General features: G+C 35.5%; 4 protein-coding genes across 5 annotated transcripts in view; all 4 read right to left on the reverse strand.

Moving 5' to 3' along the window:
- Positions 1 to 361: 361 nt before the first annotated feature.
- On the reverse strand, positions 362 to 43,444 carry camkvb (CaM kinase-like vesicle-associated b). The gene is made up of 11 exons (XM_051123179.1): positions 43,208 to 43,444; positions 13,786 to 13,893; positions 13,216 to 13,347; positions 10,099 to 10,173; positions 8,234 to 8,372; positions 7,412 to 7,532; positions 7,111 to 7,186; positions 5,862 to 5,998; positions 5,664 to 5,742; positions 4,312 to 4,399; positions 362 to 3,481 (listed from the first exon to the last, which is right to left on the reverse strand). The coding sequence occupies exons 2-11, from the start codon at positions 13,878 to 13,880 to the stop codon at positions 3,116 to 3,118; spliced, it is 1,308 nt and encodes a 435-aa protein (XP_050979136.1). The 5' UTR covers positions 13,881 to 13,893; positions 43,208 to 43,444; the 3' UTR covers positions 362 to 3,115.
- A 63,900-nt stretch (positions 43,445 to 107,344) lies between these two features.
- mst1rb (macrophage stimulating 1 receptor b) lies at positions 107,345 to 130,020 on the reverse strand. 2 transcript variants are annotated; one of them, XM_051123327.1, is made up of 21 exons: positions 129,754 to 130,020; positions 127,269 to 128,562; positions 121,285 to 121,461; positions 121,074 to 121,196; positions 120,784 to 120,954; positions 119,970 to 120,130; positions 118,184 to 118,322; positions 117,965 to 118,101; positions 116,899 to 117,078; positions 116,721 to 116,820; positions 116,217 to 116,435; positions 114,973 to 115,119; positions 114,007 to 114,160; positions 113,796 to 113,888; positions 113,487 to 113,699; positions 112,433 to 112,513; positions 111,870 to 112,051; positions 111,590 to 111,699; positions 110,452 to 110,617; positions 110,226 to 110,362; positions 107,345 to 108,694 (listed from the first exon to the last, which is right to left on the reverse strand). In XM_051123327.1, the coding sequence occupies exons 2-21, from the start codon at positions 128,469 to 128,471 to the stop codon at positions 108,463 to 108,465; spliced, it is 4,125 nt and encodes a 1,374-aa protein (XP_050979284.1). In that variant the 5' UTR covers positions 128,472 to 128,562; positions 129,754 to 130,020; the 3' UTR covers positions 107,345 to 108,462. The 2 variants fall into 2 exon arrangements, 1 of the variants encoding a protein (XP_050979284.1); XR_007828752.1 differs by having other exon boundaries at positions 108,547 to 108,694; positions 110,462 to 110,617.
- Positions 130,021 to 130,302: 282 nt separating this feature from the next.
- LOC127173340 (ly6/PLAUR domain-containing protein 8) lies at positions 130,303 to 133,253 on the reverse strand. Its single transcript, XM_051123151.1, has 5 exons — positions 133,185 to 133,253; positions 132,860 to 132,970; positions 132,648 to 132,770; positions 131,952 to 132,053; positions 130,303 to 131,178 (listed from the first exon to the last, which is right to left on the reverse strand). Exons 1-5 carry the CDS (start codon positions 133,234 to 133,236, stop codon positions 130,970 to 130,972), a joined length of 597 nt encoding a protein of 198 aa, XP_050979108.1. The 5' UTR covers positions 133,237 to 133,253; the 3' UTR covers positions 130,303 to 130,969.
- A 2,739-nt stretch (positions 133,254 to 135,992) lies between these two features.
- mon1a (MON1 secretory trafficking family member A) overlaps positions 135,993 to 144,179 on the reverse strand; it is a 9,802-nt gene continuing 1,615 nt past the window's right edge. Inside the window, exons 3-6 of the mRNA XM_051123121.1 lie at positions 143,573 to 143,974; positions 140,840 to 141,605; positions 140,591 to 140,738; positions 135,993 to 137,966 (exon numbers count right to left, since the gene is read on the reverse strand). Of these exons, the coding sequence (XP_050979078.1) occupies positions 137,826 to 137,966; positions 140,591 to 140,738; positions 140,840 to 141,605; positions 143,573 to 143,974 (1,457 nt within the window). The 3' untranslated portion in view covers positions 135,993 to 137,825. The remainder of the gene's footprint in view (positions 137,967 to 140,590; positions 140,739 to 140,839; positions 141,606 to 143,572; positions 143,975 to 144,179) is intronic.

Here is a 144,179-nt window from a genome sequence, read left to right on the forward strand (position 1 = left end):
CGCTGCACAACAATTACAAATCGTTGGCCACTGGAGGGAAAACTTTCGTCACTGTTTTTGTTCACCTATACGACAGGTTTGAAATAGTGGTGGACTGGCTTCACCTGTCCTGTTTAAGTCCTGAGCTTCTCACCCTTCCTGTATGACGTCACTATTGTCAACTTTTTAACGGAGGACACGCCAATGGACACTGACATTAAGAGTAGCATCACAGTATCGCAGTTGTAGACTATTGCTCATATTAAGAGGTCGACCGTTTCGTTTTGCTTTCGTTAAGCTCTACATCACCTGCCATTTCTCTGAGCTAAAATCGAACTATACGTTTGTATACTGAAAACATCAACCTGTTCATGTAAAAATCTTGACAGCACAAAATGAGTTTTAAATTTACTGTAGAACACATCAACTTAAAAATTAATCAGTGCTGCTATTATGAGTAACAGACAGTAAACACCACACACTAGTGAAGCGTGAATGTTTAATGAGAAAGATCTGTATGAAATTGTGAAAGATGAGGTGTCTGTTGCTGAAAGCAGACATTTCTATAAAATAAGTAAAGCTGTCTGCTAAAATGTTAAGTCGTTAGGGTTTGGTTAATAGGGCTAGACTCAATTAGGATCATTAGTGTTTAAGACTCTTTGCTTTAGGCAAGAATATATCTACCCAATATAGAGTGCTGCAGGGATAAAGTATTTTTATAGGCATCACACAGGCTCCCCTGACAAACAGCCTATAGGATTTTGGTTATTGCAGCAAATAAGCTCTGCGATCAGTAAGTGTGCGAGTATTGCCCATTTTGTTCAAGATAATCGCAAATTAATACAACTTTGGTTTTGATGTTTAATGTTTTATTTAGCAATTAAGAATTATTATTGTAGTTAAATATCTTAAAATTAGTGCTGTCAGTCGATTTAAAAAAAAAAAAAATCACATTTTTTTCTGAAATTAACTGAAATTATTCGTGATTAATCCCACCTTACGTTAAAGTTTTTAAATATACTTTTATATTGCAATAATTTCACATTCAATCTTCAAAATAATGGAGAAACAAACAGTATTTTTAATTTTTTTTTTTTTTTTTTTTTAAACATTTTTAAGCACTGAAAGCATCACTGAAACCAATATTATTTTCATAAATTAATAAGTAAATTTTTCCCCCCTAATATTTAAACATTGACTATAGCCGTTCATCATTACAGTGTATTTGAACTATAAATTAATATTTATTAGACTTTTAAAAAAATAACTTCTAATTTAAGTAAACTTATTTACCTGTGCTCTATACCAAGTAGGAAATACACAAAAATTGAATAAAGTTATCACACACTAAATGCTAAATTAAAAATAGATAAATGCTTAAAGCTACAAAAGTTATTAATTTCTTTTTTTTTTTTCTTTTTTTTTTTAATTAATTTATAGACATCACAGCAGCTGGGTTATTAGGTTATTTGGCTGCTATTTATTTTAGAGCTGCCGTTTTTTTTAATGCCGTTAAACTGGAAAAATGAAATTGCCTACATTAATGCGCTAATTTTGACAGCGCTACTTAAAATATTAGATCTTATTTCAGGCATTTAACCAAAGTCCATTAAGAAACCCCCACTAAATTCAGGTGAAACCAGAAGTGCAAAAACACTGTTTTATTCCTGCAGCACTTATGGGTTAGTCAATGAGATCTATAAATAGAGAATAGAGAAAAAAATATATGTATATATACAGTAGTCAACATTTTAAGTGGTTTAAAAAAGTTCATCAAAGTTGTCCTAAGACAATAAAGGGTTTTGTTTTAGTTTTAGGATAACTTTGATAAAGTTTTGATCCACTAAAAATGTTGACTACTGTATATAGTTTATGTGTGGAAAAATTAGTTTTTAATAGCAATTTTAGATTTTTTTTTTTTTTAATTATTTTTATAATAATCTGTACTGTGTAATGAGCTATATAAATAAAAATGACAGGAATAAGTAAGTAACTGATCCCTGTTACATATTTTCAACTAAAAAAAGATTAGGGTTAATCTAAAAAAAAAAAAAGATAAATATGTATATTTTTTAATTTAAGTCTGATAAATTATATGTCTCAGAATATATTCATTATAGATTAATTGCATTATAGATTAGTAGGGGAAGGTACAATATAAAAAAAAATAGACAGAGTAAATATTCAACCCAACAAAAGAAGTAGGCATAAAATGGTTGTATCACTGTAACTTATGTACATCTATGCTTCAGATGAAATTCTATTGAAAATAAACTTCACTGTGCATGGCTATGTACTTTTAAAATGAAGAGGTGTATTACTCAAAACACGTACAATGTATGCAAATGAGTATATAATACATTACAGATCTCATTTTCCACTGTTCATGTGGCTAGCTACCAAGCAGATTTGAGGTATTTCTTATGTTTACCTACTCTGCTCCATTTATTGGGCCACATGTCTCAATCTTTAAAATGCAATTACAAGATGAATTTAGTCGCCTTAGTTGCTGCTGAAGTATTTTTTATACAAATCCCTTTAAACTGATGGCAACATTTTGTGAGTGTGTGTTCGATCAAGACAAGAAATGTCTATGTAAAGCTGAAGCTGAATGTGTCAATTGCCCAGAGATGAGTGTCATAAACAGCAGATTTGAAAAAGCATGCTGTTCTTGGCTACGTCTAATCTACAGAGGTTAAGAAGCTATTTACAGAAACTTTACATTGCACATGAAGCTGTGTATCTGTGCTCCTCTGACTACCTGCTCAAGACAGACGTTAACTGCAATGCATTAAATAAAAAAAAAAGTAATTATAAAATGAGGCCTGCTTTGATAATCTATCCTAAAACATGTATGCAGATCAATGTTAAAGTTTCCAATCTTGGCTTAATGTAAGCAGAAAACAGCTTTTTTTCTTCTTTTTCGCAAAGTTAAAGTAGCCAGAGCCTTCAATATGCGTCACACAGCTTGTGATTCAATAGAAAACAGATGCTTTGCTGGGAAATGTTTTAGAATTCGGCTCATGATAGAGCGTGTTGAGAGTAATGCTATGTGCTGCGGGATCAGTGTTAGCATGCTTGCTGCTTATTTACAGGTGTGCAGGATCTAAACGCAGGTGGGAGAGAGGTAGCGAGATTAACCGCTCTGTTCCTCCCCTGTGTCCGATGGCAGGGGAGCTAAAGCCTCTCCGTTGCATCGCGATGTTGGATCGGGCTGTTCGGGAGCTGGGGCGTGAAGAACAGGCTCAGCTGGTGGCTGGACGGCAGCGGCCACTATTTCATCACTGGGAGCTTCCGCGGCAGGGGCTTCTGTGCTCATCGAGTTGCTTTCAGCGGTGCTCGATGGGGCTGTGGAGGCCTCTGATGTTGTTTGAGCGTTTTCCTGAGCGCCGTCTGCAGGGTTGGGTGCACCTGGTACGGCTGCTGCTCCTGCTGCCGGTGCCGCTGTCTGATGCTCTGGTGCCCTGAGACGCTTCATCATGGTCGTGACCCGTACGGCTTTCTACAGATAATCCAGATTTAATTTGGACAATCTCAATTTAGTTTACTTCCAGAATATAAATGTCCTGATAATTTACTCAAGAAATTAAGGTTTTTGAGGAAAACATTCTAGGATTTTTCTCCATTTAGTGAACTTCAATGGGAGCCAACTGGCTGAAGCGTCAAACTGCCATTTCAGTGCTTCAAAGGGGTCTACACAATCCCCAAGTGAGAAATAAGGGTCCTATCTAGTGAAACGATAGGTCATTTTCTAAAAAAAAAATAAATAAATAAAAATAATAATAATAATTTATATACTTTCTAACCACAAATGCTCATCTTGCACTAGCTTGACTTCATGCATTATGTAATCAGGCATGCGTGATGATGTGTTTACAAAGCAAACATAAAAAACTCAAACACCTTTTACAAAAAAAGGTTAAAACAACAATGTTGGGTGATTTTGAAGTTAAAAGTTTTAAATTGTAGATGTTCATCTCAGAGCTAGTGCAAGATGAGTATTTGTGGTTAAAATTACGTAATTTTTTTAAGAAAATGAATGATCATTTTGCTAGATAAACCCTTATTTCTCAGCTTGGATCATGTAGAGCCCTTTGAAGCTGCACTGAAACTGCAATTTGGACATTCAACCCATTGGCCACCATTGAAGTCCACTCTGTGGAGAAAAATCCTGGTATGTTTTCCTCAAAAACCTTCATTTCTTTTCGACTAAAGAAAGAAAGACATGAACATTGTGCATGACATGGGGAAATGATCACGACATTTTTATACTGGAAGTGAACTAATCCTTCAACACGAAAACGTTAAGAGTGAAGTTTATCTAGAAATTACCTTCCACTTAGCTTTGGCGAAGTTCTTCTCAATTTGTGCACACACGTTTTCCTTGATGTTCTTGTCTGAAGCAGCATTTCCAGATATCCTTTAACAATACAAGAAAGCACATTTAAAATGGTCTGGAAATTGTATGGTTTTGCACTACTGTTAAAAAGTTTTTGGGGCCAAAAATATTTTATTTTTATTGAAAAATTAATGGTATGTGCTCACAAAAAGAAAGGGGAATATTTACTGGATGCTGTTTGTGGCCCTTGCTCAAATAAAAATATATTAATGCTCTCCTCTATTTTCTCATATAACTGGACGTGTCTGTAAGCTCTGTAAGCAAGATTGGCTTGCAAATACAACGCGTCATGCAAATTTGTCAGCTTTCACGAAAGACAAGATTGAGGTGAATATTGTGCATTCATGGCAATCGCCTTGCCAGATTCACATCATTACAGTCACCCAGCGCAAATTCATGTCTTTGCATTGACTTTACATAACCTCCTCGGAAAATAATTACATTTGCTTTTGGCGTGCAAAAACAATAACCGATAAATTGATCAAAAGTGACATTTTTAAATAGAAATGTCTTCAACAAATGTTACAAACATTTCTATTTCAAATAAATGCCATTCTTTTGAACTTAAATTCATCAAAGAATCCTGAAAAATAAAATGTCAATAACGCCTTCTTTACATTAAAAAATATATATATGTAATTTATTTTTGTGCTAATATGCTGTATAAAAATAAATAATAAAATAATTTTTATGCAGCATATTAGCATGAGTTCTGAAAGATCATGTGACACTGAAGACTGGAGTAATGGTGCTGAAAATGCATCTTTACATGACAGGAATAAACAACATTTTGAAATATATTAATGTAGAAAATGGTTGTTTGAATTAATAATATTTTACACAACATTACTGATGTTACTGTAATAAAATAAATGCAGCATGGTGAGCATAAGATACTTTGAAAAATAATTAAAAATCTTACTGACCCCAAACTTTTTAACGGTAGTGTACTTCATACTCAGAACTTTCAATCAGTAGTTATGAATCCCAGTATGTGATCCTAGACCACAAAACCAGTCTTTGCTAAATTTGTAGCAATAGCCAAAAATACATTGTGTGGGTCAAAATTATAAATTTTTCTTTTATCCCAAAAATTATTAGGATATTAAGTAAAGATCATGTTCCATGAAGATAGTTTGTAAAATTCTTACCGTAAATATATCAAAACTTAATTTTTAATTAGTAATATGCATGTCAATTTTAAACAATTGACCCTTATGACTGATTTTGTGGTCCAGGGTTACATATATTAAGTAATTGTCAAGTATATTAATACTATAAGTACCATTCATGGTTGATGGCTTCTTGTGCAGTCAATCTCTGATCCTGGTCCACCTCCATAAGACGTGACACTAAGTTTTTAGCTGTGGATTGACAAAATGGGAGAACTTAGTAACCACAACTAAACTGTCACGTCTTTAAAATCAAGGTTTACGTAAGACAAGTTTGTTAGTTTTTTTTCAGTATCCTTTAGTAAAAGTACCAGAATCTGAAATTTCATCCCAGTATGGTGAGTCAAACTCGTAGTCTCCAGCAAGAATCTTCCGGAAGAGGTTCTTGTCATGGTTTTCATAGTCATCATCATCTGTTTCATCATAGAATGGAGGATTTCCGGAGAGCCTGTGCATGAGATGAGGGAGATCATTACAAACCGTGAGAAGGGTCTGGGTAATGGTACTCTCATGCCCACACAGCTCGCTGACATGCATTTTGCACATAAAATTAGCATAATATTGGCATTTTTATCATTGTACAGATTTTGTAGAGACTGGTTTAACATTTACTCCTCAGACAGTACATTCTAGTCAGAGTGGGTGGTTTTTGGCCAGCATAAGGTACAATGAGGACCACACTGATAATCAAAAGTCTAGCTGTGGAAGATTAAAGGATTGTTCATGGCTTTCTTCAGTCAAAAAGAAATTAGCATTTTTGCGGGAAACATTACAGTATTTTTCACGATAAAGTGGAAAAAAAAGTGGTCCAAACTGCCGTTTCATTGTCGCTTCAAAGGGCTCTACATTATCCCAGCCGAGGAATAAGGATCTTATCTTGTGAAATGATCAGTCATTTCCTAAAAAAAAAAAAAAAACAATAATAATTTGAAATTTCTATACTTTTTAACCACAAATGCTTATCTTGCACTAGATCTGTGATGCACGTCTGTGTCTTAATGCATTCCGTTACCATGTTGGAAAGGTAATGCATGGTTAGTTCCTCATCTGTGTACACACTGAACTGACATGGTTGTTTTACCCTTTTTTTTTTTTTTTTTTTTTTGTAAAGGCCGTTTGACTTCCTTTGCAAACACTGGGTCGGTACTTCCACCTACGTCACATGTGACCTTTCCAATGTGATTATGTTATGCATGAGGTCAGGCTAGTGCAAGATGAGCATTTGTAGTTAAAAAGTATATAAATGTAACTCAGAAAATGACTGATTGTTTTGCTAGATAAGACCATTATTCCTCTGCTGGGATTGTGAAGAGCCCTTTAAAGCTGCACTGAAATGGTAATTTGGACCTTCAACCCATTGGCTCCCACTGAAGTCCACTATGTGGAGAAAAATCCTGAAATGTTTTCCTCAAAAACCTTCATTTCTTTTTGACTGAAGAAAGACATTAACATCTTGGACATATGCTAATTGTCAGGAAATTTTTGTTCTGGAAGTGAACTAATTATTTAAATAAAGGTAATATGAGATCCTGGTTTAGGTATATAGGAGAATACACTCACAGTATGTACATGATCACACCAAGGGCCCAGCAGTCCACAGGTCGGCCATATCTCTGTCTCCCAACAACCTCTGGGGCTGGTTAAACAAAATGGACAAGGACATATCATTTATGGAAACGTAAACACTCTGATTTCCACAGTTTGCTATTCTAATTTTAACAAATGTACGCGCATGTAAACAGAAATCTTGCGAGAGAATTCTGTTTGCTTTTGCTGTAATCTTGTTCCTCAACACAGACCATCTGTTGCATCTCCCCCATGAGTGTTTAAAGAGGTTTTCCTGTTTTGAAGAGCTTCTTACCCAGATACTCTGGGGTTCCACAGGGCTCCTTGATGAGTCCATTCTCCAGTTTTGCCAGATGGAAATCACTGATGACTATTTTCGAATGTTTCAGTCGGTTGTAGTACACCAGATTCTCAAGCTAGAGAGAATGAGAATGACAAGATGACATGATGCTTCATGAAATTCCATGAAACACTGATGTAAACCAAGTAACATTGTAGAGCAAAATTTAGGGTTTATTTAACGCTATTTACTGAAATAGAATAATATACATTATTAGTGAATGTATAAAACATACACATAGCACAACTACACCAGGATTTAAAATTTCAAAAATAATTTTAAATAAAATAAAAAAGTTCATTTGGCTTAATTTTAACTTTTTAAAAGCAAATTAGTTGTTGCTGTAATGTTGAAAATTGTGAAATTTCACTGGAATTGGTACAACCTACTGAATTTTTGGTTACACATTAATTTAACGTGTCCTTGTTAAAGTGTAATTATACACTGAAGTACTGAGTAATATTAATTAACTACATGTACATACTATATGATTAGGGTTAGGATTAGAGTTTGGTTTAGGGTTACTTGCATGTAATTATGCATAATTAATTGTTATTATCATAGTAAGTACATGTAACGTATAACATGGACACCTTAAAATAAGTGTTACTGAATTTTTTTACATTGTTGCAAGACAGTAATAAACATTGACAACAGTGGATTAAAGCTTGGATTTGAAAAACCGAAACAGAACTGTATGTTGTAGTGAAAGTTTCTAGGTAATGGGGTTAATTAATTATGAACTGGATGACCACCAGAGGGTGCTGTATGGTGTACCTTTAGGTTCCTGTGAACGATCTTCAGGCTGTGCAGGTAAGCAACTGCCTCCATCACCTGTCTGATAACATTACTGGTGTCCCTTTCAGAATAATAGCCTTGATCCAGAATCCAGTCAAACACCTCCCGACCTGTGGCTCTGCAAGAAAACAACACACTGAACTGCTTTTTCTGTGCAGTTATGAATTATTCACCCCCTGCTTTGGCCCCTTCAAAAGCTTTACTTGATCATGCAGGTGTAGCAGACGCACATCATCCAGTCCACGCCACACATACAGCGTACAGCAGGGACGAGGCATTAAAATTATGAATGCAAATCCAAACAGACAGGTAGGAATGTGACAAGGACGAGGCGGTATAATCGTGCTAGGACAGTCTGAGAGCAGGGTTTATTTCTGTTGTGTCTCAGGAAACAGCAGCTGTGGCTTTAGCCTCTTGAAGTCAGTATCAGCATGAATAGAAGGGAACCTTTGTCGCCAAACAACCTATGCCAGAGGAATTAGTTTTCTGCGGTTTTCATGTCAATATTTTGCCATTTGCTTCGGTACCTGAGAGACAGATGGCTGCCTTCAAATGCTTGTTTAAAATTATTACATATTCCTAAGACATATTATTGGGAGATATAGAGTAACAGCTGATATTTACATGCATTTTATGTAAGTAGTCTGCTTAACTGTTGTAAAGATTTGTGATTTACTTCACAATAAATCATATAATATCAGCTCCATAGTCTCACTGTATCATACTACAGAATATGAGAGCATACAAAAAACCTTGATGTATCAAACATGACACCCAGTACAAAAATACATGTGGCCCTGGACCACAAAACCAGTAGCAAGTAATACGGGTATTTTTGTAGCAATAGCCAACAATACATTGTATGGTTCAAAGTTATCGATTTTTCTTGACAAAAATCATTAGGATATTAAGTAAAGATCATGTTCCATGAAGATATTTTGTAAATTTTCTACAGTAAATATATCAAAACTTAATTTTTTATTAATAATATGCATTGCTAAGAACTTTATTTGGACAACTTTAAAAGCGATTTTCTCCATATTTCGATTTTTTTTTTTGCACCCTCAGATTCCAGATTTTCAAATAGTTGTATCTTGAAACCATATATTGTCCCATCCTAACAAACAGTACATCAATGGAAAGCTTAATGATTATTATTCAGCTTTCAGATGATTGACTCTTATTGGTTTTGTGGCCCAGAGTCACATATGCTATTTTTGTTTGAAACAAATTAAACCATTAAAATGGAATCTGGTAAATATAAAATGGAATTTTAGAAAAAAATAAACTTATTTCATAGGGCCTTAAATGAAATAAAAAAAAATAATAATAATAATAAAAGGTTGTTAAACTGCATACATTTCAATTAATTAGACATGCTTTTTTTTTTTTTTTTTTTTTTACTAAATTCTTTATTTAACCATTAAAACAGAGTCCAGAAATGCTAAAACATTTTAAAGAATCCAGTAAAATTTAAGCTAAATTTGGAAAAAAAAAAAAAGATTTCACAGGGCCCTGCTATTATTTCATGTCAGACTTTACAGGGTTAATAATTCCTTTACATTTACATATTGAAAAACGTCAAACACTCTTTGTTATGCTTCTCATTTGTTATTCTGAGTGATTATTTAATTTTAAAATACTTGAAGGCCACATTCTTTTTAAACTTAATTTGCATTAACATTTAACTTTTTAAATATGGAGTAATGCTTAACAGTAAATTAGATTTTTTTTCTGGGTAGCTGAGAAATTTTGCTGATATAGATGCCAAGCACTGAATTCATTGAAATTTTCCTGTACAGTTCAAAAAAAAAAAATCCTCATAAACTGATTTCAGGACTTACAGCTCCAGGAAAAGGTAGTACTCTTTCCGGGTCTCGTAGACATCGACCAGCTGGAGGATGTTGGGGTGTTTCACCCTGGGAAGAAGAAGAGATGGACAATCAGTTAGGAGACAGTTTGTGGCACCCAGGAGGTTGATACACATGTAGCTTTGTGCCCAGATTTATCCCGGCCGGCCATCAACCCCACACTCGTGCCCCATCTGCCACCGCAGAGTCATCCAACACCACTCATACACGCCTGAATACATATATTTGCATAATACATGGATTCCTATATCCGCTATAATCATATTTAATTAAACAACAAATGTCAGTATTATGATTAATGCTCTGTAGCTGAATCACATCTGTTCAAATCAGAATTTATGTATGTATGATTTGTGTAACTGTTTTCAAATAGATGCCAGCATGAGGATGACGCTTCTCCAGCTTAGTCTTGGTTCTTTTCATGGTTTCTTCTTCGTCTATTAAATCTAATTGTATTTTTTCTTACCACTGTTTGTAATGCATTATTCTTATTTTAAAGTAACTTTTCAATAATATGCATTATGAAAAAGCCCATTTAAATAAACTGAAAAACAGATGTAAATGGAAGTGTGTAGGAAACTTTTCGTAAAGCATATTCCGTTTTAATTCCAGCACATATAATTTGATTCATTATGTAACACTGACACTATAAAGAAGTGTTTCAGAATTTTGTAAAGGTGGTTATGTCAGCCAACTTTTAAATTAAGAAATTAATACTCTGATGATGCTTTGAAGACACCAATGTGCACTTACGCCAGTAACAGAGAGGGGAACTAAAGGTGAACCCATAAAAAAAACTGCTCATTCTAAAAGTGACATTTCTTTTATGTGTTATTTATGAGCTGTTGTGATTTGTGAGTGGGACACAAACGCAGCACTGCAGGATCAAAGTGACATCAGTGAATCTGAAGGCTCCGCTCACATTAGATCAGCCTTTTAGATGCAGTATAATCATACGCTGTGCAAAGCATTCATATCTAATATCTTAAGGCTTTGACATGTTTGGTTTATTTAACAAAATGTCTTGCATCATTAGGTGCTTTATGTACTTTCCCCTCTTTTGAGAGAACTGAAAATCCTGATAATGAACAAAGGCTATGCACAGCTCCACAAACAGATTGTGTAGTCACACTTTCTACTAACTTTAAAAAATAAACAAATTGCTATATTATGTGGGTTTTCTGAAACGGAGTATGTCCAATACTATTATGAAACCTCAATCTCTGTGCCATTAATTCAATTCAAGATAATGTACAGTAGCTACAAGTTTGCACTCACATATTTATACGTTTCAGACCTTATGCAGTCACAATAAATTATGAATAAATTGCATATATCAACATTTGTCTGATGCATTAGGAATTACAATTAATTTTAAGGCTGTCCTGATTACCCTGATTCAAGTGCTTAATTTAAAAAAAAAATCCTTGATTGCATTTTGCGCATTTCGAGTAATCAGCAAAATATCGGAAGTGGCACATTCCATGGACAAGAACGCATGAAACAGTTAGGCCATTTTCAAAGGCTGCATTAAAATAATAAAGCATAATGCTATTGTGAATTCACAAACACTACACTTTCAGAGTGTCTGAGTTCACAGTAAATGCTGCTCCACACAAACAATTATCATAGTCACATCTGGAGCGTCTCAAACTCCATCTCTGCATATTGCTGTGAGTTTGGGTTTATTATGCAACATGCACCATTTCATCAGATCTGTTAGGTAAATCATTTATAAACCTATGCAAACACAGGAAAATACATAATCGTTCTCATTAAGCTACCTGTTCATCGCAATTTCAAAATAAAAGGTTAAACCCTCACACTGAGTTTACACGTTTTGATGTCCACATTATTAAGAAATGACAGTGGCTGTAGCATATCTGCCGTAAAGAAATAGCCAAATATTAAAGATTAAGTGGACGTGAATTAAATGCTGTTTAGTCAATAATAAACAAGGATTAGATCACACTGTAAAGTGTAAAAACAATCAAAAGGCCATTGGCGCCCTCTGCAGTCATTTGTTCAATAAAACCATATAATTGCTTTTGATACTTTATTTGAACTAATTATTATTGCCTCACTGCTATTATATATGTATTTCAAGTCATTTTGAAGGCTGTTGTTCGCTATTAATCTCAAAAATACAATTTAAGTATAATTATCCGATTACTCGATTAATTGTCAAATAATTTATCGAATAATTGACCGATTACTCAAGTACCAAAATAATCACTTGTCATGACATGAGTGCTGATTTTGTCCTGATCTATCATGAGCTTAAATGTGATTTTATACAACAGTTCAGTACATAAGAAGTTGATATTGTGTTATATTTTAAACACAAAATTATGTTTTTGCTCAATTTTGCTGAGAACGTATTACCTTTGAATCCATAGCAAAGTTGTTGCACGTCTCAGAGCAACACAGTGGTGTTTAGTTTCTGAATGAATCCACATTTTGAACCAATCGTATGAACCAATGATTTAAAGGCCCATTTATAAACAGAGCAGTTCACTTAATTCCTGAATGAATCAGCCATTTGAATGAATCAAATGAATGAATGACTCATAAAGACATTTACCACCCCCTGCTGGCAGATTTAGTTTCTTATTTAGAGTATCATTTCATTCCTTTGTGGAACATGAAAGAAGGTATTTTGCAGACTTGTTGGTAAAAAAAAGCTGTTTTGGTTACCAGTGACTTCATGGTATGAATACTGATGAAAATACTGAGATTTTTCTCAAAATATCTTCTTTTATGTTCCATAGTTTATGTTAGGTTGTTGCAGCCTGAATGTTTGTGTAATAAATTCTATGTTGAATCAAATTACATATTTCTTTCTAAAGCTACAATCTGTAATGTCTACTTGATACCTTCTCATTTAACACAAAAATAACTTTAAATAATCTTTTGTGGTATTTTCAAGGTTACATTTATTTAGCGATTAATTAGATTAAAAATTTTCATTGAAAGACAGCCCTACTATAAATGAAAATTATGATTAATAAATATGGTTCTCCTTAAACCAAATGAAGACCTGAGGACTACCCATTCTACAAAATGATTGTAAAGGGTTTTGTAACTCACATCTTGAGGATGAGAATCTCATTTTTGGCAGCCTTCCGCACTTTTCTTCCATCTTTCTTCAGGAACTTTTTGCAAGTGTACATTTTGAGTGTGTTCTTATCCTTTGCCCTGAAGATCTCGCAGAACTCCTCCCTTGAGAAGAAAATTATTTGATTACACTAATTACATTAGAGCTTAACTTTTTCAGTTGGAACAGTGAAACTGAAATGAAAAAATAATTCACATTGAAATGAACTTTCTGCAAATTACTGTATGAAATCTCTATTCTAATTTGGTCAGTCACATTATTCGGTAAAACATTTTCTATAACTTTCCTACACCGTACTAATTTCATGTCTCGCATAACACTCCATAAACTCACATAATCATATCAACTTGAAACAATATTTTACATCCATTTATTTATTAAGCAGCAGTGTAATTAGAGGGATAATGCACAGTCAGTCGATTATCATCACAAAATAAACCCCTTTGGGATGATACAAAAGCCTTTCTGAATAAATTTTGTGATAATTGCTGGCTGACTGCAACAAATGCAACTAAGATTGCACAAAAACACATTTTACTTACGATTTAACAATCTGGCCCAGATCATATTTGTCTGTGATTTCTGTTGGACTGTTGTAGTCCTTCTTCTCGCCAGGTTTTAAACAGCCGAATGGCATGGCCCACCCTGCCCTTGAGGAAAACAGCAAGAATAAAAGAGGTTACAGATCAACTTTAAATCCAGTTATCCACAGTCAAAACACATTGCACATTGTGTGACTATGTACTGCTCACCCACACCACTCATTCTGGATTAATATGCAAGCTGACTTACAGTAATATCATGTTCTGTGACATTTTTAATTCCAAAGGGAAATAACAACTGTGCATAAACACTCCTGTTTGACATTCACAAACAAAACATATTTGATGGCCCCAAACATTGAGCACTGCTAAGGGATTTGCCTCTCTACCAATCTAATTTCCAGTGCAACGAAATGAATGCAATTTATAGTGCTACATACGTAAAACTTGCCATCATGATGCTAGGTGTTATGTAAGTGATTTTAAAGCATTTTATACACTGTAAAAAACAAATACATATTAGCTCAGTGAATGACTTACAAATAATTATCCCCATTTTCATTTTGATTTTAACACTTTAGTCATTTTTAGTAATTTTGTTGTTTGATTGGTTATTTAAATTGTCTACAGTTACACATTTAAAATTTTTGTTATTTTAGTTTATCAAATTACATTAAATGAATATAAAAAAATGTTGAGAAATAGACAACTTACTGAAAAGTTACTTAGATATAGATATACACTACCAGTCAAAAGTTTGTGAACAGTAAGATTTAACTTTTATTTTTAAAAAAAAGTCTCTTCTGCTCATCAAGCTTGCATTTATTTCATCCAAAGTACAGAAAAAAAAACAGTGAAATATTTTTACTATTTAAAATATTTTTTAAATTTTTAATATATTTTAAAAATATAATTTATTCCTGTGATTTCATAGCTGAATTTTTAGCATCATTACTCCAGTCACATGATCTATCAGAAATCATACTAATATTCTGATTTGCTGCTCAAAAATTATTATCTTGACAGCTGGGTAGATTTTTGTCAGGTTTTTTTATTAATGAATAGAAGAAGAACTGCATTTATATGAAATGGAAATATTTTATACCATTATTAATGCCTTTATCATCACTTTTGAGCAATTTAAAGCATCCTTGCTAAATAAAAGTATTAATTTCTATAATTTCTTTCCCCCATGAAAATTCAGCATTAATCACAGGAATAAATTATATTTTAAAATAAACAGAAAACAGTTATTTTAAACAGTAAAAAATATTTCACAATATTACTGCTTTTGCTGTACGTTAGACCAAATAAATGCAGGCTTGTTAAGCAGAAGAAATTTATTTAAAAAACATTAAAAATCTTCCTGTTCAAAAACTTTTGACTGGTAGTGTATAAAGATATTATTTCAGATAATGTATATTTTCAAGTAACAATTTTTTCCCTCCCTGGTTTTAGTTTTAGTTAACTCTAATAACCTTGACTAGGGTTAGTAAAGAGTCACTATCCTAAAAATACTCTCGCTCCTGACAACACTGCTGCTGTGAATCAGGCATGAAAAAAGAGCAATGAATGATTACGGGCAACGGAAATGGGGTGATGAAGACAAATGAAAGGCCTTTGTGCACTTTTTACCACACTTACAGTCTAAATCACTGTGCTTCCCTTCTCCCGGGCAGGATAAATTAAATTAGACACCAGACTCTCACTCTCATTCTTTTTTGCTAAAAGCGAGACTTGTTTATGGCAGGCTAATTGGAAAAGGATATCTCTGAAAGTTTTTTTTATTGAAACTATTATATGTGCAGATGAAATCGAGAATAAATCAACCTAGGATTTTTGCTGACTAGCAATTTCCCAAGATTTCATTGGATTAGCACAGCAAGTAGAAGCCATAAAGATGAATGGGTTTCATTGTGATGCTAGTCAACACTCAAAGCTAGGCTGGAAGTAGTCTCATATAGGCAGATCTTTGACAAAATGTCATAAGGATCAATCACGATCAATTATGACTTTGTTTCCGGACAGAATGATTAAAACACCTGCGTGCTATTACTTTTGGAGGTTGCGTAATGCCAACCAATGAGATTTAACCTGGTAATTCAGGCCAGCTCTTGCTAGTTTTATGTGCAATATGCATCAGACGGTCAGTGAATGAATTATGGGTGGTCGTGGGTGTGCAATTTGAGACTAGGCTAGAGCACACATTGCCCAATGCTAGGAAATTACTTGTACAGCTGACTTAATTAGTTTCATCATCACACTATGGTAATGTATGAGCACTACAGAGTCTACAGACTACATACAGAAGCAAAAATAATAATGCAAAGACAAAAGGCGCACATAGTCAAGCAGAACGAGGACGTACTCTGATTTTACTGTACATCCTGACTTTTTAGACGCACAGATTGTGTCCTCAATTTCTCTCTCTCTCTCTCTCATTTTGCTTGTTCGTCATTTTTCCTCTCTTACTATGCTCCTCTTTATCTTGTTCCTTCCCTCTTTGTTCATTTTTGTAGTATAATACTAAGAAGTTTGTTATGTAAGTGATGGAGCTCTCTGCTCTGTGATTAATTACACCTCTGTTTGCTGTGTAAATTGCTCTGTGCTTCTTAAAGTGATAGTACACCCTAAAATAAAAATGGTGTCATATTTTACTGTGGATTGCTTACATTACTTGTGCATTAATGTGATGTTTTTATCAGCTGTTTCTCTACTTTATGACCACTATTCATTTCCCAATTTGGCAATGTAAATATCCCCATGTTTGTGCATTTATAGCACACTCTCTCTACATCCATTTGTTTTGATATTACTAACACAGCATAATGGGCTATTTGGCACGAGCGCAAATTATATATAAAGCATTATCATCTAGGAATCTGGCCTGCAGGTCTTTGGAAGAAGGCGGATATGGTGATCAATACTTTGAGATGTTTTACAACTGCCTTTGTGCTCTAGCCAATACCATCAGCTTCTGTATCATCATGATTTTCCGCAGACAGAAAAAAAGGTTAAAAGAATGCAGGTGGACATTAATTATATTAAAGGAATAGTTCACCTAAAAATTTAATTTTCTCACCCTCAGGCTATCCAATATGTAGATGAGTTCCTTTCTTCATTGCAACAGATTTGGAGAAATTTAGCAATTCATCACTTGCTCAATAATGGATCCTCTCCAGTGAATATGGGTCGTCAAAATGAGAGTCCAAACAGCTGGTAAATATTTCATAATAATCCACAAGTAATCCACACTGCTATTCAGGATTATTTATAATATTTTACTCAAAAGCAATGATGGATTTGTTTATTACAAGCACACAGTTAGTGGATTGCTTACATTGCTCGTGCATTATTGTGATGTTTTTAATCAGCTGTTTAGACCTATATTCTGACGGCACCCATTCACTGCAGAGGATCCATTGCTGAGCAATGCTACATTTCTAAAAATCTGTTCAGATAAACTCATCTAGGGCTGTAGCTATTGATTATTTTAGTAATCGAGCATTCTACCAATTAGCCAATTGATTAATCGAGTAATCGGATAAGAAGTCATTTTTCTTTATTAAAGAGCAATACTAAATATACAAGAGAAAATAAGACTAAACCCATTTAATGCATTTATTTGCCAAATTACATTTAAAATGCATATATATATATATATATATATATATATATATATATATGTATTATCAATACGTATATGTGACCCTGGACCACAAAACCAGTCATAAGGGTAAATTTTTTGAAACTGGTAGCACATTTACAAAATATCTTGATCATGATCTTTACATAATATCCTAATGATTTTTGGCAAAAAAGAAAAATTGATCATTTTGACCCATACAATGTATTTTTGGCTATTGCTACAAATATACCCGTGCTACTTAAGTTTTCATATTTGATTAAGCATCTTGTAGTTCTACTCCATGCTAATGTATAAAAGTGATGTAAAATGGTATATATTATACATGATAAACGCTATTGTGAATTTAAAAGGTGATACACACAAAAAACGGTCTTCAATTTGCTTCCATGGTTTCATCTCTCCAATGATGCAATTACAATAAAGTAATTCATAGCACAGTTTGTATAATTGCAATACCAGTTCTTCTTCAAACGCATCAGAGTCCACAGAGCATTCCTCTCTTTTCATGAAGCGTTCCTCTGTGCAACAAGCAAAGAACTTAATTGGCTGAAAACTCATGAGGTTTTTGCAGAAGCGAAGAAAGCAAGAGGAAGTAAGACAAATGGACTGCTTGAGCGACAGAGAGAGCGAGCAGGAGGAAGAATACAGCATTCTGCAACATCATCACCAGCTCCTCATTACTGCCTCTTGAAAGAAATCAGGCGATCCAGAGCTTAATTCGAAACAGGAAACTTCTAAGAACAAGAAATGAAAGTTCCTTTGCTTTCCCAAGGGCACTGTGAATGCTAATTAAACCCAGTGGCTGGTATATTAGACTCTGTTTCAACCTTTCTGCAGGCCGTAGAGAAATACAAAAAATAGAGACTAGAGGAGAGGGAGCGATAATAATCTCATGTAGGGAATAACCGAGAGAAGGAGAGTCTTGCTACACGCATCAATCACGAGTCGTGAGAATTGATAAAATGACGAGACAGAAAGACAAGACAATAGTATTCATTATTCACACATCAGCATCTGCGTCTACCAGGAAGGGTGGTTTGCAGCTAGTAACTGAGCATCTCGCGTATCCTCCGGCATTGTGCTACCCGACCAGCTGAAACTTCACTCTCGTAATTACACCATCTTCTCCAGAGCTGGCAAAATCACTGCCTCCCTCCATCAGTCCCATCTGCCTTGAGAGTGTAAATACATGACATCAGTTTGGGCCATGAATAGGCCGAGACAGAGATCACTGAGTTTCTGATGGCCCACAGATTGGCTTACAGCAGGTGGGTTTAGACATCTGATCCAGATCCAGAGACGCTTTGAGATTTTACTGCACACTGAGCTTGGTCAAAATGATCTGGCGATTGGGGCAAAAATGCTAATAAATGTGACAAAAATCCCCTAAATCTTTTAAATGTTTTTTTGTAATCTACTAACATCTGATATATTGCATGATATTCCTACTTTCTTTCCTAACTTTGAGTTTAATTCCTCTGCAGACACTGTAGTGACCTGTAGCTATCTGATGTAAGTTCACGCTCTCAGAAAAATGTTTTTGAATGTTTTTTTTTTAATATCAAACAGTTTTTCATAAAAATAAAACAATTTGAAAACCTTAAACAGCAAAACAATTATATGATTTAAGCTTAAAGGGGTCATCGGATGCCCATTTTCCACAAATTGATATGATTCCTTAGGGTCTTAATGAAAAGTCTATAATATACTTTGGTTAAAATTCTCAATGGTTGTGTAAAACAACACCCTTTTTCCCTTGTCAAAATGAGCTCCGCAAAAATCATGCGATTCACGCGAACATAGACGCATTTATGTAGATCAGGAGGCGCATTCCCTTCACAAACAAACGTAATCCACTGCATCTTCAGTGGCTCAGATGTCGGGAGTAAATGACGACCACTATGTTCATTATTACATCCAGCAACACGACACCTCAATCTCTCAATAGGAGATATTCTTGTCTAATTTATATCCCTGCTCCGGCATCTGGCCAAATGGTAGTTGGCCACAAACTACCATTTAAAAGTTTGTGGCCAGTACATTTTTATTCTTTCTTTTTTTGAAAGAAATTAATACTTGTATTCACCAATGATGTGTTAAATTGATTACAAGTGATAGCAAAGACTTGCATTGTCAAAAAAATAAATAAATAAATAAAGAATCCTGAAAAAATATTCACAGGTTCCAACAAAATATTACGCAGCACAGCTGTTTTTTAACATTGATAATAAAAGTAATAAATCAGCACATTAGATTGATTTCTGAAGGATCATGTGAACTGAAGGCTGGAGTAATGGCTTATGAAAATTTAGCTTTGCATCACAAGAATAAATAATATTTTAAAATATATTAAAGTAGAAAATCATTATGTTAAATTGTAATAATATTTTACAATATTACATTTTTTTCTGTATTTCTGATCATGTAAATGCAGCTTTGATGAGCATAAAAAATTCTTAAAAAAACCCCCACTAAAAATCTTACTGTTACCAAACTTTTGAACGACAGTGTAAATAATTTAAAAAATGCAGTTACTAAAAAATTAAATATTTTATCTCCTTTAAATGTCATGTGACCATTAACCAACATCAAAGAACACTGAACATCCAAAGGTGTTGTTAAACTATTGAAAAACATTAAATCTCAAAGGGTACTTCAAGTAAACATTTCACGTCTAATGGCTTGGCTGACAAAAACATTTGGGAATCCCTGGCATAGAGACTAAAGAGTGTGCTTTTGTGGGGCCAGAAAAAAAAACTGGCAACCACCCTCACATCTTGGAGGGTTTTGCACCACTCACATTTTCTATAGATTCCTTATATATCTTAAAATGTGTTTTAATAAGCTGAAATTGTTTGTTTTTTAATATTACAGCCACAACTGTTCTGATTCAATGACAGTATATGACAACATATAAATAAAAAAATAATTTCCAGGGTGCAAAATGGCCTGTTTAGACTGGATGGGACTAAACTGAAGAATATATAGTGTTTGTGCCAGGCCTCTAGATGGCCCTTGAACATCACTGACACTTCGCTGAAGACGTTATCCAGCCCTCTGTTTTAGTCTTCAGTCAATGTGACTCTCAGATCTCATCTCTAGACAGTTCCCCCTGGCACATTTCTAACTTCCAAATGTGAGAAAAATGTGAGTACTGATAAAGGAGCATCTGCTGTCCATCCCCAGTCATTTGGTCTTCACTCTATTCTGTCTGGGCATTGTAGTGTTTTTAAAGACTTTTTGAGTATAGTTTCAAAGCAAAGCCGCACCCTCTCAAATGTGGGATGAGAAGTTTGAGTCGGGCACAAATAGAGTTACAGCCTCCACAAAAGGCTCCTCATAGCGTTGTTGGACCAATGAAGAAACAACACAAAATAATGAGCAGGGTGAACTAAGAACGGAACGCTCTATCAATTATTTCTGCCTAGCGCAGCTCTCTGACAGTTCCTCTTTGGCTCCGGAGCGACTGCTCCTCTGAGTTATTCCCTGTGCATTGTTGAACCAAGGCTCCTCCGATTCCTCATTGTTATTCCTGTCCTCCGCGTGGCTTTTTCTCCTTCTTTCTTTTTCTCTCCTCTGGCTGTCTGTTTTGCAGTGGTGTACTTATACATTATTATTGATCATTTTGTTAGAGCATGAAAAATGCAATTCATACAGCATACAACACCTTTGTGGTTGACAAGGTCGACGCTATGCTGTTGCTGCTTTTTATCAGACAATAGCAATCACTCTCTTTAAGATAAGGCGTCTGTAGTTCTGAAAGCTCTGACAGGATTTTCTCTAATTATAATATTTAGGGTTAGAGACAGTTCAGCTGTATGCAGTAATGCATGGGAACAGCATACTGTACAACATGCTTAAACTATGCAGCAACCTCTCATTGAAGCTCAACGCTTTCTTTTTTGAAGTCACAGCAGCTGTGCCAGGGAGAGTTCTTGATCCAGGCTTACTTCAGGCCAGCTGAGGTACATTATGAATTATAAATCCAATTATACATCTAGCTCCAGTACATATGGCTGAGAGCACAGGGAATTGTGTAAATGCATATGCACATGTACAGCAGTGTGCAGAGCCTAAATATTAAAAGACAAAAAATACCTACCACTAACAGACACTGCCATTCAAATGTTGAGCCCAGTAGGATATTTTAAATAACAGTTTTCACAGAAATATAGGGCATAACACTCGTTTTCAACATTGACGATAATAAGCAAATCAGCATATTAGCACATTAGAATGATTTCTGAAGGATCATGTGACACTGAAGACTGGAGTAATGATGCTGAAAATTTCACTTTGCCATCACAGGAATAAATTAGATCAATTTTAGAATATGTGTGATGCGATCTAAGAAAATACGTTGGATGTTATGCTGGGACATTTTCAGGAAATTCGAAAAATAGGTCGAATGTCAGGTTTTTTGTCAAAATTAGGTTTTCATTATTCGTTATTCAATTATTATTCTAGAACATCTTGTATATCATCTCTGAAAATATCTTGGCGAAATTCACTTGTTTAGTGCAGAAAAATAGCGATTTGTTGCAGCAAGCAGAAATGAGCAGTCTTTCTCTTATGTTAAGAACGCTCTGTGGAGATGCTTTCCCTTAACACCACAAAAACAGTTAACCTATCAAAATAAACCAAGTAACATATTTAATAAAGGTATATCAATTCACATTCTCCGCCAGTCCTGTGTAAACTACGGCATGCAATGTTTTTTTATTTATTTATTTTTTAATCGTGAGCTAGCAGAACACAACAACGCAGTACTGCAGCTGCTCACTTAACTGATCTTACTCATCTCAATCTGCTCAGTCTTGGTGATGTCAGTGCACAAAACAATGTTATAATGGACTTTTTCAAATCCAGAGATGATGGATCGGATGATGAAGTTACTAAAGAGGAGGAGTCCGATGACAGTCTGTTTTATGCACAGTGCGCGAACAGTTGCGCTGCACTCACTTTTACTAAAAGGCAGGCTGCATTATTTGTGCTGTCTAAACATAAAAGGGGTGATCAAAAGTTCAGAGACTATGCCCATGATAAACAACGTTAGTCTGTTTGTGTAATGACACCATATGGTGCTCCTGACTTAAAAGACAGCTCTTGTTAAACCCGTAAAGTGAAAGCCATCTCACTTTAAAACTGTTTTTCTCAAAATTCCATTCCTGAAAATCATAGCTATCAGACAACTTAAGATAGTTATAGCTTTTGTTACGTTCAAACTATGGACAAAGTAAAGATATGCCTTGAACCCAGCTTTCATATGGTATCAAAACCTAAAAAAGGCTAAATTTCACCATGTGTTGGGTTTTCCTAGATCGCATCACATTTTGAAACAGAATACAGTTATTTTAAATTGTAGTATATTACTGCATGTTTGGTGAGCTATGGTGAGCATAAGAAATCTATTATAAAACATTTAAAAATCTTAATAATCTTTCTCATTATATATGCCATTATATTTGTGTTTATGCGTGTTTGAGGATCTAAAATGCTTCTTGAATGTTTCTGCGTGTGCAGTCCAGTTTATTAAAATATCCAAAATGTCTGGTCTGACCTGATCTCCATTAAAACTATGCATCCTAAGTCCCCATGAAATCAAAATGAAAGTTTTTTGGCTTTTAGCATTAATATGTTACCCTTAAGGTTATCTGTAAGCTAGTGTGCTTCAAAACAATGACAAAATTTGCATTTAGAAGATATATGGATTAACGATTTTGATGACATCACCCTGCACTTCAGTTTCTCATCAAACTTTCTGTCCAATCAAATGTTCTCTAGAATCCAAAGCGTCCCGCCCCCTACACTATATAAACAGACACTGAAGCTGCGGCTGAAATCAGTCACTTGTTCACAGAATTTGTGTTTTCTGTATGGCAAATGGCATGTAGTGCACTAAAAAGAGCATAGGGAATGATTCAGACAGTGTAAATATGCATTCCATTGTAGCGAATGGTCTGGTTTTGCTTTGTGCAGCATGCCAGAGACATGATAGCACGGAGCGGATCATAAGCGTGAGTCGGCGCAGACTACAAAACGTATTGGATACATTTGAATTCTACATAGGATGCAATTTTATACATAGGTAATGCGATATGGATGAGATTGTGGCTGTCATACGCTGTCAAATGAGCTCAGTTGCGCTGGTCCAAGCTGTGATATAAACGAAACGCTCTGTCTTCCTGTTTCAATTGAAATTACGTCAACACATAGAATAGCACTGCGTGTTTCAAAGCACTTCAGTGGACCTTGCACAGACTTTTTTTATTCAAAATCATGGTCACAGATACGTCACATGCCCTGACATTCCATAGTAGAATTTTCTGATGTTCTGAGGTTGTGAAAATCATTATTCCGTTAATGATTCCATGCTTATTTTTATTATTATGTAAATGATGTTCACACCACATTATGTGAGCTACTCATGTAGACATCTTGATAATTACAACCAGTTCACAATCTTCTTTTATTCACAGCTTAGAAAAAGTTGTAAAAGTCTAAATCAGCACCAAGTGTGTTTGAAGTGACCATGTGACTTGTGATTTAGCATTTTAAACGCACTGCATTCACATGCCGCAACAACATCAGACAGATTCATTTATGCTTACCAGAAGATCTGGCAACAAGCATAAACAGGGTGATGACAAGCCCGAAATACTAACACACTTTCCACTATTTCCATGACAACAGCAGACTGCTCTCTTACCAACGCTGATATAATATACACACTGAGCAGCAACTTCCAGCAAGGGATCATTTTTACGTGCATCGATGCATCATCGACTTCTGTCAGGCTTTACACTCTCATTTGACAGAGTTATGCATTTACTCACATCTTTTGCTACGCTTAACATCGATGGCAATTCCAATGCAGGATGGCCAAATGAATCTTACAAGGCAGGGAGGAGTGACGTGTGCACATTTGCAGTGACTCTAGAGGACACTTTCCAAAATCGCTGCCATAAATATGTCTCTTCATTACAGAAGGAAGAGTTTATGAGTGCGCACCCCCTCCCCGATCCCCCTCAAACAACCATGTGCTCTCTCTAATCTCATTAGATGTCTATGCCTCATATGCTGCTTCAGCTACACAGGTTTTAATTGGCTTGCATAAAATTGACATTACGAGAAATATTTTAAGCTCACACGGCAGATAAATAATAATGAAGTCAGTTTGAATGCAGGCCGCACAGTAATTGAAGGTCCGTTCGGAATGCTGACTGCAGTAGTCAGGAGAGGAGAGACAAATTACAGGCTATAAATTCTAGTGGGCTCGGCATCCAATTGGATGAAGTGTGCGTGTGTTTTCAGATTCATCTGATCAAGTATCATTTTAATGCTAAAACCTTAGAACGTATATTATTGCCAAAATGTATATTATTACCCAATGCACTAATTATACATTTTGCACTTTAAACAAGTCCTCATTTTGAAGATCATGTCATGCATGCATGCACCTGTCCTACCATGCTCCTAAAAACGTATTCATTTATGACAGGTGCACGAAGGCCTGTTGGGAGCACTACAGTACACCGTGCTTCTATTCCCCCATTGCCGTCCTCTATATTGTAGTTGTACAGTCTGTCTCTCACATTCTAAATATAGTAGACAGTGTCAGCTGGCAAAGACTGCGCCATCTGCATTACAACTACATGAACAAATGCACAGAAGTTCACTTCAGTTTTATTCTGGAATTTTCTATTCACTCCACTTCCGCAACCAGCTAATATGTTTAGTTTAATAGTGTATAATAAGATGAACTGCGTTCATTTCCTGCTGAGCTTCCACTTGGAATTAAAGTCCTCGTTTGTGCCATTAGAAAAGGCTCTGAGGAAAATGGAACAAAGTAACTTATAAAAGGAAATCAATAATATGACTAATCAATGGCTATTCTACATTATTCAGGGGCAACTGCACTCTCATTTGCCCCGCTCAATATGCACCATTAATACTTTTCAGCCTATCAAGCATAAAGGGCATTTTTGACTGCAACGGATCATTACAAAAATATCATTTTCATTAAGAAATGTTGAAGTGAAAAGTTCTGACAACAAGTGTCCACAGACTACACAGCACATGAATCAGTCAAGAACAAAACTGCTTGTTACCTTATATGCTCTTAGCAAAGGCTCTGCAGTTCATTTGTTGCTCCAGGTGGGAACACAATGACTTTTACCTATGGAAATGAATAAGGACTTGTGGCAAAAATGCCAGCCAAAAGAAAGAACAAAAATGCCCCATGAATTCACATCAAAGGTGCAAAAAATTCCCCTGGTCAATTAAACATTAAAAACAAAAACATTAATAATATAATAATCATTATTGCAATATAAATCTACAATAAATCTATAAGTAGATTTATTATTTTAATAATAAATATGATTTTTTTTCATAATATTGCAGCCCTGTGAGCTCCTGTTTTTTTTCATGTATAATTTAAAAACAGTTTTAAAGAGTTTATTGTTATTGACAGCTGTTGTTTATTGATTAAAGTAACCTGGTAAATGTAAGTATTTGACATTATAATAATAAGATTATTACAAAAATTGCCCTTACAAATGTAAAAAATGCCCTTGGAATTCAATTCCTGAGGGCAAATATTATCTCTAATGGGAAAATTAATTTCTGACCCTGGTAGTTATCATCTTTTTACTAAAAGAAACCCTGATTTGTTTTTCTCAGTTGGAAATAAAGAGACAGTAAGACCCAGGGAGCAATATCTGAGCTAACAAGCTCCTCTTCGACATCAACTCTTCATGGTGGTAACAGATGTTGACTCCATAGAAGTGACAAGAAACAACTCCCAGCAATCACTGTTTTAACACTAATGCATTTTGCACTTCAGGACGAGGGAGATAAAGTTTCAAACCACACAAAAAGACAAATCCACAGTGCCTGAGAAGTAATAGTCCTTTTTCACAGTTTGAAGGTGTCAATTTGATTGGCTCCACAATAGAGAGCGCACTAAAGGACTGCAGCAGCAAATAGACTATTGTATATAGCGGAAACTGTTTATATTTGAGGTTAACCCATTTCTGCATATACTGATATGTATTATTTTCTGTGTAGAGGCACGGATGGCTGATAAAATATAATGGATGGTGCCTGCTTGCTATTGTTGTGTCTTCACAATAACATTCTTTTAATGAAAAGACTATGTATTAAAGCAGGTACAGATAAAGTATTTTTATGATAAGAAATTCAGATTTTTTTTAAAAATGCTGCAAATGCTTTGAGCTTTTACTATTTTAAAAATTAAGGTACTGTTTTTACAATACAATGGGATGCACCAAAGATACTGACCCATTTGCATTTAGAGCCCCCCGCTCTCAAACAGGCCAGAAGTCAGATTCATAACTGGCAGTAGTCTTAATTAAGAGTTTGTTGGCCTTTTCCCTTCAAAAGGAGATGAAGGAGCCATCTGCTATTTTCCCCTATTTTAATCTTGAAAGCACTGCCTTGTAGCTTTCATTCCTACTTCTCTTTATGCTGTGGAAATACATCTCTTCTATCAGTAGTAGAGATGAAATGCTCATTAAAGCCGACTTAGTGTCAGTGTTACGTATCAGTGAAGACAGTCATAATGCAATTGCAGCATTGCCGATGCTGTTTGGGTCTTTGGTGTCCAGTCGCAAGGGAAAACTTGCATCTTCATGCAGAGTATGCTTAAGAACTCAGAACTCTAAATGGAAATATTAAATTCTGGTCATTACAAGATTTGCTCATAGATTTCTTGTGCTTGGTAGATGCTGCATCGGTCTTTGATATTTAATCAAACAGGAAACGAGCTCTGGTTGTTTTGCAGAGTAGAACTCATTAGTAAGCAGTTTAGCAGACAGATTTAAAACTTGAACAGACAAATATAGTCCCACAGTATTTAATATTTATATCTCCAGGCCTAACTTCTACAAAAACATTGTTTGAGGACTTTAAAGACTGTAAAATGTGCTGACATAAGCTCCACTATTTTGTTTAAAAACACATTTTGTCTTTTAACAAACCAGTTTTAAAAGAAAATAAAAAGTTAATTTTTGCTAGACAGCAAAAAAATAAATAAATAAATAAAACGGTTTACTTCTAAAACTGCACTGTGAATGAATCAGGTAATCTAAAAATTGCAGTAAATTCAATTTTGGAAAAGGAGAAAGTTCCTGTCTGAGGCAAATTATGCCTGGTAAGCATTAAAGGATTAATTTAAACTCTGTAGATGTAGAAAAATAGACTTTTGTTCATAAATATATAGAATACTAATCTCTAAGGTGATGCAATATGTGACACTTGGTCTTATATGAACAGAAAATTAATGTTTTAAACAAAATATCTCTTTCACTCGTTTAGAAACAAAGGCATCTTCCTTTGGGAAAGTGTCTTTGATTCACAAAGCAAATCTGTTAGAAACATTATGACTTACATAATGGAGAAAAAAAGGTGGGGATGTGTCCAGGGAGAGACTATAGAGGCGAAAAATAGTAAAAATAATATTTGCCAGTAAAATGGAGAATACTGAGCAATGGCCAATACAAATCATCTTCATATGGCATAGTATGGATAAGTAGATTACTAAACAATAACCTACACATATCTCCAAGTGACCCACTGCAGTCTGCACAAAAAAAATTGCCAAACAAACTGCCAAACGAGACATATTAGCTTGTTTATTTCATGGAAAGAATCACCACATGCTCTCAACAGATGTCATTATGAACCTTATGAGGCTATAGAATGACTTTCAGTACAAAACATGTTTTATTTGTTCAGGTTCAGCTTCCCATCTCAAGATATTTAGTGTCTTAATATGACTAATTTCGGCATCCATCAGCTTTGGTCTTGAGTATCTCACTGCCCATGCCTCTGAGTGTTCGTCTTTGAACATCACAGAGTGCTGGAACATGCTGTAATTAGATTGGACACAGCCCACAAACACATTACGCCTCGGAACGAGAGCCAAAGACTGAAATTTGCAAGACTTACTTGGGCCTTTATGTATTCTCATGGTCTGATTATTTCAGTGGTGTTATCACTGTGTATTGGCAAGCCAATAATTTTATGTTACTCTTCGCTGCCATCCAGACATGCTGTTGCTTAAATCCTTTTCACCTTCAGATATGACAGAGCTTAAAGTGATGTTAATTAATAAGACAACAGACAATAATATTTCTTTGATGTACAGATGAGAGGTTACATGGTAGCAGAAATAAACTATGGTTGAACATGTGCCAGCAGTCAAATACGTTAAAATGTGCAACAGATTACACTGTTTTTTTAGTGTCATTGACATACTATTATAGTTTTGCTTAATATTTTAAATACTTAACATTTTTATAATTCACATCTTAATTTAAGTTAAAGTTTCAGTAATTTAGTTTGATTTTTTTAAACATTTTTCTTACTCTTTAAATATATCTAGTAGTTTTTATTAAGTTTTAGTTCAGTTATTTTCAGTACTATAAAGCTGCAGTCCGCAACTTTTGGCGCTCTAGCGGTTAATAAACAGAACGGTATGCATCTTCCAGAAGAACATTGTAGCCGGAGCTACTTTCTCCGCAGCGGTTTCTACCAGAAACGGTCTAAAATAGGTGTACCGCAGTGATTCAGGATAAGCCAAAAACACGGTTTGGAAAATGGATTCATAATGTACTCGCTTATTATATACATTATGCAAATTTTAAACACAAAAAAGTTACAGACTGCAGCTTTAACTTAAAGTAAATGAAAATGAGAAACACTGCTTGAAATAAAATGTGTTTTAATGCATAGCCCGATAACGGCCTGATGATTGTTTTTACACTTTACTGCGCGATCTAATCCTTGTTTATTTTTGACTCAATAACATTTAATTCAAATGTCCACTTAATATTTAATATTTGGCCAATTTTTTAAGATAGAAATGCTACAACCACTGTAATTTCTTGAATATGTGGACATAAAAACATGTAAACTCAGAGTGAGGGTTTAAACTTTTATTCTGAAATCGTGAAGAAAAGTTAGCATATTTAGAAAGATATTTATGTATTCTCCTGTATTTGCATAGGTTTCTAAATGGTTTACCTTACAAATCTGATAAAACAGAGCATGTTGCATTCCCAGATGAACTTTATAATAAACCCAAACAGCAATATGCAAAGAAGGAGTTTGAGATGCTCCACACATGTAAATAAGTTAGCAGCATTTACTATGAACACCGCCGCTCTTACACATACATACCCATGCGCATGTAAATAATTTAAGTGCATATATTAAATCTGCATTACATATATTTTTTTAACTGAATCGTAGCGTTTGTGAATTCTTATTATGATTTTTAAATAGGTTTAATATATGAAAATGCACCATTCTGGTATTTTACTGATTACTCGACATGGGCAAAATGGAATCCAGGATTTTTTTAAATCTAATACTCTAATAGAATTGAGGAATTGTTGCAACCCTACACAAATGAATGCCTTGTTCTACACACCATATTCTAGATCCTAGGTACTACAACAACTGCCTTACTTACAATGATTAAGCAGCAAATTAGGAGTTTATTGTGGTGAAAACTAATAGTTAAAAGTGAATATGTGTTCCCTAATCTAAAGTGTTACTGTTTTGACTCTTATATATGATTTCAGTTTTTATTTCAAGTAATGAAAATGTTTTTATAATTTTAGCTTTACTTTTATTTCTAGTTAACAATAACCCTCACACACACACACACACACACAAACAAAAAGTGTACTGCTCTGTTTGGTTGTGTTTAAATGCATGCGCACACACACGCACGCAGTGCTCTGGGAACTGAAGCATGTCTCACACATCCTGTCTGCAAAAATCTGTCCTGGACGCTCAAAAGGGTGACTGCCAGCTCTTACCCGAGAACAGCAGGGCCTTCCTCTCTCTTCCTATCACAAAAACCAAGCCTTGAGAAAACAGATTAAGCAACACAAGAAAATTAACCTGCACTTTTTAAATCATCACAAACAAATCCTGCTGCTCTAAGAAATCAAAATCACACATTTAACATCAAAAACTATAAAAGGAAGGGTCACAATATTGATTATAAAATATCCAGAACACATGACGCAATGAGATTTCACTGCTTCCCCATTAATGTGAAAATGTGCATGCATTGAAGCTATCGTCCACTTTACTGCATTATAAGGTGCCGTATTTAATAGCAAGACAGTTTGAGGCAGTCATAGCCAGAGCGAAAGATGAAAGAATGACTGCTGCTCTTATAAGCTTTCAGACCAGCATTGTGAGCCAACAAAAATGCCCTCTGCCGCATATGTTAATAGAGCTGAAAGCCGTTTCACTGCTCAAAACAGCCCCACCAGGCTTTACAAAGGATGAATTCCAGCATCCTCACACCCACATGGGTGAAAGAGCCCTTCTCGCTCGATTATCTCTCCCAGTCAATTGCGCGTAAGAGCTTTTTTTCTTTCCTGCGGCCTAAATATAAATGGAGGTACATTGCTGTCGTGTTGGTCTAAACTGGACAGTGACTAGTTGGTGTTTTTATGTCAGTACATAGTGTGATTGGAGCGAACAGCTCTGCAGAAAGAGAGAGAGAGAGAGAGAGAGAGAGAGAGAGAGAGAGATGAGTCACTGAACGGATGACAGAGGTCAGCACGGTGGGAGGATGAGGAGTGCTGAGTGATGAAGGTGAGAAACAGCTTGGTTAATGGAGGACTAACGCCCCCGTTAGTCGTGCTACGCTAATACCAGCAGATATTGTGTGTGTGCGCATTTGTTTGACTGTTCTCCAGCTGACGCAGCTCACCGTGTGCAATCTGACAGCGTTTATTTTTTGCTTTTGCTATTGAAAAAAGCCTCCTTTGAAATGGCTGGTTAGCTTATTAGACTCACACCGCAGGAAGTCTGCCAAACCTATCTAACACCTATCCAAACACCCCAGCCAGAACACATCCCAAACATTTCCAAGACGAAAGAAAGTCACTGATGACACCTCTTTAATATCGCAGTTGTTTCTCCAAGACAGGAATAGGGTTAAACAGATATCAAACTGAAGATGTCTGCCTTCTCATTTATCCATTTATCTTGTGTCTCAGAAGAGATCTCAACAATGCCACATAAATTATACCAAAAACTACGACAAAAACTCTCAGAGCATTGCTCTTCGAATAATTCCAACACCAGCTTATCTGAGCCATGCTGTCCATATTTATTGTATAACTCTTACTTATTTCATATAGCTACTGTTACTCAACAACTGTATCATTCATATTAAGCTCTGTTACTCCACAAGAATAAAGTTGATGGCTAAATGAAACATAAACCCATAACTCTGTTAAGTCTCGAGCTTTGAAAAAGCATACTCTAAGCAATAAAGTTTTCCTCTTGGTTACAACAAACCTAATTATCAACTACACATCATCAACAGCCTAAATAGCTATTCACAAAGGACACGTTCTATTACAATAAAACTCCGTTGCAAATGTGTTTCTTTAACTACACACTCTCATATGAACAACCTGTCAAAGCTGATTTTAAACTTCAAAGGGATAGTTCAACCAAAAATGAAAATTCTGTCTTGTTGTTTCAAACCTGTAAGACCTTCATTCATCTTCTGAACACAAATTAAGATATTTTTTATGAAAGCCGAGAGCTTTCTGACCCTGCATAGACAGCAATGCAACTACCACATTCAGGGCCCAGAAAGGTAGTAAGGACATTGTTAAAATAGTCCATGTGACATAGTTCAACCTTAATTTTATGAAGCTACGAGAATACTTTTTGTGTGCAAAGAAAACAAATATATTGACTTTATTTAACAATTTCTTCTCTTCTGTGTCAGTCTTCGACGCATGATTGTTGGCCGACCAATTAATCATACGATTTTTGGCATTTTTTCAGCCAACTGTGCTGCAAATTAAGCCGATCAATGTTCTATAGTCTTTGTTAATAGGCAGCCGCATCTGTGAGCTGCTGAGTGTTGTTGTGGAACGTGTGGCTAAAAATCCACATTCAGTTTCCTCATTAAATGTATCTGTGGGCCTGACATATCCTCCACAACATCATCATTCGCGGCCAGTGCACTCTTAAGCACTTCTGAGCACCAAACTGCAGGAATGCAAACTTGTCACCTTTCGGAATAAAAAACATACACAGTGTGTAAATAAGAGATTGATTGTGTAGTTCGTCATTGATCATATCAGGATTAATCTAAGAAGCAGATGTCAAAATAGAGCTGTGCATTAATACAGAGTAAATTCAGAGTAACAAAACTACAGCAGCAACAAGTCTGTGTTGGCTAAATATATAGCAACTTCTACAGTTAAAGATAAAACTTATGGGCAAAGTTTAAAAATGTAGTTTTTAAGTTAAATCTCATGCCATTTCAAAATATTTAATAAATTATTATTTAATTGTATTTGCTATACACTTCAGTACAGTAATTGTACATACATTTGTTGTAATAGTAATTATATAATAAATCCAAAAGCAAGACCTGAAAACTAGGAAGTGGAAATGTTAACTGAGCTAATGAGTGATCCTCTGCTGCCATCTATTGGATATAATAATAATAATAATAATAATAATAATAATAAACTTTATTTATATAGCACTTTTCATACATTTGTATGTAGCTCAAAGTGCTTTACAGAGAGCAAACAAACAATAAAAAAGAACAATAAAAAAAAAAAAAAACAGCAATAAGTACAAAAATAATACAAATAGTACAAAAATAATACAATAATAATAATGGTCATTTCATGTCATTTTCATCTTTAAAGTCATTGTTTTGAATTTGGATTTTTGGTTTTTCTGGGTGCTACTGTGTGTAGCACAACTCTTGTTTATTTTATTTATTATATTATTTATTTTATTTTATTTAAAAAAATAAATAAAATCAGGGAAAGAGAAAAAAAGAAAAAAAAAATGGCCATAAAAATCTGCATCATATATCGGCCATCAGCTGCCCTGATTGCTAAATATCGGCATCGGGCAGAGAAAAAACTATCGGTCAACCTCTATTTACAACAGTACCATGACGCATGCATGTGCATTCCTCTGTTCGCAAACAAGTCGCAGAAAGCTCTTGGATTTTTGGAACGACATGAGGGTGACAAAATTCATGACAGAATTTTCATTTTTGGGTGAACTATCCCTCTAAGTACACCAAAGAATCTTAAGATCAGTGAGTCAAGTTTAGTAACTGCTTTGACTGATTCAATGAGTTTAATTAGTACAGGAATCATTAGACTGATAAAAACTAATAACTTCTGTTTCCTATTAAGGATTATTTTTTCTGTGGAGCTGTACATTCAGTAATGGCAGAGTTCCATTATAATCCAGTGTAGAAAACACTGGATCATGGTACAAGACACTTAAATGCATCACAGCACTCAAAAGACTTCCATCCAGTGCATGTTCCAGTGTGAATCCAGTGTGAACAACCCCTAATGTGTCACTACAAAGCAGTGCCATTCAGTGTCATCCAATTTTGTGTTTAAAGCCACAGAAAGATGCTTTGTTGTAAAATAGCTCTGTTGCAGGTGAGGTGTGGCAATTGTTTCACAGCATGCCTCCCACCCAAGCAATATATATTAAAAAAAATCTCAAGTTTAAGCCCTTCACTCCTCACACACTAATCTGACCATTCTACTCCGCTATTGTTTGTTGCCTTGGTTACAAAGTCCCTCAATGGCATTTCACTCTACAGTTCCAGTAAATCAGCGAGCGAAAAAAAGAAAACGCACATGGTTTGGGAGCATGATGTTATACAAGGCTAAATTTAGGAGCCGCCTGTTCCAGCACTCATCGCTCAGAATTAGGAGGGGAAAAAAGGAAATGTCTTGCTTTTTTATCTAAGATCAGGCAGTTAAAATAGAACATTTACATGGACAGGCACATGAAGATGAGGTCTTTGTGTGGGTAACTAGAAGCACAGCGAACCACGTGAATGAAAGCCTTCTGAATTAGTGCTTTCAAATACGCTTGGAAGTATTTGACGACATAACCCACGCACACTCAATTCATCTGTTGGATATGTTCTCCCTGACGAAGTCGACTACATCTCTGGAAATCAATGAAACTGCTCCTTCTCACTACATAATCTGTCTCATCCCTCTTTGAATTAATCACCTGGTATAAAAATGCAGTATTGATTAATACTAATAGTCATGCTTGCTACAAAGAGACATTCATCTAAAGATCACTCAACATAGTGTTTCCTTCATGCTTGCGTGTTTTGAAATTTAACAAATTTAAAAAATGTATATGAGCCACTGGAAACGTCTTTTTCCACAAATTTTGTGTGCATGCAAATTGTATACTATCCAAGGTACACATTTCTAGTTATTGTGTAGTTATTTCTCATATTGTATTTTCAGAAAGTTTAGAAATATTTCTCCCCTCCCCAAAATTGTCACTACCGAAACACAGAAATATAGAATTTAATAAGAAGGGTTATATTGAACTGTTAAGAGTTTGCTTACATCTTCCTTGTAAATATACTTTATTTTATTTTATCAAAAGTTTTCAAAGGTAAACCATTACCAATTACAATTTTAACAATATTTCAAGTGTGATTTATGAGATTTGTTGCATTTTAAATCCATTTTTTGTTTGTAAAAGGCAAAAAGTTGATCATGCTGATTTTAAACTTAAGGACCCATTAGTTTGAATATACACTGAAAGAAACACTATCATAACACTTTAGCTGATAATTCAGTATATTTATTTTTGACAAAACATCCCAGTTTCCATCATGACAGCACATTTAAAGGAACACTCTTTTTTTGAAAATAGGCTCATTTTCCAACTCCCCTGGAGTTAAACAGTTGAGTTTTACCGTTTTCGAAATGATATTACGCAGCGCGTCTCCCTGTGCAAGCAGGTGGTCACATTGGTTATGTTGACAGAAGTTAGCCTATTTTCAGGCACTGCGTAATATCATTGCACCTGCTGCACCCATGGTATAGCATCAAAGTTCCTTGACTATTACACCGGAATGAGAGTACAGTTCCTAGCCATATCGGTCTAGAAAATCGCAACTTTTCATTTTCCGTCAGTCTTAGTACACGACGTAACTACAAAACATTTGATAATTTTTGTGCAAGATGCTAACGGTCTAATCAGATTCAATGATCTATGCTAAGCTATGCTAAAAGTTCTACCGCCAGACCCAGAGACTGGCTGAATGGATCCAAAAACGGTAAACTGTTTAACTCTAGGGAAGTTGGAAAATGAGCCTATTTTCAAAAAAAGTGGAGTGTTCCTTTAAGGTTGTGACAGTAATGTTTTAGTTACACATTACAGAATTTTAACTATACTAAAATTTTAACTCTTTGTCACTACCAAAACGATGACGTTTCAGTCATGACTGTTACAGTAGTGACAATTTTATGGGATAACACTCAAAAAAACAAAGATGTCACTACCGAAACTAAATTTTTCGACTGTGACTTTTTCGGTAGTGACCTTTGAACCTAGCTCAAAGATGCTAATGAGCACATGGTGAGCTAGCACAGTTCTGAACAGCTGTACACATATAAAAACTAAATGTTATGAAATAGCTCACAAAAAAGTTTGCCTAATTATAAAAAATAAATGGTGTTCGGTAGTGACATTCTTTAAAGTTACACAAAGATTTTTCATACTTTTGAACACATTTATCTCAAAATGATAAGACCTATTTACTCCCTATGTAGCTATGAGAGAGAGTGACATAAATATTTCCTGATCATAAACGTAGGGGTGTAGTTAAAATCAGTCTCAGCCAATGGACTAAAACATACAGTGTTTCGGTAGTGACGTGAAAATGCAAGACACTTTTTTTTTTTTTTTTTTTACGTAAATTTTCATAATTTACAAAGAAAATACAAAATATTTTTTTTTAACTCTACTTTAAAAAAAAAAATAAAAAGGCATTTTTAAAAGCAACAATGGAACAAAATGCAAAAATTATTAGTTGAAATTTAGGGGATAGGGTTTGGATCATTGCTTTTGAAATGCTTTTTAAATGTGTTGTTTTGGTCGTGGGATAGCAGTTTGTACAGTATAATGAAAAATCATTATTGCATATCAGCCTCCAAACGGGGTCTTTTGGGGAACCTGTCCAGTCCAGCTTTTGGTTTTGAAAAGGAGTATGCTCTACTCATATTTTGCACTTACTTTATGCATGCTACATGTTTACAAAGAGTTGGCATAATCGTATTATTACTGAAGAGGAACATAAAATTGGCTTCAACCTGTCTAGTGCAGAAGGTCTTCTTAAATAGTTGTAAGAGTGAAACTCAGACACTTCATTCAGCTTTTACACACTAGGGTGGGCTGTAACTCCATCAACTATGTGTACAAATACGCTACCTGTCAGAGCTCAAGGAGATTGCTCTCTATTGATCTCTATAGGCATTCATGCAAACACAGGCCAAAGGCTCGAGTCCTGGCAGTTTTAATGAAATGGATTTTACCCTGTCCTTCACCTTAAAGTGTGACTCTCTGGCCACTGGATCATCCAGTGCTTTTACACTGTGTCCCTCTGCAAATATAATTAAATCACATCATCTGTTGACAGCAAACTTCACAAAAACCGAGTAAGGACAGGCAATAACTCACATGGACATTTTAATGTGTCGCTCCCTGTCAATCAAAGAATATTTTTGTTGGAGTAGAAACCGAGAAAGAGCACGTAAGGCACCTTGAGCTCGGTATAAATCTGATGTCAAAAATGCAGCAAAATAAAAAACAGTCTGCCCTTGAGACAGCATGAGGGGAGCATCCAAAGTATAAATGGATTAAACAGACTTTTGTTTCATAAAAACACTTGCTTGCGTATCTAAAACATAGCTGTTTCAGCTTGTCTTATTATGCGTTTCTTTCGCTGTAGACTTAAATTGACAATGATGGATGTGTTAAGAAAATGCGCTGCACAATAAAAAAAGTTTAAAAATCATGTGAGAAAAGATGTGACGCTCAGATCATGTCATGGATCATGGGAATAAAGTCATCATAATTCCTCATACAAACGATTCAGAGAGATGAAAATGTCTTCAGTGGCAGCATGAATCAATGCGGAGGTGAAATATTAATCAATTTTTGATTTAAAATTCCCCTTCAAATTCGCTATTTATGGAGGCTATCAGCTGGAGTGGAGCTTTGAAGTTGCCTCATGCCACAAGTTACCCTTTCAGCAGAGAGCAGAGCTTCAGCCATGTTTTACTATTCTTTTGTCTCTGAAAAAGTCTTGACGTCATTGTAAGCTGAAAATGAAAGCATCCATTCCCTTCAGTCAATGCATCTGAGCGCCTAGATGTATTTATTTTTCTTTTTACTGTTGGAGAAAGAAACAGTCTGCCAAAAGATGACTGACACACTTGTGGTGACAGACCATTTTGAACATATCACTCTGTCCCCGGAAGCAGCAAAATGCCTGCAGCCTTAAAAAAAAAAAAAAAACATATTCCAGCTGGGACATATTTGGTAGTATCAAAGCTTAAATCTTATCCTGGTCAGTCGTTCAAAGCTGAACAGCGTCATTCTCTTACTAAAACATGCCACAACTACACATAATTTGCCACAATGGCTAAAGTAAAATCTCTGACCTCTTTCCAAATGAGTAACAGTGCCGCCAATGATGATAGCTCCTTAAATCATAAAGAACAAGAAAATGGGACCATCTTATCTCTATTAACGTCACACAACCAAAGCTGGTGCAGTTTCAGTGACTTTTATGCATTTGACTCAATGAAGCTTTACACCACTTCATTCTCAACGCCATTAGCAGAAAGCTAATTAATCATCGCTTATGCTGATTACTGTAAGCTCTAGAAGAAATATACTAAATACAAGTTAGCTAAGGATCTCTTGGTTGTGCTAAAGCTCACACTCTTGGCATTGAAGTAAAGTAGTAACTTTACCAACAATTATTCAGTGAGAAAAAATAATGCTTCCTCCAGTTTTGCTGATGGTGTGACATTTTCAGCATTTTTAGTACCTCCACCAAATCAATATACACTTACAGACACACAGAAAGATAGGCTCACCCTGGTTGTTATCTTTCAGGAAAGGTCAAAGGAATGCAAACAGAGTGCTCCAGGGGTCAGTTACCTATTGACTAAGGTCTTCAACCCTAATGGCCTACAAAGAAATAAACAAATGAGCATGCTGCTTCCTGACAGCTGGAGATGCTAAAACAAACATTACCTAGTATTGCATTTACGTATAGTTAAAAAAAAACAGTTTAAAGCTGATGATGTTAGGACTGTTGTCTTTTCTTTTTTTCTAAAGTGACTACATGGATTAAACTTATGGTTGAACTTAAACAGGTCAGTTAAGGCTGCTCTGTGACTTTTAATATTTTATGTAAAGGATCAACACTAATATATGCCAGCTCTGTCTCACCTCAGCAGCTCTTCACATAGGAAATGTTCTCAACAACGTTGAGAGTTCAAGACCTCAACAGTGAGGTACTGTGCAGCAGAATGGAACAGAATTCAACTTTTAACTTGAAAACGCTGCTTATGGCACAAGGCATCTTTATTGCATGTTTACATTTAAAATACATAAATAAATAAAACGTGTGAACAGCAACAGTGGAGCAGCAGTAGGCTGACTCTGTAAATGTACCTTTTTGTGGTAAAAGATGCAGATTCTGTGCCACCTTTGCAGTGTAAAGACAGCATTAGGTTTTTCTGTTTGGATCATTTCCCACCAGTTAAAGTATACAGTGCAGACACTGTCCAGCATTTTAGAGCTGGATTGAAATGTGCTTCAACCTACAGTATATATTAAAAACAAAGCAATAGTGAATTTTTGCATGGTATTTTAGGTGTATTTGGATTCCTAAGAGATGAAAAAGCTATGTCAGACCTTACTCAAGTTCTTGAGTGTTTTTTGCCATCAGCAATTCAATGAATCAGCCAAGTTTCCAACTGAACAGAGTCATTTTTAGGTACAATAAAAACTGAAGCAGCCTCTTGTGCAGAAAAAAAACAACTGATTCCGAGCAGAAATCAAACATGCATTACGATGGTCAAGTTGCTGGCTTACTGCAACATTTGTCTGGATTTACTTACTGGAATATAATCAGTCAGACCACAAAACTCACTCAGAAGCTGCGACTTAGTGGTCAACAAGCAACATGAATCTTGCAGCATTTCCTGATCCAATTCTCCTTCTTCACTGTATATGATTCCTGGCTCTTTCTACCATTCCTATCAATAAAAGTGGCAGCATTTTATTTACTCAAGGCAGTGTTCACAATACACCAGCCATACAAAATCTTTAAATACTGATTACATGAGGTCCCAGCATTCACAATCCCATAACTTAAATTACAATTCAATATCCTTCAAAAGTGTGATAATATTTCTGTCAAGTGTCAAACTTTATAATCGTTATAATGTTATAATGACTTTTTTCAAGTGGAAGATGTCATACTTGGGTCCTCATTTCATGACCAGTGGACTTAAAGGAATAGACCAATTATAGGTTCATAAACATTCGGGTGCTATCTCTCCGCATCATGGTTGCAGACAACCCCAGAGAGATAGCCTTAATGGCTAGAGAATTACATGGATACGGTACAAAATAGTTAAATTTAAAAAGATTATAGATTATATTGATTAGATGTAATTTTCAAAATGTTCTCCGCAAATTACAAGAGCTTGTCACCCAGCGATGAGCACTGTTATTCAATGAAATTGACGTTAGATAATAGGATAGTCTAACAGATCCGAAACAGGGATGACAGTGTTTGTGGGCGGAGCCTATCTGGTGACAGAAAACTCACTATTTTTGAGTTAAATCGAATTATAAAAGTTAGGAGATATAAACCTGCATTTGCATGAAAAAAAGTCAGAATTGTGAGATAAAATAAATGTTAAAAATGTTAATAGTAATAGGTTTAAATAATATTTCATGCTGTAACTGTAGGGCTAATACAATACATTCCCTATGAACAGCATATGTGATTATTATGTAGACCTGTTGTTTAAATCAAATTTATGCTTCAAAAATAGAATAATCATAGCAGTTCAACCATAGTATGTGCATTTAAACATCTGCGTTTAGCTTCAAATGGCGTCTTTGACGACAGTATTCTATGAAAATTATTTGCATTCCGATTTTGACATCAAAAAGCACAAAAAAAGTTTTTCTCTTATTCCGTGGATTTTACCCGTTTACCTCCACTTGTCATCAGTGTTTTTCTGCAACCACTATTTGCACACAGCTGCAAGTGACGTAAATGTGACGTCTACTCCAAATTGGTCTACAGTTTACCCAAAAATGAAAATCTGCTGAAAAAGCTGAGTTTGTTTAAACCATCAGAACAGATTTGCATGAATGGGTGCCGTCAGAAATGAGAGTCCAAATAGCTAATCAAACATCACAATAATCCACAAGTAATCCACACTGCTCCTCCAACATCTTCTGAAGTGAAAAGCTGTATGTTTTTAAGAAACAATTCCATCAGTCAGGCTTTACAACTTTAAACCATCGCTTCCAGTCAAAATGCCGGTCCATAATCCACAATAATATTTCATCTTGTGAAAAAGTCCATTCCCTGTTGTCCTCTCACATCAAAATCCACCAACATATTTGTTCAAAACTGTTTATGAACAGTGCTTGATCTGTGCAAATTTATCTCCTAATTCAGGCAAGATGACTTTTTCACTGGAGAAAGCAATATTATGGATAGAGAAACTGTTAAAATCGTGGATTTGTTTATTACATTACATTCACTTTGTCAACTGAAGGACTGGAGTTGTTTGGATTATTTGTGAATAGCTGTGACGTTTTATCATCTGTTTGGACTCATTCTGACAGCGCCCATTCACTGCAGAGGTGAGCAACTGACATAATGCTAAATTTCTCCAAATCTGTTCAGGTGAAGAAACAATCTCATTTAAACCTTGGATAGCCTGAGGGTGAGTGAACGTTCAGCAAATTTTCATTGGGGTGAGCCATTCATTTAGCAAATGTGCTCACTGTCTGTAAAATAGGGTACATGTAATCTATTTAATACACTGCTCATTATTCATGTCAAAGAACACATTAAGCAGCACACACAAGCTGAGTGACAAAAGGGGTCAACAGTTTCCCACAAGCGCTTACAAAAGACCACCTGAGACACAGAGATAGACCCCATATGCTTTTAAGAACATCTGCACAAATTCTCAAAGAAACAATCCTGAAGGTGCTAAACCATGTATGACTCATTTTTCTTATTAGAATCATACTTACTCTCCTACAACTAACAATGTCATTTCTGATTAGCCTGATGTGCACTGCCAGCAGTCCAGCTCCTGTTAAGCATGGACACAAGAGGATGCCTTCAAAATGTTGGTGCAACTATCCAGAGGCAGTATGAGAGACAGTTGTTCACATTACTGACTTCAGTTCTCAGCTCAAGGTCCAACTGTATGGAGGAACTCTAGTGTTTATCACTAGAGAAGCCTTTTTGACTCCAGTCACATTTCAGCACCACGGACAGCAGCACTATCTGCACAGCCCACATGAATCACTTAATTTGAGTACTACAAATGCAAGTTATGACCCAGTCCTACACTGGTTTAATTTGTAAGCAGAAAGGACTAGTTATACATTATCACAAGACAACTCAACATCACTTTTATACAGACACTGAGAGACTCTTGCATTTCACATTATGCATAGTGAAAATGACAAAAATAAAGGATGAATATGCAAATACCATTTTATTCTCTTTGCTAATTAGCATAATGATCTCAACACCACTCTAAGTAATAATACGAACAACATGATAAAGGTTAACATTTACATTATGTGGGAACCAGATAAAGACATCATTAAAATAATTAATGAATAATTGTCACTGATGAATAATAGATGATATATGTTCAGTCAACTACTGAATAAATCGTGGTGAGCTGTAAATAAAATGGGTCTAACATTATAAAATATATTTGTATAAAACAATATCACAATGTAATTGTTTGTTAAAAGTGACAAACTGGATTGGGGAGGGATATTTTTGTGTCAACATCTGATAATAAAGCATGAGAGAAAGATGATCAACTTATACACTTCATCATCATAACGATAACGTGATGAACGTCGTTCTTCTCAAAGCAAACAAAAATAAAAACACGCTCTTCAGCACAATTTTTTTTTTAGTCTAGTAACTAGTGTATTATGAATGAATGCATGTGTCTGTCATTCCCTAATGATGGCTGACAGCGTCACACGACTCTCCTTTCAACAAGTAGTCCAACGTTTACCAATTACTATTTTGCATAATTAGTCTCAAATGAGCAACTTCACGTACATTAATCTCATCAAAACGTCTAAAAGGCTGAAGACCCACAGATTTAAGCTACAAAAATATTATATGACTTGGCTTTTCAGTAGCATTATTTAATATAAACAGATTATACTATATTATTCATCACATTGAATATTTGTGCATTTTAAGATGACAAGAAAACAATTTTGTTTAAAACAAGTATAGACGCGTCACATTACAAAGCCTTCCGCAGCAGTGCGTCTTTCATGCAGCACATCAAATAAATATATATATATAAATAAAGATTAAGTTTTGCGTCTATTTTACGTCTATTTTGATACTACTCAGTACTTACGTAATTACACTGCGCGACAACATGAATGTAAAGTCTGACCAAAACAGTGTTTATTGTGTAACATTCATCATTGTTCTGCTCTCCAAAGTTATTATTTGTCGAATAAACCCTACAAAAAGCTTTTCCTCGACGGATTTTACGTACTAACCCACTCCACACACTTCTCTTTTGTTCAACACGGTGTCATTAATGCAAAACTTACTTTTCCAGTCGTGAACAGACGTGAAATGTCCTCAAGTTCTCAGTCCAGAAGTCTTCTGGACGCAATGAACTTCTTGTCGGTGTCCGTTAAGTTTTGACGGCTATTCTCTGCACGGTAACGGTCGCAAATTCCGCGGATGCCTTCCCATCTGTTTCGCGCTGGCGGGTTTTTTCTCAGTAGCGAGAGGATGATGGAGATGAGCGCGCGCGAACGAGAGAGAAAGAAAGAGAGAGGGTGCGAGCAGCGCGGGTGAGAGAAATAATGCGCGCTAATGTGACAGGCGTTTGTAGGGGTGTGGCCTTCTAATATCATAAGAGCAAATATTAAGAGCATAACGTGTTATATTAACTTGTACTGTTGCTGCTCATAAGAGGAAAAAGAAATCACAGCACGATACTGGTCTCTTTTAATTAGTTAATGAGGCAAATCACACATTTACAAAAGTGCTCTATAAGGGGCAAAACTGTTTATATAGCTACTTTGTAAAATACCATGAAAGAAAACCCCATACTTTATATCTTTTAAATGTTCAAATGAATTAAAGTGAATTGTTTATATATATTTGCATAGAGCATATGAAAGATAGTCAACTTGTGCATCATCATGAAGACAGATTAAGATATATTAATGAATTCGAACACATTGTCAATTAGCGTGGTGATCTCAACATCACCATATAATAACAGCAAAATAATAATGGTTATAATTATTTGTCCAATGCACCATTGAAATAATAATGAACGATTAATGCTGATGGATATTTCTCCATAAATGTTCATTCAGCTACTTCAAATAGAAGACTGGTGTGTGAATGTAGAGGGCTGGTTAAGTATACTAATAGCGAAGTGAAAGAAAATCAGAGTCAGGCACTAAAAAAAACAGGCTGTTTATGAATATGTCTAGAAAACTTAAAACTGGTTTACACACACAAAAAAATGCTGGTTTATTTTATTTATTTTTTAACCCAAATGCTGGTTTCAGCTTGTTGGGTCATTTTAAATATGTTTACCCAGGTACTGGTTAGTTTTTCTGTGCTCTAAAAATGCTGGGTTATTTTTTTTTTAAGCCAAATGCTGGGTTTAGCTTGTTGGGTCATTTTATTGGGTAATTTTTAATATATGTACCCAGGTGCTAGGTAGTGTTTCTGCGCTCTAAAAAAATGCTGGGTTACTTTTTTTAACCCAAATGTCGAATTCAGCTTGTTAGGTAATTTTATTGGGTTATTTTTACTATTTTTACCCAGGTGCTGGGTAGTTTTTCTGCGCTCGAAAAAATGCTGAGCTAATTTTTTTTTAACCCAAATGCTGGGTTTAGTTTGTTGGGTCATTTTGAGTTATTTTTAAGATTTTTACCCTGGTGGTGGGTGATTTTCTGCTCTCTAAAAAAATGCTGGGTTAATTTTTTCAACCCAAATGCTAGGTTCAGCTTATTGGGTCATTTTTAATATTTTTACCCAGGTGCTGTTTTTTTTTCTGCACTCTAAAACTGATGGGTTAATTTATTTTAACCCAAATGCTGGGTTTAGCTTGTTGGGTCATTTTATTGTGTTATTTTCAATTTTTTACCCAGGTGCTGGGTATTTTTTGTGCTCTAAAAAATACTGGGTTATTTTTTTTTTAACCCAAATGCTGGGTTCAGCTTGTTGAGTCATTTTTAATATTTTTACCCAAGTGCTGGGTAGTTTTTCTGCACTCTAAAAAAATGTTGGGTTAATTTTTTTTAACCCAAATGCTGGGTTCAGCTGGTTGGGTAATTTTTAATATTTTTACCCAGGTGCTGGGTAGTTTTTCTGCACTCTAAAAAATGCTGGGTTAATTTTTTCAAACTAAACCCAAAAATGCTGGGATTCAGCTTGTTGGGTCATTTTATTGTTTGTTTGTTTTTTTCACCCAGGTGCTGGATAGTTTTTCTGCAACTCAGCTGCTGTGTCATTTTTACTGTTAATACAAATGATAACACCCTCACAGACCTACCCAGCGCTGGGTTAGTGTAACCCAGTGTTGGGTAAATTGTGCCAAACCGGTTAAAACTGGATACATTTTATAGCAGTTATGTTGTGTTCTGTCCTAAAGGAGAAAACTTGCTGAGAGAAAACTTCATGAATAAAATTAAGGTTTGCATTGCATTGCATTTCTATCAAATTATTACTGTACAAATAGGACAACTGTTGTTTTTAACCCAGGAATTCACTGTTAACAACTTATCATGCATCACAAGAAAGACTTTTACACATTGTCATAAGAAGAAAGTGTGATTAAGGTCTGGCACCTTCAACAAAACAAACAAAACAAACAAAAATGTAAGTGCATGCAAAGACAAGCTCTTAAGTGCGCAAATTGCTTGTTTGTCCAACTGGTTTCTTTATGAATGAATGCATGTCAATTCCTAATGATGGCTGTTGAGCTTTACATGATGTTTACCACGTTCAGCCAGTCATTATTGGATTAAGATTATCATATTATTGTTATTGAAATAATATATCCACCTTTTTCTTCCTGTAAGTGGTCACAGCCATTTGTAAATTTTATGGGTCTGGCTTCCAGTCTCATCCGTGTCCAGCTATTTTTAGCTGTATAAACCAGCTTGTTTTGCTGCTTGATATTGCAAACTGGTGTGTCTTACCATATAAATTTAATGCATTATCTTAATTATGAGCACACTGGTTTGTAGTGCAAACAGGTGTACTGTTTACTGCACACTGTTATTCTTCTAGTTATTTTCCTATAGCGGCTAATGAACTGGAAATCTCACCCATAGGCTTACTTCCACGTTAAAGAATAAGGTGGATACACAAAGGAGTATTATAGAGTCACTTTATGATACAAGATTGAAGGAAACTACTCCTACTCATTTCACTTCAAGTTTGAATTGAGTTTGAAGTGTTCAGAAGGACATTCATTGGATCACGATCTTACAGAGAACATTTCATGCCTCTTCATCCTCAGTGAAACAGCTGAGCAGAAGGGGTCGAACTCAGCCACCATAGGGAATTTGTTGTTGCAAGCTACGTTCTTACTTGCGATAATAGTTTGCCCCTAAGGGTCTCAATGTCTAAAAGAATTAGCTGAAGCATAAATACATAGTGCCTGCTTGAGTGGCTTCTCATGTTCACCAAAATCCATTTCACATAGACAGAAATATGATAAAGCTTGTGAAGCATCTGAATCTACATATGGCTGATTTCTCTTCTATGCTATACAAAAAAAAAAAAAAAAAAAAAATGTCTAAAGAAGACATTTTATTTGGCTGATTAAACATGCACTCCAAGCTGTGCTACTGTCATGCATGGACAGAAGACGATCTACAGATATAAATCTGTAATGTTCGTGCTGTCCAAAAGTGGTATGGACATGGAGGAGCTCTTGTCTTTAAAACGTATTGTATTGTGAAAGTTTTCTCTGTAATGGCAGCAACACTTCTAGAACCAAGTCGTGTTGACAAATAAACAGCTTGCATAAATTGACATTCTGCAGGGGACGTCCTCTGCCACCAGCCTGTCAAAGCTCACACCAAAATCCACCAGAGACCACACTAATCTGCACAACCTCATATTCATTTGACACATTTTAGTGTTACAGTGCTGTAAACTCAAAGCAAGCACCCACCATCAAGTTGATGCTACCCAGACTCATTGGATATACCTATACATAAAAGCATTTCAGGATTTTTCTCCATATAGTGGACTTCAATGGTGGACTTCAATTGTCTGCCATTGTTTTTTATTTTTTCGTGCATTATGGCCATTTGACTTTCTTCACCAACATGCTTATGTAACATGGGAAGTTGAGCAGGAAGTGGTTAAAAAGTACATTTTTTTTCCTTTTAAGAAAATGGCCAATCTTTTCGCTAGATAAGACACTTATTCCTCAACTGGGATCATGTAGAGCCCTTTTAAGCAGCACTGAAAATGCAATTTGGACCTTCAACCTGTTGGCTCCCATTGAAGTCCATAATATGGAGAAAAATCCTGGAATGTTTTCCTCAAAAACACACATTTCTGTTTGACTGAAGAAAGACATGATCATCTTGGATGACATGGGGATGAGTAAATTATCAGGAAATTTTTATTTTTAAGAAAGCCTCATTTTTACACAATATTATGTTATGACCTCAAAACAATTTTTACATGCTGCGAGATTTGAAAACTGATACCTTTGAACGTTAGCATTACTTATGCAGATTCATATGTATGGCTTTTCTAATGCAGTAGGTTTGCTTGGTTGCTCACCCGATACACTGTTGCAATAGTGAGGTAAAGCACTTCGGTACGAAGTTAAAATAGCATGGTTGCACCAGCAAGTGTGTTTTTATATCACTTTTGTTTTCATTAATACTTCTGGGTTTGGGTTTGGTGCGGGGGGTATTTCCAACACAGTAAAGAATGAACCTTTTAGCATCACTGCCCAGACATTTGTAACCCTAGACCACAAAATCAGTCATATGTAGCACGGGTATATTTGTAGCAATAGCCAAAAATACATCAATTTTTCTTTTATGCCAAAAATCATGAGGTATCATGAAGTAAAGATATATTCCATTAATATATTTAGTAAATTTTCTACCATAAATATATCAAAACGTAATTTTTTATTAGTAATATGCATGGCTAAGAACTTCATTTGGACAATTTCTCATTGGCGAATTTCTCATTAATTCGATTTCAGATTCCAGATTTTCACATTTTCGTATCTCGGGCCAAATAGTGTACTATCCTACCAAACCATACATCAATGGAAAGCTTATTTATTCAGCTTTCAGATGATGTATAAATCTCAAAATTTTTAAAAATAGGCCCTTATGACTGGTTTTGTGGTCCAGGGTCACATTTGAATTCTGAACCGCCACAATACGTGCCTAAATGCTGAAATATGTGCCTGTACCAATGTAATAGAAACATGGTCACGGTCTCGTATTGAATGCAAGTTTTACTGCCACTCACTGGACATTTCAGTTTGAAACTGCCGTGAAACATGCAATAAGACACGTATCAGTGTTCCAAAAACATTGCCACCCAGCACATATTTTCAATGAGTCTGAGTTGGGTTCATATCTATAAAAAAAAAAAATTCTCTCTCTCTCTCTCTCTCTCTCTCTCTCTCTCTCTCTCTCTCTCTCTCTCTCTCTCTCTCTCTCTCTCTCTCTTTCTCTCTCTCTCTATATATACAAACTATTTCAGTCTTTCTACTTCTGTCATGTCATGTATGTTCCTTGACATTTCTTTGTAATTGTGAGATTTACTATCAATTTCTAGCTCAAAATTGTTTCTACACCTTCTTTTCTCAGTGCTAGACTGAAATGTTTTAGATGCTTATGTGAGTGAGTTAACCAGGTGGTCCTCCTTCTTACTGGCATTGAATAGATAAAAATTGCCAGTCAAATCCGAACTCTATAACTCAGAAGGACTGTGGACAGAGGCTTTATTTATGTTATTTTTATTCCTTGTCTCACTCCCATGTTAAGACTGAGATAAGGCTACACTTGCTGTTTTTGAATATAGGGTAGTGTTCATCTGTGGTATCACAGTGCTCATGCACTGTTAACATCACCACATTACACAAGCCTGTGTTACTATGGTTACAGATTATCACAGGCAAATATGCACAGCATGGATATCATGACTGGTGAAATGGAAGGGGCGACAAAAAGAAATAATGCTTCACACCTTTAAAATATACTAAGATGGTTGTAATCATCTATAGAATCGACGAAAAGATTAAAGCGCATTCACCATTTTTTTTAAACACACACAATGCTCAAATCAGGGAATGTTTATGTTTTTTAAATGAAGTATTGCATTACAGTCAACTCAAATGATGCATTAAGGCTTCAGAATGAGCATTTATGCTGCGCTGAGCATTCATAAATTCTGAAGACCTGGACCTCCTGAGATGTGACCCACTGCTCTACAAATCCACATAAGATGTCCCCTGACTCTCACAATTTATAAGGCATCCAGAAAAGTCTAATATGTCAGAGAGTCTTACTAGTAAGAAACATGGGGTTTATGATGGGATTTATGGAAGACCCCTGGGGTTTGCAAGTTGATGTTGATCTGGTTGGATCTCCTTACCACAACAGATCTCTCAGCTGAGTGTACAGCAAGGATTTACTAATCACTGTCATGCCTTCACTGAATTACTACAAAAGTCAAGAATAAATCCAAACTGACACTATTCAGTTTCTTATTGTCTATGAATAATTCATCAGCGTGCGGTAACAAGAAAAGAATTGCTTGTCTTCTTAAATCAAAAGATAATAACTTGGTCCTACTCTGAAACAACTTTCCATATGGATGATTTTTCCTATTCCAAAACTAAAGTAATTTGTGACGCTGACTTGACTTTTGCATCACAAAGTAGAAGAAATATTCAAGCGGTTTCCATCATGTTTAAAGCATTTTACTCTAGAATGCTTCAAAATTTGAAAAGCTCTGTCCTTAAAGTCAACATTAAGTTTGACTTTTTACAATTCAAAGAAAAATTCCTGGTCTTGCTTAGACTGTTTTACTTTAACTTTAACTGAAAATAAAGGTTTCAAAGAGGATTTTCACATAGATGCAATGGAAGAACCATCTTGGGTTTCCAAAGCAACCTTTCTGAACCATTTTTTCTTAATAATTTAAAGAAAGTTTTTCCACAATAAAGTACCTTGCCCATGGATGTTAAAGGTTCTTTATAAAACTTTATATGCTAATAAAGTACATATTGACTATAAGTTGCAATCACTAAATTCATTATAGGCTAAAGTTGAGGTGCTTCAAACAACTGCCATTAATGAGTCCATGCCATTTGGAAGAGCAGCTGCAGTGGCTGAAATGGAGATTGTTTAAAACCTTACGGAAAAATCATAAGTAATCATGAGTAAAATAAGGAAAGCAAGTGAAAAATGCTATCTAGGGGGGCTGCTATGCCATCATCATGTGTGCAGCTCCTGCTATATTTCATGTACGTACTGATTTCTCTGCACTGACACGCACAATGTGTGCAGTGTGTTACCATTCATTGGAGACTGCTGCATTGAAACATTCTCCACTATGGATCAAGAACATGAGGGAAAAACAGTAGCAAGTTCATTAATTATGGTTTGCTGTTGTGACAACGCATTACGATGCTTCCATTGAATGCGACACATAAACACTCTACCAAATGACTTAATGACTGCAAGAGTGAAGTTAACCAGACATTGTTAAACAGCAGCTAGATGAAGCTTATGTGAAAAATATCTGTTAGGCCAATACATAAAATATAAATGAAGCTTCTCAATCTTTACACCCAAAGCCAGACTGCACAGATGGAAATGACTGTTTTATCGTGGCATGAAGAATTTTTGTAAATAAGGCTAAAAGCCTTTCACATGATTTGCATCAGCATTCTCCCACTGAAAAAAATAAAAATACTGATCTCACGGTATGATCTATGGCAACATCTAAATTAACTTATTTTATTAAAGTCAAAAAAGGATTTTAAATCACTTTAAAAGCCACAGGAAAAACAGAAACGGTCATTTCCTGCCAGGACATTATACATTAAGTTTAATAGATTAAGAATTTAACTCTACAGAGTTAAACACAGCATAATACAATGTGTAAATCAAGTATGTGGCAAATCCTATGACAAATCAATACAGAAAATTACAGGAAATCATATCTTTCTTCACTCAAAAAGAAATTAAGGTTTTTGAGGAAAACATTCCAGGATTTCTCTCCATATAGTGGGACTTCAATAAGAGCCAAGAGGTTGATGGTCCAAAATGCAGCTTCAAAAGGCTCTACACAATCCCAGCCGATGAATAAGGCTTTTATCTAGCAAAACGATTGCTCATTTTCTAAAAAAAAAAAAAAAAACAATAATAATAAAAAAATGTATATAGAAATGCTAGTCTTGCCCTAGATTTATGCATTATGTCATGTTGGAAAGTTCATCATCTGTGTACTTCAGTTCAAAAAGGTAAAAACTCCAACTTCAAAATCGTCATTGTTGTTTTACCTTTTTGTAAAGATATACTTTATTTTTTAATTTTTTTTTTGAGAAAATGTTTTGCCACATAAGAACCTTATTCCTCAGCTAGGATTGTGTAGAGCCCTTTAAAGCTGTATTGAAACTGCAATTTAGACATTCAACCCGTTGGCTCCCAATGAAGTCCACTATATGGAGAAAAATCCTGAAATGTTTTCCTCAAAAACCTTAATTTTTTTAGACTGAAGAAAGAAAGACAGGAACATTTTGGATGACATGGGTGTGAGTAAATTATCAGAAAACTTTTATTCTGGAAGTCATCTAATCCTTTAACAAAATGTACTAAAAAGAAGTTACGGGAATATTGGATGTTCAAGTCACACTCACAAATCAAATAAAATGCATTAGGTTACACTAACAAAACTATATCAGATAAAAAAATATCTCCTTAGGATAACTATTGCAGGTTACCACTTTTAAAGCTTGGCATGTAAGACACAATGTTTAATACATTTCATAACATAAGAAAAAATAATGCATACATAGCGCATTACAGAACATCAGTCTCAATACATGTTAAATTGCCCTTCAGTGGCACTACCTGCAGCGCTCATGTGTTGAAGCTCTGACGCAAGTCATATGAAAGGGACTTAACACCTTCCTAATTGTGTTTACGTCTCTAGTGTGAACCTTTTAAACCACTATTGTTGAGTGCTGCACTACAAAACAGAACAAATGAGATCTGAGAGGTGACTGTGAGCTTTCTAAAGCACTGAAAATCAGTCCAAATGCCTCCACAGTCCTGCAATCCTCCCATTTTAGAAATCCCATCTCCCAAAATATTCTCCCTCCATCAACTGAACTGACTCTATATATCACCTCTGGGTCAGTATATTGTGCCAAACTGGGCAAATCCTCATTTTCTTTATCTCTGAGAGATCTGATCTCAAACTATAATTCAATTCCAAGAGATGCATTGTCTTTACGCATTTTCCTCTAATACTTTCATTGTACAGTCTTTTCAGAAGGTGTAGTTTGTACACGGACATTTGATATGAAGACAAAACAGTTAATCTGAAGATAACTGAATCAAACCAATGTCTTTATTGCTTCTTAAAGGTGAAGTGTGTCATTTTTGCGCCATTAGCGTCATAAAACAGAGGTGAAAAAATAATGGATATCCGAGTCTCCAAGCTCACGTCACTGGTTGAGCCAAGCTGGCTGAAGTGTTTACACTACGCAGGAAGTCAACCTACAAATAGCCTATTTATAGTCTCGCCGCATAATAAGCTGGGACAGGAGAAAGCATTTAAACATCGGAAAAAAATTACACACTTCACTTTTACAGGTGTTAGGAAAATGGATAAAATGATTACGTCCTGCAACAAACAGCACATATTGACCATTATCATCATCCAAAGCTATTTTCACAGATTATACCTCTGATTAGGCCTCATCAGGAAGAAAATAAAAGGCTTTATGTCAGAGTCTCCTTTTAAAGGTCTCATTCTCTGCCTCTTTTCTGACAGGCTATAATTAGAGAGATTTTCCACAAAAAGATGCTTAGCGGTACAGGTCAACAGTTCATTGATGGATGTCATCTGAGTCATACTCTATGTAGGAATACTTGACAATGGGCCATTGAATTACTAAAACATAATGCAGACCCAAGATGGTAATGGGCCTATGATGTGAAGCGGAGTGGTCGTTACACCTCAGGTGTATGTTATTTTTCAATAATTCAGCAGCACAGTCAATTATTCTGCTTATAACACAGTTACAACCCAACAAGACATTGTTCAGATGTTTTATTTCAAGATGTTTTTAGGTTTTTGTCCTTAAAATGCTCTTGTGTTGGATTAATTTATTACGCATGTCATCCAATGCCTCTGTTGCAATTCCAAAACATCATTTTAGAGCTAATAATGAAACCACTGACATGCAAAGTAATTCAGTTATTAGGGAGAGAAGAGAGGAAATTATTGAATAAAGTCATTATTTTTGTTTTCTTTGTGCACAAAAAGCATTATCATAGCTTCATAGCATTATGGTTGAACCACTGATGTCACACGGGCTATTTTAACAATATCCTCAGTACTTTTATTTTTAGTTTAGTAAACTTAAAATTTTAAGGCAGCATGAAAACTTACTTTTTTTTTTAGCTGAAACAACTTTTTTGTTTTAAGTTGTTTTTTTTACAGTGCAGATTTCATCAAAAATATCTTTTGTGTTCCAAAGACGAACGATGATTGAGTAATAAGCGACAATTTTCATTTTTGCGTGAACTATCCTATATTAACTAACTATATTTGATTTAGGGAAAATATGTCGATAGGAAGCAAAATCTCTACAAATTTGCATTAATATATATTTATAATACATATTTACTCTAAAACATACAATCCTGTAAAAAATAAAATGACAGAATTCTGTATAATATCAGCATCTGATGGTTAAAAATATAAAAAATAGCTTCAAGTCCTCATGTAAGCTAAGAGTCAATTTTAGCAATGGCTGTACCTCTTTATTTCCACCATGTTCGGTATTTATTATATTGTAAACAAATATAACAGTTAAAAAGTTTAAGGTCTACTTTAATATAAAGAATTCAGACGGTATGGCAAGACAACAACGACCAGCTGTGTATGCATCAGGCCTCTTAGATTTGTATTCGCTATATGCCAAAAGTTACTTTAAAACACGTCAACAGTTTGATTTCCAGTGAGCAACAACAAAACCTCAAAGTCAGACTGGCTGACATTGATATGATCTTCGCAGGAGCTGTTAAAACTTGCCTGAAAGCTGTTCATGTTACAAAGCATGCTATGTTTACAAAACCTGAATGTGAAAACTCAAAACCGTACAACACCAATCCAGCGAGTCAATTAACTTCAGTCTTTCAGATAAGTGACACAACAAGTCAAAAGGCATCTATCTGCTTGGATTTCAAACTCGCACATGCTAGTGTTATTTCTTTGAAATGCTAAAATACGGAGTAAAGACCAGTGCGGACTGAAAAACAGTACAGCAGAACAGCAAGTTCTCTGCTGGCAGACTTTCTCAAGTATCCAGCATCATCCCAGTGACGCTGATTTACATTCTGCAGATTTGCTTATTCATCCCGGCCATAAAAATGATAAAGTTCACAAGGTTCAATCCTGACAACCTTGCACCACGTAGCAAAATCCCTCACACAAATCATTTCAATCTGTCAGTGTGTTTACTGCATATACTGCAGGTGTTCTCAGGATCATCTCGGATATTTTAATCTCCTACATATAAAATTAAGACATGTTTTAATTCTCCTGCTTTGCAGTGGAAATTACTGACAGTGGTGTTGAAGTAAGCTCAACAAATTCTGTAATTATTAGCAGCGCTTGCCAAGATGAGCATCACTATTGCTACTGCTCAAACTGAATCTAAACAAACCCCTAAACCTAAGTATTAAAATTCAATAAGTGAACATGTAAATATACACAATATAATTGAATGGAAAATGTCATTTTGCAGCTAAGAAATCTTGGAATCCTTATTCTGCTTTGTTCCTGGAAACAACTGTAATGCTTTGAAGGAGAGTATTCATGTGAACAAATAATACAATGATGACTGACTGACAATGGTAACTTTCTGCTCACCAACACGTTGCTGTTTTTCATCAGCGGTGAGGAAAGAAAAACCACTAAAAGATCACTAATGATCTCACAGATATCCACAGCGTCACCGTCTCTGACTGCAGGTGGTACGGTTAACACAAACTTTCCTCCCAGCGGGGTTTGGTATATTTTTAATCTCACTGGATCATTTGCTGAGTATGGCTCCTCACACCAGCACTGACTGAATCATCATAATTGAAACTGATAAAAAGTAACGAACAGATACATTCTGAAAATGAAGGGCCACTTATAAAGGACAGAATTATGACAGAGATCTTAGCCTCATTAAAAGAGTGGGGGAAATGTGAGCAAAAAGGCACTTTTTTTTCTTTTTTTTTAACCGAAGCCTGCCAACGTAACTCTCCAGAGAGGCCCTGCAACTGCTAGAAAATCACAGCACCGTAATGAACCCCACAGGAATACCCCCACTCTGATATAGACAGCTAAATAAAGCTTCAGAAAATTTCCAACAAAAACCCCATTCCTTGAATGGACTGGAAGAAATTTTATATATAGATTTGATTTATTCCATGCATATCATAGTAGACCAATCACATACAAAAATCACACTGCTTAGCATTTACACCAACAGTGCTCTTGTAGATCAACCTGTGCAACAAAACCAAAGTCATGATTTTTCCTTCCCAAGGAACTCGTCAAGTCACCTTTATTTACATAATGCTTTATATAATAGAGATTGTTTCAAAACAACTTCACGGTATCTAGGCCTGCCCCCTAATAGTCGACTAACCGTTACTTGATGAGAAGAGGCTTGGTCGACCAAACTTGTATTAGTTGCTTAGGCGCAAAAAAAAAAAAAAGAAAAAAAAAATCCACAGGAAGTGGCGGAGTCACTCAGTCCGAGATGGACAGATTGTTAACGGCTGGTCTATGTGGCAATATAGTACATTGGGAAGGATATCCAAATGCTCATCTATCATTTAACAACCTCAAATATGGCAACTTTACATGGTCGCTCAATCTAATGTTAACCTAGAAAAAGATGCGTTATTAAAGTGTAGCTGAATAGTAGTGTGCTCACTGCATGACAGATGGACCGCCAGTATGGTCACATGCTCTTAAAATACTCAATAGTCATTGTTGGTCATACAGATAAAAGTAATACATATTTTGAAGCTGTTCAGGTTCACTTGTGTGCACCCAGAATAACAACGAAACGTTGTGCTTTTGTAAAATAAAAGAGTTTTCTGCCGTCTCGGTCTCTGTGAACTTACAGACATGAAAAATATATCTATAAAGAGTGAAATGTCTACTTTCAAATGAACCAATTCATATAGAAAACAAATATTTTCCGATTATTTAATCCGTATGAAACATGCATACATTTGACGACTTCATCTCTTAAGCCGAAAACAAAAGAAAGCACTAGTTTATCAAAAAATTATTAAAACATTAATGATGTCTCCTTGCTGTTTTTCCAAAACACATTTATAATTATTATACTGTATCTGGCGGTGCACTGTGGCAAGCTTTTTTTTCGTGCTTGGGCACTTATTAGGCTATGTAGGCAATTAAAGGCTAATTATTATGATTTATATGGTTTAACGTGCGATTAATAGTCAACTAATGCTTAAAATGAATGACTACTAGTCGACCAGAAAAATCTTTAGTCAAGGGCAGCCCTAACAGTATCAAACAGGGAAGTAACATCAGTGATTCAAACTTCAACAAATATAAGACTGCAGCAAAGCAGCTAAAAAAATAGTAGCATTATTCAGCTCATGTCAGTTCAATATTGATTTAATTCAGTTCAGCTGTGACAGGGTTGAAACATTTGTCAGTTATAAACAAATTCAGCTCTACAGCAGACAACAGTGTCATTATTCAGCTCAATTCAGTTCAAGTTTTGTTCTCATCAGATAGCGTCAGTGCTGTCAAATCGATGATATTACTGAATATTAAATGTCATTTAAACCCCAACTAAGCAAGCCAAAATGCTCTTAGTCACTAAGATCATAAAATCATCATCATTATAAATGTAAACTTTAGAACAATAAATCTACACAAAGGGCAAAACTGAAGTATCTGAATATGGAACAATACCAAAAGAAACCTGTACATTTATTTCTTCCACCTGAGTGACTTTAACTTTCAGAAAATGAGGTTCAGAGTTGCACTGCATCCCTCAAGGACAGTCTTGACGCGACAGAGAAAAGCTCAAAGACGACCTAAAAAACTCCAAAAACTTGTGCAAAAGGTAAAAGCAATAATCCATATGACACTGTGAATTACAACAGACTAGGAGAGTTATTAACGGATCAGTTATAATAAAATTCAGTGTTAATAATGTTTAATAAATTTGCGTAATGTTTAATATTGTATATTAATAAAAAAGAATGTTAAAATACAAACATTAATGCAAGCAGCATTAAGAAAGCGTTGCCTTACGAAAACAGTGAACATTAGGAAATATGCATTTAAAGCGGTACATATAGTAGGAAAATAAGTCATATATAAGTCATTTATATATGCCAAACTCCTTGCTGTCAGCTGGTGACACTATGATTATAACTGAATATTAGCATGTAGATGTCTTCAGGCCAGGACTTTTATCAAACATTTAAAGTTTGGTGCAAACTGAACATGGTGTATTTGATTTAGTGTAAAACATGACATATCCTGTTGCCAACAGGTGGTGCTATGATTACAATTGAATATTTTCCTTTAGATGTCAGGAAGATTCAGGCCAGGACTCTTATCAAATGCGTGAAGTTTGGGGCAGATCAAACATTGTATAGCTGAGTTATAACAACTTCCTGTTCCATGGCGAAACATCGAACTTTGTCAAGCTGCCACGGACACGCCCTTTAACGAAAACTCAAGGTCTTCGCAATTTAACATTGTGAAGATCTTTAGATTAGACTGACCGAATATAATGTTGATGTCATTCTAAAATCATTCTATTGCCTGAATAAAACTGAATATGGGCATGGGCATGTGTTCAGGACAGGACTCTTATCAAACATGTGAAGTCTGGGGCAGATCACACATTGTATGCCTGAGTTATAACAACTTCTTGTTTCAAAAATATTAGGACACTTGATCATTAACAGGGACTTTAATAACATTGCATTCTAAATACATAGATGTTATTATGGAATTGGTCCCACCTTTTTAGCTAAAACAGCTTGCACTCTTCTTGGATGACTGCTCAAGATTTTAGAGTGTTTCTTTGGGAATTTTTGCCCATTCATCTAATACAGCATTGGTAAGGTCAGGCACTGGTGTTGAGCCAGGCCAAGCAGGCCTGGCTCACAATCTTCATTCCAGTTCATCCCAAAGGTGTTGGATGAGGTTGAAGTCAGGGCTCTGTGTGGGTCAGTCAAGTTTACCACACACAAACTCATCCAGCCATGTCTTTATGTACCTTTCTTTGTGCATTGAGGCACAGTCATGCTGGAATAGAAAAGGGCCTTCCCCAAAACTGTTCCCACAAAGCATAGCATTGTCCAGAAAGTCTAGGTATGCTGTAGCATTGAGATATCTAGCCAAAACCCTAAAAAACAACCATATACCATTATCCCTTCTTCACCAAACTTTACAGTTGGCACAATGCAATCAGGCAGATAATGTTCTCCTGACATCCACCAAACCCAGACTCGTCCATCAGTCAAAAAGAGAAGCATGATTCATCACTCCACAGAAGAGGTTTCCACTGATCCAGAGTCCAGTTGTGGTGTGCTTTACATTACTCCATCTGATGCTTGGCATAGTACTTGGTGATGTGAAGCTTGCATGCAGTTGCTCGGCCAAGGAAACCCATTTCAAGAAGCTCCGACTGTACTGTTTTTGTGCCAATTAATACCAGTGGAAGCTCTTCAGCTGTGGAATTAGCAGAGTGTTGGTGACTTTTACACACTATGCATCTCAGCAATCCGTGACTATACGTGGCCTTCAGAGTATCTTTATTTTAGTAACTTTTCCCCAAAGTCAAAGTGATAAATGGTGGCAATATTTGTGGGTGCCACAATATGTTCTACATTCAGTGCATGCTGATGCCTCAGACAGATGTGACTTCCTTCACAGCATTAACATTTCATGTCACTTTGACAACTTAGTTAAGACGTCTGTCTCATGGTACATCACTGTCAAAATGGAGAAATCAGTTTCCTACAACCTCCCTATAAAAAAAAGCAATCCAAATCTCAACAAGAACAGCATGTAATATCCCACAGGGTTCAGTGAATCATGGCAGTACAGGGCCAAACAGGCTATGCAATATTTATTGGAAGATCACTTGAGGAACAAACTAAGTTAAATAATCCATACTGCACTCCCAGGGTTTTGTTTTTCCAATATTTCTAGGAGAACCCCAACTTAAAAAAAAAAAAAATTCTAGGTAAATGTTTGAAATTATTCACACACTCTGTCAAACATACAGTTTGCAAAAGTTCACAACCAAGTCTGGATAAAAGTGACGGTGTAAGTGTCGAAAATCACCCCAGATGTTCAGTCAGGGCTTTGCCATTAGCGTTTGGGTGGCATTTCACATCTAAACATCTTGTGGTTAAAAAAGAATCTATGACACATTGGCAGAGAGCTAAACAGTGGTATATATAACCTAACATTCAGCATGTAGAACATACTTCAATATCATAGGCATGTTTTCTGCATCATTCAGCATCAGTATTTAGCTAGGCGCCAGAACCTTTGTCTTTTTATTAGAGCTGTCAGTTTTACGTGTTAACGTATTTGAGTTTGGTCATCATTTACTCCCGACATCTGAGCCACTGAAGATGCAGTGGATGTTTGTGAAGGGAATGTGCCTTCCGATCTACATAAATGCGTCTATGTTCGTGCAAATCATTCGTGATCCAGCTTCACCTACAGCAGAAGTGAGTATAAAGGGTCTTTATGAATCTATGCAATCAGCTTTCCTAATAATGTGCTAGTTAGCAAGTTTAGCAGTTAAATGCACTAAATGCGGCTAAAGTAAACAGGTTCGTCACTCCACAGAGAGAAGAAAGGGGCGGAGTGAGCAGAGCTCATTTGCATTTAAAGGAACAATCCCCCAGAATTGGATGATTTTTGCAGAGCTCATTTCGACAAGGTAAAAAGGGTGTTGTTTTACACAACCTTCAAGAATTTTTAACCAAAGTATATTATAGACTTTTCAATAAGACCCTAAAGAATCGTATCAACTTGTGGAAAATGGGCCTCCGATGACCACTTTAATAAATCTTTTGTGTGTATTTATCCAGTCAAATTTATTTTGCGATTAATTAGATTATTAATCAAAACATCATGTAATAATTAGATTAAAAAATTTAATCGACTGACAGCCCTACTTTTTATGCATCATGTTACATGTGTTACAGTTAGTTTGAACACTGTCAGAATATATTCACCTTTATGTGACTCCACTTCCTCATATATATGAATCGCATAACAATGAAGCAGTTAAACATTACTCACCAAAATTACTGTGAGCAATTTAGGCCACACCTACAATAACATGACATCATGCTAACATAGTCAAATCCAATCTTCTTGGGCAGCAAATCAACATTTGTATAACCAAACAACCACTTATCTGCCTTCTGTTGCTCAGGCAAGCGTCCAGAAAAACAGTGTGTTTAACAGCAATGCCGTTCTGCCCCAGAGGAATAACGTCATGGCTTCAAAACCAGACCTGGCCTTCCGTTACAGACGACACCAATTTATCAGCCAGATGACGTAAGGTTCAGGAAAAAAATAGCTTTTTTGTTTTTGTGCATATGATTGCGTAGGTTGAGGCACTGATGATAAGTACATCTGCATTCATTAAACTGAAAATTGCACTTGTTTCGTAGCTGGACAATCTGGTGCCTCTTAAGACAGATAGGAATTTGCAGGTTTATTTCTTTCAGAATGTTTCCAAGATATTTCAGTTTACATACACATTACATTTATGCATGTAGCAGTTTGTCGTTCCAAACCCACAAGACCTTCATTCATCTTTAGAACACAAATTAGGATATTTTTGATGAAATCTGAGAGCTTTCTGACCTTGCATAGACAGCAACGGCACTGACACAGTCAAGGACCAGGAAGGTAGTAAGGACATTGATAAAATAGTCCATGTGACATAAGTGGCACAACCTTAATTTTATGAAGACCTTATTCAACAATTTCTTCTCTTCTGTGTCAGTTTTTGTATCAGAAACCTCTCGGATTTTATCAAAACAAATCTTATTGAAAGGTCTTACGGGTTTGGAACGACATGAGGGCGAGTAAATAATAACAGAATTTTAATTTTTGGGTGAACTATCCCTTTAAATATTTGCACATGCCACAGCAGTTAATGCACCAGATCTCTAAAAAAAAAAAAAAAGTAATTCACATTAGTGTGACACATGAATGAGATGACAGATTTCAGTTTAAACTCAAGAACGCTTTCAATCTTGTCACTGAGCGCAGGCTGTAAGGCTATTGAAAATCACTACACTTATCTTAGGTACAAGCAGCCCCACTATACACATTTGAATGCTCATTGTTCACAGCTAATTAAATCTTACATTGGTCATATTAGAGTGAACCGCTCGCAGTGTTTATTACACATTATTTGAAAGAGACTTTAAGGGCAAAGGATAGATGTCTAAATTAGATTTTCAGTTCCCCTGGGGCTTCACTGCAAAGAGATCTATCAGAATCTTTTCTTTTTTTTTACATCCGTTGCTCATCCACATGCGAAGCGCAGTTCAGGTTGTATTACAGCATTTGCCTCTGTCTCGCACGTTTCACTGGGCTTTGAACAGAGTAGATTAAGCTAGCAATATGTTTGCTCATTTTTATGCAACCCTTGGATTTGTTGGAGCACTGCTTTTGAACTGTTCGCATTTTACTTTCAGACACAATCAGCACTTGAGTTAAGTCACAAAGACAAATTATTCTACTGGTTACAAAGGCTTTTTTTCTTGTCTTTCACTATTCAGAAGGATTTTTTAACATTTAGTTCTAAATGGCTGTGAATATGAATGCTAAGAACCACCCTAGAACACCCACCTAGAAAACCACTCAGAAAAACAAAGCTATATCCTAGCAATGACCCAGACACACACCAACAACCACCTGGAACACCCTAACAACCACTTAGTAACCACTCAGAACACCCTAACAACTACCTAGAATGCCAAAGCAATAACCTACTGTAGCAATGACAACAAGCAACAGTATAACAATGCCTTGGTAACACCTGAGGAAATGTAACCGACTAGTCCAAATACAGTATAAGAAAGCCTCAAAAGACTGTCAAAAACACTGTGTATATGCAACCCATTTGAAATATTTAAACTATGAACTAAACAGTCAAATAATTTTAGATAATCTGAATTGTATGGAAGCCCGTTTCCACTACTGAATAAAAAAAAAAAAAAGGGACTTAGGACTTTTCCCCTCAGAATCGTGAGATATAAAGTCTGAATTACGAGATATACAATCAGAATTGTGAGAAATTTGTTTTTGTTTGACTTCTATTCATGATATAAACTAAATAATAATAAATAACTCATAAACAGCTAGATATATTCACAATTATGAGATAAAAAATTGCAAGATAAAAACTAAAATTACGAATTTATTTCTCGCAGTTATTACTTTTTTCATGTTATAAACTCAGAATTGCGAGGAAAGAAAATGCAGTCTTCTGCATTGCAGTCTTTTGACTTTTTCACAATTCTGACTTTTTTCAGAATTTTTTTAATGTAATATGAACTTGCAATTGTAAATAATAAATCAGAATTGCAAGATATACTCACAATTCTGGCTTTTTTTTCTCACAGTTGCATGCATATAAACTCACAATTGTGGGAAATAAAGTCAGAATTGCGAGATAAAAACTAAAAACTCACAATTTGGACTTTTTTCTCACAATTTAGATTTTTTTTTCAGACTTTTTATGTAATATAAACTTGCATTTGTGAGTTATAAAGTCAGAATTGCAAGATATACTCAATTCTGGCTTTTTTCTTAGAGTTGTGTAATATCAACTCACAATTGTGGGAAAGTCAAAATCTGCAATTCTAACATTTTTCTTGCAATCCCAAGTTTATATTTCACAACTGTGACTTTTTCAGACTTTTTTTCATAATATAAAAACTCCAATTGAGAGGAAAAAATACTGATAAATTCTCAGAATTGTGACTTAATTTCTCACAATTGCGAGTTTATACCATGCAATTCTGTCTTTATAACTTGAAATTGCGAGTTTATATCACAATTTTAAGAAAAACAGTCAGAACTGCGAGATGTAAACTTGTAGGAAAAAAGTCAGAATTGTGAGATATCACAACTACCTTTTTTAAATTTTTTATTTAGTGGCAGAAATGGGCTTCCATAGAACTGCTCTTTTTCCCCCCCCCCATCAAATGGTTAAAATATACAACACTTATGGCAACAAAAGCTGCAAACGGGCTGAATGAAAATGCAAATTCACTTTCTGACAGCAGGTGGCACTTTTGGACAAGCAAAAACACAATGGTTGCCATGGTTACTGCTGTAAACAAAGCAGTGCTGCACATATAAATGCTATTTATTAGGTGTTGTATGGAGATTAAAAAAAAGAATGACTTTCTGAACAAAGTCAGTTCATTTAATTTATATTTTCCCCCTTCAACCAAATACGCTCCCACACCTTGCTGGTCTTCTGCGCCCGACGCGAATAACATTAAGAAAATAGAATGTCTGAGGTGAAATTTAATGAATTTTTCCACTCCAGATATCCACTTTAAAAAAATGAATAAATAAATTAAATAAAATTATTATTTTTTAAATTGGAACATTAAAATGACTAAATTTCGACTAGTCGGCTAGACTACTCTCGCACATACCTAATAACGACAGAACATAGGAGTATCATGGCAGTGAGTTGTTCACAGGCCAGCACTCACATTTTCTTTGCAAAAAAACGTAATCATCTAGTTTTCATTAAGGCTGGAGGTGCAAATGGCTGTCTGCAGGCTTTCAGTTCAGCCCAATCAGCATAAATATGGCCCAGCTACTAATGATCCTCTTTATTGCAGTTCATTTACTCTTCCTTTCACATTCCTGCATATGTCCCTCTTTCTTGTTCTGTTCCTGTAGACTTTTCTTTACACCAATGGCTTCTCTATTATCCAGGGAAGTGTGAGCTTGTGAAAACACATGACAGCTGTAGGGATGGCAGCGAAAGGTCCAATTAAGACTCTGCGCTCCCAGAGGTCTGTGCTTTCAATGGTTTGTATCCTCAGTAGGATCAGAAAGAGCATAGCGCGGGCAGAACTGCCAACCTCTGAGGGAGCCTGCAGAGGTGGCAGGGGTTGAGCGCCATTCAGAATTTAATTGAGAAAGTCTTTGAAATTCCAATTCAACCCTTGGAGGTAGCAAACTGGATGCAGAATTCTTATTTTGGCTGGAATTTAATGATTAAAATAAAAAAAAAAGACCTCCTGAAATGAATTACCCATAACCATTATTATACACATAAGTATGGAAGCCCATCACCTCCTGCCACTGAATAAAAAATAAGTTACTTGCGACTTTTTAACCTAACAATTTGGACTTTTTTACTTGCAATTGCAAGTTTACATCTCACAATTTAGAATTTTTTTTTTTAAGTATTATGTGATATAAACTCACGATTGCAAATTAATTAGTCAAAATTGTGGGATATAAACTTGCAATTCTGACTTTTTCTTACAATTCTGACTTCTTTTCTGAGATTTGTGCAATATAAACTTGCAATTATGAATTCTAAAGTCCAATTACGAGAAAAGAAAAGACTGACTTTCTCAGAATTGAGTGGATTGTGATTGAGTGATTGATCTTGCAATTTTGACTTTGTAACACACAATTATGAGTTTTTATCTTGCAATTCAGAAAAAAAGTCAGAATTTAAGAGTTCATATCATGCAATTCTAAAAAAAAAAAAAGTCAGAATTATATGATGTAAACTCACAATTTCAAGAAAAAGTCAGAATTGTGAGAAAGTGCCAGAAACAAGCTTCCATACATAAACTGTTGTTTAATAAAAATTATTATTATTAATAATATTGTTGTTGTTGCTTTTAATGGTTAAACTTCATCCTGGTAGAAAAAAAGTTTAAAGTTTAAAATCTTTTTTTTTTTTTTTTTTTTTTTTTTAATTTAAATGTAATTCAAAGTCATTCTCAAAATTAATGCTTTTTGTTTTAGGTTAATGAAATCTCTCTGCCTTGTAACTATGTTACAAGAAAGTTGTGTGTGGTCAATTAAATTCAAATCTGAAAACTGAAAAGAAGCTAGTTTTTTTCTGATACTTCATGTTGGTACAACTATATGTTTGCATTATACCTTGTCATACTTCATACTTCATCCCTAAAAGGCCAAGGAGGAACATTTAGTCTGTACCTACAGGTGAACAGAGAAAGAAAACAGAGAGAGAGTATAGAGGCCTTATTGCAAAGCAATCCCCTCACACTCCAGTCATTTTGCTCCTTAGCTACTTTATGAAGTCATAAAACAAATCCATCATCCCCTCTTTTCCCCACTGAGTTAAGAAATCCGTGATCCCAATTTCTCCAAGTGGAAGACGAGCTATGAATATTTGAGATGCAGGTGATTACCGAGAGCTGCAGGCACTCCGGTGACAGAGAGATAGAACAAGCTGCTTCAGCACTTCCTGACACATCCTTAACTGCTATCATCTGGAAGCGGCACGGCGGTCCCACCTTGGATTGAGCGGCATCAACACCCACGTACTCAGTCTTACAAAGCAGTTTAACTGAGTCAGAACTAAGCTGACATTTTGAAATGAAAGCACAGAAATATGTTTAGCGTGCTGTATTTTCACTCAGATTCCAATTCAGCTTTACGTCAACAACCAAGTCGAAACGGGGTAGGTGAGGAATATGTTTTTAGTTTGGCGAGCACACGGCGAAAAACATTTATTAAAGGTGGAACGGCATGAGAATTCATTTAAGCCGACTGTGCCGCTGACTGCACATTTATTTGCCTGCTTCTTGGTGGAAAACGCAGGTATAGGAATCAGCCAATGCTTCGGATTGCATCTGATAACTCATTTATTCAATTTCATGCATGCATGCATTTCCATAGACTATCCGACAGACTGGCCTGCGGAAGTTATGTTAAAAGTCCTTTGAACTTCCCAAATTCATTTCCATGCTTGATATCAAACGACTGACATTGTTCTTGGGTGGAACAAAAAGTCCCATAACACTCACATAGTCCTGGACAAAAGTTTTTGTTTTCATTGGAGAGATTTTGGCAAAGGATATAAATTCTGCATTAAATGGATAGTTCAAGCTTTATTATGGAAGTGAATTGTGGTCAAGATTTTGAAGCAAAACAGGGTTAATAAAGGGTTAATAAAGGCCTAAGAAATTTAAAATATACAAATATATATTTTTTAAAAAATAGACCATAATCTCAATGTATCAGTGGATGACATACAGTGTTGCCAAGTCTGTGGTTTTCCCGCAGAATTGGGCTACTTTAAAACTGTTAAATGTGTATTTTATCCCCATCCAAAACGTAATTGGCCTAGTTTTGGGCTAGTTTTGAGTAGCAAAGGGGCGGGTTTTGTTGTGATAACCTGGCAACCCTGATGAAGTAGGATGTAGGCAAAACGTAAGCTTCAGTGAGAAGTGACGATAAAGGAAGCACAGAAGAGAGAGCAAATCAAAACACTGGTTACAAATTAGAAGCACAAAGTGGGGATCAAAAAGTGTAAAGAAAAATGTCAGAGGATTTCAATATCAGCCAAGAGAAGACTGGTTTTCTTTTGCTGTAAACAAAACTTGGTTCTCGCAAGACTAGTGTATTCTCACCGAAGCTTACGCTACGCCTACATCATCTGCTGGAACAACACTGTCTCATAAACACGCGTATGATAGTTAGTGGAAGTTTTAAATATGGATATTTTTCTTACACAAAAGCATTGTTTCAATTCAGAAGACCTTTATTAACCCTCCGGAGCCATGTGGAGCACTTTTTATGATGAATGGATACACTTTTTTGGGCTTCAAAATCTCAATCACAATGTACTGCCATTATACACTCTTAAAAATAAAGGTTCTTTATTGGCATCAATGGTTCTGTGTAGAACCTTGAACATCCATGGAACCTTTCAAATGCAGAAGTTTCTTTACAGTTGAAAAAGGTTCTTTGGATTTTTAAAATGTTCTTCAAAATGGTTCTTTTTGGAACTGTTCGCTGAAACGTTCTATGGGGAACCATAAATGGTTCTATGGCATCACTGCAAAAACACCTTTTGGAACCTTTATTTTTAAGAGTGTAAAGCTTGGAAGAGCTAGGACGTTTTTTAATAAAACTACAACTCTATTCGCCTGAAAGAAGAAAGTCATATACTAGGACAGTAAATCATAGGGTGATTTTCATTTTTGGGTGAACAATCCATTTAATGAGGAAAGCAGAACTAAATAGTGCTATAACCTAGACAAAGTCATATTTTTAGAGTAGATTCTGTTCTTATTGGTGGTAAAGAGGGATCTGTTAAAAGCATTTATGGGCTCTTTAAATAAGCTTTTAGAGTGAAATACTTGACATTAGTGGCTTTGATCCAAACACCAGATCTTAAAAGTTCCTTGACACTAGGGAAAACATAAGCATTACTTAGATAAAAGCCTTTTACATTTAATTAAAGAACAGTCTGCCACTCCAAAGTCAAGAGAAGACTTGTGGTTTTCGTTGCAAGGTTGCTTGATAACAACCCTTAATGTTGTTGCTAGGCGATTGCTTACTGACCCGGACCAAAAGACCCCCATTCCCTAACGTATCGCTATGGAATATTTTTATAGAATGGTATTTGGTGGAAATGATGGTTATCGTGCTAGTTTGTTAAATTAAATCTGATGAATTTGGCTTTTAACTCACTAGGCCATAATCAATGTACTACAGGCACCAATAAACATGCTGCTGTATCCTCTATAAAATCTCTTCGTGTGGAAATAATGAAAATAGCGTTAACTTAATACATTTTGCCTTGTAATAACACAAATTCCTAGAGGAAATAATAGTTACCAAATTACCATGTACAACTCCTTGAAATTTTCCATGCAATCCTTTGATAAATTGCTCTAATACAAGCAAAGAGTGTGAGGCAATCTCCCAGGCATTTCAGCACACGCACTTGTGGAGAAGCTCTGGAGGAGCACAGGAACACTTAGCCTTGAGAGGAAATGATGTATGCCTGATAACACTACCTGAGACCAGAGGGAGCGGCACTCTGGGACTTTCACAAGGTTTGCTGGCAGCCATTTAAAGTCCCTGGAGAAATTGTTCATTTGCCTTTATCCAAGAGAGGTGAGAACAGCATGCACAGCCCAAGCTCTAAGAGTCCCATCACAATGAAGGACAAAAAAGAAGACAGAGAAGAACAGAAAAGGGACACATCTAGTTACATAGGGTAGGACATGATGGCATTGTATTTGTGCAGGTCCAAAGAAGTTAGCAGCTCTAAGCAGCTTGACTAAAATCAGCTCGGACAGTCAAAAACAACCCAATTTTAAATGGCAACAAGCATATAAAGATGCATTTGATTTGTTTTGACTTATCTGCCTTATTGCACACAACTTCAAATTTAAATTACACTCTTACAAATAGGTTCCAACAGGGGCTTTCTGCAGCAAATCCAAAGAACCACCTTTTTCGGTTCCTCAAATAACCGTTCAGTGGACAGGTTTTGCAGTGAAACATTTTTGTAACTGAAGAAATTTTCTAAAGAATCATTTTGCATTACTTTTTTTATAGTGTGCAGTGAAAATGTTCCATGGATTTTAAAGGTTTTCATGGAACCACAGATGTCAAAAAAAAAAAATCTTTATTTTTAAGAGTGCAGAAACTCACAAAAGGAACTCAAGAAACTCAAAAAACTCCTGTCTCATTTTCTCCTCCAACTCGTTCTACATCACTGCAGAAGTACCGACCCAGTGTTTACAAAGTGAACCAGTGATAAAACAGCGATCTAGGATGATTTTGAAGTTGTTTTTTTGACATACCCTAATTGTCTTGAACCAGAGTGCACAGAGTATACATGTGCATTGCAGAGCTAGACAAGATGAGCACTTGTGGTTAAAAAGTGTATAAATTGTAATTTAAAAAAATAAATAAATAAATAACAGATTGTTATGCTAAATATCGCTTAGTGACCTTTTAAGCTCCACTGAAACTGCATTTTGGAAGTCCACTGTATGGAGATAATTTCTAAAATGTTTTCCTCAAAAAACAATTTCTTTATGACTGAAGAAAGAAAGGGGGTGAGTACATTATCTGTAAATTTTTGTTCTGGAAGTTACTTCTTTTAAAAAAGATAATGACTATTTGAAAATTTGCTTCAATGTTTTTGGAGATGTGAGCTCCAGAGTGTCAGTGGATGTTCAGAACTCATGAGCAACTTTTTTCTGAGATTGAGCTTAAGAAAAATGCTGTATCTTTCTTATAATACTCTACTCTACATATAGAGCTTTTAATACAGTAATACAACAAGCTTTTAATGAAGCAACTCAACGTTCCTTTGTTACTAGTTCTAAAGTGACATTTTCAAATTAGTAACGGAGGCTTGGGCTCAGCTGTTAAACTGTCAAACTGAGATTTTAATCAGTGGCGGAAGAAAGTAGTTTGCAAAATCGGGTTTTTAAAGACACTCCATTGTTGTTTCTTATATAATTATACACTCGTGCCGTCAAACTGTTGTATAAATGCAATATATGTGATATGGCTGTATATCTGCACGCTGTGATTACCTATGGCCAAATCACTTTGCCGAAATACAGCCATATCTCATGGCTACTCGTGTGATATTGCTTATTTATCTCACAACTGTGGTTATATGTCACACTTCTGAGATTATATCATCCAATTCTGATTTTGTATCTCACAAACTGTGCAGAATATCAGAATTGGGAGATATAGTAGGTTTCGCAGTTAGTATCCTCAGGATTCAATAACTGTCTTTGACTGTTCTACAGCATGTCGGTTTCAGGCTGTTTATTGGCTACCATTTGCTTTGCACTGGCATGGTTTCAGGTCTGAAGTTATGTTCAGATAAGTCAGCCATAAACTCAGCACTACATCATTCATAATGCAATGCTGTTTAGATCAAAGGTGAAAAGTTAGCTTACAGACTTAGGAACGGCATCATCTATCATCTGCACCTCTCTTTCTGTTGCACCGCCACTATCATTCTGCACTTTGCAGTGATGTCGACCACAGCTTTGGTTAGAAAACAGTTCAGCTGTTACTAAAAAAACCTTTTCTCAAAAAGATTCACATCAGTTTCTTTCTTAAACCCTTAAACCCTGGAATGCAGCATCCCAGATATCTCCAATACACATTTAATTGCCCTATTCATCACTGTGATTACAGTCAACATGGTTTCAAAATGTATCGTTACTTTCTTACTACACTTTCCTAGTCTTATTGTAAACAACCCTAGGTGCATGTATGTCTTCTTTCATCAAATGTATGTAATCTTTCAGCAAAATGTAATAACTTGCTTCACTGAAATTACTTTCCTGGTTCATGCAACCAAGCCCTTTTACAGTTTTATCATCACAGGATTAAATAACATTTTTAAAAATATTCAAACAGAAAAGAGTTATTTTAAATTGTCATAAAATTTCATAAAATTAGTGTCTTAAAAGTGTTTTTGATCAAATAAATGTAGCAGTGTAGTATATAAATATTGGTACACTGGAATAACACGGCCTCAATAAACCTAAATCTATTATTTTCTCAATGAATAGTACAAACAGGCTGTTGTTTTTGCCTCTAGCCACCCAGCTGCTTTCAAATTGCAGTTAATGTGCAAATGTGAAACTTTGATACGTTCATAAACTCAAATGGGATACCTACAAAATGTTCATGCCTTTGAAGGATGACCATTTATGACTTAATTTCATTCTACAATGCCTCTGGAATGCCAATGAAAGGTATATGCCTGCTTTACACAAAGTCATTTGTTTTTACTCTGCACAGGAAAGACAAAAACCACACTCTTACAAACGGGCACAGCTCACCAGAGCCAGTATTAAAATGGGTGATTATATGTAGTAAGATTAGCCGAGAGACACCCACGATAGATGCATTACATTAATCATTCCAAACGAAATTGGGTAGATAATAAGGTAGCATTAAAAAAAGCAGGTAGAGCTATATTTGCATCATTTCACCAAGGGTGCAGACTTCAAGCAATCTCTGCGGTTCTGTTGCAGCGCATGACCATGTTTTAAATTGGCAGTGTAGAAAGAAACTATACCAACATGCAGAGGCAGGCCATGAAATTTTAATGTTCTACAGACATCTGTAGATACCAAACCTCTGCATTCAACCAAGCAAGTTAAGAAAGAGAAAGTGAATGCCCTAAAGTGTTTCAACAATGCATATGCATGTTGGGTTGGTACTAATGCAAGCTTAAATTGCTGATTTAATATGAATAAGGCTTAATGCATATGCATTTTCAAAACTATTACAGAAACTGTTCAGCCAAAACGTAAAAATGATGTATTTGCTCATGTCTTATGAAACATAATAGAACTGGTATTTGAAGAACCGTTTTAGACCATACAATTAAAGTCATTATGTTAGTAGGATCCAAAACGACACTGGATGTCATGACAGCGAATCAGTGAAAACTGAATTTTCGTCTAGCTGGTCAAAAGTTTACATACACCTTGCAGAATCAGTTAATGTTAATTATTTGACCAAAATAAGAGGGATCACACAAAAAGCATATTATTTTTTATTTGGTACTGACCTGAATTGTCCTTAACAGTTAAACTGCTCTCTGTTCTTCAGAGAAGTTCTTCAGGTCCTTCAAATTCTTTGGTTTTTCAGCATTTTTTGTGTATTTGAAACCCTTTTCAACAATGACTGTATGATTTTGAAATGCATCTTTTCACACTAAGGACAACTGAGGGATTCATAAGCAACTATTACAGAAGGTTCAAATGCTCACTGATGCTCCAGAAGGAAACACAATGCATGAAAAGCTGGGGGTGAAAACTTTTGAATTTGATGATCAGGGTAAATTTAACTTATTTGGTCTTTTGGGATATATCTTCTCTCTTTTTAAGCATCTCCAGTAGCTTCTGAAGGGAAGTACTAAATTTAAAAAAGTATGATATTTAGTCAAAATAAGAAAAATGTACACATCTTCATTCTGTTCAAAAGTTTACACCCCTGGCTCTTAATGCATTGTTTTTCCTTCTGGAGCATCAGTGAGCATTTGAACCTTCTGTAATAGTTGCTTATGAATCCCTCAGTTGTCCTTAGTGTGAAAAGATGCCTTTCAAAAGTGTTTGAACCTTCTGTAATAGTTCCAAAAAGCAGCTGTGGATCATTCAGGTAACAACACAGTTTTAAGAATCAAGCATATGTAAACTTTTGAACAGGGTCATTTTTATAATTTAAACTATTTTTTTTCTTTTGTGGACTATATGTAAACGTCTTTTATGTGAAATATCTTATTCAGTTCTGTACTAAATAAAAAAAAAAATCATGCATTTTGTATGATCCCTCTTATATTGGTTATATGATTAACATTTTGCAGATTCTGCAAGGTGTATGTAAACCTTTGACCTCAACTGTATATAATTTCCATGTGTCCCTTTTACAGTAGACACTGGAAAGTAGGAATTTGCTTGTAGATTAAATACATTTTTGACAACGAATAGCACATTTCTACAATTTTATCATAAAAGGAAATCATTTGCTTTAGCATGAAGCAGCTTTATCTGTCAGTGTAAATCAAAAATGACTGATGCAACGTGATGACACACAAAAAAATAATAAGCACACTTTTAACTGAGGTAGTAGAAAGTATTTTAGCATTAAAAAAACATGATACTAAGGTTCAATCCTGTAGGCCTATGTACGATTTTACTGTAAGAAGCACAATCTAATTTCAACCACTGATACTGTCAGAAAAATAATAAGCTTTATGACAATGTGAAAAGCTGCTTGGGGTTATGTAAGAGCATAACTACACAAGATGAATGTGTTTTTCACTCATACACGATGCGTACAAGGCTGGAGCGAATGATTAGCCTGCAGACATAACTCATTCACCGCAGCTGGATTACAGGACGGGCGCAGACCCATTTAATCACACACTGATAAGACTAATCTAAAATAAAACCAAAAGAATGGTTGTGTTTGTTCTGTTGATATGATGCTTTTGCTTCAAAGAGAGCAGTAACTGGCTGTGCATTTCTTAACAGCTCCCTTAAAAACTGTCAAAACAAATTCCTGCTTAAAAAGCTCTGTTTTTCAGCTTTAACAAGCTTGGAAAGCCATATATGGCTGTTTTTCTTCTCCTCAATTGATTTTTCCCAGATGAAACAAAAAATGTCACGTACTAAAATTAGAAGAGGTAGACTTCCATCAAGTCTATGGATGTTGGTGTCTAAGCAGATGCTGTGCTCTTGTCCTCAGGATATCTGGTTTGGATTGTAAATCACAATGGGAAATGTTGCCAGTTCCTTCAGGTGTAGCATCATTAGATTTCGACACCTCCCACGACCACTGGGACCTCAGATGTGCGTCAGCTGGTAAATGTTACGACCTGCTGGCCTCCAGCTTCACTGATCCAAATGATGCTCTCCAACAAAGCAGAGCTGGGCTAATGTAATATAATTACACACTTGTCACATAGACTATTTTATTTGTCCTTACTACCTTTCTGGGCTTTGAATGTGGTAGTACCATTGCTGTCTATGCAGGGTCAGAAAGTATCTTAATTTGTGTTCCAAAGATGAACAAAGGTCTTACAAGTTTGGAACAACATGAGCTGGAACTATCCCTTTAAATTGCAATAATTTTATACAATTTTTCAAAAACATAAAAAATCTACAGACCCCAAACTTTGAATGGTAGTGTATATTTGTTCTGAACACACTCACAGTAAGAAATGCATTGTGCTTGTAAAGAAAAAATATCAACGTCAGACCATGTCTTGGTACAAACATTCCACAGTTCACCTTTCCATGAATTTGGAAGCTTACATTTCAAAAGTGTCAGTCATCAATCGAAAGCCTGCCATTCTATAGCCACTGCTAGAGAAACCATGCAACATCTTCACATTTTTGCATCATGAAGACGAACAGTTGCAACCCTTCCTTCAGTACAGCATCAAATCACTGCTTGAAGCACTTGTCAAAGGTCACGCTGTGTCATGAATAATTAATTATGAGACAGTACCTTCTCATGGGATGACAATAATTAGTCTCTTCTTACATAGATGAAGACTACAGTGCACATACTTCACATTCACTGACATTAAAGAACCTGGAAAAAACGAAATACTCAAAAACACGTTTCATCAATTTTTTTTGTAAACATACAAAAATGTGGTCAGAGGCAAATTTTCCGTGATTAGACTGCCACAATTTTTTTTTCCTAGCCTAGAAAATAAATGTGACCCTGGACCCCAAAACCAGTCATAAGGGTCATTTTTTGAGATGTATTTGACATTTATTGAAATTGAGATTTATACATCATTTGAAAGCTGAATAAGCAAGCATTCTATTGATATATGGTTTGTTAGGATAGGACAGTATTGGCCAAGATACAACTATTTGAATATCTGGAATCTAAGAGAGTGCAAAACAATTAAAAATATTGAGAAAATCGCCTTTAAAGTTGTCCAAATAAAATTCTTAGTGATGCATATTACTAATCAAAAATTAAGTTTTGATATATTTACATTAGGAAATTTACAAAATATCTTTGTGGAATACGATCTTTACTTAACCCTTTAACTGCCACTCCATTTTTGAACAGACATAAAAATGCACTATCCAGACTTAAATTTGTATAATTCCTGAATGAAAACATTTTGTAATATGATTTTGATGTACATTTTCCATGGTAATGCAATGTCTGATTTTAAAATGCCTTTCAAAGAATGAATTTTAAAATTTTAAGTTTTGAGCTAATATATTATTTCTTATATCTAAAGCGTGATACGGAAAAAGGCAATGAAGAAAGTCTTTTGTGACAAAGGTCAGAATTCATGTTATGATGTAGATTTTTTTTAAAGTGGCACTCTTGACATATATTAATCAGTTATTTTTCCTACATAATTTCTAACACAAAAATATGGTAAAATATCTATTTAGAAGTCTTAGACCTTTCCAACGATGTATAGTTTGTCATGACTAGATTAGGATTTATTTGTAATATGGTAACGTAAATTTAGGTGTCCCACAGGGTGGACAGTGACAGTTAAAGGGTTAATATCCTAATGATTTTTGGCATAACAGGAAAATTGCTATTGCTAAAAAATATACCTGTGCTACTTATGACTAGTTTTGTGGTCCAGGGTCACAAATGTTACAGATTTAAAGATTACAAATTATTATTTATTATATAATACATTATTTATTATATATTAATCAATTGTGATTTATTATTAATTATTATATATATATATATATATATATATATATTTTATCATCATCATCTCAATGCACCTGAATTTTTATTGGTAATGTGGTTCTTAAAAGTGCACTAAAGACCTAAAGACTCCCTTAAAAGCAAAAAAAAAAAAAAGCCTGCTGCCTTAAGGTACACTTCATTCAGATGAGATGTTTGAAATAGCTACCGAAAAAAAGCCACAGGCCTAATCTTTTTATCATTCTGCTGAAATTACAGAAACTCAAAAAAATAATCTGCTTGGACTGCAAAAAAGTATTCCACACTTCAGTCATCTGATATTATATACAGGAATCTGTCATCAGATGATGCCCTGACCAAGCAACAAACCAAGCAAGACCGCAAAACGGTAAGATGACTACATTAAGTATGGATAAGAAACAGAAACAGGTTGCAAATACAGATTCTATTATGCTAATTCATAAATGCATACCTAAAAAAAATCCCAGTTTGCTAAAAAATATGTCTAACCTGTTTTAAAAAAGAAATTATTTTAAAGATGCATATGGAGTTAGTAAAAAACACTCTGATTAAAGAAGTTGTTCACTTCCAGAACAAAAATTTACAGATAATGTAGTCACCCCCTTGTCATCCAAGATATTTATGTCTTTCTTTCTTTAGTCGTGAAGAAATTATGTTTTTTGAGAAAAACATTTCAGAATTTCTTTCCATATAGTAGCCTTCTATGGTGTCCGTGAGTTTGAACGTACAAAATGCAGTTTAAATGCAGCTTCAAAGAACTTATCTAGCAATTTATATACTTTTTAACCATAAATGCTCATCTTATCTAGCTCTGCGTTAACTCTGCGTGTATTCTAGTTCAAGACAGTTAGAGTATGTCAAAAAACTCCCAACTCATTTTCTCCTCCAACTTCAAAATCGTTCTACATCGATGCAGAAGTACCAACCCAGTGTTTACAAAGTGAACATGCAAAGATCATCAAACGCCCTTTACAAAAAAAAGGTAAAACAGCGATGTAGGACGATTTTGAAGTTGGAGAAGAAAATGAGATGGGAGTTTTTCGACATACCCTAAATGTCTTAAACCGGAATACACAAAGTACACACAGAGCTAGACAATATGAGCAGTTGAGGTTAAAAAGTATATAATTTTTTTATTATTATTATTATTTTTTTTTTTCGCTAGATAAGACCCTTCTTTCTCACAAACTGCATTTTGAAAATTCAAACTCGCGGGCACCACTGAAGTCCACTATATGGAGAGTAACCCTAAAATGTTTTCTTTAAAAAAACAATTTCTTTATGACTAAAGAAAGACATGAACATCTTGGATGACAAGGGGATGAGTAAATTATTTGTAAATTTTTGTTCTGGTAGTGAACTTCTCCTTTAAATCCTGCCATTTTTTCTCACAAAAAGAAAAAAAAACACTGTTGCAATAGTTACCACATAGTTGCAAATATTCCCATGTTAAAAGTCCAAATGCTGCAATAAATCACTGTTTATTATTGAAAATGCATATATGAGGAGCTGCACTCTATCCAGCTCTTCATGAAGCAATGTGCATGCATTTTGCATTCAATCAGTGGTGTGTTTCCCAAAAGCACTGTTAGCCATTTCTGACTGACTGATCCCTATAAGACCAATTAGACTAACAACTACTATGAACTTGAAAATATGTCGTTTTGCACATTGCTACTAATTAACCAGCCTGGTGTGGACACCAGCATCCCATGCTGAGGAGCAGCGTCTAAATCACAGCATAGGCACAGGACCAGCTATGCAGAGTTGCACTTTTTCTTTCATGGTGAGTAATGAGCATGCATGATACTCGACCAACCGAGAGCAACATGTAGATGAACTTGGATAGATCAGTGGTGTGTAGAAACAGAGAAAGGAATAGTACACTACAGACTTCCAAGCATGTACACTTCCCTCTTCTCCCACACACACTGTCTGCATTACAAGCAGCTGGTAGGTGGTGAGGTGCCGTTGACGTCTACTCGTGGGTTGCTCGTCTGTACGGCGTTTTTAACCTCTCTCTTTTTTCTTTTTCTCTCACTGTCCATTGACGGGGAAAATGCAAAGATGAAGAAATGGCAAGAGATGGTCTGTATCTTTATGATGCCAAAAGTCAGCTTTGGATATCTGTTTGTTTTTGTTTTTTTTTACTATAGTCCCAGATATCCGACTCATCAGGGTTGCCATAGTTATGGAGAGGCAATGGAAAAATACAGCAGTGGGGGAAGTGAAAAAACATCTCACATAGGACAGGAGAAAAGATCAGTGTGGCTGTTTAGAATGCAGCAATGAGAAATAAATTAAATGCCCTCATTTAACATGTGTCAAGATGTGCCTTGTTTTGAAAAACTGTCTCAAGTTGTGGATTTGTTTGCAAGGTAATATACACTCTGAAAAATGCTGGGTTCACCCCGTCGGGTCATTTTGTTGGGTTATTTTTATTATTTTGTACCCAGGTGCTGGATTATTTATTTTTTTTTAACCCAAATGCTGGGTTCAACCCGTTGGGTCATTTTATTGGGTTATTTTTAATTTTTTTTTACCCAGGTGCTGTTTTTTTTTTTTACTCAAAAGCTGGGTTCAACTCGTTGGGTTACTTTATTGGGTTATTTTTCATATTTTTTACCCAGGTGCTCAGTTATTTATTTCTTAACCCAAATGCAGGGTTTAGCCCATTGGGTCATTTTTCTTGCTGGGTCATTTTTAACGCTGGGTTACTTTTTTCTATCCAACCGCTGAGTTAAGCCTGTATCTGACGAAACCCAGCTGCTGAGTTAAAGTCAGAACCTTATACAGTAGAGAGCGATTCTCAGCACCGCCGATTTGGTGCACTTCTTTAGCGAAATAAAGGTTTGTAAACATTTTATTTCATTTATAAACTCTTTACAGTGCTGTAAATTGTATTATTTTACACAACGCAACATAAGGACAAGATGTCAGTCAGCTGCATCAGCAGCGGTCAATTTGCATGATGGAAACGCCTTTTGCCTTGCATAAAATATATGGATTTTATTCATTATAGTACTAAGTTAAATTTAATTTGATGTTAACATATGTTCTCTCATGTCAGTACTGTTTGTTTATGGGCAGTTTTTGGAGTCAGTCATTGCATCTTTCAGCTATGAGTAAAACACAAGGCCACGTTCAGAAGTTCGCAGTTACCCCTGAGAACAGCAGCCCTTCACCGGCTGAGATTTGAGTGACACACTGTTACGAAAATTTGCGCTATTTCAGTAAAAAGCAATTACAGAGAACGGTTGAATACGCTAAAATTAAAATTCTGCTTCTAAATGTTACATTTTTTATGTCTAAAATGCTTGTTAAACAAGTTTAAATGTATGTAATATAGTAAACTATGCTGTATTCCCCCAAATAAATTCAGTTTGTCTTGTATTTTGTCCATGTGTTCTTGCTTAATAACAAATGTTCATCTTTTGATTACTTTTGATTCTGTTTTTTTATATGTTCCAGTCAATCTTAAGCTAGCAATATACTAATTTTTAAACAACAGTTGACTTAAATAAAATAACCCAGCATGTTTGGTAAAAAAAGTTTACCTAACTAACTGGGTCAAAACAACCCAGCATGTGTTCTGTCCAATACAAAATATTTCTACCTTTTCCAGCATATTTCTTTGTTTGGATTCTTTGCAGTCTTGTAGTGCGTCTATGAACTGCCATCAAGGTTTTCACCTCAGCTGACTGAAAATAGCCTGTGTTCTGAAGAATGTCCCTTCAGTTCAACGCAGCTCTTAAGTTGATTTCTGTTTAATGAAGTCTCTACTGCATGAACTCAAGAGTTCAGGGCTCTTATAACCTGTGAAGATGACAGTGATGAAAGACCAGCACATTCATCTCCACAACAAATCACCATGGGAACTACATCACACATCCATCGGCACGGCAACTGCCGATGCGTATGGGGTCCTCCGTGCTCGAGAAAGCAGGAATGGTTTGGATGGATGGAGGAGTGATGGATGAAGTGTTGATAATCAGAGAGCTGAGAAAGAGTGCTTCATCGCTCTCCCATCGTTTTGATGACCCTCCTGTCTGATTACTCATTTAGACACTGATTATATAACACTATACTTTGCACTTTGCTGCTCTTAGTTTATATCTGTTATGTTTTAGGGTTGAATCAATACCAAACTTAAAGTCTACTTAAAGCCTAGATACAGTAAAAACAGTAAAAATGTGAAATATTATCTATAATCGTTGTGATTGTGATTTAACCACTATTCCAAAGATCTCAAAGACACAGTTTTCAATGCCAATTCACACTATTAACGTCAAACAGTACTCCAAAACAACCTCTGACCCAAAGGCATTTCTACCTCTAACAAGGTACTACCATCAGCCTCTGAGGAGGACCTCTTCTTCTACAGGCCTCTTGCAAGACTCTCTAACAGGAAGAGAGGGTGGGGATTTTCCCAGGTACAGGAGGCGCAGGTCGATGTGTGATCTTTAATTAAAAAGCACTGCTGGACAGGAAGCTGCAATTATATCTCCCCCTCTGCTGAGTGAACCGTAGGGGGAGGAGGGGTCCCTCTTCAGCATGAATCATTCACCCGGCCAGGGGAGGGATGAATAATTCACAGGCCATACTGCGAACCATTGGCTGTATAATCACTATCATCCAATCCAAATAACATAATATCCTCAACCATGACTACTATTCACTGGAAAACAAACAGGTTCAGTCTTCAACATCAAAAGTCTTGCAGGAGACATACTTCTTATGTTTCAAACATGATTACATACAGGTAGTGAACCAAAGGACATTTTTCAGAAAAACAGGATATTTTCAGTCATCTAACAAGGAAAGAAACCTCTTCAGTGGTGCTTGAAGGGATAAGCCATAAATAAGACTTTCATTCCAAACCTGCGTGACTTTATTTCTTCTATAGAACACAAAATATGTAAGAAAAATGCTGGGAACCATTCTGGGAAATCTTCTTTTACGTTCCACAGGAAAAGTCAGTCATACAGATTTAGAATGACAGTAGGGTGAGTAAATGACAGAATTTTCACTTTTGCATGAACTTTCCCTTTAAATGCATACAAGGCTGCAAGGAATTATGTTGTCAGGTGGAAGGCTGAATTAAGTTTGAGTGCCAGAAAAGGTACAAATTCACTGTAAAAACACCATAATGTTGTTTTAAAAAGCCTTTTTAAATCATCACACATTAAAGGGGTCATGAACTGAGAAACTGAAATGGCTGCCCACTGCTCTAGGTGTGTTCACAGTGTGTGTGTGTTCACCACTGTGTGTGTGCACTTGGATGGGTCACCATACTTGGCCACATGTCACATCCTTTCCTTTCCTTTTTAACAAAATGATAAAGATGGCTCTAAAGAGAACAAGACACTGCGTAGTGCCAAGGTGTGAAAAGAAAAAAAAAACAGTATTTGCATTGCCTTCCTTCTGATTCAAATGTTAGGAAACACAACCTTGTGCAGTTGCTGACGCTTCCTAAAGCTTGAAATCGCACTGGGTTTTCTTTCAGTTTCACTTTCAAATTCGATCACGTTCAGCAAGGAGGGGAAGGGGGAAAGCACGGGGGGTGGGGGGGTGGGTGGCAGGGTACAGCCCGCAATTTTTTCATTTTTATTTTTCTAGACTCTGTTTTATTGTTTAAATTAAACTGTATCAACCAAAAAGCATGTCTAATTAATTGAAATCATGAAACTTACACAATTTAACAGCAATTTATTAAAAGTTTACCAAACATTACATTTTTAAGGTCCTATGAAATACATTTTATTTATTTTTGAAATTTCGTTCTATTTTTACCAAATTCTGAGTTTCCCATAAATTTTCTGCATTCCATGTTAATAGTTCCATTAAATTCTAATAATCAACAGCATCTTTAAACTGAATTTTTATGTTGACCATTTGCTGAGAAAACCTTTAAGTTTCTGTGTATGTGATATGATAATAGTTTTTCTCCAAATAAATGATAAATTGGTCATGAAGTGACTTTCAGAGCAGTTCAAGAGATTACACAGCGAGCATCACTATGTGTTTAGTAAACGAAATTGCATGTCTGAGCTATTCATTCTCATAGAGACACACCAAACATGCAGGATTCATACAAAAAGTATTTTTTTTTATGTTTTTGTGGCTTAATATTCACAGACACTAGTCCATAACTTTTGGTCAATAATATTCTTTGGTTCAAAATTCTCAATGGTTGTGTAAAACAACACCCTTTTTACCTTGACAAAAAGAGCTCTGCAAAAATCAACCCATTCTGAGGGATTGTTCCTTTAAATGCAAATGAGCTCTGCCCGCCCCTCTCTTTTCTCTGCTGCTCTGAGAGATTGTTTACTTTAGCCACATTTAGCCGCGAAACTTGCTAACCAACATGTTATTAGGAAAGTTGATTGCAGAGATTCATAAAAAAAACCTTATACTCACTTCTGCTGTAAGTGAAGCTGGATCATGAATGATTTACGCGAACATAGACGCATTTATGTAGAAAGAAATGCTATTTCAATCACTTTAAAAAGCAGACTATGTACCTCAATAACTACATTTCAAAACTTTCAAAGCTGTAACTTTGAATTTAATTAAATCGCTAATTTAATGTAAATCTTGGCTTTCACACTTATGCATATTCAAAGTTGCAGAAGGAAAAGCAGTGCGAGTTGTTTTTATCATCAATGTACCAACTTATACTTTCGCATACGGCATCCACAAATGCGTTTAAAAGGACATGAAGGTAAACGATGACAGAATATTCATTTTTGGGTGAACTATCCCTTTGCCACTCCAACTGAAAGCAAATGCCTAGATTTCACTTACAACCATAGTGTTCGATAATACTCTATGTTTTAATACCAGCCTCCAATAGCAAACCACTTACAACCAGTTTGGAAACTGTGGTTGAGGCATCATCTCAGAACTTTCTTTATGTAAAAGCTCAGTGAAAATGTTTCTGCTGATCTTGTACTTCTGGAACATCAAAGCAAACCTGTACCCACGTACACATTTTGCATATTCATCCAGTTTGGACTTTGCTGGATCATGTTTTGAGAGATCTCTCACTTTCTCAAGTTCACAGACTAGACTTGCTGTTTGCCAATGCCCATTATATATCTCTGACCGCACCATTCACACACACACACGCAACAGCACACAGTCAGACAAGGCGAAAAAATCCAGCGAGAGCATCACGCCTCCTTATAGTGCCTCTATCTACCCTTTATGCATTTGTTCTATTCCTGAAAAAAATGGAAGCTTCATGACCCAACAAATCTTATGTAATATAAACATTTCAGGGGGGGAAAAATGTACAATTTTGCCTTGAGTTCAGATTGTTCAAGTATACACACACATTTTTCTCTTCATGCTGAACTTAATCCATTATTCACTACATCTACACCCTTCAAAGAACACAAGCAAGGCCATTTGATCTGATTTGGAGGTGTTTCGCAAACACACAGTTTTTACGCTCTACTGCAGCAAAATAAAGACAGCTTGAGAAAGAGAGTGATATTCTGTAGAACAGTTAAGAATAATTCCATTATAATAAAAGTCAGTCAGAAAAAGCTACAAATGCATGTGTAAAGCAAACGCAGACCTGTTAATCTATAAACCGAAATTCTGGCTTTGCCTCTGGCAACCTACACATCCTCATTGTCAAAAAATCTGTTACCTAGGCAACAGGATCACGACAATAAGGCCATGCTAGGGTAGAAACAAACGTAGCGATAGCAGAGAGTGGAGGCTGGATCGGTGAGACACATTTACGTAATCACAACGCTTCTACTGTACTGATCCTCAGTGCCATCTCCACGGAAACACTCTGAAAAGCGCAGCTGCAGTTCCTTCTGTCCATGGCTGTGTACAAATCACATATGGAACATTTGGAATTTTCAAATGTCCCTGAATATGAAACCAGAGAGACTTTGTGGTTCTTAAAATAGATGTTGTTAATCATACGTCAACTGCTATTTCTGGTAACCAACAACAAGAGATCTGATGCAGTTAACAACAGTTTTGCATGCTTTCAATCAAGGTTATCATCATTAAATAAAACAAAAACCGCAGAAAAAAAAATTAAAGTACAAAATAAACATTAACTGAAATTAAATTAAATCTTACTCATTTTATTTCACTTGCCAATGCAACCAACTAAAATAACTAAAACTACAATGAATAATTTATATATTTATATATATATATATATATATATATATAAATTAAAAAAAAATTAAACACACAAAACCTTTAACATAAATTAAAGTGAAAAAATATATAAAATTTAATTCTAATTTAAAATATTAACAAAAATGGTAACACTTTACAATAAGGTGTCATTTGTTAACATTACTCTTTAGATAAACGAATAATGGACAATACATTTTTTACACTACTTATTAATCGTTGTTAACCCTTTAACTGTCACCGTCCGCTCTGTGGGACGCCTAACTTCACCACATTACAAATAAATTCTAATCTAATCATGACAAACTATATATCGTTGGGAAGGTCTAAGACTCCTAAATAGATATTTTACTACTCTTTTGTGTTACAAATTATGTAGGAAAAGTAATAGATTAATTTATGACAAGAGTGCACCTCAAAAATCTACATCATAACAGGAGTTCTGACCTTTGTCACAAAAAGACTTTCTTAGTTGCCTTTTTTCCTATCACGCAATAGAAATCTTAAGAAATTATATATCAACTGAAAACTTAAAATCTCAAAATTCATCCTTTTAAAACCATTGGACATTGTATTACCATGGAAATTGTACATCAAATTCATTACAAAATGTTTTTGTTCATGAATTATAAAAATTTAACTTTGTTCTATGTTCAAGATACGGAGTGACAGTTCAAAGGTTAATGTTAGTTAATAAAAATAGAGTTTATTTTTTATAAAGGTTAGTTTAAAATATTTGTACATTTATATTTTTTTTTATAATATTTATAACAACTTTTAATTTAAAAAAGCAGAAAGAAAAAAATGCCAAAAATGCCATCAAAAGTCAGAAATCAAACAAATCTTCACATTCTTTCAAGACCAACTGACATGAGCTGTGCTTTACTATTACAGCTCAATATGATTACTGTACATTAATGATCTATTTTTATTTCACCTAAGGAATTTTACAGAAATCATTTAAGAAAGTTGATACTTAAATGAAGCGCAACTGAGAACTCCATTAAGAGCTTTAAGCTTCTGTGTAATAACAAAAAAACCTTCCTCTGGGTATAACAATGCTGTTCTAGTGCAACTGTAGTACTGTGTAGAAGTGTTCAGAGATGTGTTTATGTAAGTAGCAATAGTCAGTCAGCTTTCACAAAAACTCTTTATAGGACCTGCAATGTTGTCTCTGATTACCCTCCCAATCTCAACACAGGCAGGCCAGAGAGATGGTGCAAACAGTACCGAAAATATTGTTCAAATCCTGTCAGCACTCAGAATCGCTCCATTAGCTCACCTCTTCTCAAGAGGGTGAGACTTCTCTGGTCGACCTACATTTCTCATGCCTAGAGGACGGCTTCTATCCAAAATCCAATTACAAGCAAACACTCAGATCATCGAGAGAGGACATTAGCAAACACAAATTTAATGAATCTTAGTCTATCATGAATGTCATATGCGGATTTTATCAGTTCAAACTCAAAACGTGGCAGGATTTGAGAAATCTGCGAACTGTAGCAAATTCCCTAAGTCAGTTCACTCAGTGGCCACAATGATAACGCCAGCTATCCAATATGAAGGTGATCCAAGAGTCAAGGTTTAGCTGTTTAGCATGGTACAATAAAACCTCAACAAAATAATACACTACACTAGTAGTCAAAAGTTTTTGAACAGTGAGATTTTTGATGTTTTTTAAAGAAGTCTCTTCTGCTCACCAAGCCTGCATTTAGTTGATCCAAAAAAAAAAAAAAAAAAAAAAAAAAAAAAAAAAAAATGTTTACTATTTAAAATAACCATTTTCAATTTGAATCCATTAAAAAAAAAATATTAATGATCAAACCTACATTTTCAGCATCATTACTCCAGTCTTCAGTGTCACATGGTCCTTCAGAAACCATTCTAATATACTGATTTGCTGTTCAAGAAACATTTATCATCATCATCATCATCGAGTACATTTTTATCAGGATTCTTTGATGAATAGAAAGATCCAAAGATTAGCATTTATCTGAAATAAGAAGATTTTGTAACATTATACACTATATTATATAAAAGTTTGGAGTCAGTATCTTTTTTAAATATGCTTTAATTTGATCAAAAGCGATGATAAAGACATTTATAATGATACAAAAGATTTCTATTTCAGATAAATGCAGTTCTTCTTAACTTTCTATTTATCAAAGAAACCTGAAAAAAATTATACTCAGCTGTTTTCAACATAATAATAACAATAATAATAAATGTTTTTTTTGATATATTGAAATATTAGAATAACTTGTGAAGGATCATGTGACTGGAGTAATGAAGCTAAAAATTCAACTTTAAAATCACTGGAATAGATTACATTTTAAAATATATTCAAACAGACACAGTTATTTAAAATGGTAAAAATATTTTAAAATTTTACTGTTTTTGCTGTACTTTGGATCAAATAAATGCAGCCTTGGTGAGCAGAAGAGAATTATAAAAAAAACTGGTAGTGACTGGTAGTGTATTCTGAAAAAATGTTTACAAGCCACAAGCAAATCACATAAGCAAAGCAGATATTTTACTATATTACACTACATTAACCAGCTAAGCAATTGTCGGTGAGATGAATGAGAATGCTAATGGATAGCTTTCTCCAGGAATTATAAACAGAAAACCCAAGAACAATTACATTTTGTTAATTTTAATAAAACCTAAAAAAAATAAATTAATAATAATAATAATAATAATAAATCTTTTTAGCTACATAAAACAATTTGAATTTAGAACATAATTTAGGCACTACCAAATGTTTGCCTTTTTGTGCATCTGTTTTTGTTTGTTTTTTCATTTTTGATTACGGTGGCCTGCGCAAAATGGACCTGCTAAAAATGAAAGCTAGAAATGAAAGATCACATGCACAACAGAGTGCATAATTCAAGACTTTCCTAGAAGTCTTAAAAACAGCAAAATTGCTCATTTGTTTCTATTTATGTAACTTTTTTCTGAACATTGCACGTGTTTTCTTGTATTATTGCCAGCTGGAATCACTTAATGTACAGACTCCAAACTTTGGTTTGCTGATAATTTCAGCATTACACCACATCCTAACCAGGCACAGAACAAGCTATGAGAACAAGCCATGTCTAAACCATGCCTTCAACATTAACGTAAGTTTTTGTTCACAGTGTCACTTGTGCAAAATACTGCACAATGCATCTGTATATGAGAACTAAAGTTCCAATTGGTTCCATTATTAAAATGTTCAGCATTTTGAATGAATTGTGATGTCATGATGACATCAATATACTTCTGTTCCACTGCTGTTTCCTTCTGAAAATGCAAATCTACCAACATAAATTAAATTTGTTATGCGATGTCAGAAACAATTCATATCGCAATTTATTTTCTCAGAAGTACATATCAGAACAACAACAAAACTGTGTCTAAAGTGCTTTGGGCTTTCGCTGTGGTGAGTGGGGGTCAAGGCTTGGTGTCAAGAGTGAACGTTGCGTTGGGTTATTTTGGTGTTTACACTGTTTCATAAAGCACCGGTGTGTAATTATCACCGTGGGCGTTCTGAGTTATACATAACAGTTGTAAATTTCACGTTTCTGCTATTGGCTTACAAGTGCCACTGCTGTTTGAGTGACCTTTTGTGTCTGATTTCATTCTCTCTTTCTCTATCCATTGTTCGCTTTCACTTGGCACCAGATCACACATAAAAACTTTTACCTCAGAAACTTTCCATCTCGCAGCCAGCTAAAGTTTCCAGCATCAGACAGCCTCGACACTGCATGGAACTCAATATTGGATTGAACCTTCGGCTCTGAGAAGCGGACCGTATACCTCAAGAATAATGATTACCATTTCATTTTTAATAGTTCTTTGACAATCTCTAGACGGGTGAGAAGACTCCATCATTGATTTAAACAAGCACTCTGTCTCTGTATGGGTGTAGATAACTGTAGCTAAGTATAAAATGGCTGTCTGTAGTGCAGGCTAATGGCTTTACAAGCCTAAAATATTGGGCCATATTTCAAATGGAGAGTAATTTCTGATGTTATCCTGTGTAATTGGGAGAGGTGGTGGCTGGAGTCAGCACTAATACATTTGCTCCATCAATAGAAGCATTATGTTTCTGACTGAGAGATCTGCACTTTTACAGAAGCTTATGGATACAGTGACTATACTGAAGTTCACATGTCAGAACATGGAATCGCATTCTTTAATGCTGGAAAAAATGTGCAAAAATTGTATCTTTAAGGGTACGAGAGATTGTCAACAGGCAGTGCACTTAAAAAGACAACTTTGGACTTTGTGTACTCCTAAAAGCTGTATATTAACACCTAATATGTACTGTATTGCTCAAGTGAATTAGTTTCATAATTGATGAACTTTGCAACACTGACACAGTTATTGAACTGCAATTCAACATTGAACTAAAATGAGCTGAATAAGGACACTATTATCTTCTATAGAGCTGTTTTACAGCTGAACATTAACAATATTATTTCCTGTTAATTAATGTGAAGTTGCTTTCAAAATTTTGTAACTTTATTCACATGCTGTATACAAGGATACAATAATTTTAAAGAAAAATAGGAAGGAAGGCAGGAATTTTCTTTATGAAACCCAGAAGCAGTCATGCATATAATACAAGTCAAAAGATTTTTAATGTTTTTTTAAAGAAGTATCTTCTGCTGACCAAGCCTGCATTTATTTGATCCAAAATACAGAAAAAACAGTAAAATTTTGAAATATTTTTATCATGTAAAATAATTTTCAAAGCTGAATTTTTATCATCATTATTCCAGTCACATGATCCTTCAGAAATCATTCTAATATTCTGATTTGCTGCTTAGAAAACACTAATTATTATTTTTGTTGAAAGCAGCTGAGTATTTTTTTTCAAGTTTCTTTGATGAATAGAAAGTTCAAAAGATCAAAATTTTTCTGAAATAGAAATCTTTTGTAACAATATAAATGTCTTTATCATAAAGAATCCTTGCTAAATAAAAGTATTAATTTCTTGAATTTCTTTCCCTAAAATTATATATATATATATATAAAAACATACAATATCTTACGGTTCAAAAACTTTTGACTGGTAGTGTATTTTATACGCTTAAATAAATGCATATCATTTTTTAAGAATTCAGAAGTTCAGAGTTAAAAAAGTTAAAAATATGAGCTAGTTTACTTCCAGTGGTAAGTGCCTTACTGTAACTGTGATATTTGCTTTGTTTTAAATAAGGGACAAGACTAAATAATTCTTTTCTATGATAATCATGAGCGTATGTTGTCAATAGAGCCTTAGTTATACTGAGTACAGAGCACTGATTTCTCAAAATAGAGCAGCTGTGCATTTCAGTTTCAACTTGGTACATCTTGTACAAATCTTGGTCTCCTCTGATATGGTCATTGGTGTCTATTAATAAAACTACATACGGATGTAGAATCTAATTCTTGACGTGCCTACAGCCAAAACCAGCCAATGTTATGACCTTGAGACCTGTTTGCAGCACAATCCCATTTACGGGAGGTGTACGATCAAATATAGAGATAAAGAAAGAGAGAAAAATACTGCATGATGCTGTCTATCTAGAAGATATGATGGGTTTCAGCAGCTCTCCATGTGAATGTCACACTGGATTTCTTATGAGTCCATGGCTGCCTCATGGATTTTGACACCAACACCCTCCATTCTGCATAAATTCAGACTTTTATCAAGCACAGCAGGAGTTTGGCCTCTGTTCGTCATAAAATGTGAATAAAAAGTGTTCCATATGTGAACTTTGTGAAGAACTGGGTCAGAGGTGGCCCTGTTTGTGTATAGCATGTACGCATCATTGTGTTGTATGCATCTACGTACTGTGTTGGCACTTTGAGTGCCTCTGGGTTCTTTCCGTCCGATTATGCGGATTACAGGTAGCACACACATGAGTGTTGACATCTGCTGGAGGTGCACAGCTTCAGTGGCACAGTATGATCACAGCACGTCCAACACAGTATCTGCTATGACAAAAAACACAAGCCACTGCAAAATACAGCAGAATCTATTACTTTAAACACAGTTAAAGGGTTAGGTCATCCAAAAATGAGAAATTTTGTCATTAATTTTATCACCCTCATGTCATCCCAAACTCGTAAGACCTTCGTTCATTTTCAGAACATGAATAAGGATATTTTGATGAAATTCAAAAGCTTTCTGATTTGCGTTGTGGTACTGTAATGAACATGCAGTTGAAGGCAGTTGAATCAAGTTGTTTTTTTATTTTCACTGCACACAAAAAGTATTCTCATGGCTGCATAAAATTAAGGTTGAATCACTGATGTCATATGGACTATTTTAATAATGTTCTTCTAGACCTTGAATGTGTCAGTTGCATTGCTGTCTATGTAGGATCAAAAAGCTCTCACGTTTTTCTTTAAAAATATCTTAATTTGTGTTCCAAAGATGAACAAATGTCTTACAGGTTTGGAACAACATGAGAATGAGTAATTAATGACAGAATTTTCATTTTCAGGTGAACTAACTCTTTAACAATAAATATAAAACCATAATAACTTAATTATTTGGAGGAAAAAAAAACATTTTTTTTTAATTAGATCTGTTTAATTCAATGTGTTGCTGAGTTTTTTTTTTTTTTTTGGGGGGGGGGGCGTTTTTGGCAGGGATTTGTGACATTTTCTAGCAGTTTCTGAGAGTAAATTGTTTCAAAGTAAATCCTATATGATTTTTTTTTTTTCAGTACAAATATTTAAAAAAAAACTTAAAAGCAACATACAACAATAAATGCATCTCTTTAATAATAGGAGGGACAAAAATAAAAAAAGATGGTTGTTTTAGAAAAATTTCAATACCCTTCCAAAATGGTTTAAAAAATGCTTGCATAATGAAAAATAATATAAAACATAAAACTAATGATTAAATTAAAAGGAAACAAAATTAAATGAAAAACTATTATGGATAATTTATCCAACTAATTAAAAAAAGCATGGTTATTTGGATATGTAATGTAAATATGTAACATCTATAAGTAGATGTAAATAAAACCAATGGTTGTTCAGATATACAACATATATAATTACAAATAACGTACAAGTAACTTAAAAAAAAAAAACCTGTAGCACAAAGCTGATTTATGACTTATTATGAAAAATGCATGTACCTCTTTCATTTGATATCACAGATGCCAAAAGCCTTCATGTCCAGACTTTATGATGATTTATTCATTCTTTAAAAAATGCCTGTGTCAACACAGTAGATCATAAAAACAGCAATAAATTTTACGAAAGCTTTCCTTACTAAAAGTACTACCCAGAATGCATATTCATAGACTGACTTTGTTTACAGACAGATTCCTTTCAGTAGGTGCCACATACTCACCAGCCAGACTCCGAAACTGGCAGCAAAACAAACCAAATAAATCAGAGGCAATGGAAGAGGAGGGAGGGATGACCAAGGGCACTTTGTAATGACTTCAACCAAAGCAAGAGGACTGAAGACTGTTAGTGGCATACTTCCTCACATTTCAAGGGTTTATATCTGGGGAGGGTGACAGATACTAGAAGGGATTCTCAGAAGGGCGAAGGAATATTCAAGCCGGCATGAGATCTGGTGTCTTAATCTCATATGACAGTTAGAGACAGTGTGACATCCGAGATTTATACTTCCAACTCACATCAGTTCATTTTCTGTGATGAAAACTGTATTTTGAAACATCCTTTTCCAAAAAACTTTGCAGTCTGGCGACTGGCCTACATTTTGAGCATTTCAAACAACGCACACATATGTGGTTTCTAAAAAATTATCATTTACTGATAACTTCATCACTGCTTTTAACATGTTTTGCTTCTATTTTAAACTTGGCACAGGAAAACAAAACACTCTGCATTCAAATAGTAATTCAGGCCCTTAGGACCTGCCCAGAGATGAACCCTGAATTCAGGCCAAAACTCAACACTTCTACAACAATTTCCTCTGATAATTAGTTTCATAACAATGCTGACATGAACAGAATATGTGTTAAAGTGGATGGCTTACAAATATGCTCTCTGTTACATGATTAATAGTGTTGAATTCATGAGTTTGAAATAAAAAAGCCAATTAAAACCATTCACACAAAAATCAAAGGAGAGTGTTCTGCAATTCACATGCATTTATTATAGTGTTAAAGGACTGTTAAAGGAACATACACTACCAGTCCAAAAAAGGTTTGAATCCAGAGTACAGCAAAAACAGTAAAATTCTTAACTTATTTTTTTATTTAAAATAACTGTTCTATTTGAATATATTTTGAAGTGTAATTTATTCCTGTGATATCAAAGCTGACTTTTAGCATCATTACTCCACATGATCCTTCAGAAAACATTTTAATATTCTGATTTGCTGCTAAAAAAAAAAAAAAAAAACATTATTATTATTGCTATATTGAAAACAGCGGAGTAGATTTTTTTTTCAGGTTTCCTTGATGAATAGAAAGTTGAGAAGAACCGCATTTATCCAAAACAGAAATCTTTTGCAACATTATAAATGTCTTTATCATCACTTTTGATCTATTTAATGCTTACTTGCTAAATAAAAGTATTAATTTCTATCATTTATTTTTATTTCAGATAAATGCTGATCTTTGGACCTGTCTATTCATTAAAGAATCCTGGGAAAAAAAAAGTGGTCAACTATTTTAAATATTGATAACAATAATAAAAATGTTTCTTAAACAGCAAATCAGCATATTAAAATGATTTCTGAAGGATCATGTGACAATGAAGACTGGATTAATGATGCTGAAAATTTAGGTTTGATCACAGGAACAAATTACAACACAGTTATTTGAAATAGTAAAAATATTTCACAATATTACTGCTTTTGCTATATTTTGGATCAAATAAATGCAGACTTCGTGAGAAAAAGAGACTTCTTGAAAAAAAAAAATTAAAAATCTTTGAAATCTGTTCAAAAACTTTTGACTGGTAGTGTATGTGAAGTCTTGATTACACAACTTGACTAAAATGTTTCTTGAGGTGAAACATTTATCCTTTGGCATTTTATGCTTTTAAAAAAAGTGTTAAAAGAATAGTTTTCCCAAAAATGTAAGTTACAGGAATCATATTTAAGCTGAAGGCAACATTTGAAGTTAAAGTTAGGATGTCTTAATGATAGATATGTTTCTTACAAACATGCAGCGTTTCACTTCACATAACATGAATTGTAATGCTTTTATCAGTTGTTTGGAATCTGGTTCTGACGGCACCCATTCACTGCAAAGGATCCAAAGGTGTGCAAGTGATGTAATGCTAAATTTCTCCAGATCTGTTCTGATAAAGAAACAAACTCATTTACATCTTGGATGGCCTGAGAGTGAGTACATTTTCAGCACATTTTCATTTTTGGATGAACTATTCCTTTAAATTAAGCTTATATAGAGAAACACAGCCTCTGATTATAGTATGCTAGATTGCAATAGTCAACTGTATCACAATCAAGCACTCAAAACTGGCCTGCAAATTAAACTGTTGAGGTGTTTGCACCACTACCTAATTAGCATAATTCCTTTAGTGAATCGTGCACTAAAATAACAGACAATGCAAGCAATTAACAACGCTATCATCAGCACAATTCATTCTTAATGAATTCCCCACTTTGTGTCTTGCAGATTTTAGTATTTCACTTTGTAAACACATTATGTAACACCATTTTCCTCATGTCAGCAAGACGTAGAGAGATTATGAGCTACATTACCAAGTTATCGTTTAACAAACCTGCAGGGATTTGGGTTCAAGGCTCTGATTTGAATACGAGTGGTGTTTCAGAACATATCATTATATGCATGACTCAACAGACTTCTAATGAGCGAGCAGAGTAACCAGCGGAACAAAAGGACCCATACTTGCACTGACAGTACTTCATCCCCTTGGCATTATTGTTAAACGAATAGAAGAGGAAGGTAATGTCAAAGCACAGGATGGCATATGAGAAAGCAGCACTTTTATTTGCATGACATACGGCTAATCAGAACACCATGACATTTTGCTGCTGTCTGCATTCGTTTTTGCAGTTTGCCGCAGGGCAGGTAAACTGCTCACTTCCAGGAATTAAATGATCTGAGTCCTTGTTAGGGTGTGCAAAAGTGCATATTTTCCACCTAAATGACTAGTTGACTACTTGGATTGTCTGCATCTTTTTTGTTAGTTTGACCAGTTGTCATTTACTGCAATAAAAATGCTCTAAATGACAATATGTTTATTTGGAATTTGGGAGAAATGTCAACAGTAGTTCATAGAATAATATTTATTCTACTCAACATACCTATAAATAGTAAAACCAGAGAAACTGATCATTTTGCAGATGTCTTTTCCAGAGCTGTATCTCTACGCTATTGACAATGGACAGTAGACACTGATTTTGAGTAAATTTTACAGTAAATCACCTCGATTACATGCTAACATAACCTGAATTAACCACAATTAACCTGATTTCAGTACAACTACACAATGATATTTTGTTTCCACAGGATTTAACTTTTTTTAGTGAAACAAATTAATAAAACGAAACACCACAGACTGCTACACATCCATTGCTCATACTTACATATGTTTATACTGTTGTTTTCCCTATAAAGTGATACTCACTTAGTGGTGATGATGTCATTAAGGCCTTTAGTGCCTGCAACAAAATGTTATTTTGTAATACTGTGATAAAATATAAAAGATAGCAACATAATATTTAAAAAAAAAATTTTTTTTTTTTTTAGATCAGAACATGAAAATGTGCTGCATAGCAGGAATTACCAGCTACAGTATTACAGAGCCTATTTATAAAGCAAACCCGCAGTGATCTTCAACATGCTAGTCAATAACAACCATTGATTTACAAAGTGCTGTGTCTCTGAAGTCACCAGTCAATGTTAGAAAGCTTCAGGGAGTCAAATGCAAAATGTGTTGGTTTTTCGATAGATTTAATAAACTACGTTCTAGCTTGAATAATTAGAAACTCTGCTTAACATCTGCAGCGACTTTGAAAGTTGATGGCATCATGCATCACCAATGGAAGCTTAAACAGTTAATGATGAGTATGATGAGAATAGCTAATGATGCCTCGTATGCATGTTTTTGACTCATTCATGAAATAAAGATTGCAGACTGTTTATAAATTCTTATGTGATGAGACTGGAAATGAGTGTGAAAGCTGCTAGACTGCAGCTTTTCACACTAGAAATAGTTAATCCATTCTAAACTCCGGGTAAATAGAATCCTGGGTTATGTTCACGTTTCACAATGCTCATAATTTACCCGGGGTTAACTATTCATTTTGGAGGGATTTTCACAATGTACTTAACCCCCGCTTTAACCCCAAGTAAAGGTACACTTGTAATTTAAAAGATTTAGAAGTAAGCGCATTTTTTCACCGCCAAACTTGTAATGTTGGTGTAATTAAAAACACGCAGTGTTAGAACGTTATGGCTTGTTGCTTAAAGGAACACTCCACTTTTTTGAAAATAGTCTCATTTTCCAACTCCCCTAGAGTTAAACAGTTGAGTTTTACCGTTTTCGAATCCATTCAGCCAATCTCTGGATCTGGCGGTAGCACTTTTAGCATAGCTTAGCATAGATCATTGAATCCAATTAGACCGTTAGCATCTCGCTCAAAAATGACCATATATAATGACAGTATTTTTACTATTTAAAACTTGACTCTTCTGCAGTTGCAATTTTGAGCGAGATGCTAACGGTCTAATCAGATTCAATGATCTATGCTAAGCTATGCTAAAAGTTTTTGTTTCTGTGTGTATTTTGGCAAGTATTTAAATTTTGTCTGCACTTCTGTAACGGATTTCTTCCTCTTTAGTTTAATGGTGGTTGACAGACCAACTTAAAAGGTGCATTCCCACCACCTACTGGAAAGGAGTGTGTAGCGCATCATGGTTTGAAACAACAACTAAAAATAAATAAATAAATATTATTAACCAATGCTGTTTCTTTCAAATAAATAAATAAATATTCCAGTATACATTATAGCTTTCATACAAAATCTGAATTTCTTTCTCCACACCAATTAAATAGTATATTCACACGGGCCATCTGTGTCGACACTTGACGGAGGGCATGTCTGAAGCTTGGTGCTGATATGACCTCATAGTGACAACAGCCATGAACGCAATTGGCTAGCATCTACACTATTTGCATAAGGTGATTTGATTGGCTGACGCTGGCGCTTTAAAAGCTGATTCTGCAAAAAGTTTTCAACTTCTGCCCAGAGATTGTCTTACTATAGGGAGATGAGAGGGGCGTTCACATGGGGCGTCAACATTAACTTTTCACGGAGGGCGTGTCTGAAGCTTTGCACTGATTGGCCAGCATCTGCACCGAACGGGATTGGCTAGCGTCTGCACTAGTATATTTGCATAAGGCGATCTGATTGGCTGACGCCTGGGTTGGCACTTGAAAAGTTGAAAATATCTGTCATGAGCCATGCCAGTGACATGATGCAACAGCCCCATAATTCAGTTCGGTAACGCCTGAAGGCACTCAATTTAAACTAAATGAGAAGCGTTAACGCTGACACCTTGTGTGAATGGGGCGTTACTATTGGAGAAAGCATAACGGCTAACTTGGATCACGTGTCCCTTAATAACCAATCACATTACAGCCTTGACGTCACTGAATCTTAGTCACAGTTGTGCGACACTCAATTGCCGTTTATGGATACCACAGGAATGAATGAGGGCCGTAAGCTGAATCCCACCTGTCGTAGAAAGTCAGTGATTTTTCTTATAAAACAACATTTTTTTGTGGTAAACTCAAAAAATAGTTCCTGGTCTCCTTTCCCACGTTCCGCCAGACTGGAAGCATTAGCTTTAGCAGTTACGCTTTTTCGGCTACTGGTTGCAGGCTTGCCATCTAGTGGCTTTGTTCTGCCTCGAGCAATGCCAGTGACGCAATGCAGCGGACCCTCAAGTCAGTTTGGCAACGTTTGACATCACTCAAAAAGTAAACGAAGAAGTGTTGACGCCCTGTGTGAATGTACTGTGACGAGTCGACTGCCTCCCCCCTTATTGTCAGCTGCACCCCGTCGGTAATCGCCGCCCTTCACCAGGCTCCCGACGGGAGTGGGCGTGTGGGAGGAGGAGGGGCGCTGAAACATCCAGGTCTGGCGGCGTGTGATGGGGCACACCTGATGTGAATGAAGCCTCATCACCGCCGCTGTTAAAATGCCGAGCGCGCCTCTCCTCAGGAGACCGGTCTCTTCCCCGTGCATGCATGCTGGTGTCCTCGTGGGTCCAGGAAGGGGTGAAGAGGGAACCAGCGCCGCAGGACGAGTTGCCGGACCCCGCGGGTTCGGATGAGGACCGCACCCGTGACGGCTGACTGGCCAAGATGCCGGGCCGTGATATCCCCCAGAAGCGCCACGTAGGTGGAGGAGGACGATGCCGCTAGAGAAGCCGCCGCCCCTCGCACCCCGGACCTGAGTGGGGAGCGCGTGCGGCCGCCGGACTCCGCCCCTTACCTGGACCCTTCCCTTCGGAACACTACCCCTCCTTCACGGAACCCCGTCACATCGAGGACACCAGATCCCCCTTTTTCTTTTGGACACTTTTTCCCCCTTTTTGGACACTTTCTGTTTTATTGTTTAATAAAAGCCTCTCCGAGGCCTGACGTCACACCCACTGTGTCTGTCGCTTTCCTCCGCCCCCGTGACAAGTGGTGGAGAATGCTGCGTGGGCGGCGACCGGATGACGGGGATGTCGCTTGGGGGGGGGAATGTGACGAGTCGACTGCCTCCCCCCTTATTGTCAGCTGCACCCCGTCGGTAATCGCCGCCCTTCACCAGGCTCCCGACGGGAGTGGGCGTGTGGGAGGAGGAGGGGCGCTGAAACATCCAGGTCTGGCAGCGTGTGATGGGGCACACCTGATGTGAATGAAGCCTCATCACCGCCGCTGTTAAAATGCCGAGCGCGCCTCTCCTCAAGAGACCGGTCTCTTCCCCGTGCATGCACGCTGGTGTCCTCGTGGGTCCAGGAAGGGGTGAAGAGGGAACCAGCGCCGCAGAACCAGTTGCCGGACCCCACGGGTTCGGATGAGGACCGCACCCGTGACGGCTGACGGGCCAAGATGCCGGGCCGTGATATCCCCCAGAAGCGCCACGTAGGTGGAGGAGGACGATGCCGCTAGAGAAGCCGCCGCCCCTCGCACCCGGACCTGAGTGGGGAGCGCGTGCGGCCGCCGGACTCCGCCCCTTACCTGGACCCTTCCCTTCGGAACACTACCCCTCCTTCACGGAACCCCGTCACATCGAGGACACCAGATCCCCCTTTTTCTTTTGGACACTTTTTCCCCCTTTTTGGACACTTTCTGTTTTATTGTTTAATAAAAGCCTCTCCGAGGCCTGACGTCACACCCACTGTGTCTGTCGCTTTCCTCCGCCCCCGTGACAAGTGGTGGAGAATGCTGCGTGGGCGGCGACCGGATGACGGGGATGTCGCTTGGGGGGGGGAATGTGACGAGTCGACTGCCTCCCCCCTTATTGTCAGCTGCACCCCGTCGGTAATCGCCGCCCTTCACCAGGCTCCCGACGGGAGTGGGCGTGTGGGAGGAGGAGGGGCGCTGAAACATCCAGGTCTGGCAGCGTGTGATGGGGCACACCTGATGTGAATGAAGCCTCATCACCGCCGCTGTTAAAATGCCGAGCGCGCCTCTCCTCAAGAGACCGGTCTCTTCCCCGTGCATGCACGCTGGTGTCCTCGTGGGTCCAGGAAGGGGTGAAGAGGGAACCAGCGCCGCAGAACGAGTTGCCGGACCCCGCGGGTTCGGATGAGGACCGCACCCGTGACGGCTGACGGGCCAAGATGCCGGGCCGTGATATCCCCCAGAAGCGCCACGTAGGTGGAGGAGGACGATGCCGCTAGAGAAGCCGCCGCCCCTCGCACCCCGGACCTGAGTGGGGAGCGCGTGCGGCCGCCGGACTCCGCCCCTTACCTGGACCCTTCCCTTCGGAACACTACCCCTCCTTCACGGAACCCCGTCACATCGAGGACACCAGATCCCCCTTTTTCTTTTGGACACTTTTTCCCCCTTTTTGGACACTTTCTGTTTTATTGTTTAATAAAAGCCTCTCCGAGGCCTGACGTCACACCCACTGTGTCTGTCGCTTTGCTCCGCCCCCGTGACAGTACCGAAACACCCTATGGCTCAGCCAGCTACAGTAGCCACGCCCCGAACTCTCACTATTGGTTGCGTGGAGATATGCAAATACCTAGGCTGACAGCCAGGTAGGACATCCTACCATTGCATTAGGACTAAAAATATTTATGAAAAAAAACAACCTTTACCCTAAAGTCTTGGATTATCGTCGTTTTACCGTTTATTCATCCTATCAGTGACATTAACGCAGCAAATATGTAAATAAGAACATTAACCCAGAGTTTAAGAGTGTACAGTGTGAAACGTCAGCTTATGAATACCCAGGATTAATTGTTAACCCCAGTTTGAAACGTGTAGCAAGATAACACAGGATTCCGTTTATCCAGGTTTTAGAATGACCCAGGGTTAACTATTTTAAGCGTGCAAGGCTTGGCAGAATGCGGCAAAATATCACTAAGCTGCTCTCAGTTTATATTTTCTCTTTTTCCTCCACTGCTCATAAGAGACCTCTTCAATCAAAAAATATTCTCTCCAGCATCTGATATGTAATTGAATTTCGGAGGTAAAAGATAAACTATGTGAGATTATGCTTTTAAAGGTGCACAGCTTGTTCATTTCACCTGTGTTCCTGGTAAAGTGTGTTCCTATAAAGTAAAAAAAAAAACACTGACGTCATTACTGAACTCATGCATAGAAGTATTCATGCTTATGAGAAGCATGCTGACGGATTTATATAATACAATTCTTGACTGGTACCAATAGTGCCCATCCAACTCTTCCAGCTTCAGTTTGATGCCCACAAGAGCCCTTATCTCCCTCTGCAAACCCACAGGGGTCAGGTGTGTGTGTGTGTGAGGGGTACTTGACAGGTGGCAGCGCAGCCAGCTCCCCATATTAAATATGGATGTGAATGTGAAGAGCGAACTTGTTGGTGTGATATTGCAGCAAACCCATCACATAGGCAAGAGTACTGCTGTTGTTTTCCCAGCAGTCATAGACTGTGTCAGTGGGGTTGAGAGAGAACATTGGTTATATGGGCTTAAAAACAGCATGGTCTGTTCGAGTGAGGGAACAACACTGACTTCTTTCAAGATGATTAGAGTGCACAGTAAACATCACGCTACACATAATCATCTGTTATTTTATGAGACTGTGCAGCTTGTATTTGCAAAAGTGAGTAGCTTTTTAAGATCTGTACAAACCCCTTTTGGAAGAAAAAGAAATGGCAGTTTTAGATTTGACATTGTTTATTAGGTGAATAGCTTGAACAAAAATGACATTTATGACTTACATAGTGTATGAGCTTTATGGAATTATTTCAAGTTACTTCTCTAGAGCTTTTACTTTTTTTTAAGCTTGATATCTTCAGTCCTAATCCATGGAATTCAATAGATAGTAGTATGGAGTTTCCAGTTTTCTTCTTTTGTGATCTGTTCTGTAATTACTTTCATGTTTTTACATTTACACAGATATTTTAATTAGCCATTTTTGACAGCACCCATTCACTTCAGAGTATCTGTTTGTGAGCAACTGAGTTAAAGATTTCCCAAAATATGTTGTGATAAAGAAACAAGCTCATCTACATCTTGGATGGCCTTGAGGGTGAGTAAATTTTAATTTTTGGGTGAACTATTCCTTTAAGTTAGAAAATGTCTGTTTGTCTAGTGCCACTAGTTAAATGATGTGTGTGATGTGAGTGCTTTTGTGCTGAAAACAAAACCTTTAAAACCTCTGCAAGTGTTGATGTTGTAATTTTGGTATTGGTAATGGTCAGAGGTTTATCAATGGTCAAGTTTATCAGTTTGCATTTCATTTTATATGATGCTTCTGCTTTTATGAAGGGTAAAAACCCAGTTCTTGTAACCTGTCCAAGTTGTTGAATATTGGACAGATTACATAAATCTCAAGCCAGAAAACATATTTTTCAGGCAGGTGGTTATGCTGTACGCCCTTGTCTTATGTCCTTCTATTTATAAATTGATCCAGTGAATGGCTGCAGAATTAATTTGGCACAAATGATCAAACCAAGTTGAATCTGCAAACAACTGATGCTTGAGCTTTTCTCAAACCGTAACCTTTTAACCTTAACCTTTTGACCCATAAAAATCAAACCTTAAAACATGCAAAACATTGAAAAGTATAACAATGTAAAACTATATACACATGTAATTATTATTTTCTATAACTTCTTTAGCTTTGAAATCACAGGAATAAATTACATTTTAAAATATATTCAAATAGAATGTCATTATTTTAAATACTTTAAACATAAATGCAGACTTGGTGAGCAGAACAGAATTCTTTAAAAAACATTAACATCAAAAACTTTTGACTGGTAGTGTATATTACTTAATTTTATTATTTATTATTTATTTTTATTGTCTTGTTTTAAATTCTATTTATTTAATTTTTGTCATTTTTTTTTCATTATATGTGTATGTAAGATACTATAAATCGTAACAAATTCCTTGCGTGCACATTTGGTGAATAGAGATTATTTAGCATTTGATTCTAAATAAAGAAAGAAAGAAAAGGAGCAGACTGAATTGTATGAATGTATGAGTGAATAACAACTTGATATTATAAATGCATTGAGGCGACATCTCTTGAGATGTGTTTTAACCAGTGAGCATATTGTGTACTCACTATATAGCAAAAACAATTCTTTTCTTTCTATATGTACTGAAGGCAGATCTGTCAGCTTTCAATCAGAACTAAACTGCATTGATGACACTGACAACAACTCCAGTACCTGCGATATTTCACATTTCTGTTATAAACACCCACACAAACACACATTGAAACGAAGTCTCGTATTCCAACACAACCCTCAGTAACCTCGAAAGATCTCCCCCTTACATCCACTGACACCAGATCCAGCAGACTGGCCAAGACAATGATTTCCTGTCACTCCAGCTCTACATCACACCCTAAGAGAGGTGCTAATGCCCCTCTAGATACTGATAAATCTGAGACTGTGATGAGTTCTAATGTCTTATTTCATCTCCAGCAATGACTGCCAGCCAAAAGCTTAAAGACGCAGGATTTACCATATTTAAACTGGTGGAAGCGAGTGCCTGATTTACATGATGTTCCAAAGACATTTTAAGGTTTTTCTAATGTCTCTGCATTAAGAATGATATACAGTACAGTTCAAAAGTCTACCAAATACTAAGAAATTCTTTACATAATATATAAAAATTACAAACCCATGTAAATAAATGATTTCACTACTTGCTACTAAATATTCATTGAGATTGATTTTGCAAATTAGATTATGTTCCATTAATGCATTCATGTAATATTCAGTAATCATGACAAGCTACATTAGTCATATTGCTGGTTGGTGGTCATATGAATCTAATGTTAGACGTGGTGTCCAGAATTGTTCAGAAATGCTTGTCTATTGTATCGCTATATTTGTGTTTGGAGAGAAGAAAGATGTTGTATAATGATTATTTTAGGATTGAGAATAATAAGTTTATTTCTGCAATTCAAATGCGTGTAGATTCAAATGAGATTCTCTGTAGATGCGCTTTGGGAGATGATGCCAATCAACCTCACACAACAGGGCTTGACAATCAGGTCGTCTTCTCTATAGTGTCCTCATGCATTGCAAATACAATAACTGCCACCATTGTGTTTCTGAATCAGTGATGTGATTGGTTGATGAATTTGAACATGTATTGGTTGAGGTACATGAATGTGTTCCAATTATTGATGTTCAAAAAAGCATTCTACCATTCTATTATTATTGCTGTATTATGTTTACTTGGCAAAATATCACAGATTTTATAGTAGAAGTGCAAATTTTCAGTAGATTACGATATCTGTGCAGCATACAACAGAGAATACTGTGTCCCACAATGTAGTGTGTTTAACTTATAGAATAAACATACAGACATGATTTTTTATATACAGTTGAAGTCAAAAGTTTACATACACCTTGCAAAATCTACTAAATGTTTATTATTTTATTTATTATCAAACTGTATGATTTTAAGATCCATCTTTTCACATGGAGGACAACTGAGGGATTCATATGCAACTATTACAGAAGGTTCAAACGCTCACTGATGCTCCAGAAGGAAAAATAATGCATGCAGGTGCCAGGGGGTGAAAACTTTTGGAATTTTAATATCAGGGTAAATTTAACTTTTGTCTTCTGGGGAACATGTAAGTATCTTCTGTAGCTTCTGAAGGGCAGTACTAAATGAAAACAAAAAGATATTTAGATAAAATAAGAAAAATGTACATATCTTCATTCTGTTCAAAAGTTTTCACCCTCCGACTCTTAATGCATTGTTTTTCCTTCTGAAGCATCAGTGAGCGTTTAAACCTTCTGTGATAGTTCCATATGAGTCCCTCAGTTGTCCTCAGTGTAAAAAGATGACCTCAAAATCATACTGTCATTGTTGGAAAGGGTTCAAATACACAAAAATGCTAAGAAAACAAACAAACAAAGAATCTGTGGGACCTAAAAGACTTTCCTGTAGAACAGCAGGCAGTTTAACTGTTTAGGACAAACAAGGGACTCATAACCAACTATCACTAAACAAAAAAACATAAATGTTGATCATTTAGGTATGTGTATGTAAACTTTTAAACGGGGTCATTTTTATGAATTCAACTATTATTTTCTCTAGTGGACTATATGTTAACATCTTCTGTGTGAAATATCTTATTCAGGTCAGTACTAAATAAAAAATAACATGCATTTTGTATGATCCCTCTTATTTTGGTAAAATAATTAACATTTTGCAGATTCTGCAAGGTGTATGTAAACTTATGACTTCAACTATACATACATACTATTACATATATGCAGTGTTCAGCGTGTAGTACGGTGTTGAACTGAACATGAGGTAGTGCTTGGAGCTAAAAAAAAATACTTTGGTGATGATTTCCCAAAGGTTGCCTTGATTATTTTTTTATTGAAATCCAGATCGGCCATCAAATTTGATTAACATGCTCAAAAACCTGATTGCAGCTGATTTTCAGGCAGGTCTTTGAAACTGTTTTCTAATTTATTAGAGGCTGACTCATCCAGCAAATGAGATTGGTTTTATGCAACAAATTGTTTTCAAATGATGCTGAATCAATCCAAATTCAAACTGTTTTTGCTCAGTCATTGTTCCCTGTTGAATTGCTCGTGTTCAGAGACCATAACTGTACTTGCACATGTATGTGCATAGCATTTCACTTATTTGTGTGAAAGTGATATGATGTTTACATCACTATTGTATAGTATAGATACATATTTGAAATAAACATCTGCATTTTTAACTAAAAGCTTTTACATTTAAGGAAAATGTTAATAAAATTATCCCACCAGACGAAAAACAAGCCCACGGACATCAGACCTGGATGAAGTACTGTCTAATCAATTTACACTTTACTATCCATTTTGCTATCGTTCCAGAACATAAATATAAAAATAAACCCACTGGACATCATGGTGTATATATATATATATATTCCCCTCCTATCTCCTATCTAAGAAAAAGAAAGTAAATTATTGATAGCTTCCATTAAACATGCAGGATGCATCTACAGGAACGAAGGTTTTTTTTCTATTGAGGAGCTGACAGAAGCTCCAGCAGAGTGAGTCTGGGGTTTTTTTTTTTTTCAACCTTTACTTCTCCCAGCACCTGTAGAACTTTTGTTTTGGAATTCAGTAATGAGTGAGTCAGAGCAACACTGCTGGAACGGATCCCTACGGATCATAACCCAAACCTGGACGTGTTTTCATACTCTCACACATGCCGGAACGTCTTTGATTCTCTCCTCCTGCCTCTCTGTCTTTCCGAGTTCGCTCTGGAGCTGTCTCTCTCTCTCGAACACAACAACCTAAACCAAATTTCTCTCTCTCTCCTCTTGTTTTTGACTCAATAGCCTAATCGATCTCTCTTTCTAATACCAGCAGCATAAATCTATCACCAACTAATTTAATCAGAGCTGATTTCAGTCTTGTACAATTAAAATTCATCATCAGAATGAAGCATGTATCATCACACAAGCGAAGTCATGTGATGTTAATGACTCAAATTATGAGATCTGTTACAAAACCTAGTGAGCTGCCTACCTAGAAAGCATTTTAAGGAGCTTAAAAATGCAAAAAATACCACACTCACCCAAAAAAGAAAATTTGCTGAAAAAGGTACTTACCCTCAGGCCATCCAAAATGTAGATGAGTTCTTTATCAGAACAGATTTGGAGCAATTTAGCATTACATCACTTGCTCACCAATGGATCCTCTGCAGTGAATTGGTACCATCAGAATGATAGTCCAAACAGCTGCTAAAAACACTGAAATGATCCACAAGTAATCCACATTAATCCAGTCCATCATTTACCATCTTGTAAAGTGAAAAGCTGTGTGTTTGTAAGAAACAAATCTTTCATTAATACGTTTTAGTGTTCATGCTAAAATACAAGTCCTCTATCTGTAATAAAGTGTTTTCACGACACGTCATTGGTCGGTCATATTGGCAGCACTTAGCGTAATCACTGAATATGCCACTGAACCGAATGGAACTTGGAATTTTTGCTGATTATTGCTGCTGAAAATGGTCAGTTATTGTCATATTTTGGGGCTGTACTAATTGGTGGGACCATGAAAAACATTTGGAATACTATAGACTGCCAAAAACTATAACAAATCACGGAGAAGAAAGCACAGTCTGAGGAACAAAAGGTGTTTGTGGTTGGCCAAACTGAAGCAGGATTTCCAACATTCGTGTTTGTTTTGATCATTTCCATTCAGGCAGGTGAAAAATTAGGCTAATATCTTAATTAATACTGTTCATATGTTTTTGTTACCACCTATTAACTTTAGTTTGTTGAAATATTGCACCCTTTCCTGCTTACTAAGTCCTTGTCTATATGATTTAGCAGCTTCCACACATTTTTCCGTGGTTTAGACAGCATAAATTAGCAGAACAAGGTATTCAGTAGTATATTAAGCGCGCAATCAATGCTGTTGTTTACATCCGAGTATTGCCAATATGGCAGCAGGTCCGTGTAACTGACCAAATCGTGATGTAAGTGCAAACCCTCTATTAAAGCCAAGTATGAATCTTAAGTTAGTGTTTTTAAGCATTTTACATTTATTCCAAAATAATAACTCAAATATAATAAACAATATATTTTATTCTGAACGTATGTTCAGCTATTCTTTTAAATAGCTAACTTTTAACTATTTTTACATTTTTTTAAACATAACTTAACAAAGCTCTGTAAATATTGGTCACAGACTCTCACGTAACTGACTTTCCCCTATTCATCCTCAATTACCCCCCACCAAGGCGGTCTGTTAAAACTCAGTGGGCTCAGGAGAGGTGAGAGACTTTACTAAATAAATAAATAATAAAAATAAATAGGCAGCAACATTATATCAGTCATTATTGCCGTCTTAAAATGCAGCTGTCCATACAGGCATCAAACATCAATCAGAAAAAGATGTGTTTTAGACCAGAGCTGAAGTATGTCATTTATATGTTAGTATCTCAGTAATTGACTGTGTGTATGTGTTTAAAGCGCTAAGATCTAAATCTGAGCTGTTAGAACATGATGAAAGGGTTCAAGGCTGCAGGTTGTGACTATGCGGCGAGAGCAGCCTGTGTCTACAGCTCACTATTCATCTCTGCTCACCCAGTAGGAAATTCTCTTTCTCTCTTTCTCTCACTCACACACACACACACACTTTTGACACTGGTGCAGATACTCACAATCTCACAATCAAAGGCTGCATCTTCTGGGAATTTACTTTGGTTCTTTTATCTTGTAACAGAGGAAGTGAGCGAGGGACATGGGAGGGAAAACAACGTTATGATGTTTGTTTCCCCCTGTTTTATTTGTGTTGGTTTCTGTTGTTGGAATAAGACTCACTACCTCTGAACTTATAGATCTTTGTGGCTTTTGTTGACTTGGATCTCTCTTTCTCTGCACGTCTCTTTTAGAGAGTTTTGTAATTGCAGTTAGTGTCAGGATTGCAGGTTTTATAGTCTGAATATTTATAACAGAATGTAATGCATAGTGACTAGGAATCATTTACTAAAACTGTCATATAATAAAATGGAAAGACATAAACACATGAAAAAAATAATTTTGCTTTAAAACCAAATATTGGAATTTAAACTACATAATTATATATAAACTGATCTCTTTCTTTTCATTTTGCGACAAACAGTAAGAAAAGGGCATCTTATTTAATGTTTGCTCCATTATGAAAGGGCTTTTACTGACCCCTAGTGTTCATCTGTAGCTCAAGCTCAAAGGTACAATTTGTATTTTGTTTTTATGCAGAGACAAATATAATGTCAGCAAATTACTAATCAAATATTACTAATCAAAAGTTAAGTTTCCTACCATATAGTTATGGTAGGAAATTTACAATGTATCTTCATGAAACATGATCTTTACTTCATATCATAATGATTTTTGCCATAAAAGAAAAATCGATAATTTTGACCCACACAATGTATTTTTGGCTATTGCTACATATATCCATGCTACTGGTTTTGTGGTCCATAGACCCATTGTCATTAGGCTACATTAGAACAAAAACTGATTTTAATATCATTTTAATTTTTAAATGTCCACCACATATTAAGAAATACAGATATTCATTACATAATGTATTAAAATGACATACCCATGTGAATAAATGATTTCCCTACTTGCTTTTAAATATATATTGAGATTGAATTTGTGATTAGATTATGTTCCATTAATGCATTCATGTTATATTCAGCAGTCAAGACAAGCCACATTAGTAATACTGCTGGTTGGTGGTATTACCCAAGCAAACCTAAGCACACAATAAAACTGGCACCTTTGGCAAAATTAGATTTTATTTAGGGATGTGCGTCACAGATATCAAATTCTCACTCATTTCTACAGGCTCTATAACTGCGGCACAGTGATATATTCAGCTCAACACCTTTCAGCGCTGACTCATCCAAAACATTGTGCATTGAATCCCTTCTCTGTTCAAGCATCTGATATAATCACAAACCAAATAGCAAGTAAAAGCTCACTGATTACAAATAACTTCAAAATAAAGTGGTGCAGACCAGGATTTTCAGTATTTGACTAATATATATATAGCAAGATACAGAAAATTATTCACATAAAAAAGTTATTGTTTCATAAATAAAATATACATCCTCTACAGTTGAAATATATTCTAATGAGGGCAGTGCTTGAGTGTGAAACATAAATCTGTGTAACGCTTTCAGTGCTGTCACTGTTGACTTGATTTCAAAGTTATACACAGGTATCTCACAAAAGTGAAAATAAACAATACATTTCTCCTAGGAGTTTAATGCGTTGTGTTGGAAAATACTGCACATACATGTACAGTACAAGGCCAGAAGTACAGTAACTAAAAGCACAGCCATGAGATGTCAGACAGTATTGACTCTATGGCAAGTGTTGTGTCTGTTGTGTGCAATATATAACATCTCAAATGAACATAACTCAAAAGATTTTAAATAATTATGTGGCATTCTGCAACATAATGGACTGTGGACTTTGGAATGGAATACTTGTTGAAAATGTACTTACCGTTAAGCCATCCAAGATGTAGTTTGTTTTGCATTGCATCACTTTCTCACCAATGGATCCTCTGTAGTGAATGGGTGCCGTCAGAATAGGAGTCCAAACAGCTGATAAAAAACATCACTGTAATCCACAAATAATCCACACACTTCCAGCCCATCAATTAATGTCTTGTGAAGTGAAACGCTGCTTGTTTGTAATAAACAAATTCACAATTACAGTGTTTGGAGATTATTGTGATGTTTTTATCAGCTGTTTCATCTCATCTAAAACATCTGATAAAACAAACTCATCTACATCTTGGATGGCATAAGGGTGAGTAAATGTTCAACTTGTACTGTTAAAATAGCATTCTAGCATGCTACTTCAAACCTAGTCACTGTTATATCAGCAAGGCCAATCAGCTAGAGATTGAGCCTGCATCATCAGCATCTGACGAATCATATTCGTCGGCAGAGTCTGTTAGGGCGGGGTAGGGGCGGGGCTGGTCCAGGTTGACGTACGTGACCTTTAGGCTGATGTAGTGCTCTCCCTCCAAGCTGGAGAGAATACTCATTACAGCAGACACTAGCGTGGAGAAGGTTGGTCTCCTCTCAGGATCGGGATCCCAACACTGTAACATAATGGCGAATCTGCAGATACAGAGGTGATGGTCAGTCTGGGTAATGTCTACTGGAAAGTGACTGGCAGTGTCATACTGTGTCTGTAAATCAGACATCAGTCGGACGTATGATGAGTCACACACATTCAAAGTTTCCATTGCTGAACTTCACCACTTGTCATGTTTCCACATCCTGTTGTGTTAGAGTCACTATGCAATAATTTCCAAAAAGTTCCCAAACCTTTACAAAGAAGTAATGTGGCGGTATCATCATATGTGTTCAAAACAACAACAGCAAAAAGCTGTGATATCACATTGCCATGGTATGAATATTCCACAACACATTTTTCACAGCAACAACTCTTACTAAAACCTAAAGGTTTGGTTAGTGATTGCTAGAAGTTTCTCAAGGTTTTGCAGGGGAACACTTAAATCTATGTTGGTTTTTAAATATTTACCTCTGCCTGAAAGAGAATGATGATTAACTCTTGGGTGCAGTGCTTGAGGTGTTGGATAATTGAAGGGACATTCACAATAACCTTTCGGTTGACCTTTTCCACCGCTCTGAATACTGAGTAAGCATTAAACCCTCTGAACCTCAAATGGTGGAAAAACACTAAACTGACTGACAGCTCCTTAAAACCATAAAAGCATTTCCAAAAGGCCATGTCACTCTGTGGAACGATTTCCAAAAACAAATGAGTACAGAACCGGCCTTTGTAAACAAACCAAACTTTCTAGTTTAGACCAACTTCTTGATTAACTCAAAAGGGGTGTGCAATTGTTTAAACGATATGCGATTTGACATTATTGAGTATGTTGCAAAAATCAAACAAAAACATGAGCACGTTTGTAATTTAGTCTATTAAAATACATTCCGAATTCTCAGAAAATTCAAAATAAGGGGGGAAAAATGGCCCTGTATGACTTTTATATGTTTTATATTTATATCATCTGATATAGTCAGACAAAAAGTAGTTTTTTCCCCAAATATCAGTACGATTGCAAATATGATATTTATTTGATAAAACAGTCCAATAAACACAAAGTTAATATTAACTGACTTACATTTTAGTAAACCTGTTTTTGCTTTATTTCGTCAAGGAAAATTTTGTTACTGAATCAATTAGCCATCTGAATGAATCATTTGAATGAATGACTCACTTGTGCAGTGATTTGCCGCCACCTACTGGCAATTTTAGGTTTATATTTAAAGCATATTTTCTAACCTGATCTAATGACGAAGACGTACCTGCGGGAACTTTGTCGCAAGACGCAAAATATGTACCGTATATTCAATGTAAAATGTCCACTGAGTGGCGCTAAAAGAGTGTTCAGTTGTTTACATATGGTACATTTTACGTGACGTTGGTTTTGTATGTCATCGCAGTTTTGACTTGAAATGTCCATTGAAATGAACAATAACATGTTCAGCAAAATATCATCTAATTTGTTATCGAAACATTCCAGAAAATACTGAGAGATTTTTTTCTCATTATCACACACCCCTAGTTGGAATATAAATACAAAAAGTATGAATGCAGAAAAACTGAGAATCTTACAATGGATCTGGACAATATTGTGGCTGAGGCAGCCGTCGTCCCTTTAGGAGGTAATGTGTGACATCATATGGGTCAACTTCAGGGTATGGACTGGCTCCTCGTGTAAGCATCTCCCACATTAAAACCCCAAAAGACCACTACAGTAAAAGACAGTAGAAAAATGTTAAGAAGAACATATGACAACTCCTTATTTTAATCCAGTGGTTAAAATAACTATGTTTCTCACAACATCTGACTTAGTCGTGAATTTCTGCGTCTGCAGGCTCTCAATTGCCATCCATTTGACAGGTAATTTGGCTTTCCTGTGGTCCTGGACGCTGTAGTACTCCTTCTCCAACACATCTCGAGCCATTCCAAAGTCTGCCACCTTTACGGTGTAGGATTCATCAAGCCTGAGAGAAAATTGATTCAGTGCAAAATTCACAATTGTTCACTGAGCTTTAGTGTTACCGTTAGCTAACATCCTGACACCGCCCACGTTTAGATGAATATGTAAAATGACAGCAGTGAGAAACCAGCAGTTAAGACAGCATCTGATCATAGCGATGAGGCATTATAGCACTTTATACAACAGTTTGCAATTTTACAGTATTAAAGGATTAGTTCACCCAAAAATAAACATCAGAAAGCCGGCTCCTGCAACAGCAGCCACAATACGCATACATAGTGGTACTGTTGTAAACGCATGCCAAAGACTGACACGGAAGAGAAGAAATTGTTGAATAAAGTCATTATTTTTATTTTATTTGCGCACAAAAAGTATTTTCATAGCTTCGTAACATTACGGTTGAACCACTGATGTCACATGGACTATTTTAACGATGTCCTTACTACCTTTCTGGGCCTTGAATGTGTCAGTTGCATTGCTGTCTATTGAAAGCTATCGATTTCATCAAAAATATCTTAATCAAAAATATCTTAATTTGTGTTCTAAAAAAGAACAAAGGTCTTACAGGTTTGGAATGACATGAGGGTGAGTAATTAATGACAGAATTATAATTTTTGGGTGAACTATCACTTGTCAGTGTAGATTTCAATTAGAACTGCAACTTTAATTTCTACTATTAAGAAGCTCTCCAGCGTGTTCACATTTTTATTTGCATCTGATGGACTAAACAGAAGAAATAAACCAGAGAACATTTTCACATCAAAGAAGGCTGTGCTTCAGAAATTTAATCACCACAAACCAATGGTAGTTCAAAGGAGTTTACCAGCTAACTTACCAGCTAAAGTTCAGCTGATCTGAACTCCCGAAATGCCAAACAAACTTAATCGGGCCTGATTTTGTTTGAAATGATGTCACTCCAGTTCATTTGAAGTATATCAGGGGCTTAATGCAAAATCTTTGCGCATGAAAAACTCACATGCAATTACGTGCTGCCAGATCCCGGTGTACAAACTTCTTTTGTGCCAGATATTCCATTCCTTTAGCAACTTGGAGCCCAAAGCCAATCAAATCCTTAACTGTTGGATTCTAGGGAAAGACAACAAAACTATATATGACTCATTACCGGAGTTTTTGCAAAGGTCATGGACTGTGAAATCCATTCACAAATACAACCCTATTGTGTAAGGCAAAGGTAAAAGGCGAAATACGTAACATATTTGATGGGTTAAGAGTTTATGTTCTAGCAACTAACTGACCCTTTTCTCACAGCGGATGAAGTGGCGCAAGTCTCCGTGTTTCATGTAAGGTAAGACCACCAAGGGAAGTCCCTCTTCGGGAAGTAGGATTCCCAGCAGAGACAGAACATTACTGTGATGAAATCCCTTCATCAGAATGCCCTCTTTCAGAAACTGCTCCACCTCTTCCACATCTGTTATTCCTACCAGAGTGGCAGAATGTGAGAAAATAGTTGCATGTGTGCATTTAAGCCATTCAAGAACCTATGTCTCAAAATGTTGTTTAAAAACTTTTGCATAAACCATGGTCACATTTATGCATTTTGCAGACATTTTTATCTTAAGGAACTTGCATTGCATGCAAGTTACAGTACACATGTAATTTAATTCATGCATTCCCTGGCAACTGAACCCAGGACATATTGTTGCTAAAACCACAATCTAATATTCAAGTGAAAGCTACCCAATTTTAAAGGTAGCTCACTGTTAGAAAGAAGTGCTTTTTGATCAGACAGGTAGTCCTGAGAGGGTAGTTTAATTCTTCATGAGTGTCTTTATGAGCTCTTTTCTGAGAAGTTTCTTACTGTTAAGAGATTTCACAGCACAGTGGATTTCTCTGTTGTTGTGGTCAGTGAGGTAACCATGGTAAACTGTCCCAAAGTGTCCTACAAAAAAATAAAAACATGTTTATTACTGGCAATAATCTTCATGTTTAAAACATCACCTTATTCCCTTTTCCAGTAATCGCTTTTTTGATTAATGAAGCAATATTATGTTCTAAACCCTGGAGCAATACCACAAACACATCACAAACACAAAAAAATATTTCTATTTTAAAAAATGCTGAAGATAATTCTGAAGAAAAAAAGTGTCATGATTTCCACAAAAAAAAAATTAAATACAACTGTTTGAGCAGCAAATGAGCATATTAGAATGATTTATAATAAAGGAAGGATCATGTGACACTAAAGACTTGAGTAATGATGCTGAAAATTCAGCTTTGAATCGCAGGAGTAAATTATATTTTAAAATATGTTTTAAAAGAAAGCGGTTATATTAAATCGAAAACATATTTTTATAATTTGACTGCATTTTTAATCATATAAATATAGCACTGGTGAGAAGACACTTTTTTTTAAAAAAAATCTTACTGACCCCTAAACTTTTGAGAGGTAGTGTACTGAACTTATTTGTGACCCTGGATCACAAAACCAGTCAGATTTATACATCATCTGAAAGCTGAATAAATAAGGTTTTCATTGATGTATGGTTTGTTAGGAAAGACAATATTTGGTCGAGATACAACTATTTGAAAATCTGGAATCTGAGGGTGCAAACAAATCAAAATATTGAGAAAATTGCCTTTAAAGTTGTCCAAATAAAGTTTTTAACAATGCATATTACTAATCAAAAATTCAGTTTTCACATATTTACAGTAAGAATTTCACAAAATATCTTCATGGAACATCATCTTTACTTAATTTCCTAACGATTTTTGCCATAAAAGAAAAAACAATAATTTTGACCCATACAATGTATTTTTGGCTATTGCCACAAATGTACCCCAGCGACTTAAGCCTGGTTTTGTTGTCCAGGGTCACATTTGTAGCACACAGCATGTTTTATTTATAAACACACCTTTTCCGATGATCTGGTGGTGGTGAACCTTGAGCATGGATGCTGGGATCAGCACATCCTTCACCTCTTCCAGCAGTTCAGGGCGGAAACTGGTGATGGAGATTTTCTCTGGGGGCATGAGAGGGGTCAGGGATGTGTCCAGGGTGCCTGTGTAAGCCAGGCCGGGAAACGCCACGGCCCCAGTAGGCGCAGTGATGTTTGTGAGAGGCAGTTCTAAAAAGAACAAAGAACAAAAGGAAGTGTTTCTAAAATATCTGTAGACTTCGACTTCAAAGTTTCATAAAGAAAATAAGAATTATGTTGTCTCACCACGTCTGTAGTCTCCTATGGGACATAAATCCACACTGTTATTACGAGAATGACTATGGGAAAAATAAGACAGACGATTTTCTGCCTGCGAAGCTGTGGGTGAAAAGGGATAAAACTGATAAAACTGTCTTTTTTTTATAACAGCTGTGCTTGTTAGGATATCAAATTTGGGAATGACTACAAAAGATTTGCAGTAGTCAGACATACTCACCTTTTTTCTGTTTCCTCAGGTGTTTCAGCACAATAAAGGCCATAACTGCACCTGTGACCAGAGCTGCCAATATGCCAAGCACAATACCCACCATATAGTGGTTACTGACCAAGATTACGGTGCCAACATTATGTGTGTACCCATTAACTGTGACCTGATACATAAAAACACTGATGTTAGAATGAGGTTGTACTGTATTATTGCAATTAATGGCAAATTGAGTTGGGTAAAGACAAGGTAATGCATTTATACACTACCAGTCAAAAGTTTTTGAACAGGAAGATTTTTAATGTTTTTAAAGAAGTCTCTTCTGCTCACCAAGCCTGCATTTATTTGATCCAAAGAACAGCAAAAACAGTACAATTTTGAAATATTTTTATTATGTAAAATAACTGTTTTCAATTTAAATATATTTTAAAATGTAATTTATTCCTGTGATCAAAGCTACATTTTCAGCATCATTACTCCAGTCTTCAGTGTCACATGATCCTTCAGAAATGCCGATTTGCTGTTTAAGAAACATTTCTTCTTATTATTTTTTATCAGTATTTAAAACAGTTGAGTACTTTTTTTTCAGGATTCTTTGATAAATAGAAAGATCCGAAGATCAGCGTTTATCTGAAATAAAAAGCGTTTGAAACATTATACACTATACCATTAAAAAGCTTCTCAGTATATTTTTTGTTGTTGTTGTTGTTGTTAAAGAAATTATAGAAATTAATCCTTTTATTTAGCAAGGATGCTTTAAATTGATTGAAAGTGATAATAACGACGTTTATAATGTTACAAAAGATTTCTATTTCAGATAAATGCTGTTCTTCTGAACTTTCTATTCATCAAAGAAACCTAAAAAAAATCTAATCAGCTGTTTTCAACATAAGAATAATAATCAAATGTTTTTGAGCAGCAAATCAGAAAAATCTTTTGACTGGTAGTGCAGATCTACACATACTTTCAAACACTCACCTTCACAGGTAAACCCTCACTGGGAATGGTGAGATTATTAGGGATCCTGCATGTAATCTCATTATCTAAAACTTTAGCACCACAGTCAACATCTCCAACCGTCATCGTGATTGACATGCAGGAACTCACAAGGTTCAACTTCTGGTGCTGCGTCATGAGAAATAAAAAATACCAGATTTTAAAAGTGGTATCAGACTTCAGACCAGGGTGAGAAATGAACCTTTCCGTTTAGGGGAAATATTTGCCCCCTTGAATTGATTTCCAGGGACATTCTTTTACATTTGTGAACGCAATTTTTATAATCACCTTATTATTATAAAAACTATATGTAACAGTGGATCACAAAACCAGTCATAAGGATATATTTTTTAAAACTGAGATTTATAAATCATCTGAAAGCTGAATAAAGCTTTCCTAAGATGTATGGTTTATAAGGATAGGACAATATTTGGCCGAGATACAACTATAAATATTGAGAAAATCATGATCTTTACTTAATATCCTAATGATTTTTGGCATAAAAGAAAAATTTTTTGACCCATACCATGTATTGTTGGCTACTGCTACAAATATACCCAAGCTACTTATGACTGGTTTTGTGGTCCAGGGTCACATATGTTGTCTTTAATATCAAATACTTAAGTTCATCCAGTTACTTTAATCAATATTTTAAACTGCTGTCAATAACAATAGACTTTTTAAAATTGCAACTAAATTATACATTTAAAAACAAGGAGCTCATAGGGCTGCAATATTATGACAAAAATCATTATTGTAGATTATTGGTCCTTATATTGTAATAATGATTATTAATATTGATAGAAAACAATATAAAACATTTTTGTGCACTCATCAACAGCTCTGGCGATTTCAGCACTGATTAATCTAATCATTCAATTGGTTTGATTGGTTATAAGGCTCAACGCTGCAAAAAACAGCGTGCAAAAGCACATCAATGCAGTGTGAGCAAATCTAAATGTGATTCTGCGAATTGACACTTTTCGTTCATTTTCACATTTAATTTTAATCGTGACAGCCTTAATACATTATTTAATTGTGCAGGGGCATTTTTTGGCCTCTTTTTCTTGAATGTTTGGGGCATTTTTGTTCATTTTGGCCCTTGTTAATTTCCAAACCTACTTCTGACCCCTTCAAATTCTCAAGGCATACCATGAAAGATGATTAAAAGTGGAAAAAATAAAGGAAAGTTGAGTGAGATTGTAATCATGGAAGTATTTACATACATGTAGGGACACTTCATCAAACCCAGGGTAGAGTCTCAGGATGTGACCTTCAGTCTCAAACGGGATGGGTCTGCCATAGGGGTGGTAGGAGAAGTCCTGTTTCCATAGGCCGAGCACCCCATCCATGTCAAATGAAAGCTCGCCCTCTTCTGTCTCATCTCGATGGAAGACCGGGGTGATGCACTCCATTTGGGTGGGTTTGGCTTTACCTCTGCATTCCTTCAGGAAACAGTATAAGGCAAATGTGAAATAAGAAAAATGTCATGTGCTCACAAACCCATATCTGTTTGCTTTGATGCTGCAATCCACAAACGCTATAGATGTGCTGCTAATGTATAGATTTAAAGCACTTTAATCTTTAATTCATGATCACAGCTCTCAGTTGAAGAACCGAGAAACATTATGAAAGTCTTAAATGTTGTGGAGTTATAAAATCCTATGTAGTGTTGTTGTGGTCACTCAAGAGAGTAGATTAGGGAGCAGATTTCAGTTTACAGTTCATACAGTGGAAACAGGTTTCAGGTGGCTTTCTTTGGGTTTAAAGTAGACGACAGTTCTGTAGACTGAGTCCAGATTTCGGCCTTCAATGATGATTCTTGACCCACTGCAATTTAGCAAAATAAAATATTAGATATTTAATAACATTTCTGAAAGTAAACAACTTATGACTTTCTGCATCTACCTGTCAAAGCTGCAGTCGGGCAGCACGGCAAGAATCTCAGGGGTCTTCTTGTAGCGGAAGACTTTAGTGGTCACCACACGGGACTTATCGATGTAGACACGGAGCACCACGTCTTTCACCTCCGTCACAGGCTGGGAGAGACATACAATGGAGGACAGGTTTCCTCTTACCACAGATACACTGTAGATGGAACAACATTAATTTTAGAATATGAACATATATAATCTCAAACAGAAAAATAATAAACAGAGCTGGAAATTTAAACAGTGGTCACTTCATACACTACCAGTCAAAAGTTTTTGTACAGTCATTTTTGAAATATTTTTTAAAGAAGTCTCTTCTGCTTATAAAGCCTGCATTTATTTAATCCAGAATACAGCAAAAGCAGTATTATTGTAAAATTTGTACTATTTAAAATGCCTTCTATTTAAATATATTTTAAAATGTAATTTATTCCTGTGATCAAAGCTACATTTTCAGCATCATTACTCTAGTGTTCAGTTTCACACGATCCTTCAGAAATCAATCTAATATGCTGACTTGCTGTTTAAGAAACATTTATTATTATTATTATTATTATTATTATAATTATCAATATTTAACACAGTTGAGTATACTTTTTCAGGACTCAGGACTGATGATAAAGACTTTTATAATGTTACAAAAGATTTCTATTTCCGATAAATGCTGTTCTTCTGAACTTTTTATTAATCAAAGAAACTTCAACTTCAACATAATAATAATAATAATAAATGTTTTTTGAGCAGCAAATCAGAATATTACAATGATTTCTGAAGGATCACGTGACTGGAGTAATGAAGCTAAAAATTCAGCTTTGAAATCACAGGAATAAATTACATTTTAAAATATATTCAAATAGAAAACAGTGATTTTAAATGGTAAAAATATTTCGTTTTTCGTTTTACTTCAGATCAAATAAATGTAGGCTTGGTGAGCAGAAGAGACTTCTTTAAAAAAAACATTAAAAATCTTGGTAAAAATCTGGTAGTGTACATTTGTAAAATTTATTTTCCCCCAAATAAACGCAGCACAGTTGCACACACACCTTTGGATTGGACATGTTTCCCCATCAAGCGTAACTTTCCTGTTCTTCCCAGAGTCCAGATAAGGACCTGTAATGGTGATGAGGGTTCCTCCATTCACAGGCCCATAGTCAGGCTGGACTTCAGTGATGTTTGGGACCTGGTGTCAAAAAAAATGATAAGCAAAGGTTATCTATGCATGTTTTGTGTGTAATGGAATTCCATGTTTTGTATGTAATTACCACAAAGGTGAATCCAGGCATCTCAGCACTTCCTTCAATGGAATATCGGCCCTCCACTCGGCCCTCATGCACTTTAGCTGTGACGTTCACTGTTTTAAAAAGTGGCTCTGCTGCCCCAGAACGGATCTTGCACAACAAGCTGAGCAGAAAAAATGTCCAGTTACATTACTTAAAACAAACACTTTCCTTAGTACAACCTTATAAAAAGTAACCACAACTCCTGATGTTGATAGAAGTCTGTTATGCATCTACTACGCATGAGCGTAAAAATCTATTCGCAAATATTTAAGTGAAAATGATGCTGTGCATCTCTTGAACACTAGAAATGTTTCTAATCAATATACTATAATGTTAAAAAGAAATGGTGATACATTTTTTCAAGATTTTTTGATGACTATAAAGTTCAAAAGAATTACTGAATTCAAAAATATCACTGAAATACTATTATAATCTTTAGCAATACTTTGAATCCATTTTTAATTTCAGCTAAAGTTGTAATTTTGTTGCGGATTTTTGTGTGTACACTGCTGTAAGATTTAATGTTTTTAAAGACGTCTCTTATGCTCATCAAGGTTGCATTTATTTAATCAAAAATACAAAAAAACAGTAATATTGTGAAACATTATTGCAATTTAAAATAATGGTGTTCTATTTTAATATACTTTAAAATAGAATTTATTTCTGAGATGCAAAGCTGATTATCCAGCATCATTACTCCAGTCTTCATTGTCACACAATCCTTCAGAAATCATTCTAATATGCTGATTTATTATCAATGTTGGAAACAGTTGTGATGCTTTTTTTTTTTTGGAAGCTGTTACTTTACAGATACTTTTTTTCAGGATTCTTTTTTCTTTTCTTTCTTTTTCTTTTAAATAAATTAATACTTTTATTTAGCAAGAATGTGTTCAATTGATACAAAGCAATTATAAATCAAAATCAAAAATCAAGTCAAATCACCTTTATTTATATACCGCCTTTAACAATACAGAATTGTGACAAGGCGGCTGTACAGTATTAAATAGGAAACAGTACATCAACAATGCAAAAGGCAACAGTAAACACTCAATTTTCAGGTAAAGGTAGTTAATCAAATACAACAAAATAAAATACAATATTGTGTGAAGATAAAGTGAAGATTAAGTGTCCCCAACTAAGCAAGCCAGAGGCGACAGCGGCAAGGAACCAAAAATAAGGACCTATATTGTTAAAAAAGATTTCTATTTTGAAGAAATACTGTTTTTTTTTTTTTTTTATTCATCAAAAAAATCATGAAAAAAGTATCACAGGTTCCAAAAAAATATGAAGCATCACAACTGATCCAACACTCCAACACAACTGATCCAACATTTCCGACACCGATAATAAATCAGCATATTACAATGATTTCTGAAGGACCATGTGACACTGAAGATTGAAGTCTTGATGCTGAAAATTCAGCTTTGCCTCACAGAAATAAATTATATTTTAAAGTACATCAAAATTTAAATTAGAATAATATTTTACAATATTACTGTTTTTTTTTCTACATTTTTGATCAACTAAATGCAGCCTTGATGAGCATGAGAGACTTCTTTTAAAAAACATGAACAATCTTACTGATCCAAATTTTTTGAACAGCAGTGTATTTCAGTTTTAATTATTTTAGTACACCAAGTTAAAATAAAGTAAAGTATTTTATTTCTAAAATTAAAATAGTTTTATAATTTTAAGTTCTAAAAATGATTTTTTTTTCAGATTAGTTTTAGTTAACTGCATGACCCTGCATGAAATCACTAATACTTACTGTGTGCTGTTGCTTTTGTGAGGCTGGACTACACAGGTGGTTTCTCCCAGCTTTACCTCATGGGTTCTGGTTGTGATAGCGGGTCTCAGCGGCGACTGGAACTCCCATCCACACAGAGTCATCTCACTCTGACCATCAGGGGGTGCTGTTTTGGGGAAAAACTACACAAAACATTACCAGACCTATTTTGTTTGCTATATACTTTCTCAAACTGTGCATAATTATACGTTTTAAATACAAGTACTTACATATTAAAACAAATACTTATTCAATATTTCAAATGATCATGAAAGATCATGTTCCATGAAGATACTTTGTGAATTTCCTACCGTAAATATATTAAAACTTAGTTTCTGATTAGTAATATGCATGATTAAGAACTTCATTTGGACAACTTTAAAGGCGATTTTTTCAATATTTGATTTTTTTGCACCCTCAGATTCCAGATTTTCAAATATTTGTATCTCGGCCAAATATTGTCCTATCCTAACAAACCATACATCAATGGGAAGTATATTTATTCAGCTTTCAGCTTCAGATGATGAATCTCAGTTTCAATTATGACTGGTTTTGTGGTCCAGGGTCGCACATATAAATGTTTACCTAATATATCAAACATTGTCCAGGCTATTAAACACATCTGTAAAGTTTTTCAAAATATTGTAAAGGGTTAAAAATGTATTTAGAATCTGGATTCTTGTTGTAGACTTTACAATATATTTCAGACGAGTCAATGACGGATAAACCACGTTAACAAATAATGATTTCAGCTAAATTACACAACGGCTCATTTGGTGTGTGTTTAATATCTCACCTCTGTGATGACAGGTGGACATGACTCATTTCCCCAGTGTGTCCTGCACTCAGAAGCCCAAGTGCACTGACCTGAGCACCAGCCACATCCCATGAACTTCGGTGCGATCAGGCACATGGCACACGTGAGGAAGTGCCGACAACCCGGACCCCTCTGAGGCACTTGAATCATCTGCCAGTTTGGATTGCATAACCATCATTAGCCCAAGAAAGGAATAGTCTTTTGCAATCTTGGCCACGTTCAAATGGAATACTAGTAGTGTACTTCATACAAAAATTTCTGATACAGACCTTATCTCCAACTACAAACAGTAAATGGTCCGTGGAGAGAACTGCTGCAGTAGACGACACCTTCTGGTTCTCTACAAGTGAGTAATTAGCAAAGATAACAGGGCTGGACCTTCTCAGGACAAGCTGTGGCATAAAAAAATAAAAGAGGTTACTATTATAATTAATGAAACTGGCAGAACTAGTGCACTAACTGTTTCATTATGACCCATACCTGCAGCAGTCTCCCGTCTGATGTGCCTATATGAGCCACTGTCTTGTTCTCGATGCTGGTGACCAGCAGTGAGGTGAGGAGAACGCCTCTCATCTGTCTGTTGAAGAGGTCGACTCTGTAGTACGGCTGAGACACCAGAGTGGGTTGATCCCTGCAGGTCATATTGTGCTCCATGCTCTGTTAACACACGCGCAATAAAATGATCAGAGCTGCACTGCTGTAATAAAGATATATGTTTGTCTTTCCTTTTAATAGATGCTTTTTTCATAACCAAATTGGTTATGAAAGAACAAAAGTTTTTTCTGAATTTTGAAAATAACTGATTCAAATAACAGATATTAATGTAACATAAAAATAAAAAAATAAATAATACTGAATAAATTAAAATATATAAATATACACTACCAGTCAAAAGTTTTTAACAGTAAGATTTTTAATGTTTTTTTTAAAGAAGTCTCGTGCTCAACAAGCCTGCATTTATTTTATTTATTTGATGCATTTAAATGTACAATTTTGAAATATTTTTACTATTTAAATAAGTGTTTTCTACTTTATATATTTTAAAATGTAATTTATTTCTGTGATCAAAGCTAAATTTTCAGCATCATTACTCCAGTAATGATGATCCTTCACAAATCATTCTAATATGCTGATTTGCTGTTTAAGAAACATTTTTTGTATTATTATTATTATTATCAATATTTAAAACAGAGTTGAGTACACATTTTTGTCAAGATTTTTTGATGAATAGATAGGTCCAAAGATCAGCATTTATCTGAAATAAAAAGCATTTGTAACATTACATTATATCATTCAAAAGCCTGGAGTCAATATATGTATATTTATTTATTTATATATATATATATATATATATATATATATTTTTTTTTTTTTTTTTTTTTTTTTTTTTTTTTTTATATATAATTTTTTATTTAGCAAGGATGCTTTAAATTGATCAAAAGTGATGATAAAGGCATTTATAATGTTACGAAAGATTTCTATTTCCGAAAAATACTGTTCTTCTGAACTATCTATTCATCAAAGAAACCTAAAAAAAAATCTACTCAGCTGTTTTCAACATAATATTTATAATTAATAAATAATATTAATTATAATAATAATTAATAATTAACAATCATATAATATATCCATAATATTTTTTTAATTATATTATAATAAAATTACATTACATTTTTATATTGACATTACACAAATTATACTGACTCCAGGCTTTTAAATGATATAATGTATAATGTTACAAATGATTTTTATTTCAGATAAATGCTGATCTTTGCATCTTTCTATTCATCAAAGTATCCTGACAAAAATGTACTCAACTGTTTAAATATTGATAATAATAATAAAAAAATGTTTCTTGAACAGCAAATCAGACTATTAGAATGATTTCTGAAGGATCATGTGACTGGAGTAATGATGATAAAAATTCAGCTTTGAAATCACAGAAATAAGTTACATTCTAAAATATATTCAAATAGAAAACAGTTATGTTAAATAGTAAAAATATTTCTAAATTTTACTGTGTTTGCTGTACTTAAGATCAAATAAATGCAGGCTTGGTGAGCAGAAGAGACTTCTTTTAATCTTACTGTTCAAAAACTTTTGACTGGTAGTGAGTGTAGTACTCATCCACTTGTCCATAAATTGTATTATTTTTATTAAAATAACAGATCGTTACGCTAGATAAGACCCTTGTTCTCGGCTGGGATCTTTTACAACTGCATTTGGGATCATCTGAAGCCACATTTAAACTGCATTTTGGAAATGCTGAAATGTTTTCTTCAAAAAACATTTTTTTTTACAGCAGAAGAAAGAAAGACATGAGCATCTTGGATGACAAGGGGGTGAGTACATTATATGTCAATCTTTGTTTTGAAAGTGGACTTCTCCTTTAACACTGTTTTGTATATTTTCTGATCTTCCAGTAATCAAGGCCGCCAATTTAGATTCTCACCACAAGAATTCCAAGCGTAACACAAAAGAACTCAATCTCTATTGTTTGGGTACCTCAGTACTGCGGTGTTGTTTCTGAGCTGATCTGCTATAAACTAAGCAATCACATGTCACTCTCTCAACCAATTCCTGCACTGTTTGGGAGTCTGATATTCCAAACAAAAAACTGAAACTTCAAACATCAGACAACAAAAGACAACCACACAATTCTTGACTAACCAAATCATGCCACTAGACAACTGTAAAGTGCCTGTGAACTTTCCATATAAAAGTGTGCTGTCCAGTCAAGACTGACAACTTAGCATGAAAATATTTTTTATTGGAAAACAAAGAGAGGCATGATAAATCTCTCAAATGCATTTCCAGTGTAGAAATCTTTTTTATTTCTGCATGTAGCACAAATTAGAGGAGTTCTATATTTGTAGATTGTGCATCCTGGTGTGTGTCTCTCATTGGAATCTCAAAAATTACACTGTCATACTCTCCTTTTTCCGCACATTTCCCATAAACATTGACCTCAACGGAAAACCCTGCACAAACACACACTCGTACGCATTCCATCTGTAAACTCTGTTTTTATGGCTGCAAGCGCGCAATCACGCCCTGAGATTTCCGAGAGATTCTCCCACACATTACAGGGATGTTTAGATTGCAAAAGTAGCCAGCTCTCATTCGGATACTGAAAAGATGACCTCCTCCAGTGCAAACTTCACAGATTTTAAGACATTTAACTACATTCATGCAGCTTTTAACTCATTCCAATTGTACATTAGCATAGGCAAACAGAAAATGAGAGATAGGAAAGATTAGTTAATGAGTATTTTATAAATATGCAGAGACCGTTAAAAGAATTTAGACATGTAAATCATCAAATGTCACTCCATTAGATAGCAAACATCAAACCAAGGGGAACATGACAGGAACTGACTTCACCCATTAAAACTCCCCTTGGCACATTCTGGTTAAAAAATTGCAAATGACTAGGAAAAAGAGTTCACTTTTTTAAAAAAATGTAGCATACTTAATACACAAACTACAAGCATGAACTCAGTGTTTTGCTTTCTTTCAGGTTTCTTTGACACATTCAATGCAGCCAAAAAGTGTTCCAGATGCTGCGTGCCAGAAAACATTCCCCTAGATCTTTTTGTCTTACAAATACATCAGTATTCCATAACTTTTTTTTTAATGTTCAAATACCTTCCTGGATATTCACAAAACAAAAACAAAAAACCCTCTTCTAATGCATACTGTAATGAAAAACAAACACCCTGTAAGTCACTGAGATTGTTTTCTGAGAGTCCTGCTGTAGTAGATAGCAGGGAAACATTAGATTTAAGCGTTTTAACAGATGATAGTCTTGCTGAACTATTGCAGGCTTGAATATGAAATTCATAACAGAGATGGCACACCAAAAGTCTCAAAGCTGTTTAAAAAAAAAAACAAAAAAAAAAATCACACAGAACTTAAGTGAAGGCTACTTAAGCAACTTGTTTTGAATTTACACACTAAAATTCAAAATGATGGAAGCACTGGAAACTTAGAAATTTGGGGTTTTAATGATGGGTCAGGTCAAGCATGGATCATTGTTTTGCAAGTCTGAGTCAAGTTTTAAATAATTTCCCAGTCATGAGCAATGCAATCAGACTCAGAATATGCACAGCCTAAATAAAATACTTTTTAACAGCAAGTATAAAGCAATAGCAAACTCATACACCTATTAATAAACCTAAGATAATCACAGAAGTACACTAAGCAATTCATATATTTCATAAGGCCTTGTAAGGTTTACAAGAACCTAAAACTCCACATGACCTCTTTTTCGGGTCATCGTGGTTAAACTTTCCTAGACGGGCCAAGATGTTTTGCAACAGTGTTATTCCCAATGATTCTATTGGACTACAATAGAAATGTTTTGGTATTTTGTGTGCATGTACATGAACAAAAGAAAGAAAATAAAAGTAAGTGCCTGAAAAAGAATGATTTCTCAGAGTTAGTGGAGCCTCAGTGTTAAAGGACTTTTAAATAGTTTCTTCAATCAAACTATACAATTTATGATTTATGAGTGTACTGCAGGGCCCTATGAAATCCGTTTTATTTTTTCTCAATTTCTTTTAGATTTTTTTCCAAAATTCAGTTTTTTTCAGTTTTAATTTTTGTAGACTCTACTTTAATGGTTAAATAAAAAAATAATCAAAAAGCATGTCTAACAAATTGAAATCATCCATTTTAATGGTTTCATTAAACTTTAAATAATCAAAAGTATCTCTAATTAATTGATTTTATTCAACAAATCTTTTTTTTTTTTTTTCCAGAAAAATACTGTGTGGTGTATTTGTATTTTCTGGAAAAAAATTCTGGTAAATAATTTTTCTGTTAAATATTCCTTAAAGAATAATGTTTTAATAATGATTTTATTAGTAGTAGTACTACTATCATTACATTAAGTAATATATTTCTGTCAAAGTTCAAGTTAAACCGAACTTCTATTTTAAGGGGTTGCTGTGAAGACCTTTAAGTTTCTGTTTGTATATGATATGATGGTTGTTTTTCTCAATAGTACTTGAAATTGTGCTTCTGCACCATTTTTTCACAGAGACATGCAGAACATGCAGGATTCATATTTAAATACTGTTTTTGCAGCTTATTATTCACAGACACTACTCCATATCTAGTCCAACCCCAATCTCTGATTCCGTCCTCATTTTTTCCATCATGAAAATCATAGGGCCCTACTAGTGCCTTTAGTACTTCTGTTATTCTTTGTAGCAGTTAAGGTCCTAAAATACACAGGGATATGAGAAAGAATACACAAGACTTATGACCTACACTGTGGTCACTTGAACTATTTTTTAACGAACAAATAAAAAGGAAAAAAAGCAAGCCAATTAAAATACCTTCAAGCTTTTGTTAGAGGGCTTGGCACCACAACACCCACTAGAAAATTTTGCAAGTCTGAACGTAAAACAATATTATGCCACATGAGAGAGTGCGAAGGGACCAGACAGAAGAGGAAAAAATAAGACATATGGAAAGCGATGATGGATGAGAGATGCAATCCAGCAGTCATTTCTTTGAAACTACACATAGTGGCATTTCGATTTATTTTGTTTATTTGTGGAGTTGAATTGTAGAAACAAGTCTGGTTGCACTCAAGGCTTATGTTACGTTCCCATATCAAGTCTAGAAGTGGGAGGGATGGTCACAGTCTAAGGGTAGGACTTTCGCTTTGGGGGTGAGAGGTTCGGGGTTCAAATCCCAGACAAACCCCCAAATTCTGTTATGTTACCATATCAAGTCTAGGGGAGGGAAGGTCACAGTCTAGGGGTATGATTTTCGCTTTGTGTGCGAGAGGTCCCGGTTCAAATCCCCTACAAGCCCCCAAATCCTATTTCGTTCCCATATCAAGTCGAGGGGAGGGAAAGTCAAGGTCTAGAGGTATGATTCTCACATTGGATGCAAGAGCTCTGGGGTTCAAACCCCAAGCGAGCCCCCAAAATTCTGTTATGTCCCCATATCAAGTCTAGGGAAGGGAAGGTCATGGTCTAGGGGTATGATTCTCACTTTGGGTATGAGCACTCAAGGCTTTCGCTTGGGCTCAAATCCCGGATAAGCCCCCAAATTCTATTTCGTTCCCATGTCAAGCCTGGGGGAGGGAAGGTCACAGTCTAGGGGTACGATTCTCGCTTTGGATGTGAGAGGTCCTGGGTTTAAATCCCAGATGAGCCCCCAATTTCTGTTAAGTTCCCATATCAAGTCTGAGGGAGGCAAGGTCACGTAATGGAATAAAAATGTTGTTGTGTGTGTGTCTGCAGTGAGGATCAATAACCAAACTCCAAAGAGCCTCACACACACAATCACACTTTTCTGTGGTGGACATGCTGCTTAAATCTCCACTGCTCCCTTTCATCCTCTAATCAGTGTGAGCAGCCAATCATTGGTGGCCTGAGAGAAACAGAATACACCACAGACTTTTGCAAAAAAACAAAAGGGTCAATAAACTGAAATGCACCAACCTCATGTGGGCAGCTCTCACAGGGCTGAAAGTGGCAAAGGCCTCTGGAAAGCTGTTCTGGTCCTGACTTGCAACAGTCCTCAACTCCATCGTCGATTGCTGTGTTTACCGTATCCATCGGAAATGCACAAAGTGCTGAATCGTGTTCAGGAACGCCTGAGTCATCGGTCACAGCAAACACACCATATAAGATATCATCCTCTTCTTCAGCACCCAGCTCATCAGCGAGCTCCCGTCCGGCTTTGCCAAAGTGGGCCGCTTGAACCACGTTGTAGACCACATCTTTGAAAGGTTCGCTCCCATTGCTTCTCCTTCGCCTTTTGGGCTCAAAGCGACATTCTAAAACAATCTCACGGTAGCGTCGCATCTCCCACTCATGGCGTGGCAGACGGCCTAGCCTTGTCTGAAAGGGTGAAGAGTCCAAGTCGGTTTTCTCTCGTTGGACAGATAAGAAGTAGACAAAGTCCTGCGTGTAGAAGCTGTAGGTATACTCAATGCTGTACGTCTGCCGTAGAGCAGGCAACACCGTCAACCCTCTGACGTCGGTGTAAAACCCATCCTCAGTTGCAACAGGACGGCGTACGGAAATGGACATGCGACCGTATTTTTGCGTCACGCTGTTGTTCACTGTTGCGGCGACAAAGAAGTACACCGTCTGGCCTTCTTCCACCATGGAGACTTTCGTTCCCAAAGGACTCGCAATGCAATCCGGACAGAACTGCGGAGAGTTGAACTTCTTCCGGAATAAACACTTTGAAGGCCCAGGAGAATTTCCATTTTCACTGAGCTGATGGAAATAGCAAACTCCATACTGGGAGCTTCCACATGAGTACAAGTACATCAAGAACGTGTCTAGGAGCAACACCTCATTGTCTGTGTCCTCATGAAAGGGATCTCTTGCGATATCACACAAATCACATATCTCACACTCCGGACTGCCCACGGGTCCTGTACGGAGTTCCCAAAGTTTACCTAGAGTGATATTCACTGCTTCAATGATGTTCTTAGAGGCCACATAGATCTCTTGGAAGTGGGAGTTGGTAACTATGTTCTGGATGGGGTTGCGGGTCTGAAAGTAAGGCATGGGGTACAGCACCGAGAAGTCCACTGCGATGGGAGCCGTCGGGGGACAAGTGTCTAATGCAGAAGACATTAGAGCCTGTATCCAGACACATGTCACCAGATGAGTGGCCCAATGGACCATGTCCACTCCAGGGTGAAAAAAATGGTTGTAGTGTGTTGTGGTTACCTCCAGTTGGCATCTATCAATGAAAACATCCTGAGAACAGGAAGGCCTAAGAGCAGAACAATCACAAAAAATCTTCATAGTTAATAAATAGACATAAAAATTACTGTCATCATTTAATCATGCCCATGTCTTTCAAACCCCAAAACATATCAGGCCAACTTCAAGGATACTGGCAAGTGGCTATGCTATGATGCAATAAAGATTTCAGATTCAAAATGATGTGAATCAATGGTGACATCAAAAATGATGTTTTGATTTGTCAGAGAGGGACACATCTGTTAACACTAAAAGAAGTTTTGCTTATTCATGCCTGTCTGGGCCTGCAACTTCAAGTCACGTCTGTGCAAGAGAGGAAGTCACTCAAAGATAAAAATAGATATTTTGCACAACTTTGAGATAAGTATTTGCAAGTTTTTAAGCAAAATAGAAAGACTAATATAAAAAAGGCCTTTGAGAAAGAATGGCTGGCTTCCAACCACAGTGTTCTATGTAATATTACTTGGTTCTCATCCAAGTTATTTATTAACAGAGCTCATCACCATGTTCTAAGCTGAGGCCTCTCAAATTGTCATTCTTGTCACAACCTAGACGTGCTTTCTGGTGCAAAAGTTGTAAATTGACTCTTGTGCTTTTCAGTCAAAAGCTTTTTTTAACTAACAAATGAGCTAATTACTTTTCAAAATCATGCCATGGCATTTGCACCTCTGCACTGAATGCATTCTGCGCTTTTGGAATTTATTCCTCTTTAGGGAAACAGTGGAAAGTATGCGCTTCTGTAAAACAAATCTCAACCGTTGATTCCAAGCATGCTTGCATTTTTTTTTTTTTTTTTTTTTTTGTAAGTCAACAAGCACTAATCTCAGTTAACTGTTACTTTGATTCTTTGCTTTTGCACTGACAAAACACAAATCTCACAGCTTGTAGAATATCTTAAATACAGACTGCTTATTATAAGTGATGGCAGAGCCGGTAGAGGATTTATTTACATTTTCAAATGAGGTTGTTTGGTCTTTTTAAAAAAGGATTCAAATTTTTCTTACATGAGACATCGACTGAACGATGCTTATCCGAATAGTTTAATAATAAATGAATAAAACGTATTTGGAACGCACTGTATCTTGGAACTTTTATTATATTTATATTATACTATATTATATATTATATATAAATGATGGTACAATTACGTTTTACAAGAAAACAAATGTGTAGGATAAACAGGCAATAAATAGGGACTCACCTGTTGGTGATGGTAAACCGGTGAAGTAACGTTACAGATCTCAAGACAGATCAATAACTGCATTTCCAACTCTAAACGTAGACAGGTAGCAGTGAAAAAAAAAAACAATAAAAGAACGGAAACAACTTCCAGTATATATTAACACAGAACATTCAGTTTAGTTTATGTATAAAACCAGATAATACGAAACTTTAGAAACATATGATTAAAGAGACGTCTTGGTGTTTCAGGCGACTACTTGTTTCATTTGAAGCACTGACGAGGTTGACAGGCCCCGCCCACCCGCACACGGGAATGATCGCTACTATGGCGACACCATTGCTCAAGAATGTTACTTACGCCATGCAGACGTCCCGCACTAACACGTCACCTGATTAATATTCATAAGTCAAGCCAAGCCATAGTAGGATTCAATGTTATTAATTTAACGAATAAACAGAACACACATTGTCCATGTAGAACACTTCTCAAAAGCACACAAATGAGCTGTAAAACCTCAAAAAACGAAAACTTTAATCTAAAATAAAGTATTCATCAAAAATACACAGATACAAAGTGTTTATTAAAAGCAAAATGACAGATTTCTTACTTGTTGAGTAACGTTGTACAGTACTACAATACAAATATGAAGGTTTTTCTCTGCTTGATTACAAGACATTTACAAAACATTTTCTTGTGTTTGAGCTAGTTTTAGCTTTCTCATTCAGTGAAAAACACATGTACATATTTTCATAGCAAACTCTTATTAAATTATGAAACTAAGTTCATATAATCTCTTTCTCTGTCCATAGTATGCAGTCCACTTGTAGAAAATATATAACTATGCTACTATACAAATATACATAGCACACCTAAAGTGTATGGGCTTATGTGGTGAGCTGTAACTCAACCTTCGTCAATATGAAATTATTAATCAATGTTACTCTTCTCACATTCTAAATCTTTTTGTACATAACAAAAACGCAAGGGATTTTAGTCATAGAAATGTTAGTGTTTAAATAAACTGTTAATAAAGTAATTGTATTTTTATTTTACATTAGATTCAAGAATAGAAATGCAAAAGCACACTTTATATTAGACAAGCTGTCATCTGAAACAAATGCATGACCCTCAATTAATCAGAAAAGGTGTTTTTGGTAATGATTTACATTTACAAAAAAAAAAAAAAAGCATTCATATACTAATAGAATCATAACAAAACCTCCTACAACGGATCTCAGATAGAAAAAAGGACAGGAAGCATTGGTACCAGCAGCAGCACAGCTCCCTGAGTCAGACTCTGGGCACTGTTACACAGTTTTTGATCACAACATGAAACATTCTTGACATCTGGCATTTTTAGTTTCAAAAGTCCGGTGTTATCACAGATGTTTTTGCTAGCACATCCTTTTAAAGTGGTGGTGGTGCCGTTGCCGAATAATTCAGCTGAGAGAGGAGGAAAGAGATTTGGTAAGTTTAGTGAGTTTTAATGGTAAACAAGCGTCTTTGCATAGTACACCACCAATTTTTTCTTCTACTCACCGAGCTTGCATTTATTTGAGCCAAAATACAGCAAAAAACTGTAAAAAGTGTGAAATATTTGTACTATGTAAAATATCTGTTTTCTATTTGAATATATTTTAAAATGTAATTTATTCATGTAATCAAAGCTACATTTCCAGCATCATTACTCCAGTCTTCAGTATCACATGATCCTTCAGAAATCATTCTAATATGCTGATTTGCCGTTCAAGAAATATTTATTATTATTATTATTATTATTATTATTATTAGCAATATTTAAAACAGTTGAGTACTTGTATCAGGATTCTTCACTGAATAGAAAGATTGGCATTATACAATGTTTAAAAAAATCCATTCAGCTGTTTTCAACATAATAATAACATTAAATGTTTTTTTGAGCAGCAAATCAGCACATTAGAATGATTTCTGAAGGATCATGTGACTGGAGTAATGATGCTAAAAATTCAGCTTTGAAATCACAGAAAGAAATTACATTTTAAAATATATTCAAATAGAAAACAGTTATTTTAAATATTAAAAATATTTTTTAAAAAATTACTGTTTTTGCAGTACTTTGAATCAAATAAATACAGGTTTGGTGAGCAGAAGAGACCTCTATAAAAACATTTAAAAACTTTTGACTGGTAGAGTAGATTACTACTTTAGATTTTAATAAGCGATTGTCTATGAATCACCTGTTACAGTGATGCACTGTCTCTCATCACCTTTACAAGGCAGAATGTCTGAGTAGGTTTTTCCATTGCAGGAGTAACACATCATTGTGTTACTGGTTAAGTCTGAACAGGTAAAGAAAAGCAGAGGCAGTTAAACTGAGATGTTTTTTAAAAAGCTTCAAAAAGGACACAAAAAACCACTAGTATCATAAAAGTGGTCCATACATTATAATCTATAAAACAGCTTTGCATGAGGAACAGACTAACCATTTAAACAGCTATTGTCTCAAAATGGACCTATGGCTCGAGATCTTTTCAGGTTCAAATCTCGGACTAGAGAGGAAGCTATCAGTAAACAGTTACAATACATAAAGGTTGTATGGGCTACTTTTCTGGTGCTTTGGTGTCCTTTTTGAAGCTTAAAACCTCTATTTTTTGAATGGAGAAATGAACTGAAAAAGAAAAAAAAATCACTTTAGTACATTCTTCAAAAGAATTGGTAAACAATGAATGAATTTCATTTTTGGGGTGAACTAACCCTTTAATTCATTTAGACATGATATAAATCATGTAACTAAAATGTTTACAGTACCATAGTGGAAATGTTAAGAATAGTAAAATAATGTCAAGTAAAGATTAAATTGACCTTTCCAAAAATGTTTCTTAAAAGAGGTAAAGACAATCCAATGTTTTTTCACTCTCACGTGTTTGTGGTACCTTGTGTAACATTGTTGCAGTAATCTGATTCACAGCATTGGGAGGTCATTCTGATCTGTCCAACATTTACGCTCCAATTATCACACAAGGTATTGCAACTCGTAACGCTAGTTACATTGGGATCTACAAAGAATAACAATAAAAATAATGAAAATTCACTAGCAATCCAAGTCAATAACATATTTCTTTCCAAAGACACGTGTTATTCTTACTATATGTGGTAACGGAGCTGCACTTTGCACTCTGAGAAGTACAGTTTACATTTTGTGTGCATGTTCCAGGTGGAACTGGTGTGATACAGTTGTAACACATCAGTGTCAGAGCTGAAAGTCAGTAAGAAGATAATGAAGGACATTCATATTGTGCATATAAAGCCTTGTAAAAATTACTTCTAAATATGATAATTTTTTAACAAAATTAAAATAAAGAGACTTAGTAACTGCCTAATCATCCATCCATAATCATCCATAATAAAAGCATGTTTATCAGCAAATTAAAAAGCAATGGACAGATTCAAATGAATCCTGCATGCCTCACCTTCAGAGAAAAACACAGTAAAAAGAAGCACAGAGATGATTTGCAGTGCCATGATCCAGCTGAAGGGTGTCAGATGGCAGATAGACAGTGCCAGATCATTATATACCTAATAACAGAGGTGTGGTTCGTTGCATACGCAGCATGAAGTTTGAGTATTCAGCTATACTTCTTTACATAACCTAAACATGTTTATATCATACACAACGTAGGTTTTAATGCATATCCTAAGGCAACTACTGGATTAGACATTATACAATAAACAATGTAAATTTAATGCAGGAAATCATATATTGTAATGATTATTACTTTGCTTTCAACTAAATAAATGTTCCCGAAAAAAAAAAAAATCCACTTATATTTCAATTATTTTGCACTACGTATATCAGTGAATGAATTCATAGAGTATTATTTTTTTATGTGAGCTTGGACCACAATTAATTGGCATTAAAGAAAAATAAATAATTTTTACAATGTATTTTTGGCTATTGCTACAAATGCTACCTGTGCTACATAAGACTAGTTTTGTGGTCCAGGGTCACATATAAAAAGAAATCAGACAATTACTGTACACTGTAAAAAACAATTTGTTGAGTCAACTTAAAATAATTTGTTACCCGGCTGCCTTAAAATTTTAAGTTCAGTCAACTCAAAAAAATTTTATTCAACTTGAAATGTTATACTAAAATTTTAAGGCAGCTGGGTTACTTACCCAGCTTTTAAGTTTAACAAACACAATAACTTATTTGTTACTTAGTACAACTTAACATTTCACATTGACTAAACTTATTTGAGTTGACTGAACTTAAAAATTTAAGGCAGCAGGGTAACAAATTATTTTAAGCTGACTCAACAAATTGTTTTTTGTTTTTTACAGTGTACGTTCATGCATTTCACTGTTCTTCTTTTATTATTATTATTATTTATTTATTTATTTATTACAGAGATGTCTCTAGATTTATTACTTCCTAAGAACAATAAAACTTTATTTTATACTATAACTATTGATACCTGTTTACTGTATTAAACTGCAAGATCTATATATTCAATACTGTGACAATGATTTAATAACACTGACCTGTGAAAACGATTCAAAATACGTATGATTTTACTTTCTTAACTATTTCCCTTTATTTTACATACCTGAATCTATGAATAATAGTTTACTGTACTTTTCTTATGTTTTGTTGTTGCTGTTGTTTTTTACATTCAAATAAAACAAAAGGAACAGAAAGAAAATCTTTCTCCTTAGTAAGTCAGTGATCTAGATCATTTTGACTGCTATTGTGAATTGTATCAACTAATTCATTGAAAAGATTTTACTTAATCTATTTACATTAATCTATTTGATAAAAGTTTACTGTGCTTTGCCCTTGTGTTTGCTGCTGTGTTTTGTCACCATTCAGATAATTTGGGGATTTTTTTTTTTGCTACATTTTTTTTACAAGCTGTACAGTTGAATGCAAATATCATCTATGTGTACTGTATGTGGAAAAACTCTGTAAGCATCTCTGAGTACTGCACCCAATGAAAAAAAAACCTCATCGGCCTGCTGTGAAAGATGATAGCAGCTGGTGAACTATACGTTTTGCATATTTACGTAGGCCGATATTTTCTAAACAAATTCTCCATTTTTGAAAACAGATTGTCAGTTGTTCAAGCAAGGAGGGGGAAAACACCTGTTTCCATTGTTCTTTTATGGACATCAACAAGCACACTTGAATTTGTTTAGCAGAATATTTGATTCTTACAAAATTTCTGTTTGATCTCATTGGAATTGGTTCTAAATTATAATAGAAATGGCAATAATATTCATTCCTTATTACAATTATTCATTTAATTTTACAACTATATATACCAGCAGAGGAGACCCATTTGCTTATGGGATAGTTTAACCAAAAATAAAAACTGATCATTTACTCAACCTCATGTATGACTTTCTTTCATCTGTGAAACAGGATGAAGGTGAACATGACAGGTGACATTTTTCATTTTTGAACTGATCCTTTAATATTAACTGCAACCATCATAACATTATTTAAACATTGCCACACCCCTGTGGACTGTTTTGTTGGTTTCTCCCTCAACAAAACAGTCCACAGGGGTGTGACAAACATGAGCATATATTCAGCATCTATTTTTGTTACGGTCACTGATACTGATACTGATTTGCATACCTTTGCATTCATATCTGTTTTCCTTTTATCATCTTTCCCATTTCATCAGAAATAGCGTGTGCCTATTCTCAACCAGGAACTAAGCAAAATCTAATCATCAGTTTGCATACTCATTTCTCTCTAGACACATGCCTGAGAAAATATTTAAAAGTTTGGGCTCAGTAAGATTTTTATTTTTATGCAATAAATTACTTTTATGGAGCAAGGATGAATTAAATTGATCAGAATTGACAGTAAAAACATTTATAATGTACTAATGTTTCTACTGTGAATTTACTTTTTAACATTTTAACATTTTGTACTTTTTATAACATTCTATTTATTATCAGAAAAAAAAAATCAAGGTTTCCAAAAAAATTATTAAAAACAGCTGTAAATGAGAAGACATGTTACATATAAATTCCCATTACAAAATCAGCATATTAGAATGATTTCTGAAGGATCATTTGACTGATAAACTCACAGGATTAAATTACATTTTAAATATAGATTTTAACAAAAAACAATCAACAGCCTTGTAGAGAATATACATATATTTTAAAGAAGTCTCTTCTGCTCACCATGCCTGCAATTATTTGATCGAAAAACTTTTTATATTTTTATACAGAAATATTTTTACTATGTAATGTATCTGTTTTCTATCTTAATATATTTTTTGTAATTTGTGATGTACATTGGAATGTAATTTATTCCTGTGATTTCTGCTGATATTTTAGCATCATTACTCGTCACATGATTCTTTAGAAATCATTCTAATATTCTGATTTGCTGCTCAAACACCATTTATTATTACTTTTATGTTGAAAACAGTTGAGTAGAATTTTTTCAGGTTTCTTTAACAAATAGAAAATTCAAAAGAACAGCATTTATCTGAAATATAACTTTTTGTAACATCATAAATGTCTTTTGATCAATTTAAAGCATCCTTGCTAAATAAAAGTATTAATTTTTAAAAATTTAAAGTTTTAAATATTGATAATAATACTAAAAAATGTTTCTTGAACAGCAAATCAGCATATTAGAATGATTTCTGAAGGATCATGTGACACTGAAGACTGGAGTAATGATGCTGAAAATTTTGCTTTGAAATCACAGAAATAAATTATATTCAATATTCAAATAGAAAACAGCTTTTTTTAAATAGCAAAAATATTTCAACATTTTTACAGTTTTTTGCTGTGCTTTGGCTCAAATAAATGCAGGCTTGGTGAGCAGAAGAGATAATAATGACTAGTACTCTATATAAATATCTCATGTAACGTTTTGATTTGAGGAATTTCTGAGAAAGCTGAGCAAAAGGGAAAACAAGTGGCAAACAATACATGTCTTCATAAATTGATTTAATTATTTTTGATTGTTTTCAACATAACGCCCGGTGTCAATATAGCTTTAAACAGAAACTAAACAGAAACATGAGTGCCGTCACCACTAGCAACAGTTTTGAAACACCAGATATGCAAATTGCAAACTAGTTTCCTCTGGTATATTAACATAACTATCCCATGATTTCCTAAAAGACTGGAATAACAACACCATAAATGAGCAATGACACACAGTGTCACGTATCCTATTCATTCAAAAAAAGCATTAGTAGCAATTTAACAATCAAGTGCATCTATGAAACATGAAAGAAAAGCATTACGTAAAACGTTACTTCAGAGGTATCTCTGATTCAACTGGTCCTTTGGGGATTTGGGGAAGCCCTCAGTAGCAATATATGGTCAGTCTTTGAAACATTTGACACATCAACAAAGAGATGAAGATCTTTAGCTTTATACAGACTAATTCACTTTTGGATTCCTCTTCAGGAATTTGCACCTACTCAGTCACGTCTCTAAAATGAAATGGCTGTTACAAAGATAAAATCAGTTTGGATATCTAGAAAATACTTTTAGTCTCACCAAACCACACTTATCTGCATGTTGCCAGACTGGAAACAACATTCAAGCCATGATAAAGACTAGTTTATATTCTACTGGAAATAAAGGAAATGTGAAGGCCACAGCTCAATAATCTATTAATGCAATCAGTAATATTTGTTAACTTGGCTCAATACAGATGTTAAGTTGAAACAGTGACTGGTCTAGTAAAAAGCACAGGCCTAGATGTTTAGTTCACACAGTAGTGTAAAAACATTGTGAGCATTTAGTAGATTGTTAGTGCTAATCGACTGCCTTCAATGTTTTGCTGCTGCTTACAGGGCCATGTTTAAAAGCAACTATCTCTAAATATCATACGTCATACTTTGCTTATAGGAATGGTTAGATGCCCTTTACTCAGTTTCAAATTTTCCTGATTACACCGACTGTACTTCACCAGTGTTCAAAATATCAATCAAGCCCTTAATATCTGACAGCATCTGTTTGCATCTTTATTCATTCAAGTAGGAGCGCAGACGCTGATCTTTCAGCAGTCTGGGGTCAGATGTTCACTAGTGTTTCTGGTGTTCAGAACTGCCTGAACTGGGTCAGTATGTTAAGGGACTGAGTATGAACAGACGATCCTCCTCCTTCCTGATCCACTTCAGGAGTTTGTTGACAGCAGACACAGCCAGGCCCTTTGTTCCCAGAGGACTGAAGCAGAGGTAGAGCTCAAAGCCACTTGTCACCTACAGAAGAGGTGGGGTTTGACAAAGTAAGAAAAGTAGAAAGCATCAGGGTTTAAACAGCCTTAAGGTGCTGCCAATTTAGCAGCCAAGATACATTGCTTGTCTTTTGTTTGTGCACTTGGGTTTGCTTGGGATCTATTAGGGGTGTATGGCATGACGGTTCGGTACGTACCATGGATTTGGTGTCACGGTTTGATATGATTTCGATTTTTTTTATTAATTAGTGGTTTACTGAACAAGTTGCTCTTTCTTTAAATAAATTCAGTTATAATTAGCATTTTCTTAGTGATAAGAATCTACCTCAGCTTATGATTTAAACAATAGGGAGCCCTTGTACATTACTATAAGGTTACAATTAACAAGAGCTCAAACTAAAATGTTATTATTATTTATTTTTAAATATAATAATCAACACTTAACTTAAAATGCATGCAAACTAGGACTGTCAAACGATCAATTGCGATTAATCGCATACAAAATAAACGCTTGAGTTTGCCTAATACGTGTGTGTACTGTGTGTATTTATTATATGTATATAAAAATGCACACAAATTAATTTTTATATTTAAGAGAAATATGTTATGTAAAAAATATTTTTATTTATATATAATATAAATTATATATAAAATTATAATAAATACATATACTTGAAAATGTTTCTTAAATATATGCATGAATGTGTTTGTATTTATATATTCATAATAATTATACACAGTACACAAACATATATTAGGCAAAGTCAAACTTTTATTTTGTATGCGATTAATCGCAATTAACCGTTTGACCGGCCTAATGCAAACATGTAAATACATAATGCAGTTTTTAAATTAATTTATAAATTATAAAATTTCTATTTGCTGTTGAAATATATTCAATATGTTTTTCTCTAGACTTAATTTCTCTGGTGAACTGTGGACATTGATGACTTGCCTGAGGTAAATGAAATGCTACGTGACATTTTGTTTAGAAGCTGTTTTATTGACGTCTTTCCGTGGTTGAAACACTGATTGAGTGATTACATGAGGCATGAGATGTTCATTCATGTTTTTTCATGTTAAAAGTAGTAGTAGAGAGGAAGGAATGATCGTGTTCACTCGCGCTCCACTCTGACCCCATTTACACTGCACAAGCCTGCGGGGTGTTACGGTTCCGACGCGGCCACCAGAGCTGATCACGGCCACTTTAGTCAATTCTTGTGTACCGAACATACACAACATTTTTTTCCAGGAAATTCAAACAAATAAATTGTGTTTTGACTGTCTTTGATTGGCATGACAGCTCGCAGCATGACTGGTATAAACACAAGCGTACCGAACTAAAAGACCTGTACCAAAAATTTTCAGTACAAATGTGTGTACCCTTACACCCCTACTATCTATATAAAATTAGTAAAATAAGTACAATTCAAATAAAAACTGAAAAACTAATTAAGACAGGCAGAAGAAAGCTTAAAGATAATTTTCTAAGATTTTTTTCTAAGACTCTACATAGAAATATCAGTAACTCTGATCTTAGTAAAGTTCTTACTTCTTAGTAACTGTCTGTTGAACAAAATTCACAAACAGAAGCATTTAAGCGCCTAAAGTTAACAGTCCATTACCTCAAATACAGTCCATTTCCTGCTAATAACATTAAAGGTTTTATTCAGCAAGAATGCATTAAAGGATTAGTTCACATCCAGATTTCCTGATAATTTTCTGACCCCCATGTTATCCAAGATTTCTTTCTTTCTTCAGTTGAAAAGAAAATTAAGGTTTTTGAGAAAAACATTCCAGGATGTTTTTCCATATAGTGGAGCTCAATAGAGATCAATGGGTTGAAGGTCCAAAATGCAGTTTCAATGCAACTTCAAAAGGCTCTACACAAACCCAGCCAAGTAATAAGGGTCTTATCTAGCATTCGACTTGCACTATCCCTACGATGCACGTCCGTGACTTTACGCATTACACATTTACATTGGAAAGTTCACACGTTCGTCTGTGTACTTCAGTTCAAAAAGGTAGGGTAGGGCAATCTCATTTTCTCCTCCAACTTCAAAATTGTCAGACAATGTTGTTTTACCTTTTTTCTTTTTTTGTAAAGAGCATTTGACGCTTTGTAAACACTGGGTCAGAACTTACGCCTACGTCATGTGTAAGTAGTGCAGGACAAGCATTTGTGGTAAAAATGTACAGAAATTTGTATTTTGTTTGTACGATCATTTTGCTAGATAAGACCCTTATTCCTTGGCTGGGATCATGTAGAGCCCTTTAAAGCTGCATTGAAACTGCAATTTGGACCTTAAACCTGTTGACCACCATTGAAGTCCACTATATGGCGAAATATCCTGGAATGTTTTCCTGCTTTCATTATCCATTATTCCCTTCCTGTCTTTGCTTTTACTATTCTATACGATGTTGGGAACCTCATGTTAATTGCCATCCTATGGTGAATTGCTTGTTGCATTCCTCAACTGTAAGTCGCTTTGGATAAAGCAGCTGTCAAATAAATAAATGTCAAATGTAATGGGAATTCATATGCAAATGTGATATTACTTGGATACTTCCTCTATGTTGCATACACGTAACAAAATCTTTGAATGGTATTTAATAGCGTAAGTGTATTGCACTTCATGATAGACTCACCAAGGCATAAAGGTTCTCAGTCTCTGTGCAGCGGTAGATGTAGCGCAAGGGGCGTGTGGGGTGATGCAGGCAGCTGTGTAGATACTGGTACAATCCCATCAGCCTCTCGTGTTCCTCTTCTCCCTGGTATGGTGTTGGAAGGTCAGGGCTGATAGGAAAAAACATGAAGTTACATAAAAAGCAATAAACATGAGGCTATCTATCTAAAGTCATTTTTTTTCTTTAATGATCAACACTCAACTGTCTCACCTTGTATAGAGCCCAGAGCTTTTAGACTTGTACACGAAGTGCCGCAGCTCTGGTATGCCAACTTGTGAGACAGGATAACTCGGCGTGTTCAGCGCTTCCTGCAGGGATTGATATGCACTGCGTCTGCGCAAGCGCTCTAGGAACCGCTTCTTACAGTCCGAGAGATTAAAGAAATCCTCACGATCTGTGGACACCAGGATAAGACACAGATCCGATGCCGGTTCAAGGTAAGAGATATGCGCGTGGAAAAATCCAGCTGGGTTGAACTTGGGTAGGCATATGGGCGTCCACCCTTCGCCTTCTCGGAAGGATGAAGAAGAGCCGACCAAGTTGAAGAGCAAGTGCAAGTCCATGTGATGCAGAAACTGGTCTTTTTTGCGGACCAGCGCCACCAACCTGTTTCCTGCTAGCAGGATGGAGAATACCAGGTTCTTGGCTTTAGCAGCCTGCAAGCTGGATGAGACCACGTCACGGGTCGAGCTGGCCAGAGGCAGGCACATCACAGCACTTAGCAGCAGGCCTGGATCTCGGTCGAGGAGCCGCAGAAGGTTATCGGTGAGGTGCTCTGAGCCAGCTAGCAGGCGGCGCAGGTCGTAGCTCTGCCGGTGCTGGAAGACGTGGTTCAGTTGTGTAAGGGTGAGCAGGCTAACGATCTGGTAGTAGACGTACTGAAGCTCTCGTGTCAATTCCCGGTCGGAGCAGTTAGAGCGAGAGACCCCTACCAAGATAAGAGGGCTTTTCCGCAGGAATACCACCCTGTAGCCATCTGAAAGATATGTTTACACATAAAAATGTCTTTGTTGCACTAGTTGCACTAGCAGTAGAGATGGAATTTATCACTTGATGCTTTGTGCTATTGTAAAATATATTTGCAATATAAAAGAGTGGTTTACTACTTTTAATATAGTTTACAATAGCATTGTTTCCTGTGATGCAAAGCTGAATTTTCTGCATCATTACTCCAGTCTTCAGTGTCAAATGATCCTACAGAAATCATTTTAATATGCTGATTTATTATCAATGTTGGAAACTTTTGTGCTGCTTAATATATATTTTTTTCATCTTTGAGAAATAAAACTTTAAAAAGATCAGCATTTATTTTTATTTATTTATTTATTTATTTTACTTTTTTTGTAACAATACACACTACCGTTCAAAGTTTGGGGTCAGTACATTTTTTTCTTTCTTTGAAAGAAATTAATACGTTTATTCAGCAAGGATGTATTAAATTGATAGAAAGTTACAGTAAAGACTTATATTGTTGATTTCTATTTTGAATAAATGTTTTTAATAATGCTTTTTAACTTTTTATTCATTAAATAATCCTGAAAAAATTATCACAGTTTTCAAAAAAATATTGAGCAGCACAACGGTTTCCAACATTGATAATAAGTTAGCATATTAAAACGATTTCTGAAGGATTGTGTGACACTGAAGTCTGGAGTAATGGCTGATGAAAATTCAGCTTTGCATCACAGAAATAAATTATATTTTAAAGTATATTAAAACAGAAAACTGTTCTTATAATTTGCAATAATATTTCATGATATTACTTTTTTCCTGTATTTTTTGTCAAATAAATTGAACTTTGATGAGCAAAGGAGACTTCTTTCAAAAAAAACATTAAAAATGTTTACTGATCCCAAACTCCCAAACTTTTTTAAATGGCAGTGTAATTCAAAGCCAAAAAGCATGGCATAAGTCAGCTTTTATTAAAAAAAAATAAATTAATTAATAAACAACAGGAATTCATATTATTAATTTAAAAAAAAAAAAAAAAAAAAAAAAAAAACATTTGGCATAAAAAAAAGTATACACTACTTTTCAAAAGTTTGGGTCTGTTAAGATTTTCTTAATGTTTCTAAAATATGTGTCTTATGTTTACCAAGACTACATCTATCAAAAATACAGTAAAATAGTAATATTGTGAAATATTATGGCAAATAATAATAATACTATTACATTAAAATAGGTATTGTCTGTTTTAATATATTTTAAAATATTTTTTTTTTCTGTGATGGCAAGTTCAATTTTCAGCATTATTACTCCAGTCATCAGTGTCACATGATCCTTCAGAAATCACTCTAATGTGCTGCTTGCTGCTCAAAAAAAATTGTTTCTAATTAATAATGTTGTTCACAGCTGTGCTGCTTCAAAAAAAATTCAAATGAACAGCATTTATTTAAAATAGAACTCTTCTGTAACATTATAAATGTTTTACTGACAGCAATCATTTTAATGCATCCTTGCTGATAAAACTATATATATATATTTTTTTTTTTTTATTATTATTTATTTATTTTTGTTTTATTTACTGACCGCAGACTTTTTAAAAGGTAGTGTAGATATATGTAACCCTGGACCACAAAGTAGCACGAGTATATTTGTAGCTAATACTTGTATGCCAAAAATCAGTAGGATACATTCCCTACAGTAAATATATCAAAACTTAATTTTTGATTGGTAATATGCATTGCTAAGAACTTTATTTGGACAACTTTAAAGGGGATTTTCTCAGTATTTTGATTTTTGCACTCTCAGATTCCAGATTTTCAAACAGCTGTATCTCGGCCAAATATTGTCCTACCCTAACAAACTATACATCAATGGAAAGCTTTCAGATGATGTATAAATCTCAGTTTCAAAACAATTGACCTTTACGACTGGTTTTGTGGTTCAGGGTCACATTTCTGCATATTAACATCAGCTTAATATTTTCTACATACCCCTTACCTGCATGAATAGAGCGTATGATGTTCTTCTTATCTTCTACAAATGACATGAGTAACATCATGACTCCCATGATGCTGGAGAGCGCTTCCTCTGTTCCGTAACGTGTATAGATGGGTTTCCCCGCTTCGCTCAAGACAAACATATGCTTCCTGTGACTCCGCCATGTTTCACTTGTCACATCCTCTTCTTTTGCCTTGTTGCTGTTCCGAACCTCCTCTTTCCTTCCTTCCTCCTGTTCAACTACTACACCTTCCTCCTGCACCTCCTCCTCACCTCCTTCCACAGCCTCTTCTTGAGCATTCTCTACATTTGAGTCACCCACCTCTGCAGATTTGTCATCGTCAGCAGTCAGGTCCTCAAAAGACTGGGCGTGGACAAACATGGCGTCCTCCTGTCCAGCACCTGTCAAGGAACGACACATTGCTTAGAAAAGTGTGTATCATTCAGATAACAACACTGTATTAAGAATCAAGCGTATGTAAACTTTTGAACGGGGTCATTTTTATAATTTCAACTATTATTTTCTCTTGTGGACTATATGTAAATGGGTTTTATATAATATATCTTAATACTAGACAGTAAACTGAGCTGCTTCTTTAAATGCTAA

Source organism: Labeo rohita, chromosome 11 (genome assembly GCF_022985175.1).
Source record: "Labeo rohita strain BAU-BD-2019 chromosome 11, IGBB_LRoh.1.0, whole genome shotgun sequence".
In the NCBI taxonomy this organism is placed as follows: domain Eukaryota; kingdom Metazoa; phylum Chordata; class Actinopteri; order Cypriniformes; family Cyprinidae; genus Labeo; species Labeo rohita.

Bases quoted from the DNA above. Each gene is read 5' to 3' on its own strand.
- camkvb (XM_051123179.1), bottom strand. From the start codon at position 13,880: ATGCCATTCGGCTGTTTAAAACCTGGCGAGAAGAAGGACTACAACAGT. The intron at 4,400-5,663 runs GTACTTATAGTA...GTATTGTTAAAG, and splicing joins GAAGCCATCAACCATGAATG to GATATCTGGAAATGCTGCTT. The intron at 3,482-4,311 runs GTAATTTCTAGA...GATTATCTGTAG, and splicing joins TCGCCAAAGCTAAGTGGAAG to AAAGCCGTACGGGTCACGAC.
- mst1rb (XM_051123327.1), bottom strand. From the start codon at position 128,471: ATGGTCCATTGGGCCACTCATCTGGTGACATGTGTCTGGATACAGGCT. The intron at 120,131-120,783 runs GTGAGATATTAA...TGTTTTGTGTAG, and splicing joins GTCCACCTGTCATCACAGAG to TTTTTCCCCAAAACAGCACC. The intron at 118,323-119,969 runs GTAAGTATTAGT...TTTTCTGCTCAG, and splicing joins CACAAAAGCAACAGCACACA to CTTGTTGTGCAAGATCCGTT.
- LOC127173340 (XM_051123151.1), bottom strand. From the start codon at position 133,236: ATGGCACTGCAAATCATCTCTGTGCTTCTTTTTACTGTGTTTTTCTCT. The intron at 132,971-133,184 runs GTGAGGCATGCA...ACTGACTTTCAG, and splicing joins TACTGTGTTTTTCTCTGAAG to CTCTGACACTGATGTGTTAC. The intron at 132,771-132,859 runs GTAAGAATAACA...TATTCTTTGTAG, and splicing joins CAGCTCCGTTACCACATATA to ATCCCAATGTAACTAGCGTT.